Source organism: Cherax quadricarinatus, chromosome 66, assembly GCF_038502225.1.
Source record: "Cherax quadricarinatus isolate ZL_2023a chromosome 66, ASM3850222v1, whole genome shotgun sequence".
In the NCBI taxonomy this organism is placed as follows: domain Eukaryota; kingdom Metazoa; phylum Arthropoda; class Malacostraca; order Decapoda; family Parastacidae; genus Cherax; species Cherax quadricarinatus.
The window spans coordinates 17,017,775-17,148,333 of NC_091357.1; the positions used below are offsets into that span (position 1 = coordinate 17,017,775).

General features: G+C 40.8%; 3 protein-coding genes across 4 annotated transcripts; 1 reads left to right on the forward strand and 2 right to left on the reverse strand.

Moving 5' to 3' along the window:
• Positions 1-26,897: 26,897 nt before the first annotated feature.
• Positions 26,898-89,222, reverse strand: Coq8 (ubiquinone biosynthesis protein COQ8, mitochondrial). Its single transcript, XM_070099132.1, has 11 exons — positions 88,962-89,222; positions 61,084-61,288; positions 58,026-58,122; positions 56,218-57,578; positions 53,712-53,937; positions 53,411-53,535; positions 49,452-49,674; positions 43,290-43,450; positions 36,278-36,460; positions 31,744-31,896; positions 26,898-27,634 (listed from the first exon to the last, which is right to left on the reverse strand). Exons 2-11 carry the CDS (start codon positions 61,282-61,284, stop codon positions 27,329-27,331), a joined length of 3,036 nt encoding a protein of 1,011 aa, XP_069955233.1. The 5' UTR covers positions 61,285-61,288; positions 88,962-89,222; the 3' UTR covers positions 26,898-27,328.
• On the forward strand, positions 64,923-82,713 carry LOC128704211 (N-acetylneuraminate (7)9-O-acetyltransferase-like). The gene is made up of 6 exons (XM_070099131.1): positions 64,923-64,976; positions 75,579-75,876; positions 76,719-77,025; positions 79,592-79,784; positions 80,688-80,851; positions 82,411-82,713. Exons 2-6 carry the CDS (start codon positions 75,584-75,586, stop codon positions 82,705-82,707), a joined length of 1,254 nt encoding a protein of 417 aa, XP_069955232.1. The 5' UTR covers positions 64,923-64,976; positions 75,579-75,583; the 3' UTR covers positions 82,708-82,713.
• A 7,401-nt stretch (positions 89,223-96,623) lies between the features above and the next one.
• On the reverse strand, positions 96,624-118,016 carry LOC128704130 (uncharacterized). Of its 2 annotated transcripts, none has more exons than XM_053799184.2 (7): positions 117,778-118,016; positions 111,912-112,099; positions 110,018-110,230; positions 100,896-101,126; positions 99,427-99,666; positions 98,714-98,838; positions 96,624-97,559 (listed from the first exon to the last, which is right to left on the reverse strand). In XM_053799184.2, exons 2-7 carry the CDS (start codon positions 112,050-112,052, stop codon positions 97,469-97,471), a joined length of 1,041 nt encoding a protein of 346 aa, XP_053655159.1. In that variant the 5' UTR covers positions 112,053-112,099; positions 117,778-118,016; the 3' UTR covers positions 96,624-97,468. The 2 variants fall into 2 exon arrangements, with proteins under 2 accessions (XP_053655159.1, XP_053655158.1); XM_053799183.2 differs by having other exon boundaries at positions 111,912-112,058; positions 117,778-118,014.
• Positions 118,017-130,559: the final 12,543 nt, after the last annotated feature.

Sequence of the window (130,559 nt, forward strand, 5' to 3'; positions counted from 1 at the left end):
GTGTGTAGTGCTGAGTGTTGTGTGTAGTGCTGAGTGTGGTGTGTAGTGCTGAGTGTAGTGTGTAGTGCTGAGTGTAGTGTGTAGTGCTGAGTGTGGTGTGTAGTGCTGAGTGTGGTGTGTAGTGCTGAGTGTGGTGTGTAGTGCTGAGTGTGGTGTGTAGTGCTGAGTGTGGTGTGTAGTGCTGAGTGTTGTGTGTAGTGCTGAGTGTGGTGTGTAGTACTGAGTGTGGTATATGGTGCTGAGTGTTGTGTGTAGTGCTGAGTGTGGTGTGTAGTACTGAGTGTGGTATATGGTGCTGAGTGTTGTGTGTAGTGCTGAGTGTGGTGTGTAGTGCTGAGTGTTGTGTGTAGTGCTGAGTGTGGTGTGTAGTACTGAGTGTGGTATATGGTGCTGAGTGTTGTGTGTAGTGCTCAGTGTGGTGTGTAGTGCTGAGTGTGGTGTGTAGTGCTGAGTGTGGTGTGTAGTGCTGAGTGTTGTGTGTAGTGCTGAGTGTTGTGTGTAGTACTGAGTGTGGTGTGTAGTGCTGAGTGTTGTGTGTAGTGCTGAGTGTGGTGTGTAGTGCTGAGTGTGGTGTGTAGTGCTGAGTGTGGTGTGTAGTGCTGAGTGTTGTGTGTAGTGCTGAGTGGTGTGTGTAGTGCTGAGTGTTGTGTGTAGTGCTGAGTGTGGTGTGTAGTGCTGAGTGTGGTGTGTAGTGGTGAGTGTGGTGTGTAGTGCTGAGTGTTGTGTGTAGTGCTGAGTGTTGTGTGTAGTGCTGAGTGTTGTGTGTAGTGCTGAGTGTTGTGTGTAGTGCTGAGTGTTGTGTATGGTGCTGAGTGTGGTGTGTAGTGCTGAGTGTTGTGTGTAGTGCTGAGTGTTGTGTATGGTGCTGAGTGTGGTGTGTAGTGCTGAGTGTTGTGTGTAGTGCTGAGTGTGGTGTGTAGTGCTGAGTGTTGTGTGTAGTGCTGAGTGTGGTGCGTAGTGCTGAGTGTGGTGTGTAGTGCTGAGTGTGGTGTGTAGTGCTGAGTGTTGTGTGTAGTGCTGAGTGTTGTGTGTAGTGCTGAGTGTTGTGTGTAGTGCTGAGTGTTGTGTGTAGTGCTGAGTGTTGTGTATGGTGCTGAGTGTGGTGTGTAGTGCTGAGTGTTGTGTGTAGTGCTGAGTGTTGTGTATGGTGCTGAGTGTGGTGTGTAGTGCTGAGTGTTGTGTGTAGTGCTGAGTGTGGTGTATGGTGCTGAGTGTTGTGTGTAGTGCTGAGTGTGATGTGTAGTGCTGAGTGTGGTGAATGGTGCTGAGTGTTGTGTGTATTGCTGAGTGTGGTGTGTAGTGCTGAGTGTGGTGTGTAGTGCTGAGTGTGGTGTATGGTGCTGAGTGTGGTGTGTAGTGGTGAGTGTGGTGTGTACTGCTGAGTGTGGTGTGTAGTGCTGAGTGTTGTGTATGGTGCTGAGTGTGGTGTGTAGTGCTGAGTGTGGTGTGTAGTGCTGAGTGTTGTGTATGGTGCTGAGTGTGGTGTGTAGTGCTGAGTGTGATGTATGGTGCTGAGTGTGGTGTGTAGTGCTGAGTGCGGTGTGTAGTGCTGAGTGTGGTGTGTAGTGCTGAGTGTGGTGTGTAGTGCTGAGTGTGGTGTGTAGTGCTGAGTGTGGTGTGTAGTGCTGAGTGTTGTGTGTAGTGCTGAGTGTGGTGTGTAGTGCTGAGTGTGGTGTGTAGTGCTGAGTGTGGTGTGTAGTGCTGAGTATTGTGTGTAGTGCTGAGTGTGGTGTGTAGTGCTGAGTGTTGTGTGTAGTGCTGAGTGTTGTGTGTAGTGCTGAGTGTTGTGTGTAGTGCTGAGTGTTGTGTGTAGTGCTGAGTGTTGTGTGTAGTGCTGAGTGTTGTGTGTAGTGCTGAGTGTTGTGTGTAGTGCTGAGTGTTGTGTGTAGTGCTAAGTGTGGTGTGTAGTGCTGAGTGTTGTGTGTAGTGCTGAGTGTGGTGTGTAGTGCTGAGTGTGGTGTGTAGTGCTGAGTGTGGTGTGTAGTGCTGAGTGTTGTGTGTAGTGCTGAGTGTTGTGTATGGTGCTGAGTGTTGTGTGTAGTGCTGAGTGTGGTGTGTAGTGCTGAGTGTGGTGTGTAGTGCTGAGTGTTGTGTATTGCTGAGTGTTGTGTGTAGTGCTGAGTGTGGTGTGTAGTGCTGAGTGTGGTGTGTAGTGCTGAGTGTGGTGTGTAGTGCTGAGTGTTGTGTGTAGTGCTGAGTGTTGTGTGTAGTGCTGAGTGTGGTGTGTAGTGCTGAGTGTTGTGTGTAGTGCTGAGTGTTGTGTATGGTGCTGAGTGTTGTGTGTAGTGCTGAGTGTGGTGTGTAGTGCTGAGTGTGGTGTGGAGTGCTGAGTGTTGTGTGCTGAGTGTTGTGTGTAGTGTGTGTGTGTGTAGTGCTGAGTGTGGTGTGTAGTGCTGAGTGTGGTGTGTAGTGCTGAGTGTTGTGTGTAGTGCTGAGTGTTGTGTGTAGTGCTGAGTGTGGTGTGTAGTGCTGAGTGTTGTGTGTAGTGCTGAGTGTTGTGTGTAGTGCTGAGTGTTGTGTGTAGTGCTGAGTGTTGTGTGTAGTGCTGAGTGTTGTGTATGGTGCTGAGTGTTGTGTGTAGTGCTGAGTGTGGTGTGTAGTGCTGAGTGTGGTGTGTAGTGCTGAGTGTTGTGTGTAGTGCTGAGTGTGGTGTGTAGTGCTGAGTGTTGTGTGTAGTGCTGAGTGTTGTGTGTAGTGCTGAGTGTTGTGTATGGTGCTGAGTGTTGTGTGTAGTGCTGAGTGTGGTGTGTAGTGCTGAGTGTGGTGTGTAGTGCTGAGTGTTGTGTGTAGTGCTGAGTGTGGTGTGTAGTGCTGAGTGTGGTGTGTAGTGCTGAGTGTGGTGTGTAGTGCTGAGTGTGGTGTATGGTGCTGAGTGTGGTGTATGGTGCTGAGTGTGGTGTATGGTGCTGAGTGTGGTGTATGGTGCTGAGTGTGGTGTGTAGTGCTGAGTGTGGTGTATGGTGCTGAGTGTGGTGTGTAGTGCTGAGTGTGGTGTATGGTGCTGAGTGTGGTGTATGGTGCTGAGTGTGGTGTATGGTGCTGAGTGTGGTGTGTGGTGCTGAGTGGGGTGTATGGTGCTGGGTGTGGTGTGTAGTGCTGAGTGTGGTGTGTAGTGCTGAGTGTGGTGTGTAGTGCTGAGTGTGGTGTGTAGTGCTGAGTGTGGTGTGTAGTGCTGAGTGTGGTGTGTGGTGCTGAGTGTGGTGTATGGTGCTGAGTGTGGTGTGTAGTGCTGAGTGTGGTGTATGGTGCTGAGTGTGGTGTATGGTGCTGAGTGTGGTGTATGGTGCTGAGTGTGGTGTATGGTGCTGAGTGTGGTGTGTAGTGCTGAGTGTGGTGTATGGTGCTGAGTGTGGTGTGTGGTGTATGGTGCTGAGTGTGGTGTGTAGTGCTGAGTGTGGTGTATGGTGCTGAGTGTGGTGTGTAGTGCTGAGTGTGGTGTATGGTGCTGAGTGTGGTGTATGGTGCTGAGTGTGGTGTGTGGTGCTGAGTGTGGTGTATGGTGCTGAGTGTGGTGTATGGTGCTGAGTGTGGTGTATGGCGCTGAGTGTGGTGTGTAGTGCTGAGTGTGGTGTATGGTGCTGAGTGTGGTGTATGGTGCTGAGTGTGGTGTATGGTGCTGAGTGTGGTGTGTGGTGCTGAGTGTGGTGTATGGTGCTGAGTGTGGTGTATGGTGCTGATTGTGGTGTATGGCGCTGAGTGTGGTGTGTAGTGCTGAGTGTGGTGTATGGTGCTGAGTGTTGTGTATGGTGCTGAGTGTGGTGTGTAGTGCTGAGTGTCTTGTATGGTGCTGAGTGTGGTGTATGGTGCTGAGTGTGGTGTGTAGTGCTGAGTGTGGTGTGTAGTGCTGAGTGTGGTGTGTAGTGCTGAGTGTGGTGTGTAGTGCTGAGTGTGGTGTGTAGTGCTGAGTGTGGTGTGTGGTGCTGAGTGTGGTGTATGGTGCTGAGTGTGGTGTGTAGTGCTGAGTGTGGTGTGTAGTGCTGAGTGTGGTGTGTAGTGCTGAGTGTGGTGTATGGTGCTGAGTGTGGTGTATGGTGCTGAGTGTGGTGTATGGTGCTGAGTGTGGTGTGTAGTGCTGAGTGTGGTGTATGGTGCTGAGTGTGGTGTATGGTGCTGAGTGTGGTGTGTGGTGTATGGTGCTGAGTGTGGTGTGTAGTGCTGAGTGTGGTGTATGGTGCTGAGTGTGGTGTGTAGTGCTGAGTGTGGTGTATGGTGCTGAGTGTGGTGTATGGTGCTGAGTGTGGTGTGTGGTGCTGAGTGTGGTGTATGGTGCTGAGTGTGGTGTATGGTGCTGAGTGTGGTGTATGGCGCTGAGTGTGGTGTGTAGTGATGAGTGTGGTGTATGGTGCTGAGTGTGGTGTATGGTGCTGAGTGTGGTGTATGGTGCTGAGTGTGGTGTATGGTGCTGAGTGTGGTGTGTGGTGCTGAGTGTGGTGTATGGTGCTGAGTGTGGTGTATGGTGCTGAGTGTGGTGTATGGCGCTGAGTGTGGTGTGTAGTGCTGAGTGTGGTGTATGGTGCTGAGTGTTGTGTATGGTGCTGAGTGTGGTGTATGGTGCTGAGTGTCTTGTATGGTGCTGAGTGTGGTGTATGGTGCTGAGTGTGGTGTATGGTGCTGAGTGTGATGTATGGTGCTGAGTGTGGTGTATGGTGCTGAGTGTGGTGTATGGTGCTGAGTGTGGTGTATGGTGCTGAGTGTGGTGTATGGTGCTGAGTGTGGTGTATGGTGCTGAGTGTGATGTATGGTGCTGAGTGTGGTGTATGGTGCTGAGTGTGGTGTATGGTGCTGAGTGTGGTGTATGGTGCTGAGTGTGGTGTATGGTGCTGAGTGTGGTGTATGGTGCTGAGTGTGGTGTATGGTGCTGAGTGTCTTGTATGGTGCTGAGTGTGGTGTATGGTGCTGAGTGTGGTGTATGGTGCTGAGTGTGATGTATGGTGCTGAGTGTGGTGTATGGTGCTGAGTGTGGTGTATGGTGCTGAGTGTGGTGTATGGTGCTGAGTGTGGTGTATGGTGCTGAGTGTGGTGTATGGTGCTGAGTGTGGTGTATGGTGCTGAGTGTGGTGTATGGTGCTGAGTGTGATGTATGGTGCTGAGTGTGGTGTATGGTGCTGAGTGTGGTGTATGGTGCTGAGTGTGGTGTGTAGTGCTGAGTGTGGTGTATGGTGCTGAGTGTGGTGTATGGTGCTAGTAAGTAGTGTGTGGAACTGGTGTTTAATAATATAAATATTATCTAGTGCGTCTGCACCTCCCACATTTTCAATATTGTGTTATAAATAGTTGAAGTCCTCATATAAGTGAATTTATTTATCATTAACCTTGTATGAGTATTACTTATGAACGAAATATTATATTTATAAATTGCGTTCATCAAATGGGAATTAATGTGCGGGTAAGCTGGTGTCGCAGGAGTGAAGAGGAAGCTCGCCTCTCTTCCCTCACATAATGCCAGTTGGTGGCAGCGGTGGATGATTATATTCAAGGTCACACCCAGGTGCCTCAGGATACTTCCAACCACCTACAGTAAATACCATAACATAACTAAGGGTGTATTATTGCTGCAGTAGTTAAATGGTTGGAGTTGTAAAGTTGTAATTGCTTATAACTGACGAGGTTATATTAAAAGAGTTAGTATCAGAATTACTTAAAGATGAAATGTTTTATTAATATTTCCTAGAAGGCTGATATTATGTTATATGTAATACTAATGATTTCTTCCTATGGAAATTAGGAAACACATTAACTACTGGAGAGTTTCACTAGTTATTATTATTATTAAAGATTCGCCGGTATTCTCCTGGCCCGGGCCTTTTCCAAGTGGTGGCCCGGCCTTGGCTCCCTGTCTAGGGAGTGTCTGAGACCTAAGTCTGCCATGGGAGGAGGCACAAATACCCCGTCATCTTTGGGACCAACTGTCCCCAGGCCTAGCCACAAGCTAGGCCTCTCTGGTCTGCCATCTCCGCCCCAAGGGGGCTAATGGGAATGGCAGTCTTGTGAGCTGCAAGCTCCGGCTCAGGCATGGTGTCGATATGTTTCACTAGTTACCCGTAGAAGGTACCTAGTAACATCCATCATCCAGCTGAGTAAAGTCACCCAACCAAACCTCCCATAGCACTATACTTCACCTATTAACAACCAACTCAGTTCCCCAGTCAAATGCACTCGTCACTCCGCTGACCAGGTAGTAATTCTCCCTTCCTCCACACAGTTGAAACCAGCTCCTGTTCATCACTCAGTCACAGGAAGTCACCCGCAGGGTAGAACTCGGCTGACAGGTCCCAACCATCTAGGTACCCAGCTGTTGTCCCATGCATATACCTGCTCGTCACTGGGATGACCGTGGGATACCTCTCCCGGGAGTGTCTCTCCCTCTCGCACCCCAGTGACCAATAATTCATCCGTATTTACCTGAAAGTATAGTACTTCACACAGTTTCACTCCACAGCTCTGACAGAGACTACAAAGAAATTATGTCTTACCCCTTAGGTCACTCACTGGAGGTGTGGCTTATATCCTGCCAAGGAAAGTCTGGCTATCCAACAGATGTTTGGCCATTCACTACCTGCCACCAACCCTTATTGACACCACCCACCTCAACACTCGGCATCTACCCTCAGTCTGTTGAAGATATACCCACCCAGGAAGGGTGGGTCCATAGTGTTAATGAGATGTGTCCCAGTCACCTTCGACCTGTCGATTGCTGGTTCTAGGTAAGAGTTCTTGGGGAGCTGTAATAGTTTTCTAGACTATCATGCATCATCAAGCAAGAAGATTTAAAGCAACCCGTCTGAGTTATTTTTGGCCCCACTGATATCCAGTCAAGTGACTTGGCCTACCCAGTGATTTGTGAAGGTGCCCCTTTGTTGGTAGGAGAGAAAGAGTAGATTTTACCGCCGAAGCGTCTAGTTTATTGTGCACCCCATATCCATCCTGTGGACGGTATGTACAAAAGGTATATACAAAAGGCCTAGGAACCAGGCCCCAAAAAGGTTTACAGCAGTACATATCAGGGCCTGATCAACCAGGTTGTTACTGCCTGCCGCACGCAATTCAGTGTACGAACCGCAACCCGGCTGGTCAGGTACTGACTTTAGGTGTCTGTCCAGCTCCCTCTTGAAGACAGCCAGGGTTTATTGGTAATTCCCCTGACTTTTTTGGGTTATCCTAGGTTCTCTACACATATGCTGCTATGTATGATAATTCTATGTAACTGTATTTGTGTATACCTGAATAAACTTACTTACTTACTTATGTATGCCGGGAGGCAGTTGAACATTCTTGGGTCCCTGGGACTTATTGTGTTATCTCTGTGTACTCATGACACCCCTGCTTTTCATTAGGGGGATGTTGCGCCGCCTGCCGAGTCTTTTGCTTTCGTAGGGAGTGATTTCCGTGTGCAGGTTAGGGACTAATCTCTCTAGGATTTTCCAGGTTTAAATTATGATGTATCTTTTTCGCCTTCCTTCCAAGCAGTACGGGTCAAGGGACTTCAGACATTCCCAGTAATTAAGATGCTTGATTGTACTTACACGTGCAGTGAAAGTTCTCTGTATATTCTCCAGATCTGCAATTTCACCTTCCTTGAAAGGGACCGTTAGTGTTCCCCAGTATTCCAGCCTAGTATATGGTGTGTGATGGTGGTGGTGTGTGATGCAGGTGTGGTGATGCTGTGTGGTGATGCTATATGGTGCTAGTGTGTTGGTGCTGGTGTGTGGTGGTGGAATGTGATGCAGGTGTAGTGATGGTGTGGTGCTGGTGTGTGGTGATGCTGTATGGTGCTAGTGTGTTGGTGCTGGTGTGTAGTGGTGGAATGTGATGCAGGTGTGGTGATGGTCTGTGATGATATTTTCTGGAGAATGGTGTTGGTGTGTGGTGCAGGTGTGAGGTAATGGTGATGGTGTGTGGTGCTGGTTTGAGGTGATGGTGTGTAGTGTTGGTGTGTGGTGTTGTTGTGTAGTGATGGTGCGTGGTATTAGTGTGGGGTGTGTGATGGTATGTGGTGTTGGTGCGTGGTGCTGTGTGGTGATGGTGTGTAGTGTTGGTGTGTGGTGATGGTGTGTAGTGGTGTGTAGTGTTGCAGTGTGGTGAAGATGTGTGGTGTTGGTGTGTAGTGGTGTGTGGTGTGCAATGATGGTGTAGTGATGGTGTGCATTGATGGTGATGGTGTGTAGTGATGGTGTGTATTGATGGTGTGTGGTGATGGTGTGGTGATAGTATGTAGTGATGGTGTATGGTGATGGTGTGTAGTGATGGTGTATGGTGATGGTGTGTGGTGATGGTATATGGTAATGGTGTATAGTGATGGTATGTGGTGTTGGTGTGTAGTGATGGTGTATGGTGATGGTGTGTAGTGATGGTGTATAGTGATGGTGTGTAGTGATCTATGGTGATGGTGTGTTGTGCTGGTGTATGGTGATGGTGTTTAGCGGTGTATGGTGATGGTGTGTAGTGATGGTGTATGGTGATGGTGTGTAGTGATGGTGTATGGTGATGGTGTGTGGTGTTGGTGAGTAGTGATGGTGTATGTTGATGGTGTGTGGTGTTGGTGAGTAGTGATGATGTATGGTGGTGTGTGGTGTTGGTGTGTAGTGATGGTGTATAGTGATGATGTGTAGTGATGGTGTATGGTGATGGTGTGGGGTGTTGGTGTGTACTGACACGATTGCCAACAAGCCATACCACGGGTGGGGTTAGAACCCGTGTAATAATGGTGTGTAGTGATGGTGTATGGTGATGGTATGTGGGGTTGGCGAGTAGTGATGGTGCGTGGTGACTGTGCTGGTGAGTTGTGACTCTTGTAGTAGTGGGCTTGGTGCTGAAGGAAGGAATTTATGTTAATTGTGATGTGTCACGTTAGTATTGCTGATGTCACTTGTGGTGGAGCTGGCCTGGAATTACTGAGACTGGTTGCTGTTAGTATAGTTGATGTCACTTGTGGTGGAGCTGGCCTGGAATTACTGAAACTGGTTGCTGTTAGTATTGTTGATGTCACTTGTGGTGGAGCTGGCCTGGAATTACTGAAACTGGTTGTTGTTAGTATTGTTGATGTCACTTGTGGTGGAGCTGGCCTGGAATTACTGAGACTGGTTGCTGTTAGTATAGTTGATGTCACTTGTGGTGGAGCTGGCCTGGAATTACTGAAACTGGTTGCTTTTAGTATTGTTGATGTCACTCGTGGTGGAGCTGGCCTGGAATTACTGAAACTGGTTGCTGGGCTGTACTTGTATTGATGTTGGTTGAGGTAATGAATGGTGTCATGTTTATAGTGAAAGTAAGCCGTTTCCTGCAATACTGTTCTGCTACACTACGCTATACAGTAGTTACATAGTGGGAACAAAAGTTAGCTATATTTCCCTGTCATTCCGTCACACTGGATGCATTTCCTTTGTTAAGTGATGATGTAACTAACTGCAAACTTGCACAACAACCACAAGAGTCAGTAACTACAGAGGCTTAAGAATTTTCCAGTGGGTCTTGCTAGCTGTGTTAGTGTTTAACACCGAACTGAGTCATGATAGTATTGGTGATAGAAGTGGAGGTGTTAAGATGGTTTTGGTAGTGGCTGCAGCATTAGTAATGTGGGTATTAGTGATGATAGTTGTGATGTTCTTGTACATTTAGTAATGATGATGTACTTCATTTATAGCAGCATGTAGAACTCCATTCCTTGTGCGACCACAAAATTATCCTGGACAAACTGTTTCTTTGACAATTACCATGCACAGCAGAAGCTCTACCAGACAGTGTTATAAGTCAAGTAGCCAACACTTTCTCAGTCGACAGAGCTGTCGTATGGTCACATCCTTTGATTTTTATTAGTTTTTAATTTATTGACTTATATTCTTGACACTTTTCAATGATCTCATGACCAATCATGTACGAGCTCTGAAAAAGACACGCCTACTTGTCCTAAATCACCTTCCATTGGTTCTTTTGAATTTTAGGTCAACGGAAATCTTTCACTTAATATAGTCACTTCCGGCAGTTACGACTCTTCAACACTTAGTATTACCGTTACAAACATTATGTTACATCTTTTGTGAAATCACAAATCTGGCTTAATGATAATGTTAAATAAAAAATTGGTCAAATCCCCTCATGAGTGAAAACCAATTACAAGTGAGTATAATTGGCTCCTCCCACTTGTGTTGATGCTATTGGTGGTGTTGTGTTGGGCGGGTGGGTCTTATTGGTCAGTGGGAGAGCGGGGGCGGGCCCTCGCTAACCACCTCACCTCATAATTGTTTAACTCACTCAAAAATGTTACATACGGCTCGTACACTTTATTACATTATATAGTGTTACATAGTATCACAGGTAATATTATCCTCAGGACAGTATAAACTCTTAAGTGTAAAAGTATATATATTTGCAAATTATGCTTTGGAATGATCTTTTTTTTCCATGAACGTTCAATTTAATTAATCATTTGTGGAATATACATTTCAGTGACACTCAAGAACTAGTTATTGGTAATAAAAAAATCTAAATTTGTGAAATAAAAACAAGATTTGTCTGCAAGTTTGTGTTGCATTTAACTTGCATTTTTTTAATATATTTATATAATATTGAAAATATTGGAAGAATATATTTGATAATTAATGTTTAATAATTAATTATTTGGCGTATAAATAGTCATGGTAAGAGGCTAGGGTAGGTTAGTGAGGCCGGGCGCTCATAGATGGCACCACCATGCACAGACAACCTTCTCTCACCAACCTAAAATTACTATATTCGTTTTCTAACTACTGTCTGTATTTTTTTTAAATCAGATCATCATGAAATTTTGGCTTTGCTAAATTTGTTTCAAGAGAGTGTCCAATTACTGATAACAGTTAAATTGTGAATTATTAAATGTGATTGTGTGTGGAAGTGATGTGACGTCACTAGAAGGAGGAGTCGCGGATAAAATGGCGACTTACAGAAGCGCTCAACGCTACTGTGTAGGATTAGTGGCCTCATCTAGTGTAGAAAGTTGATTTACGTGTACCTTTAGTAAGCCTCGAGCCAGCCCCTTATGTATGTAACCACAGTAACAAGAGGGATCGTCACAGAGAAACATGCGTCAGCGTTAGTGGCATGTGTTGTCACCGTTGTTGTTTATGAAAATAGGTCATACTGAACAGATGTTGCCTGTGTTGAGTCAGCGGCGGTGGAAGTTCCTTTGTGGCAAGCTAGAATGCTGGTTTTGTTGAGAGTTACAGTAGCTCTTATGGTGAGTTTGTTGGGTGGTGGAGTAGCATTTATAGAAACAACTATAATTTGGCGTAGCGCTTGAGTCAGGAGTTACTTTGAAGGTGGGTTTGTCGGAAGGGACTTGTGAAGGTGGTGGTCACTGTTGTATCTGGAGTTGTGAAGGTGGTGGTCACTGTTGTATCTGGAGTTGTGAAGGTGGTGGTCACTGTTGTATCTGGAGTTGTGAAGGTGGTGGTCACTGTTGTATCTGGAGTTGTGAAGGTGGTGGTCACTGTTGTATCTGGAGTTGTGAAGGTGGTGGTCACTGTTGTATCTGGAGTTGTGAAGGTGGTGGTCACTGTTGTATCTGGAGTTGTGAAGGTGGTGGCCACTGTTGTATCTGGAGTTGTGAAGGTGGTGGTCACTGTTGTATCTGGAGTTGTGAAGGTGGTGGTCACTGTTGTATCTGGAGTTGTGAAGGTGGTGGTCACTGTTGTATCTGGAGTTGTGAAGGTGGTGGTCACTGTTGTATCTGGAGTTGTGAAGGTGGTGGTCACTGTTGTATCTGGAGTTGTGAAGGTGGTGGTCACTGTTGTATCTGGAGTTGTGAAGGTGGTGGTCACTGTTGTATCTGGAGTTATGAAGGTGGTGGTCACTGTTGTATCTGGAGTTGTGAAGGTGGTGGTCACTGTTGTATCTGGAGTTGTGAAGGTGGTGGTCACTGTTGTATCTGGAGTTGTGAAGGTGGTCACTGTTGTATCTGGAGTTGTGAAGGTGGTGGTCACTGTTGTATATGGAGTTGTGAAGGTGGTGGTCACTGTTGTATCTGGAGTTGTGAAGGTGGTGGTCACTGTTGTATCTGGAGTTGTGAAGGTGGTGGTCACTGTTGTATCTGGAGTTGTGAAGGTGGTGGTCACTGTTGTATCTGGAGTTGTGAAGGTGGTGGTCACTGTTGTATCTGGAGTTGTGAAGGTGGTGGTCACTGTTGTATCTGGAGTTGTGAAGGTGGTGGTCACTGTTGTATCTGGAGTTGTGAAGGTGGTGGTCACTGTTGTATCTGGAGTTGTGAAGGTGGTGGTCACTGTTGTATCTGGAGTTGTGAAGGTGGTGGTCACTTGTATCTGGAGTTGTGAAGGTTGTGGTCACTGTTGTATCTGGAGTTGTGAAGGTTGTGGTCACTGTTGTATCTGGAGTTGTGAAGGTGGTGGTCACTGTTGTATCTGGAGTTATGAAGGTGGTGGTCACTGTTGTATCTGGAGTTGTGAAGGTGGTGGTCACTGTTATATCTGGAGTTGTGAATGTGGTGGTCACTGTTGTATCTGGAGTTGTGAAGGTGGTGGTCACTGTTGTATCTGGAGTTGTGAAGGTGGCGGTCACTGTTGCATCTGGAGTTGTGAAGGTGGTGGTCACTGTTGTATCAGGAGTTGTGAAGGTGGTGGTCACTGTTGTATCTGGAGTTGTGAAGGTGGTGGTCACTGTTGTATCTGGAGTTGTGAAGGTGGTGGTCACTGTTGTATCTGGAGTTATGAAGGTGGTGGTCACTGTTGTATCTGGAGTTGTGAATGTGGTGGTCACTGTTGTATCTGGAGTTGTGAAGGTGGTGGTCACTGTTGTATCTGGAGTTGTGAAGGTGGCGGTCACTGTTGCATCTGGAGTTGTGAAGGTGGTGGTCACTGTTGTATCAGGAGTTGTGAAGGTGGTGGTCACTGTTGTATCTGGAGTTGTGAAGGTGGTGGTCACTGTTGTATCTGGAGTTGTGAAGGTGGTGGTCACTGTTGTATCTGGAGTTGTGAAGGTGGTGGCCACTGTTGTATCTGGAGTTGTGAAGGTGGTGGCCACTGTTGTATCTGGAGTTGTGAAGGTGGTGGCCACTGTTGTATCTGGAGTTGTGAAGGTGGTGGCCACTGTTGTATCTGGAGTTGTGAAGGTGGTGGTCACTGTTGTATCTGGAGTTGTGAAGGTGGTGGTCACTGTTGTATCTGGAGTTGTGAAGGTGGTGGTCACTGTTGTATCAGGAGTTGTGAAGGTGGTGGTCACTGTTGTATCTGGAGCTGTGAAGATTATGGTCACTATTATATCTGAAGTTGTGAAGGTGATGGTCACTATTATATCTGGAGTTGTAGTAGCCAGGGTTCTGATGAGAGTGCAAGATGCAGAGTTCAAGGAGTGATTGTGGTCTTGCTGTTGTAGGAAATTGCAGTGGCAGCGGTTTTGTGAGGAGTTATGATGGTGGTGGTGGAGAGAGGTTGTTCAGAGAGGGCGGGTGTGCACAGGGCAGGCAAATAGGCGTTCCAGATTATGGGCGGACGGTCGGCTGAGCGAACAGACGAGCGGGCGGAAGACGATGGACATGTACCAGGCGGGCAGGAGGGAGGGTGGGCACGGAGCCGGAGGGAGGGCAAGAGGCTGGAGGGAGGGTGGGCATGGGGCAGGAGGGATTTAGGGTGGGCACGGGGTTGGTGGGAGGGCGGGCGGATGGGGACAGGCAAGTGGTAGGGAGGCCACGGGGCTTCAGGGAGGGCGGGCGGTTGGGCACGGGGCAGGGAAGGCACGGGGCAGGAGGGCGGGACTATGCTGCACGCTCATTGGTTGACTCACGAAGGAGAGAAAACTTGAACTGGGAACTCTTACTGAGACTTCATGGAGTTGATGGAGGTAGTGGTGAAGGTTATGTTGGAGTGACAGTGGTGAAGGTTATGTTGGAGTGACAATGGTGGAGGTTATGTTGGAGTGACAGTGGTGAAGGTTATGTTGGAGTAACAGTGGTGGAGGTTTTGTTGGAGTGGCAGTGGTGGTTATGTTGGAGTGACAATGGTGGAAGTTATGTTGAAGTGACAGTGGTGGAGGTTATGTTGGAGTGACAGTGGAGGAGGTTATGTTGGAGTGATAGTGGTGGAGGTTATGTTGAAGTGACAGTGGTGGAGGTTATGTTGGAGTGACAGTGGTGAAGGTTATGTTGGAGTGACAGTGGTGGAGGTTATGTTGGAGTGACAGTGGTGGAGGTTATGTTGGAGTGACAGTGGTGGAGGTTATGTTGGAGTGACAGTGGTGAAGGTTATGTTGGAGTGACAGTGGTGAAGGTTATGTTGGAGTGACAGTGGTGAAGGTTATGTTGGAGTGACAGTGGTGGAGGTTATGTTGGAGTGACAGTGGTGAAGGTTATGTTGGAGTGACAGTGGTGGAGGTTATGTTGGAGTGGCAGTGGTGGTTATGTTGGAGTGACAATGGTGGAAGTTATGTTGAAGTGACAGTGGTGGAGGTTATGTTGGAGTGACAGTGGAGGAGGTTATGTTGGAGTGATAGTGGTGGAGGTTATGTTGAAGTGACAGTGGTGGAGGTTATGTTGGAGTGACAGTGTTGGAGATTATGTTGGAGTGACAGTAGTGGAGGTTATGTTGGAGTGACAGTGGTGGAGGTTATGTTGGAGTGACAGTGTTGGAGGTTATGTTGGAGTGACAGTGGTGGAGGTTATGTTGGAGTGACAAGTGTTGGAGGTTATGTTGGAGTGGCAGTGGTGGAGGTTATGTTCGAGTGACAGTGGTGGAGGTTATCTTAGAGAGACATTGGTGGAGGTTATGTTGGAGTGACAGTGGTGGAGGTTATGTTGGAGTGACGGTGGTGGTGGTTATGTTGGAGTGACAGTGGTGGAGGTTATGTTGGAGTGACAGTGGTGGAGGTTATGTTGGAGTGACAGTGTTGGAGGTTATGTTGGAGTGGCAGTGGTGGAGGTTATGTTGGAGTGGCAGTGGTGGAGGTTATGTTGGAGTGACAGTGGTGGAGGTTATGTTGGAGTGACAGTGGTGGAGGTTATGTTGGAGTGACAGTGGTGGAGGTTATGTTGGAGTTACAGTGGTGGAGGTTATGTTGGAGTGACAGTGGTGGAGGTTATGTTGGAGTGACAGTGGTGGAGGTTATGTTGGAGTGACAGTGGTGGAGGTTATGTTGGAGTGACAGTGGTGGAGGTTATGTTGGAGTGACAGTGGTGGAGGTTATGTTGGAGTGACAGTGGTGGAGGTTATGTTGGAGTGTCTTCCATTGCAGACACTGCAAAGCTCCAGGCGGACATCAACCAAATCTTTCAGTGGGCTGCAGAAAACAATATGAAGTTCAACGATGAGAAATTTCAATTACTCAGATATGATAAACATGAGGAAATTAAATCTTCATCAGAGTACAAAACAAATTCTGGCCACAAAATAGAGCGAAACACCAACGTCAAAGACCTGGGAGTGATCATGTCGGAGGATCTCACCTTCAAGGACCATAACATTGTATCAATCGCATCTGCTAGAAAAATGACAGGATGGATAATGAGAACCTTCAAAACTAGGGAGGCCAAGCCCATGATGACACACTTCAGGTCACTTGTTCTATCTAGGCTGGAATATTGCTGCACACTAACAGCACCTTTCAAGGCAGGTGAAATTGCTGACCTAGAAAATGTACAGAGAACCTTCACGGCGCGCATAACGGAGATAAAACACCTCAATTATTGGGAGCGCTTGAGGTTCCTAAACCTGTATTCCCTGGAACGCAGGAGGGAGAGATACATGATTATATACACCTGGAAAATCCTAGAGGGACTAGTACCGAACTTGCACACGAAAATCACTCACTACGAAAGCAAAAGACTTGGCAGACGATGCACCATCCCCCCAATGAAAAGCAGGGGTGTCACTAGCACGTTAAGAGACCATACAATAAGTGTCAGGGGCCCGAGACTGTTCAACTGCCTCCCAGCACACATAAGGGGGATTACCAACAGACCCCTGGCAGTCTTCAAGCTGGCACTGGACAAGCACCTAAAGTCAGTTCCGGATCAGCCGGGCTGTGGCTCGTATGTTGGTTTGCGTGCAGCCAGCAGCAACAGCCTGGTTGATCAGGCTCTGATCCACCAGGAGGCCTGGTCACAGACCGGGCCGCGGGGGCGTTGACCCCCGGAACTCTCTCCAGGTAAACTCCAGGAGTGACAGTGGTGGAGGTTATGTTGGAGTGACAGTGGTGGAGATTATGTTGGAGTGACAGTGGTGGAGGTTATATTGGAGTTGACAGTGGAGGAGGTTATGTTGGAGTGACAGTGGTGGAGGTTATGTTGGAGTGACAGTGGTGGAGGTTATGTTGGAGTGACAGTGGTGGAGGTTATGTTGGAGTGACAGTGGTGGAGGTTATGTTGGAGTGACAGTGGTGGAGGTTATGTTGGAGTGACAGTGGTGGAGGTTATGTTGGAGTGACAGTGGTGGAGGTTATGTTGGAGTGACAGTGGTGGAGGTTATGTTGGAGTGACAGTGGTGGAGATTATGTTGGAGTGGCAGTGGTGGAGATTATGTTGGAGTGACAGTGGTGGAGGTTATGTTGGAGTGGCAGTGGTGGAGATTATGTTGGAGTGACAGTGGTGGAGGTTATGTTGGAGTGGCAGTGGTGGAGATTATGTTGGAGTGGCAGTGGTGGAGGTTATGTTGGAGTGACAGTGGTGGAGGTTATGTTGGAGTGACAGTGGTGGAGATTATGTTGGAGTGGCAGTGGTGGAGATTATGTTGGAGTGGCAGTGGTGGAGGTTATGTTGGAGTGACAGTGGTGGAGATTATGTTGGAGTGACAGTGGTGGAGGTTATGTTGGAGTGACAGTGGTGGAGATTATGTTGGAGTGACAGTGTTGGAGGTTATGTTGGAGTGACAGTGGTGGAGATTATGTTGGAGTGACAGTGGTGGAGATTATGTTGGAGTGGCAGTGGTGGAGATTATGTTGGAGTGGTGATGATAATGGAAGCAGTTTTATTACTGTTTTATTGCTTTTATTCTTGTTTTGTTCTTTTGTTTTAGTGTGTTTGGCTACATTTATTTTGTAACCTTTTTGTTGTTATGTATATTGTTAGCTTTGTTACCGTTGTTTAATTATAATTGCTTCAGTTATGTCACTTAATTTGTTATTTTCTGTTCTGTTTCTGTATTGTTTTACTGTGTTACGTTACTCTTGTTTCTTACTGGACCAATATTATTACATCATTAAAGTTAGCTGAACCCAGGAGGGTCATACAGCACCTGCGGAATGGTAGGCAATCAGTTCCGATCCAAAGAGAAAGATAGCTCCATGTCCATGGATTAAGAGCTCTTCACCAGCATCAAGGTGGTGAAGAGCGTTTAGATTGGGTACAGTCTTCTAGCCTCACCCTCTCTGTCCAGACTGACTCGGCACCTCACTGGAACATCTTCCAGCCTCACCCTCTCTGTCCAGACTGACTGAACACCTCACTGGGACAGTCTTCAAGACTCACCCTCTGTCCTAAATGACTGAGCGCTTTACTGGAACAGTCTTCAAGACTCTTTTCAGACTGACAGGGCGCTTCACTGGAACAATCTTCCAGCCTCACCCTCTCTGTCCAGACTGACGGCACCTCACTGGAACAGTCTTCCAGCCTCACCCTCTCTGTCCAAACTGAGCACCTCACTGGAACAATCTTCAAGATTCACCCTCTGTCCAAACTGACTGAGTGCCTCACTGGAACAGTCTTCAAGACTCTCTTTTCAGACTGACAGGGCGCTTCACTGGAACAATCTTCCAGCCTCACCCTCTCTGTCTAGACTGACTCGGAACCTCACTGGAACTGCTTAACCTGCTTTCAGTCGCTCTTGGGTGGATGGATGGATGGGGGATCCGGAGCATCATCCTGCCCTCCCTTTATAAACCCCCTCGCCCTCTGTCCGCCTTTGTCCATAGCCCGCGCTGTAGCTTCTCTCCGGCAGCTCACACCAACACTGGAACCTCCCTCTGCCTGCCTCACTTGGGTCACTAATGCTTCTCCGCCATGTCAGAGAATCCCATTTTAAATGTGGCATCGTACTTTTAGATTAGCTAAACAAACTGACTGTCAGGTTGTGTCATTGAAATGAGCAATTTGGGTTGTTTTAAAATTAGGTTAGGCAAATATATCAATTCTCTTATATCCTCATGTTCTTATTTATTTTCTTATAGTTTATTCATTAGGTTATCGTTATATTTCAAGATAACCTCGTTTTTTACTACATTTGTTTAATTACGAGGTTCCCAGCTTCAGATTATTATGTTCCTGTAACTACAAATACTATTTTGGGGAGGGGTAATAAGTTACATAGGTTACGTTACGCTTAGTTATGTTAGCTAAGGCTAGACAGAGTTATGTTACGTTACATAAATTTATAAATACTTATTTAACCATAAATTAAGAGGTGAAAAAGGCCCCAGAATTGCATGAATTTAGAGGTTGCAAATATGGAGACAGCAGAAGCAGTGGATGTAAAGATTGTGATTAGTACATCAACCTTGAAGTAGTTGGTGGTGGTCAGTCCCTCGGCCTGGAGATGGGTTCAACTTCACAGCCACTACAGTACAATCGCAAACAGGCGATCTTAACAATGCAGAATAAGCCACGTGGGAATGGAAAGCTTTAGCTAAAGATCTTTCGCACTCTCGTGTGTCTTCAGGAGCTATGCAGTGTTGCAAGACAAGCAGCAGATGGTAGGGGGTAAAATTCTGAGGCAAGTCAGAAGCGTAAAGCGTCGGGCCATGTAGTAAGTAGGTACCTGAGTGTTAGTCGCCTGTTGTGGATTGCATCCCAGTGTGTGGTTATTATCCTGGCGAGCGCTAAACCCGTAGGAATTATATAGCGCATGTGGGGGAAGGGATGGAAGGCATTCAGGCTTAATTCAGGGAATTGGAGCACTGATCCAATTCCCTAGATCAAGAGCCCCTCATCAGCATCAAAGGATCTCCTTTGAGGGGGCCCCCAGGGTGTGGTATTATATCTTAAGGGTGGGCTTTCAAATGAACTAAGTAGGTTACCAGCTTTTAGCCTGTAAAACTGATTTGTAAACAAAACGTATTGACAAAAAGGGTGTATAAATCCAGGGTGAATGGAAGGCGGATCATTGTGTACTTTATTTCCTTATCCCACTTTGGCTTTATTTTATGAGAGAAATTGTCTGAAATTTATGTGATGTGCAGGTAACATACTTCTATGTTGTGGGAATTGTTATTTATCAACATATCAGGACCAGTAAGCCAGCAGAAGGCCTAGTCAGATGACCAAAAACTCCAATGGCGGGTCATTATCTGACTTAGACCTGCGTCAGGAGATGCTTGTCCTGTTTCCTAACGATTATTATTATATACAAAAAGAAGAACTAAACCACAAGGGCTATTGTTTCCTAACGAACCTTACCTAATATATCAGTGTTGGCGAGGCTGCGACTTAGCCACTCACCGTTGATGCTGTTTAGTGAGTTTTATTATTGTGCAAGAAAGGTATAAAATACCGACAAGATGAAAGTTAAGACACATGTGCAACATCTGGTTATCTTTATTGTAGACGTTTTGCCATCCAGTGGCTTTATCAATACAGATTCAAGGACATAATTAGAAGACAGTAGAACTATAAAAAAGATGAGGTAATCAGTCCCTCAGCCTGGGAGTTGTTGAGGGCACCGTGGTGGTAGAGATTCTGGAACAAAATTATTATTATTATTATTATTATTACCTACCTTGGTGGTAGATGGCCAGTGGTAAAAAAAAATAATCAAGTACATCATATGGCACTGGACTAAGGCATGAGAGTACCAATTTGTATTTAAAATAACTAACATAACCAATTAATTGTTGGGGAAATATTGTGGAAGCAGTTTCTTGAGAAAAATAGTGCACAGAGGCAGCTCCAGTAGTTTAATTATTATAATCAAAACTAAGCGCTAAACCCACCAGGGTCATTCAGCACTGTTCCAATAATTTAATAAAGGAGAGACTAAGGGGAGGGTAGCAATCTGGTAACAAGAGGGTGGCTAGGGGACTTGCCCAGATGTATTATTTAGAATTAGTATTATTATTTTGAGGGGCTTTAGGTGCTAATGGAATTTTAGGAGTTTTAGCCCCCCACTGGCACTGCATGATGTTTTTTATCTATTATGTTTTAATTTGCATACAATCTGCTATATGTTAGAGTATCTATCACAACATAGAACATTAGATTTATTTTAATACGGGAAGTGCTAAACATGTAGGGGAGGATAATTCCAATTCCTTGGATGGAGAGCCCCTACTGGCACAAAGCATCTCCCTTGCAGGGACAGAGTAGCAGAAAACAAACAAGGGAAAAGGCATTACAATATCTCTGCCAGTGATATTTAACATACGAATACTATTATTACAATCATAAATAAGCGCTAAACCCACTAGGGTCATACAGTGCTAAAAGTGTAATATGATTGATCAGAGACCAGGGAGGGTGAAGAATATGACTGAGGCAGAGTTAGGAAGGGTGATGAGTAGTGCTAAAGGAAAGTACTGTATATTCAAAGTTGGTGTACAAAAATACTAGCAATATACATTACTGTATTTTGACTGTCATCATACTGTTTGAACATATGTATATGTGAACAGTATTTATATGTATATGTGAACAGTATTTATATGTATATGTGAACAGTATTTAGATAAAGGTAGGATAGTTTTCATTGCATTTATGGATTTAGAAAAAGGCATATGATAGAGTGGATAGGAGAGCAATGTGGCAGATGTTGCAAGTATATGGAATAGGTGGTAAGTTACTAAATGCTGTAAAGAGTTTTTATGGGGATAGTGAGGCTCAGGTTAGGGTGTGTAGAAGAGAGGGAGACTTCCCAGTAAAAGTAGGTCTTAGACAGGGATGTGTAATGTCACCATGGTTGTTTAATATATTTATAGATGGGGTTGTAAAAGAAGTAAATGCTAGGGTGTTCGGGAGAGAGGGGGGGGATTAAATTATGGGAAATCAAATACAAAATGGGAGTTGACACAGTTACTTTTTCCTGATGGTACTGTGCTTATGGGAGATTCTAAAGTAAAGTTGCAAAGGTTAGTGGACGAATTTGGGAGTGTGTGTAAAGGTAGAAAGTTGAAAGTGAACATAGATAAGAGTAAGGTGATGAGGGTGTCAAATGATTTAGATAAAGAAAAATTGGTTATCAAATTGGAGAGGAGGTGTATGGAAGAAGTGAATGTTTTCAGATATTTGGGAGTTGACGTGTCAGTGGATGGGCTTATGAAGGATGAGGTTAACCATAGAATTGATGAGGAAAAAAGGTGGGTGGTGCATTGAGGTACATGTGAAGACAAAAACGTTATCTATGGAGGCAACGAAGAGAATGTATGAAAGCATATAGTGGTACCAACACTCTTATATGGGTGTGAAGCTTGGGTTGTGAATGCTGTGCAGCAAAGAGGAGGTTGGAGGCAGTGGAGATGTCCTGTCTAAGGGCAATGTGTGGTGTAAATATTATGCAGAAAATTTGGAGTGTGGAAATTAGGTGTGGAGTTTATAAAAGTATTAGTCAGAGGGCTGAAGAGGGGTTATTAGGTGGTTTGGTCATTTAGAGAGAATGGATCAAAGTAGAATTACATGGAGAGTGTATAAATCTGTAGGGGAAGGAAGGCAGGGAGAGGGTAAAGGAGGTTTTGTGGGCGAGGGGCTTGGACTTCCAGCAAGCATGTGTGAGCGTGTTAAATAGGAGTGAATGGAGACAAATGGTTTTTGGGACCTGACAAGCTGTTGGAGTGTGAGCAGGGTAATATTTAGTGAGGGGATTCAGGGAAACCGGTTATTTTTATATAGCATGACTTGAGTACTGGAAATGGAAAGTACAATGCCTGCACTTTAAAGAAGTGGTTTGGGATATTGGCAGTTTGGAGGGATATGTTATATATTTTTGTATATGCTTCTAAACTGTTGTATCTGGGTGTGTCTGCAAAAACAACGATTATGTATGAGTGAGGTGAAAGTGTTGAATGATAATGAAAGTATTTTCTTTTTGGTGATTTTCTTGCTTTTTGGGTCACCCTGCCTCAGTGGGAGATGGCTGACTGGTTAAAAAAAAAATACATATGCCTCTTTGGAAAGTGCTGATGATTCATGAATATTCCTCCTTTTCTCCAAAGTCTTGTATCTTTGCTATGGACATGCACTCCCCCCCCCCCCCTTTTTTTTTTTGACCATTTTTAGTTGCACTAGCATACTGTTGTGTACACCAATGGATCTTAATCCTTTGATGGTGTAGGATATGCACCTTATTTTCCAGAGTGTAATATAGGTATGCTTAACAAGATTTATCGAGTATTTTCATGTGCACTTCTTGCAGCCATCATCCTCATTTCTACTCTTCCTGCTTCTCCATTTGTTGTAGTCTCTGACTCTTGATGTGCATTGCAAGCTACTTAAACCATCAACTCCTCGTATCCCATCATCTTTGCATTCAATGCTAGCTGTATTGTCTCTTCAGTAAACAAAGATGTCACCTTTTGCTGGGTCTCTAGTTATGGTATCCAGGGTAACAGACTTGCAGATTCTACTGCAAGTTCAGCAGCCCAGGACCTGTCTATCTCTCATAAGAATATACATTATTCTGACTACTTTCTAGTTTTGTCTTAGAGCATCTGGGAGCGATGGCAACAACATTGGTCCCAGTTAGCAAACAAGTTGTTCTTGATTAAAATAGCTGGCTTCTTGGTTGATTTTTTCATCACTCTTGTGTTTAAGAAACAGTTCTTGCATGCTTATGCATTAGCCATCAGGACTTGGCACACAACTATCACATGGAGAGGCACCTGGCACCACTTTGTGCAACTTGCATTTCATTGACAAACACCTTTTATATAATTGTTCCATTTACCAAAGAGCATGTAGGATTCATTTTCGATCTGTCTTTCAGCTCCTAGCCACTCTTGCATTGCTTGCTGTCCTTTCAGAAAGCCCTACAAAAGCACTATGATTTTTCATTGAAACAGATTTATTGTGTTAAATCTAGCTTTCCTTGCTGACCCCAAGTTTATCCATTACACTACTTCCCTTAGGCAATAGCTTCCCTCAGCCTTTTGGTGGTTTGTGACCCATATGGGTTGAGAGCATTTTGTAATTATAATAATAATAATAACAGAGTAGGGGAGTTAGTAGAGGGAGAGAGGGAGGTTTTGGTAGATGGCGAGAATATTTTGAGGAGCTTTTAAATGTCGACGAAGAAAGGGAGGCGGTAATTTCATGCACTGGACAGGGAGGTATAACATCTTTTAGGAGTGAAGAAGAACAGGATGTGAGTGTGGGGGAGATGCGTGAGGCATTACGTAAAATGAAAGGGGGTAAAGCAGCTGGAACTGATGGGATCATGACAGAAATGTTAAAAGCAGGGGGGAATATAGTGTTGGAGTGGTTGGTATTTTTGTTTAATAAATGTATGAAAGAGGGGAAGGTACCTAGAGATTGGCAGAGCACATGTGTAGTTCCTTTATGTAAAGGGAAGGGGGACAAAAGAGATTGTAAAAATTATAGAGGAATAAGTTTACTGAGTATACAGTACCAGGAAGAGTGTACGGTAGGGTTATAATTGAAAGAATTAGGGGTAAGACAGAATGTAGGATTGCGGATGAGCAAGGAGGTTTTAGAGTATGTAGGGGATGTGTAGATCAAGTGTTTACATTGAAGCATATATGTGAACAGTATTTAGATAAAGGATAAAGATAGGGAAGTTTTTATTGCATTTATGGATTTAGAAAAGGCATATGATAGAGTGGATAGGGGAGCAATGTGGCAGATGTTGCAAGTACAGTAGTATATGGAATAAGTGGTAAGTTACTAAATGCTGTAAAGAGTTTTTATGAGGATAGTGAGGCTCAGGTTAGGGTGTGTAGAAGAGAGGGAGACTACTTCCCGGTAAAAGTAGGTCTTAGACAGGGATGTGTAACATCACCATGGTTGTTTAATATATTTATAGATGGGTTTGTAAAAGAAGTAAATGCTAGGGTGTTCAGGAGAGGGGGGTGGGGAATCATATACAGAATGGGAATTGACACAGTTGCTTTTTGCTGATGATACTGTGCTTATGGGAGATTCTAAAGAAAAATTGCAAAGGTTAGTGGATGAGTTTGGGAGTGTGTGTAAAGGTAGAAAGTTGAAAGTGAACATAGAAAAGAGTAAGGTGATGAGGGTATCAAATGATAAAATTGGATATCAAATTGGGGAGGAGGAGTATGGAAGAAGTGAATGTTTTCAGATACTTGGGAATTGACGTGTCAGCGGATGGATTTATGAAGGATGAGGTTAATCATAGAATTGATGAGGGGAAAAAAGGTGAGTGGAGACAAAAAACATTATCTATGGAGGCAAAGAAGGGAATGTATGAAAGTATAGTAGTACCAACACTTATATGGGTGTGAAGCTTGGGTTGTGAATGCAGCAGTGAGGAGGCGGTTGGAAGCAGTGGAGATGTCCTGTCTAAGGGCAATGTGTGGTGTAAATATTATGCAGAAAATTCGGAGTGTGGAAATTATGAGAAGATGTGGAGTTAATAAAAGTATTAGTCAGAGGGCTGAAGAGGGGTTGTTGAGGTGGTTTGGTCATTTAAAGAGAATGGGTCAAAGTAGAATGACATGGAGAGCATTTAAATCTGTAGGGGAAGGAAGGCGGGGTAGGGGTTGTCCTCGAAAAGGTTGGAAGGGGGTAAGGGAGGTTTTGTGGGCAAGGGGCTTGGACTTCCAGCAGGCGTGTGTGAATGTGTTCGATAGGAGTGAATGGAGACGAATGGTATTTGGGACCTGACAATATGTTGGAGTGTGAGCAGGGTAATATTTAGTGAAGGGATTCAGGGAAACCGGTTATTTTTATATAGCCGGACTTGAGTCCTGGAAATGGGAAGTACAATGCCTGCACTTTAAAGGAGGGGTTCGGGATATTGGCAGTTTGGAGGGATATGTTGTGCATCTTTATACGTATATGCTTCTAAGCTGTTGTGTTCTGAGCACCTCTGCAAAAACAGTGATTATGTTTGAGTGAGGTGAAAGAGTTGAATGATGAAAGTATTTTGTTTTGGGGAATTTTCTTTCTTTTTGAGTCACCCTGCCTCAGTGGAAGATGGCCAACTTGTTGGGAAAAAAAAATAATAATAAAACTGCTATGAAAGAGGGTAACACTACAATAATAATATGGGTAGCGAGTGCAGTTTTGGTTTTGATACATCCAAGAGGTAGGTATTTAAATGTTGAGTAGAGATGTACAATATACAAGAATTTCAAAAGGTATACAAGTAGCCCCTTTACTTTCTACCAAAATATTGGGTCTAAAAAAAACTTATCTGAGTAATTACGTACATTTGTATTTTAAAATTTTCAAGCAATTTAGCCTTATAAACACAATACATAGTATTGCATCTCTGTACCTGATACACATTATAGACTAAAAAAATTCAGTGACGTGTTCTCATCTCAGATTCAATGAAATATTAATTATCTGCAGCAAACATGTCTCATTAGCACCACAACACAGAGCTGAACATTGTAACTATGTACATTGTTCTGTGCAAGCATTTTATTATATTACTATTGCTCCTAGTAAGAATTCCTCATCATTTTTATGTATATTGAATTTATCATGTAAAAAAAAAAATATATATTACTACTATCTTCTTGTGTTTACAAATTACTATAAGGATTTATTCTATACTTCTATTAGCTTGCTTGGATTTTTTACATTGCTCTATACAGTCAAGTCCAACATGTTCAGCAAGTCTGCTAGAAAACATTTTACAAATTGCCAGGATTTTTGTTGTAATGGGACATCTGGATATATGTATACAGCAAAGCTAATAAAGTTTTCCTTTAAATGGTGATGGTAGCTTCACACAGATTCACCAATCTACTAGTCTTTGACAAATGCCTCAGGTTCATCACTTCTGAAATTATTCCTATGATGGTTCTGCTGATTTCATAAGATCATTAACCCCTTCAGGGTCCAAGGCCCAAATCTGAAGTGGTGCCCCAGTGTCCAAGAATTTTCAAAAAAAGAATTTGTTATTTTTCTTATGAAATGGTAGAGAATCTTTTTGTGAAGGTAATAAAACAAAAAGTACGAAATTTGATGGAAAATTGACGAAATTATGCTCTCGCGAATTTTCATGTGTCAGCGATATTTATGAATCGGCGATTTTGCCGACTTCGACTCCCATTTTAGGCCAATTACATTATTCCAGTCAACCAAATTCTTAGCTATTTCACTAGTATTACTTCTATTCTATCGACTGAGCACAAGAAATCGCCAAGTCAACTGTTTCAACTACAAATTAAAGTGATCGGAAATTGTTAATTTGGCCAATTTAACACAAAGTTCAAAATATTCCAATTTCAAAATAGGGTCCAGAATAAACAATGTAGGTATTCCTGGAACTAAACTAACATTTTCTCTGTTCATTAGTTATGTTTTGAGGCTTTACAAATAAATTCCATTTTGATTTTTTATTCACACAATGAATTTTTATTCACACCAAAAAATAGAAGATTTACTGTTATGCAATACTGTAATAATTGTATAAATATCATCACTATATTTGTGAATGCATATTAGACCCACCAGCTGGCGTGTATTTGACGTGTGAGGTCGTTTGTTTACTCTTGAATATTGGCAAAAATTTAACATTTCTGCTGCTTTGAGCTCAGTTTCAAGCCATTTCTAGTGCTAAAACCAATCAAAATCATCTCTATTTCTGTAATATGTCTTCCATTCTATCAAATGAGACCAAGAAATCGCAAATACAACCATAAAAAACATACGAAAAACACTGCAAAGTCGCTGTTTTAATCGAAAAATCATGATTTCAGTTTTTTTTCTCTCATTATACACAGTGTGCTGCAGGATCTGTTTTATGTAGTGCACACATACCACATAGATGTATTCTCTCATATCTGGGCCCAAATGTACCACTCACAGTTTATCAGAGTGAGCCGAGCTCATGACGTAGATCTACGGTTTGGACCCTGAACGTAAAGCCGTAGATCTACGTGACGGATCCTGAAAGGGTTAATTCTACTGCACGAGTATAATTTATACTGCAGAGCTATAATAGTGAAAATTCTTAAAAATGAGTCCACCAAGATCAGCAGTAGCTGAGAAATTACATGATCTGTATTGCTTATTTCATATGCATCCTAATAACTATTTATATTATCTACTCCATTAACTGAGCAGCATTCTTGAGCAACTTTACTAAACTAAATTTGCAACATTATTATATCTCTACTTCATAATTTCCTGCAGTTTGTTTAAATGCTTCTTATTTTTCCTCTCAAAAAATTTCCTTTTAACAGTAATGCTACTGGTTAATATCTTACATAATTATGATCATAACTTGCCAGCATGAAAGTCTTCCCATGTCCCTCCAAACTTGTAACTGCTGAAAACTTCTTGGAACATTGAATAACATTTAACAATTCCATTTAATTTTGCACAGAGAAGGAAAACCCCTGACATTTTACGATGAAGGGAGTATGATTCTTCAGGTGGAGCGCACATGCGATGGGAAAGCATAACAGGAACCAGATGCTGAATTCTGTATGTGGTGTCTTGGTTTCCAAAATGAAAAGGCTTATCTTCTTGGAATGCTTCACCCAGTATCATGATAGCATCCACATGCGCTTCTTCCATTACCTGTGGAAGGAAAAAGCACTTTCATAAGCAATGTTAAAAAATACATTAAAAATCTAATTCAATATTTTAATGTTTTACATATATCGTTATACTTTTTTTTTTTCTTTTTGGGTCACCCTGCCTCAGTGGGATGCAGCCTGTTTGTTGGAAGAAGATATATCATTATACTCCATGGGGAAGTGGAAAAGAATCCTCCGTAAGCCATGTGTGTCATAAGAGGCGACTAAAATGCCGGGAGCAAAGGGCAAGTAACCCCTTCTCCTTTATAAATTACTAAATGTAAAAAGAATAAACACTTCAGTTTCTACTTTTTCGTGTCACCTTGCCTCAGTGAGAAATGGACAATGAGTTAAAAAAAGAAAAATATGGTTATATGCAATAATGGCTTAGCATGACCACTAACAATATTTGCAATAATTAGGTTAAAAATATGTCCTACTGCCGAGGTAAAAATATAATAATACTTTTTTATTGGGTAATTATGACTCGGATATATTCAAAGCATTTCGCAATGACTGGAATAAATTAAATTTTTAACTTCATCATAAGCTATTATTCTTTATGGGCATAAATAGAGCAGGTGGCACCTCTCCAATACAAGTAATACCATATATTAGAGTACTTTGTATGAGTTTAATACATGTACTTTCAATGATAATTTTTGCTTTCTGACTGCACTATATGATACCATTTGTACTACAGTATACATGTATAGAAAAAATGGGAAGCTTGATTACTGTACATTTTGCAACATCAGTGGCATTCTCCATAACATTAAGTTTGGGTTCCCATTTCTGGTGAATTTCTAATGTTGGCAAGCTCATTAATTGTACATGACTGGTATACAATACTGCACCAACAAGATGAAAATTAGACATACGTATATGCAACACTGATAAAGCCACTGGATGGCGAAATGTCTACAATAAGGATACGCAGATGTTGCATATGTGTCCAATTTTCAAGCTCATCAGTTTTCATACTTGTACAATGTTCAGTTTTCTTCTGAAATTCACATAATTGTAAAGAGCCCATGAAACTTTTTTCTTATGACTATTTCTCTTTTACGGTGCAACTCTATTAATACTTGAATAGGTAACTTATTTTCCTAATAACTCTCTATGTCTAACTAGTTATTAACTTCCTTCAATAAGACACATGTGCACGTATATATGTCCAAGAAAAATGAGATATTAAAGAAATTTTCAATTATTCAGATATCAACAAGAGAAATATGCAGTGCATTCAAAATTATTAGACACAATATTGTTATATTCTTTTGCTTAATATTGCTGTATAGCCCTTGTGGCTTAGCGCTTCTTTTTGATTATAATAATAATAATTGCTTAATATTAATTTAATTATAATAATTTATACACAAATATATGTATGTACTGTGTATATATATATTTTAACAATGGCCATCTCCCACTGAGGTAGGGTGACCCCAAAAAAAAAGAAACACTTTCATCGTCATTTATTCAATCACTTATTGGCTCAATGGCCATCTTTCACCAGCGCAAGGTATCTCAAAGGAAAAAAAACACATTCACCGTCATTCATTTAAGCACCATCTTTCCAGAAGTGCTGGCATAAGAGATTATTTATTCATTTATTTAATTATTTATCCATTAACAATTTAATTTTGATTTAATCCCTATATTGTGTTGATCTGACAATTATTTAAGTGAATAAATGATCATAATGTTTGTTAATATCCATATAAGAAAAAAATCCATAAAATCTCTAAAAGAAGTGTATTATAGTAAATTTTTACCTATACTGTATTTTACTATGAATATTAAGAGTTATTTTCATATAGTCGGACTTGAGTCCTGGAAATGGGAAGTACAATGCCTGCACTTTAAAGGAGGGGTTTGGGATATTGGCAGTTTGGAGGGATATGTTGTGTATCTTTATATGTTTATGCTTCTAGACTGTTGTATTCTGAGCACCTCTGCAAAAACAGTGATAATGTGCGAGTGTGGTGAAAGTGTTGAATGATGATGAAAGTATTTTCTTTTTGGGGATTTTCTTTCTTTTTTGGGTCACCCTGCCTCGGTGGGAGACGGCCGACTTGTTTAAAAAAAAAAAAAAAAAAAAAAAATTAAGAGTACAGTAATTCACTTTTGTCAATTAGTAAAAGAACACATCAGATCATACATTTCTCATAAATGTTGCAAATCTATATTTTCTTGGCATATGAGGTTAGCACATAATGTATAAATACCTGGGAAAGATGATATACAGCTGGTCCTCTGCTTCCAAAGAGTTGCATTCCTAGTGTTTCAACTTAAAAATGAGTTTGTACAGAAAACAATAGTACAAAGGATGGTTACATTTTAAAAAATTATTGATTTTTAAATGTGTGTTGGTAGGTTGCAAAACCTGTATGTGGGTACTACCTCAAAAATATTAAGCTCCAGGAAATAACAAGGTCCTGTACTGCTGCTGTCATTTTTTTTTTTAATATGTAGGCCATTTCCCACTGAGGCAGGGTGACCCAAAAAGAAAGAAAAACCCAAAAAGAACGAGAAGAAAAAACTTTCATCATCATTCAACACTTTCACCATCACTTATACATAATCTTTGTGTTTTGCTGGAGTGCTCAGATATGACAATAATTAAATAAATGTATATTAATTTTCTTTTTAGTAGGCTATACGGGAAAAGGGGTTACTAGCCCATTGCTCCTGGCATTGTAGTTGACTTTTACAACACACTTGGCTTACAGAGGAAAGATTCTTATTCCACTTCCCCGTTGATATGAAAGGAAAAGTAATAAGAACAAGAACTATTAAGATAAAATCAAAGAAAACTCAGATGAGTGTGTATACATAAACATGTACATGTATGTGTAGTGTGACATAAGAGTAAGATAAGATAAGATTTCGTTCGGATTTTTAACCCCGGGGGGTTAGCCACCCAGGATAACCCAAGAAAGTCAGTGCGTCATCGAGGACTGTCTAACTTATTTCCATTGGGGTCCTTAATCTTGTCCCCCAGGATGCGACCCACACCAGTCGACTAACACCCAGGTACCTATTTGCTGCTAGGTGAACAGGACAACAGGTGTAAGGAAATGTCGGAATGTTTCCACCAGCCAGGAATCGAGCCCGGGCCCTCCGTGTGTGAAGCGGGAGCTTTAGCCACCAGGCCACCGGGGCACCGGAAGTAGCTGATGTCTTTTTTTTTTTGATGTCATATAGGAAATAAATACCTTTCCTTTATTACTTACTTTAATGTATCAGCACTGCCAGACTTTCAATAATCTCTTGAATTCTTCAAAAGTTTATATCCAGCTAAATATGCTATCCTGTTTGCCCAATATATCAGCATTTTTTCTATTATTTTTTTTAACACACTGGCCATCTCCCACCGAAGCAGGGTGACCCAAAAACGAAACACTTTCACCATCACTCACACATAATCACTGTCTTTGCAGAGGCACACAGATATGACAGCTCAGATATCTCTCCAAGTAGCAAATATCCCAAACTCTTCCTTCAAAGTGCAGGCATTGTACTTCTCACCTCTAGGACTCGAGTCCAGCTAACTGGTTTGCCTGAATCCCTTCACAAAATATTACCCTGCTCACACTCCAACAGCTTGGCAAGTTCCAAAAACCACTGGTCTCCACTCACTCCTATCTAACATGCTCACACATGCCTGCTGTATGTCCAAACCCCTTGCACACAAGACCTCTTTTACCCCCTCCCTATAATATAATAATATCTTTATTTTTACAAGTACATGTACAAGGTATACAGGCCTAGCTGACATCAATGACATACTGTATAGAAAGCTGCTTGTTATGCAGACCATTTTGAGCAAATTAGATCAGTTTTGTACCAGGATGCAACCCACACCAGTCAACTAACACCCAGGTACCCATTTTACTGATGGGGAGCATAGACAACCGGTGTAAGGAAACTCGCCCAATGTTTCTACCCTTGCCAGGAATCTAACTCAGACCCTCGCTGTGTGAAGTGAGAACTTTAGACACCAGGCCACAGAGCACCCTCCATCCTTTCCTAGGACAACCGCTACCCCTCCTTTCCTCCACTACATGAGGAGACTAACATGGACAGAGAATCAACTCAACTTACCTTTGCCTCACATCCTGTTAGGAAGCCAAGCTCCTGTGAGTAATGAAGAACTTTTTCATGATCCTTTATAGCTGCACCATGAATTAAGTGAATATACTTGTCAACAAAATCTTTACTATAATCCCGACATGCACCAAAGTCCAGAAGTGCTACCTGTGGAGATATGTAGATTTGATGTTAACAGCTTCACAGACATAATTTCATTATGTAAAGTAAAAGGACACAAGTGTAACTAATGTGACATTTTATTGTGGCAACGTTTCGCTCTCCAGGAGCTTTGTCAAGCCGTTACAAACAGTACATGGACACAGAGGGTATATATAGGCACAGAGTGAGGTGCAATACTAGAGGTAGTAGTAGTAGTAGTGACATAAGTTGTAGTAGTAGTAGTAATACAATATGGTAGAGCAATTAACTCGTACATGAGTAAAAGGATATAAAAGCTATTACTTGGGCAACATAAAAATAGGTTAGACAAATATAGACTGGATAGAGAAGGCCTGTTTCAGTGTTCACACTCTGTAATATGCTTTGTGTAGTATTAACAGGAGAGACTATGTGATGGCAGGGTTTACTGTTTTCAGGAGGATTCTTGCTAAGACTTCAGAGATGGTGAAGCTGCCTTTGTTTTATTTAATTGTATTCGAAACAGCGATTAGTGCTGACTCGAGGCACTTGCGCCTGCAGAAGTTAGTTTCTATGATCACTAATTGGGTGTCCCTGAATTTCATGAGATGATTAGTGGAATTTCGGTGTTGTACACAGGCGTTGTTCAAGTTATCGTTCCTACATGCGTAAATGTGTTCATTGCGGCAGGTGTCGAGGTTTCTTGCTGTTTCACCTACATAAATCTTGTCGCAGCCTCCACAGGGTATAGTGTAAACCCCTGCATTGACTGGTTCGTGGTGCTTTGATTTTGTCCTGGTCAGATCCTTTATTGAAGTGCTGGAAACGATGGTAACTCTGGTGTTAGCTTGTAAAAGTATTTTAGAAACGTTTAGTGCAACCTGGCTGTTGGGAAGAATTATAACTTTGTTAGGAGTGGTGTTGGTGCGTGGAGAATTAATGATCTGAAGAGCTCTTTTCTTGCAGTCTTTGATGAAAAAGGAAGGAAAATGTAACTCGGTGAATGTATGTGCATTCCTCGTCAAGAAACTCAGGACTACAAATTCGATACGCTCTTAGGAAAAACCCAACGATGATGCCTCTTTTGGTCTTAGTATCTTGACTGGAATAGAAGTGTGTGAGATCATTTTTATTGGTAGGTTTCCGATAGACTTGAAATCTTAGGTTGTTGTCTACTTTGTGAATGAGGACGCCGAGGAAAGGTAGCTTGTCATTGGACTCTTCTTCTAGTGTAAACTGGATCGCTGGTTCAACTGCATTGAGCCTTGCCTGAAGATTCCATACATCAAAACGTTTGGGAGTTATTTATAGGACGTCGTCCACGTAACGTAACCAAGTGCCACTTGAAGGGATGATGTTGGCGAAGTGTTCGGACTCTAGGTGTTCCATGTATAAGTTGGCTAGGACGGCACTGATGGGGGACCCCATTCCCATGACGTAGGTTTGTTTGTAGAGCCTATTATTGAAAGAAAAACAGTGTTGAAATTAACACAGAGTTCAATCAAATCAACAAAATCTCCGGGAGGTAGAGGAAGATTAAGGTCCAGATTGACTTTGTGTCGTAGAACCTCGATAGCTTTAGTGGTAGGTTCTTTTGTGAAGAGGGAAGTCATGTCCAAACTACTTAGTTTTTTGTTACGGATGGACCTTTTGAGTGATCAGTCTACATACGAACCCATCAGCACTCAACAGTGGGAGACATTCACCAAAGACTTTCTATACAAAACCAGACAAATATTCAAATGCACTAGAGAAGGGAAGAAATTTCTATACCTGTTACCCAGCAACCCTAAACCAGCACACATGTATGGTTTACCCAAGACCCATAAAGACAATATTCCTCTCAGACCAATCACGTCAGGTATAGGCAGTGCTTCACACAAACTAGCCGGAGTTCTTGCCAAACATCTTTCCTGCCTTCTGGGGACCATCAGCCCCACTCATCTTAAACACTCAGGCAACCTTCTCAACCGCATCCGAAACCTCTCCATCCATAACAAAAAACTAAGTACTGTAGTTTGGACGTGACTTCCCTCTTCACAAAAGTACCTACCACTAAAGCCATCGAGGTTCTATGACACAAAGTCAATCAGGACCTTAATCTTCCTCTACCTCCTGGAGATTTTGTTGACTTGATTGAACTCTGTGTTAATTTCAACTGTGTTTCTTTCAATAATAGGCTCTACAAAAAAACCTACGGCATGGGAATGGGGTCCCCCATCAGTGCCGTCCTAGCCAACTTATACATGGAACACCTAGAGTCCGAACACTTCGCCAACATCATCCCTTCAAGCGTCACTTGGTTACGTTACGTGGACGACGTCCTCATAATAACTCCCAAATGTTTTGATGTACGGAATCTTCAGGCAAGGCTCAATGCAGTTGAACCGGCGATCCAGTTTACACTAGAAGAAGAGTCCAATGACAAGCTACCTTTCCTCGGCGTCCTCATTCACAAAGTAGACAACAACCTAAGATTTCAAGTCTATCAGAAACCTACCAATAAAAATGATCTCACACACTTCTATTCCAGTCAAGATACTAAGACCAAAAGAGGCATCATCGTTGGGTTTTTCCTAAGAGCGTACAGAATTTGTAGTCCTGAGTTTCTTGATGAGGAATGCACATACATTCACCAAACCTACACTGAGTTACATTTTCCTTCCTTTTTCATCAAAGACTGCAAGAAAAGAGCTCTTCAGATCATTAATTCTCCACTCACCAACACCACTCCTAACAAAGTTATAATTCTTCCCAACAGCCAGGTTGCACTGAACGTTTCTAAAGTACTTTCACAAGCTAACACCAGAGTCACCATCGCTTCCAGCACTTCAATAAAGGATCTGACCAGGACAAAATCAAAGCACCACGAACCAGTCAATGCAGGGGTTTACACTATACCCTGTGGAGGCTGCGACAAGATTTATGTAGGTGAAACAGCAAAAAACCTCAACACCCGCCGCAATGAACACATTTACGCATGTAGGAACGATAACTTGAACAACGCTTGTGTACAACACCGAAATTCCACCAATCATCTCATGAAATTCAGGGACACCCAATTAGTGATCAAAGAAACTAACTTCCGCAGGCGCAAGTGCCTCGAGTCAGCACTAATCGCTGTTTCGAATACAATTTAAACAAAACAAAGGCAGCTTCATCATCTCTGAAGTCTTAGCAAGAATCCTCCTGAAAACAGTAAACCCTGCCATCACATAGTCTCTCCTGTTAATACTACACAAATCACATTACAGAGAGTGAACACTGAAACAGGCCTTCTCTATCCAGTCTATATTTGTCTAACCTATTTTTATGTTACCCAAGTAATAGCTTTTATATCCTTTTACTCATGTACGAGTTAATTGCTCTACCATATTGTATTACTACTACTACTACTACTACTACTACCTCTAGTATTGCACCTCACTCTGTGCCTATATATACCCTCTGTGTCCACGTACTGTTTGTAACGGCTTGACACAGCTCCTGGAGAGCGAAACGTTGCCACAATAAAATGTCACATTAGTTGCACTTGTGTCCTTTTACTTTACATATTGTTGGTAATTCTACCAACTTTATTATAATTTCATAAACTTATGACTGCCATGCATACTTATACTATTAGAAATAACTGTAAAATGCCTGATCCACACTAATAGTTATAGTCATATGTCCTGTTAATACATTATAAATTATAATACATAATGAGTATAGTAAATCCTTTGTCTGCACAGCATATTGTACATGACTTACCAGGTGAGTATTTTGTCTAACACTAAAGATTCAGTAATAATGGTAGAATTACTGACAAAATGTTAGGTAAATGGACACAGATGCAACTATTGGGACATTTTATTGTGGCAACATTTCACTGTCCGGCTTTGTCAAAGCTCCTGGACAGTGAAACATTGCCTCAATAAAATGTCACATTAGTTGCATCTGTGTCCATTTACCTAACACTAAATATTCAGTAGTTAGATAAATAAGCACCACCACAGTGAAAATTAGATAAGCAAAGGAGAGGATGTGATCCCTAATAGTGTACTGTATTTAAAAATAATTTTCTTGTTAAAGGAAAATAAAATACTAAATTCTTAAATACTGTACTTCACCTCAACATTAGTTGTACAGATTTTCCAGCATTAAACCATGTAAAAATCAAATACAGTGGAACCTCAGTTTTCATATGCCCTAGTCTGTATGTAAAACTATAGTTATTCTCTATAAAATGTACTTTTTCTTAATATTTTTTGAGTTTCTGGAATGGATTAATTGGATTTATGTTTTTCTTTTGGGAAATATAAACAAAAAATACATTTTATGGAGAATAACTAGTAGTTTTACATACAGACTAGGGCACACGAAAACCGAGGTTTCACTGTAATAATAAATTGTATGTTGCATATACCTGCTCTGTTTCTGCATTATAGAAAAAGTTGGACCAGTTTGGATCAGTTTGCATGAAGCCAAAGCGAAATAGCTCTAAAAGACACAAGCCAAGTATGTTCTCACATATAAAATTTCTTGTTTCTTGATCCATATCGATACAGTGGTCCACTGGAATACCATCAATCAACTCTGTAGTGAAGACCTAAAACAGAAATAAAACAATATTATCAATAAAATAAAAATGTTTTACTATCATATTTAAATTGACGCCAATTTAGTTGTTATTAATTACAGCAAGTCATATAAGTGCCGGAACAATTTACAAATAACTCCCAATTTGGAAAGGAAACTTTAGACATTATTTATCAAGTGAACTGTTTTAACTACAAATAACATTATCATTATAATACATCTATTTTAAATTATTGTTATTTTTTAAAGTACAGTAGTCCCCCTGTATCCATTGGGGATACGTTCCAAGACCTACCATGTATACCCAAAACTGTGGATAATAGCGAATCCTATATACAAGTCGTTTTTTGTTTACATACATACTTATGATAAAGATTAATTGATAAATTACTAACAATAGCACTTTTTTTTACTGATGGGAAGCACTTCACGGCTTCTTTTAAGCTCTGAAGAACTGTGCTGTGGTGACATTTTTAAACAAAATTAAGGGTTATTTTTGGGCCACGGTTAACCGTGGATAACTGAAACTGTAGAAACCAAATCCATGAATACGGGGGCTCTACCGTAAATAGTATTACTTCTACTATCATTCGTATATCTTTGCTCTCTTAGCCCTATTACTACAGTAAAGCTTGTTAGAATTAATGCTCATACAATTGGCAGGTAAGTGCCATAAAAGTTTTGGCAGCTTTCCATGGGGAAAAGAACTTGTCACATTAGTACAATAATGCTGTACAGTGAATGTGAGACCACTGAGGTAATCTATGACACTGTGTGTGTATGTATATATAAGGTACTCTATGACTGTGTGTTCATGCATGTGTATGTATATGTATGTGTTTGTTTGTATGTATGCATGGATATATTTTAACCCTTAAATGGTCCAAACGTATATAGTATATGTTTTTTCAACGTCTGAAAGTATGTAAAAAAATGTAGATCTTTTTTTTTGTTTTACATGTGAAAATGTGTAAAAAAAACTTTTATCTACATTTTTTTTTGTTATATTTGAAAATATATAAAAAAAAGTAGATCTACTTTTGTAGCACTACGAATTTGAATGTTGACCTGTTTGGACCGTTTAAGGGTTAAGTCTACATTATAGTAAATAAAATCTACAGTACTCAAACAATGACATAACTGAAATCAACCAAGCCTAAGTTCCTGTGTGATTTTAGTTAATTTATTGTACAACTGTTTCTCTTAATTATTCTTAATACTATTACTACTAGCCCTTTTGCTACTATACTATTATCCTCATTACTAGGATTGGTACTTCTAGTTCAGTAGTACCAAATGCAAGCAAGCAAGATCACAATAGAGAATCTAATTTAAAAATATTTTTCTATACAAGGCTCCCGTAACCCTTTGAGGGTCAAGACCCCCGATCCTTAACTCACTCTCAGGGTTGAAAAATTTAAAAAAAGAAAATAATTTTTTCTTATGAAATGATTGAGAATCTATTCCCGATGGTAATGACACCAAAAGTAAGAAATTTGACAGAAAATTTACGAAATTACGCTCTCACGAAGTTAGCGATATCAGCAATATTTACGCATCAGCGACTTCGCCCACTTTGAGCACTATTTTCAGCCAATTCCATTGTTCCAGTCGACTAAAATCATAGCTAGTTCACTAGAACTCCATTTGTTCTATCAATCGAGTACAAGAAACCGCCCATTTACCAATTTCAACTACCCAATAAAGTAGTCAGAAATTGGCAATTTTGCCAATTTCAGCCAAATTTCAAAATAGGGTCCAGAATAAACAAGACACATTCCTGGCACTAAAATAACATTTTCTCTGTTCATTAGTCATGTCTCCAGGCCCCTCTTATATTACTCATGCTTTCCATTTTGAATTTTTATTCTCACAAAAAATAGAAGATTTATTGTTATGCACACTACTGCATTATTGTAAAAATGGTATAAATAATATCAGCACACTTGTGAAAGAATATTGTTTACTCTTGAACATCGGCAAAAATCGAACATTTCCTCTACTTTGAGCTCAATTTCAAGGTACTTTTCATCATAAAACCAATCAAAATCATCTCTACTTCTGTAATATATCTTCCATTCTATCAAATGAGACCAAGAAAATGAGAATACAACCATAAATACCATACGAAAATACACTGCAAAGTCGCTGTTTTAAACCAAAAACACGGTCGGAGTTTTTTTTCTCATGCACCGCTTGCTGCAGGATTTTTTTTTTATACTGCACACTGACCATGCAGACCCATTCTCTCACATGTAGGCCTACCAGCTTTATCCCGCTCTATTTGAAGGCGCTAGAATTTTTTGCGTATAAGTAGTGGACTGACCCTGGCTGTTAAGCAATACATGTATGGGACCAACCCTGAATGGGTTAAAATACATGTTGACTATGCTCCAAGGGAGCCCAGCAAATTCAGAAGCTGTGAATAACAATAAATGCTGTTCGTATAACTGATATTTATAATTTGAGCTCACTTTTGCCTTTTGGACCATATTTGTTAAATGTTGCTCTGAACTCTTTAATGCTGAAATTCACAAAAAACAGATGCAAAAAAAAAAAAAAAAAAAAAAAATTAGCTTGTGGAAAATCCAATATACACTTTTTTAACACATATTCAATAATAATTCCATCATTATTACTTAATTTGAGGTCATGCACAACATCAAAAGAAAATGAGCACTTAACCCTTTCAGGGTCCAAGGCCAAAATCAGAAGGGGTGTGCCCCAGTGTCCAAGAAATTTTGACAAAAAAAAAAAAAAAAAAAAAAAAATTCTTACAGAATTGAAGATAATATTTTTGTGAAGGTAATAAAACAAAACAAAACAAAATTTCTGATCCTGGAGAGATCAGTACTTCAGTGCTTACTGAGATACAGCGGCGGGAAGTTGACCCAAAACGACCGGGTGGCGACAACATTGTCGTATGGGGTTCGGTAAGGAGATAAGAGGGTTGAAGGTAGACACCTTGTTGGATGGTAACACTATATATTGTCAGACTGTGGTAATGGGAGATGGAGCCCAGCCTGCCGTGTCCTGCCTTCTTCTATGCGTCGACTGAGGCCGAGGTAGCCTGTCCCGCTCACTCATGGAGCATCCCGTGACGTCACACAAACAGTCACTAGGCCTCAAGGGATCTTCTATATAAAGCACATGGATGGTACTATGATACGCTATACAACACATATAAGGGGATCAGCAACTACGCTGACAACATCAGTGACTTCTGCAAAATTGCATTTTTTTATTTTATGTTTTTTATACTTTCTTCTTTTCTTTTCTATTTTTTTTCTTTTTCTAGTAACATTTGTGACCTGTGAGACCAATATAATGTATATTGTATAAGTCTACACTCATTGTATTCAACACAATAACTGCAAAACTTGTTTACAAGTTTATTGTAAACAAAATGATGAAAATATTAGTGCGGTTATTGTGTTGAATACAACGGTACCATATGGTATAATGGTGCCATAGGGTGCAATGGTACAATGGTACCATATAGTACAATGGTACCATATGGTACAATGGCACTTGATACAATGGTACCATATGGTAGAATATGGTACAATGGTACCATATGGTGCAATGGTACCATATGGTACATTGTACCATATGGTACTGTTGTATTCAAAAATAAACACACTAATATTTTCATCATTATTTTGTTTACAATAATTATTTACAACAAAAATATGCAAAAATGTTGTATATTAGTAATGTTCTATTTTATATTTACAAATGTACAGGAACTCGACATGTTTCTTCAGGTGAATGACAAAGCACTTTGTCTGGGAAACTGTGGAGTCAATAGCACTGGTGCTGTATAGCCTTTGTGGCTTAGGGCTTCTTTTTTATTATAATAATAATGTGGAGTCAGTAGCTAGCTTGTGTCACCACTCAGTCTTGGCTGGTCTCTCCTTCCACCAACACCTATTGACCATATGGTACATGGCATCATATGTTACAGGGTACCATATGGTACATTGTACTATATGGTATAGGGTACCATGCAGTACAGGGTACCATAAGGTACAGGGTACCATATGGCACAGGGTACCATATCGCACAGGGTACCATATGGCACAGAGTACCATACAGTACAGATACAGGGATCCCTATGGATATAAGTCACCCTGACTTTTTTGGGTTATCCTAGGATTTTATGCATATGCTGCTATGTATGATAATCTATGTAATTGTATTTCTGTACACCTGAATAAACTTACTCAAGCACATGTGGCATCATAAGTAAGTTTATTTAGGTATACACAAATAGAGTTGTGGATGAGTGGAACAAACTCCCAAGTACAGTTATTCAGGCTAAAATGTTGTGTAGTTTTAAAAATAGGTTAGATAAATACATGAGTGGGTGTGGATGGGTGTGAGTTGGACCTGACTAGCTTGTGCTGCTGGGACTGGTGCAGTGCTCTATCCTTGAGTGGAGATGACCAGTCTGGGTGGGTCATTGGGCTAATCGGGGGGGGGGGGGGATCATTGGTCTAATATGGGAGGGGATATGGACCTGCTCTGAATGGGTCAGTAGGCCTGTTACAGTGTTCCTTCTTTCTTATGTTCTTATATGTTTGGAGAACCTAGGATAACCCAAAAAAGTCAGACAGACTTATTTCCATTAGGGTCCCTGTACCATATGGTATAATGTACCATATGGTACAATGTACCATACAGTAATATGGTTCCATTGTACCATATGGCACAATGGTACCATATGGTTCAAAACCATAGAATTCCTCTTCAGCTCCACTTCCATCAGTCTTAGAATTGTAAGTTGTGAAGAGGAGTCAGAATTCACCCAGAGAGTGAGTGGAGAGTGAGAGCTTCCTTGCCGCCAGGCATGATGAACAAAGCTACTTTGCCGGCGTTCCCACAATGTCACGTGGGTGTCCAGATTTTTTCTATAATGTGCACACGGACCACCCAGACCCATTCTCTCAGATGTAGGCCTACCAGCCTTCTCGCGCTAAATTTGATGCCGCTAGAATTTTGGCGTAGATCTACGGTTTGGACCCTGAACATAGAGCCGTAGATCTACAGGACAGACCCTGAAAGGGTTAAAAAACAAAAAACTGAATTTTGGAAACTATTCACAGACCTATAAGGTACCACAAGTTTGTAGGAATTATGTCACAGGCTTTGAACTCTTTCACTGCATCGTGCATCAACCATTTAGTTCCCTGTCCACAAGGTTCATTTCTCTACAAACAAAGCACATTTTTCAAATATGCTTTAGCATTACTTTTTTTTTTATTAGGAAGAGCTCATGAGATTTCCATGTATGTATAGCACTTATTTCCTTATAATATTAATACAGAAAACCCTTTTACAAAGCATCATCACATAGTATGATTTTGTGTAAACTAAGCTGAAAAAAGTGTACCCAAAATTTCTTACCACACTAAAAACTCTGATAATATACACCCATTACTCTAAAAAAAAATACTTATCATACAAAACTTTTGTAGTACCCTCCACAGATTTTCACAATCTACTTGCCAGGTTATAAGCAATTTCTCCTAATGTTCTTCCAAAACTTAGGTAACATACAAATAGTTAATTTATAAAAAGACCTGTAAAAATATTTGAAGTAAATTTTTTTTTTAATGCACCGGCCCTATCCCACCGAGGCAGGGTTTCTCTTTTTAAATTTAGTAATATATACAGGAGAAGGGGTCACTAGCCCCTTGAAGTAAATATTCAGTACATTAATATCAAGAATCCACAAATATTTAGTGGAAGATGACTTTATTTGGATTATTAACTTCAAAAATTAGTAACTCTCTATATTGTACATTATCATAATTACACATTCCTGTGTCTTTACCAGTGATGTATCTACTCCAATTGCATTTCTACAATTGATAAACATATTACTGATTAGTATAAAGAACAACAAATTGATGAATAAGATACACATATAACAGTTAGGCTGTTATATCTAGGCGCACAACGTAGAACATACAAAGCATTTTTTGCCAGTCAGAATTCGCATCTTTCTCAGTCTAGAAGATGGTCCAGAAATTGCATATCTATAATGAACATGGTGAAGGGGTTAAAGTTTAAGGAAGAACACCTCAGTGCCTTACAGGCGTTGATAATTTTCCCAGCACAAGTGATTTAAACTGGAAAAATCCCAATATTGGCTCTATGATCTAAAAAACCTCCTCCCTAGAGTTTTCTGTATAGTAAAAAATTGACTGTTTACAAAGATTCTCTACTCTACTTACTTGCTGTTTGTTGTGTTACAGCTTATTTTTGCTGTTATTAACTGCATCAAATGCTATTTTTATAATTCTAATTCCTGTGCAAGGAGCTTTTTTACCATTGACAATCCAAGTAACATTTAAAGTTCTTCAGTATAGGTATGCAGAACTCTATGACCCATATGGTTTTAGTGTTTTTTTTTTTTTTAAAGTCGGCCGTCTCCCACCGAGGCAGGGTGACCCAAAAAAGAAAGAAAATCCCCAAAAGAAAATACTTTCATCATCATTCAACATTTTCACCACACTCACACATTATCACTGTTTTTGCAGAGGTGCTCAGAATACAACAGTTCAGAAGCATATATGTAATATAAGCCATATAAGCATATAAGCCATGCAAAGTAGTTAGTTGTTACTTTTGCATTTCAGTTGTTATAATAATAATACCTGCAATAATAATAATAATAATTCAGAGGTCTTAAGCTTATCAAATTTTTTTATTAAAAATTATGATAAGATTAGCAGCACCTCATACGGAAGGATTCATCTGCTGCCCTGTTTTGAAGATGATGGTACTGTACTGTACAAGCAGTTATTACAAGAAGAGATTATTAAAAACACCTGTGATGTGCAAAGCTCCGAAATCACTTCAGGAACATAATACTCAGGATAAGTCTTCACCAATTCACTAAACCTTCGAGTGCACTCTGCTTCCCGTATATAATCGCATTCCCATCTTAACTCTCGCTTGGCCACCTCAACAATAGAGTCCACAAAAAGACCTGCAGAGTACACGAGATGCAAAAGGTGAAAAAATATGTTAATGTTAAGAGGGCAGTGCTATTATTATTTTTTTTTTTTTTAACAAGTCAGCCGTCTCCCACCGAGGCAGGGTGACCCAAAAAGAAAGAAAATCCCCAAAAAGAAAATACTTTCATTATCATTCAACTCTTTCACCTCACCCACACATAATCACTGTTTTTGCAGAGGTGCTCAGAACACAACAGCTTAGAAGCATATACGTATAAAGATACACAACATATCCCTCCAAACCGTCAATATCCCGAACCCCTCCTTTAGAGTGCAGGCATTGTACTTCCCATTTCCAGGACTCAAGTCCGGCTATATAAAAATAACCGGTTTCCCTGAATCCCTTCACTAAATATTACCCTGCTCACAGATCGTCAGGTCCCAAATACCATTCGTCTCCATTTACTCCTATCGAACACGCTCATGCACGCCTGCTGGAAGTCCAAGCCCCTCGCCCACAAAACCTCCCTTACCCCTTCCTTCCAGCCTTTTCGAGGACGACCCCTATCCCGCCTTCCTTCCCCTACAGATTTAAATGCTCTCCATGTCATTCTACTTTGATCCATTCTCTCTAAATGACCAAACCACCTCAACAACCCCTCTTCAGCCCTCTGACTAATACTTTTATTAACTCCACACCTTCTCCTAAGTTCCACACTCTGAATTTTCTGCATAATATTTACACCACACATTGCCCTTCGACAGGACATCTCCACTGCCTCCAACCGCCTCCTTGCTGTTGCATTCACAACCCAAGCTTCACACCCATATAAGAGTGTTGGTGCTACTATACTTTCATACATTCCCTTCTTTGCCTCCATAGATAATGTTTTTTGTCTCCACATATACCTCAATGCAACACTCACTTTTTTTCCCTCATCAATTCTATGATTAACCTCATCCTTCATAAATCCATCCGCCGACACGTCAACTCCCAAGTACTATCTGAAAACATTCACTTCTTCCATACTCCTCCTCTCCAATTTGATATCCAATTTTTCTTTATCTAAATCATTTGATACCCTCATCACCTTACTCTTTTTTATGCTCACTTTCAACTTTCTACCTTTACACACACTCCCAAACTCATCCACTAACCTTTGCAATTTTTCTTTAGAATCTCCCATAAGCACAGTATCATCAGCAAAAAGCAACTGTGTCAATTCCCATTTTGTATTTGATTCCCCATAATTTAATCCTACCCCTCTCCCGAACACCCTAGCATTTACTTCTTTTACAACCCCATCTATAAATATATTAAACAACCATGGTGACATTACATACATACATGGTGACATTATTATTATTATTATTTTATTTGGGGGTTGACAGAATTTTGGAAGGCTTCAGTCCCAGTACTCCTTGGTGCTGTCACCAAGTAGCTAGGTCATAAATATTACTGGAACAAAGATAGAAGTTTTCAAGAGGAAATTGGACCACCATTGATCACAGGTGTGTAAACAGCTATTCAATTTAAAAAGCACAATAAAATATAAAGCTCATAGTTATTATCATTTTTTTTTTTTAAGAAAAAAAAAAGAGAAGAGCCAATTATATAGTAGTTTTTTAAGTTGAAGGACTAATACAAAACAGACCCCAACCAAATGAAATACATATTAGATTGGCACTAAAATAATACATACTGCATTTCAAGCTTTTTTTGGAAAAATTATTACAAAACCATTGCAACTGCTACTACAGTACTAGTACTGCACCACAATTTTTCTGCCTTATACTACTACTCTTCTTAAGACTGTACTAAAAAGTCAAGACAGCTCTTTAGCCTACATCTCAAGCAATGAGAAATGAATCCTTTAAACTTGGTAAGCTCTGAAGCTTCTGCACAACAACCACAGAGAGGTGCACTGTGATTACTTCACCACTAACACTGAGAACCTTGAATCTTCACTCTACTGAGAGATATAGAATAATATAAGTATATAAGTGGAAGATGGGCATAAACAGAGGCAGTATAAAGTACTGAGGATATTGAATCAAATAAGAACTAGAAACAATTGATTTAAATTAGATAAATTTAGATTCAGAAAAGATGTAGGAAAGTACTGGTTTTCAAGCAAAGTTATCGATGAGTAAAACAATCTGCCAAGTAGGGTAATAGAAGCTAAAACCTTGGGTAGTTTTAAAAAGAGATTAGATGAATATATGAGTGAGAAGGGCTGGATTTGATTAGTGCCTAAAGTATTGAAGCAAATTCTTAGGTAGCTTTAAGGAAAAGTTAGACAAATAGGTGGATGGGAATGGTTACTTTTGAGAAAGTCCTGCCCTGTATGGGCCAGTATTGGAAGAATAAACGCAAGCAGTATAATGTGATCCTTTATTGACAATGTTTCACCCACACAAAACATTGTCAATAAGGGATCACATTATTTATTTTTTTTTTTTTTTTTATTATCACACCGGCCGATTCCCACCAAGGCAGGGTGGCCCGAAAAAGAAAAACTTTCACCATCATTCACTCCATCACTGTCTTGCCAGAAGGGTGCTTTACACTACAGTTTTTAAACTGCAACATTAACACCCCTCCTTCAGAGTGCAGGCACTGTACTTCCCATCTCCAGGACTCAAGTCCGGCCTGCCGGTTTCCCTGAATCCCTTCATAAATGTTACTTTGCTCACACTCCAACAGCACGTCAAGTATTAAAAACCATTTGTCTCCATTCACTCCTATCAAACACGCTCACGCATGCCTGCTGGAAGTCCAAGCCCCTCGCACACAAAACCTCCTTTACCCCCTCCCTCCAACCCTTCCTAGGCCGACCCCTACCCCGCCTTCCTTCCACTACAGACTGATACACTCTTGAAGTCATTCTGTTTCGCTCCATTCTCTCTACATGTCCGAACCACCTCAACAACCCTTCCTCAGCCCTCTGGACAACAGTTTTGGTAATCCCGCACCTCCTCCTAACTTCCAAACTACGAATTCTCTGCATTATATTCACACCACACATTGCCCTCAGACATGACATCTCCACTGCCTCCAGCCTTCTCCTCGCTGCAACATTCATCACCCACGCTTCACACCCATATAAGAGCGTTGGTAAAACTATACTCTCATACATTCCCCTCTTTGCCTCCAAGGACAAAGTTCTTTGTCTCCACAGACTCCTAAGTGCACCACTCACTCTTTTTCCCTCATCAATTCTATGATTCACCTCATCCTTCATAGACCCATCCGCTGACACGTCCACTCCCAAATATCTGAATACGTTCACCTCCTCCATACTCTCTCCCTCCAATCTGATATTCAATCTTTCATCACCTAATCTTTTTGTTATCCTCATAACCTTACTCTTTCCTGTATTCACCTTTAATTTTCTTCTTTTGCACACCCTACCAAATTCATCCACCAATCTCTGCAACTTCTCTTCAGAATCTCCCAAGAGCACAGTGTTATCGGCAAAGAGCAGCTGTGACAACTCCCACTTTGTGTGTGATTCTTTATCTTTTAACTCCACGCCTCTTGCCAAGACCCTCGCATTTACTTCTCTTACAACCCCATCTATAAATATATTAAACAACCACGGTGACATCACACATCCTTGTCTAAGGCCTACTTTTACTGGGAAAAAATTTCCCTCTTTCCTACATACTCTAACTTGAGCCTCACTATCCTCGTAAAAACTCTTCACTGCTTTCAGTAACCTACCTCCTACACCATACACTTGCAACATCTGCCACATTGCCCCCCTATCCACCCTGTCATACGCCTTTTCCAAATCCATAAATGCCACAAAGACCTCTTTAGCCTTATCTAAATACTGTTCACTTATATGTTTCACTGTAAACACCTGGTCCACACACCCCCTACCTTTCCTAAAGCCTCCTTGTTCATCTGCTATCCTATTCTCCGTCTTACTCTTAATTCTTTCAATTATAACTCTACCATACACTTTACCAGGTACACTCAACAGACTTATCCCCCTATAATTTTTGCACTCTCTTTTATCCCCTTTGCCTTTATACAAAGGAACTATGCATGCTCTCTGCCAATCCCTAGGTACCTTACCCTCTTCCATACATTTATTAAATAATTGCACCAACCACTCCAAAACTATATCCCCACCTGCTTTTAACATTTCTATCTTTATCCCATCAATCCCGGCTGCCTTACCCCCTTTCATTTTACCTACTGCCTCACGAACTTCCCCCACACTCACAACTGGCTCTTCCTCACTCCTACAAGATGTTATTCCTCCTTGCCCTATACACGAAATCACAGCTTCCCTATCTTCATCAACATTTAACAATTCCTCAAAATATTCCTTCCATCTTCCCAATACCTCTACCTCTCCATTTAATAACTCTCCTCTCCTATTTTTAACTGACAAATCCATTTGTTCTCTAGGCTTTCTTAACTTGTTAATCTCACTCCAAAACTTTTTCTTATTTTCAACAAAATTTGTTGATAACATCTCACCCACTCTCTCATTTGCTCTCTTTTTACATTGCTTCACCACTCTCTTAACTTCTCTCTTTTTCTCCATATACTCTTCCCTCCTTGCATCACTTCTACTTTGTAAAAACTTCTCATATGCTAACTTTTTCTCCCTTACTACTCTCTTTACATCATCATTCCACCAATCGCTCCTCTTCCCTCCTGCACCCACTTTCCTGTAACCACAAACTTCTGCTGAACACTCTAACACTACATTTTTAAACCTACCCCATACCTCTTCGACCCCATTGCCTATGCTCTCATTAGCCCATCTATCCTCCAATAGCTGTTTATATCTTACCCTAACTGCCTCCTCTTTTAGTTTATAAACCTTCACCTCTCTCTTCCCTGATGCTTCTATTCTCCTTGTATCCCATCTACCTTTTACTCTCAGTGTAGCTACAACTAGAAAGTGATCTGATATATCTGTGGCCCCTCTATAAACATGTACATCCTGAAGTCTACTCAACAGTCTTTTATCTACCAATACATAATCCAACAAACTACTGTCATTTCGCCCTACATCATATCGTGTATACTTATTTATCCTCTTTTTCTTAAAATATGTATTACCTATAACTAAACCCCTTTCTATACAAAGTTCAATCAAAGAGCTCCCATTATCATTTACACCTGGCACCCCAAACTTACCTACCACACCCTCTCTAAAAGTTTCTCCTACTTTAGCATTCAAGTCCCCTACCACAATTACTCTCTCACTTGGTTCAAAGGCTCCTATACATTCACTTAACATCTCCCAAAATCTCTCTCTCTCCTCTGCATTCCTCTCTTCTCCAGGTGCATACACGCTTATTATGACCCACTTCTCGCATATACTACTTATGTGTTTATATTTCCATTGTGTTGGTATTTTATACCATTTATTTCCATGGGCCAGTATTCCTACTATAGTGTTCCTTGATTCTTATGTTTGGGTTTGAGAAGAACCTGTCTAGTATGGGCCAGTGGACCTGCTGCACTGTTCCTCCTCCTTTATGTTCTTACCACAGTTCTATGAGGGGGTTTAAATTAAGCACAATTTGAATCCAACATTATGGTACATCTCGCATAAATATAAAATTCGGTCAGTTGTTTAAGTTCCCCCACTATCCTAAGTAATTATTTCAGTGTGCAGATTTAGTGTGCATTCATCTAGCATTTTCAGTATACTATATGGTAAATCTCAAAGTCAATTACCTTTCCCTCCTCCACCCCCCCCCTTTTTTTTTATTTGAAAATTGATGTTGGCCTATCAGGTCACCAGGTAGATGGCTATGGTTCTAGTATCAATGCAGAGTCATCTATAGAAGAGGTTCATCTGGAGTTGCAGCTTTTATCATGTAGTTTATTGCCTTATTTTTTTAAATCTAAGATCACAGAGAACTTAATTTACATTTTTGTGAAGGTGCTCCTTCACAACAATTCATGCTTTATTACAGTGTACAAATTAATTATGCTAGTACCAGTAAACAACATACTGCTGCCTAATATATTAAACCTTGAAAGTCATTACTCACCTTCAGGAAGAATATTTGCAACACTAAGAGTGGATATAAGATTGTTTATATCACTCTCAATTCCTTGTGCTACCCCTGGATACTGAATCTTCATGGCTACTGAACGACCATCATGAAGAGTTGCCAAATGTACTTGACCAATGGATGCAGCAGCAAAAGGCTTCTCTTCAAAAGAAGCTATTTTAGACTTCCAGTCTTGCCCCAACTGCTGTGCTATAGCTCCCTGTTACCAGAAATGTTAAATAATAAACAAAATACTCTTAGACATTTTGCAGACCTGGTACTTTTGAGCAAAAAAAAAAAAAAAAAAAATATATATATATATATATATATATAGGGGAAGGAAGGCGGGGTAGGGGTCGTCCTCGAAAGGGTTGGAGAGAGGGGGTAAAGGAGGTTTTGTGGGTAAGGGGCTTGGACTTCCAGCAAGCGTGCGTGAGCGTGTTAGATAGGAGTGAATGGAGACGAATGGTACTTGGGACCTGACGATCTGTTGGAGTGTGAGCAGGGTAATATTTAGTGAAGGGATTCAGGGAAACCGGTTATTTTCATATAGTCGGACTTGAGTCCTGGAAATGGGAAGTACAATGCCTGCACTTTAAAGGAGGGGTTTGGGATATTGGCAGTTTGGAGGGATATGTTGTGTATCTTTATATGTGTATGCTTCTAGACTGTTGTATTCTGAGCACCTCTGCAAAAACAGTGATAATGTGCGAGTGTGGTGAAAGTGTTGAATGATGATGAAAGTATTTTCTTTTTGGGGATTTTCTTTCTTTTTTGGGTCACCCTGCCTCGGTGGGAGACGGCCGACTTGTTGAAAAAAAAAAAAAAAAAAAAAAAATTATATATATATATATATATATATATATATATATATATATATATATATATATATATATATATATATATATATATATATATATATACATACATACATACAGTGGACCCCCGGTTTACGATATTATTTCATTCCAGAAGTATGTTCAGGTGCCAATACTGAACGAATTTGTTCCCATAAGGAATATTGTGAATTAGATTAGTCCATTTCAGACCCCCAAACATACACGTACAAATGCACTTACATAAATACACTTACATAATTGGTCGCATTGGGAGGTGATCGTAAAGCGGGGGTCCACTGTATATATGTGTACACACACACACACACACACACACACACAGTAGAGCTACAAGTGGAGGGAGAAGCAGGAAGGCCAGGACAAATGAAGCCAAACTACAAGAAAGGGGACTGCATAGGAATGAGGAACTACCTGAACGGGGTTCAGTGGGACAGAGAACTGGCAGGGAAGCCAGTTAATGAGATGATGGAATATGTAGCAACAAAATGCAAGGAGGCTGAGGAGAGGTTTGTACCCAAGGGTAACAGGAATAATGAAAAAGCCAGGATGAGCCCATGGTTTACCCAAAGGTGCAGGGAGGCAAAAACCAAGTGTGCTAGGGAATGGAAGAAATATAGAAGGCAAAGGACCCAGGAGAATAAGGAGAACAGTCGTAGAGCCAGAAACGAATATGCACAGATAAGAAGGGAGGCCCAAAGACAATATGAAAATGACATAGCAGCGAAAGCCAAATCTGACCCGAAACTGTTGTACAGCCACATCAGGAGGAAAACAACAGTCAAGGACCAGGTAATCAGGCTAAGGAAGGAAGGAGGAGAGACAACAAGAAATGACCCTGAAGTATGTGAAGAACTCAACAAGAGATTCAAAGAAGTGTTCACAGAGGAGACAGAAGGGACTCCACCAAGTGCTGGACACAGTGCACACAACCGAGGAAGAAGTGAAGAGGCTTCTGAGTGAGCTAGATACCTCAAAGGCAATGGGGCCAGATAACATCTCCCCATGGGTATTGAGAGAGGGAGCAGAGGCGCTATGTGTACCCCTAACAACAATATTCAATACATCTATCGAAACAGGGAGATTGCCTGAGGCATGGAAGACAGCAAATGTGGTCCCAATCTTTAAAAAAGGAGATAGACATGAAGCATTAAACTACAGACCAGTGTCGCTGACATGTATAGTATGCAAAATCATGGAGAAGATTATCAGAAGAGGAGTGGTGGAACACCTAGAAAGGAACGATCTCATCAACAGCAGCCAACATGGTTTCAGGGACGGGAAATCCTGTGTCACAAACCTACTGGAGTTCTATGACATGGTGACAGCAGTAAGACAAGAGAGAGAGGGGTGGGTGGATTGCATTTTCTTGGACTGCAAGAAGGCGTTTGACACAGTTCCACACAAGAGATTGGTGCAAAAACTGGAGGACCAAGCAGGGATAACAGGGAAGGCACTACAATGGATCAGGGAATATTTGTCAGGAAGACAGCAGCGAGTCATGGTACGTGGCGAGGTGTCAGAGTGGGCACCTGTGACCAGCGGGGTCCCGCAGGGGTCAGTCCTAGGACCAGTGCTGTTTCTGGTATTTGTGAACGACATGACGGAAGGAATAGACTCTGAGGTGTCCCTGTTTGCAGATGACGTGAAGTTGATGAGAAGAATTCACTCGATCGAAGACCAGGCAGAACTACAAAGGGATCTGGACAGGCTGCAGACCTGGTCCAGCAATTGGCTCCTGGAGTTCAATCCCACCAAGTGCAAAGTCACGAAGATTGGGGAAGGGCAAAGAAGACCGCAGACGGAGTACAGTCTAGGGGGCCAGATACTACAAACCTCACTCAAGGAAAAAGATCTTGGGGTGAGTATAACACCAGGCACATCTCCTGAAGCGCACATCAATCAAATAACTGCTGCAGCATATGGGCGCCTAGCAAACCTCAGAACAGCATTCCGACATCTTAATAAGGAATCATTCAGGACCCTGTACACCGTGTACGTTAGGCCCGTATTGGAGTATGCGGCACCAGTTTGGAACCCACACCTAGCCAAGCACGTGAAGAAACTAGAGAAAGTGCAAAGGTTTGCAACAAGACTAGTCCCAGAGCTAAGAGGTATGTCCTACGAGGAGAGGTTAAGGGAAATCAACCTGACGACACTGGAGGACAGGAGAGATAGGGGGGACATGATAACGACATACAAAATACTGAGAGGAATTGACAAGGTGGACAAAGACAGGATGTTCCAGAGATTGGACACAGTTGGAAGCTGAAGACACAGATGAATCACAGGGATGTTAGGAAGTATTTCTTCAGCCACAGAGTAGTCAGTAAGTGGAATAGTTTGGGAAGTGATGTAGTGGAGGCAGGATCCATACATAGCTTTAAGCAGAGGTATGATAAAGCTCACGGCTCAGGGAGAGTGACCTAGTAGCGATCAGTGAAGAGGCGGGGCCAGGAGCTCGGACTTGACCCCCGCAACCTCAACTAGGTGAGTACAACTAGGTGAGTACACACACACACACACACACACACACACACGCCTACCATCCGACTTACGACCGAGTTCGGTTCCGAGAAACCGGTTGTAAGTCGAAATGGTCGTAAGTCAAACTTTACTATTGAATATCAACAAAACATTTTTGTAATGACTTTATTTTATTGTTTTATTTTGGTATTTCATGTTTTACTTTACTTTTTATGTTGTTAGTATTGTATTTTATACTGTAAGGTTTAGGATAAACACTGTGTACAACACAAATAGTTGTTTATTTCCCAGAAATTTGGCATAAAAAACACGGTCGTAAGTCGAGTGGTCGTAAGTCGAGCAGGTCGTAAGTTGGATGGTAGGTGTACATACTTGTATTGAAGTAACAGCCAATCAGGATACAGCATATTGATAATGCTTAGTGGATTACACTCAAGATTTGAAACACCTACATTCCTTCCAAATTTCATGCAAACAATGTGGTTTTTTATGGGCAAAATAACCTGTGATATTCAACTTTACATTTCTGCACCAGATAAGGAGAGAAAAGGCTGTACACACATTAAAATTAAGTACAGCAATGAAAAGTTTATATTCAAATGAATGAAATTTTACCTCCAGCTGCCATGTTGGCATGAAATCTGCCGACTGTCGCACACGATCAAAGATCTTCTGTATCTGAGGGTTTATTAGTGCACTGTCTTGAATGCTCAACATCTGACCCAGCTTCAAAGCAGCTCCTAAGTAGATGATTATCATAATTATTATTATTATTATTAGTTGAAAAACCTGGAATGCATTTTGTTTATAAGTTGTGAGCTTCATGCAAGTACATATATAGGTATTTCCCTTACTGGTACCCAATAAATATTCAGTTATTAAGTTAAATTGTTTAAGTGTACTATGTCATTCTTACCTCTTACTTTACACAATGTGTTAACAATTCTTTTTGCATTTGCCTCTGTCAAGAAAGGAGATCCATCTAACAAGGATCCACTACCATTGCCTTCTTTCACACCCAAGGATCGACGAGTCATTTCAGCAATAGTGCCCACTCCTAATCCTGCAGCTAAACCACCAAATGACATCAAGCGGCCCATCCGAGAGTGAGGCACCTTTCGTGCCTGTGCAGTGTCTGCCAACTGAAAGACAAGTTAAGACCAATAGATAATTTCCCCTTGTGTGAAATAATGGATAACCTTACAGTTTTCCAACAGTAGAATGAAAAGCATTCTTAAAAGCAGTGAATTCAGACTGAATATAAGATTAGTGAGACATCCAGTTAACTGAAAGGTGCTGTAAAAAAGTTGAATATGAAGGAGTCTGGTGTAACAGATGAATGATAGTGGGAGATGTTTCACAATCCCAGCAACAACAATAATTGTACACTAGGGCCACACTGTATGGCATTTCACCTTACGGCATTCCCCTAATATGATGATTTCAAATTATGACTAAAACTCTCTATACGGCCAGTGGTCTCTCTAATACGGTGTTCCCCACCCAGTTTCTTTACACTCTCCGTGACCACATCTCTATTATGTCTGGAAACTTTCCAAAATTTCAAGTGTTTTAAAGTTATATGTACTCTGATAATTATACTTATGTGTACCTGTGCCTAAATATACTTACACACTGTGCTGGAGTGCAGGTACACATTAAAATCACTAAGAATGTCCCACTAGTCTTAACACCATAGTAATAATACTAATAGAGTACGTAATAATAATCACTCTTGGGCACATTAAATGTCTTATTTTACGTTAATATAGACATTTTCATCAATCCATCTATGATATTTTCTTCAAAATTATATAAGAAACACATTAAATAGCATATAAACATGCTATGTTTATATGCTATGGAGGGATGGTAGTCGGGCAGAGGGAAAACATTACGTTTTTTATGGTCTAGCACCAGAGAAAACGCGTATGAATCTGCATTGGCCCAGTCATTCCCCTTTACACATAACGCTTTTGTTTACAATTCTCGGCATGAATTATTCATTATTTCTCCTTTTGTTTACGATGGCATCTAAACGTAGCTGTTAGAAATGATTAAACTCAATGAACATGGTATGTTGATGATAATAATATGGCTCTGGGCCACATTAAATATCGTGTAGCTATGTAGGTAGGTGTAGGTATGTAGCCCAGGCAGACTACATACCTACATCTACTGGCTACCTACACTTGACTTCCTACAAATAAATACTACTCACCTCTCATCCTACATTAAGACTACACATATTTTAAGGTAAATAATGAGTGTACTATATGTGTATTTTCTCTCTCTGAGCTGCTTTAAATATCATATACAGTATTAAGTTTGGGATGGGGACCCAGGGCTACCTACACCTGACTTCCTACAAATAAGTACTACTCACCTCTCACCCTACATTAAGACTACAAATATTTTAAGGTAAGTAATGAATGTACTGTGTGTGTATTTTACTTTTTATTGTGTTTTTTAATGCCTACTTCAATTAATAACTTAATATAAGTTAGTGTAAACTTGTTGTCTGGCATTTACATGTAGTAGTATATGCATTTATAAGTGGAAAAAATGGCTTTCTGCTTTCTGGCGATGTCTACTTACCGGCAGTAGCCTGGAACCTAACCTGCCATATAAGTGGGGCCCTACTGTATAGGCAATTGCACAGATCTGTACTCCTGGTAAAAATACAATGGTTACCCCTCCTTTTGTACTACTTTTCACATTCCTTTTACTCGTGTGTCAAATTATTTCCTATTAAAACCTTGCAAATTATTTTATGGCTGCTTTCCATTCTCTCTCATCTCTGAACACTTTGAAAAGCACTTTTATTTACTTTGCATGCTCCATACTTCCTGTATTTTATAGTTAAGTGTCTAATATACACCTGTAAATTAGCCCATATTTACTTTTCTTATTACAATTGCCTCTTTCCTTTATCACATATGTACATGCAACTTTCTTGTTTTCCATTATATCAATCATATTTCTTGCTGTATCAGAACTTTTCAGTTTCAGTTAATGAACCACAAACTTTCCCCTTTTATTTTGTAAATTTTCCTGATTTCCATATATTATTTTAGAACCTACACACCATTATCCTATTTTTGTACATTATTTTTACTTTAGGAAAATACAAAAGCCTTCTCCCTTTCCTTCTCACTCTTCTTTTACTAATGGCTTCTTGTCTCAAAATCAAGATTAAATCCTTCTGAAAACCATTTGCATCATGACACCCCCCTTTCCCCCACCTTTTATGCTGTCGCCCACATTGTTTTTCCACTGTTCATATAATTTTGAAATCATTATCCTTATGCATGAAGCCTAGCAGATACTATATTAAAAATTTGTATGATGTGCCCTGTTCATGCAAAGAATTTTACTCATATTCATCACATGCAAATTAACTGCAAATAATAAATACTTACTGTTGATTTTGGCTTTTCCTTTGCCAATGGTTTCTTTCCTAAAAGCCTGGGTTTGGGCTTTGTATGAGCTGCATTAGTTTGGTCTTTTAGATTATGAGAGTTATTAGAACTTGCATTGTGCTCATCAGTATCTCTAGTCACTGGCCCAGGAGGGGATGAATCAATTGTAGAAATAACAGTAGCAGTTGAAAAAGTGGCTTCTTGTGATGGTTGACACATTGCAGACCCATAATGACTTTTTGGTTTTTCTTTACTGCTTGCTTGAGCCTTATTGCCTAATGCATGTACTGTGGTAGCAGCACCAATAGTTGTTGAAGTGGGAGCTGTAGTTGCAGCTACAGCACTAGAATTCTCAACAGCAGCAAGTGGTGAGCTTGCAGGAGTAACAACTTTTTCCACCAACTCTTGTGCACAGTTATCAATTTTGGTCTTTTCTGATGAAACTAGCTCATTAACAATATCATGTTTAACTTCCACAGGTTGGGAATATTCATCTTTCCTGAATATCTTGAAATCATTTTCACAAGTAATACCTTGAAGTCCCTGTAATTCATCTTCTAGAACCTGAAGTTGTTCAACTGTAATCTCTCTTTCCTGAATATTTCTTACATCAAGAAGAGGTTCAAATTGTTCTAATATTCCAATGCTTCCTTCTTTAATTTCACTGATGTTGTGTACAACCTCCTGAATATTACTGAGTGCACCTGTCAATAGCTCATCACTACTTTGTGACAGTTCACTAAGAAACTTGTCACTATGACCGCTTAAAGCCTCTTGCATTACGACTTCTTCTACACCTATTTCATGCAAACTGGAATCAGGTAATGAGCCATTTTCCTTAGTATTTTTGGAGGGATTTGTGCTTTGCACTTCTTGTTTATCTCTACATTGTGCAGAATATGCAGATCCTGTCTTGCCTTTTCTGTCACTTATTTGTTCTTTATCTACATCTTGTAAAACTTCTTCTAAAGGTTTAGAATGCTCTACTTCCTTTAAAATTTTAAAATCTTGGCCATAAGCAATACCCTGAATTTCAGATAACTTATCATCTAGAACCTTAAGATGCTCTTCTGTGATCTCTCTTTCAAACTTTTTTGCATCAAGAAGAGGTTCAAACTGTTCTATTCTTTTATTAATTTCATCTCGTGTACCTCTGACAGTTTCTACTATATTGCTTGATACTTCCTGAGCACTACTAAGCCTACTTGCAATTTTTTTGTCCACGTCATGGGTTGCTTCATTCATTATTGGATCAGCATGTCCATCCATGGTATTTTTCATCATTATTTCTTCAATGTTTAATTCTTGAACACTTGGATCATACATTGGATCATATCTCTCCTCAGCTTTATCAGAAAACTCTGGAAAAGAATAGAATAATAAAAGGTCCCATGAAGAATTCTGTCCTGTTATCTATACATTCAGTTTTTAAACCTGGTGTAGTTTTACAGGAAGTTTTAGATATGAAAAAGTATCTATGCCAGGAGTAATCACATTACACTGAAATTTACTGATATCAATAGTCTACCCTATGATTAATTATAACAGGTCATCCCTAGTTACAGCATGTTCAGAAAAAAATAAAGATCAAATATAATATAAAGGAATTACAAAATATAAAATGACCTTTGTTTACCAAATACCCAAACAAGTTTCAAATGCAGTTATTAAACATCTAGATAAAGTCAGAGGTAGGTAGGATAACAGCTCAAATTTCTTATAAATGCTCAGGATTCAGTAATTTCTTTTTTGTAGTACAGAGCACCTAAGTATTAATAACATACTTTTGTTACATTAGTCTCTCTTACCTGCAGCAGAAGCAGAAGTTACTCTGAAAGCCTTGATACCACTTGTAACCATTGATATACGTGCCAAGATTTCTACTGCACTCTTTGATACATCTTTCTGTAAACCAAAGAACAATGAGTCAGCTCAGAAATAATAAAACTGGCATTAATATTAAATGAAAAATTGCGGAGATCATTGCTTGGTTATTTAAAGGATACATAATAATACAGGACAATACAGTGCAGTGGACCCCCGCCTTACGATGGCACTGTGTTACATTAAATCCGCCATACGTTACATTTGAGGTGAGGCAAAAATTTTGCCTCACCTCACGCTAAAAAACTAGCCTCACAATTCGTCCAGGATGCGTCCCACGCGTGGCCTCAGCTGCCCCGTGGGTGCCAGTGTTTACAAGCCAGCCAGTGCGGTCGCATTCACGCATACATTCGGTACATTTCATGTTATCACAGTGTTTTTAGTGATCATAGCTGCAAAATAAGTCACCATGGGCCCCAAGAAAGCTTCTAGTGTCAACCCTGTGGTAAAAAGGGTGAAAATTACTATGGAAATGAAGAAAGAGATAACTGCTCAGTACGAAAGTGGAGTGCATGTCTCGGAGCTGGCCAGGTTGTATACCAAACCCCAATCAACCATCGCTACTATCGTGACCAACAAAACGGCAATCAAGGAAGCTGTTCTTGCAAAAGGTGCAAGTTTGTTTTCGAAACAGAGATCGCAAGTAATCGAAGATGTTGAGAGACTGTTATTGGTGTGGATAAATGAAAAACAGATAGCAGGAGATAGCATCTCTCAAGCGATCATATGTGAAAAGGCTAGGATTTAATTAGAAAAATGCCTGCAACTAGTGGTGATGTGAGTGAATTTAAGGCCAGCAAAGGTTGGTTTGAGAGATTTAAGAATCGTAGTGGCATACATAGTGTGATAAGGCATGGTGAGGCTGCCAGTTCGGACCAAAAAGCGACTGAAAAATATGTGAAGGAATTCAAGGACTACACAGACAGTGAAGGACTGAAACCTGAACAAGTGTTTAATTGTGACGAAACAGGCCTGTTTTGGAAGAAAATGCCAAACAGGACCTACATTACTCAGGAGGAAAAGGCACTCCCAGGACATAAGCCTATGAAAGACAGGCTTACTCTCTTGATGTGTGCTAATGCTAGTGGTGATTGCAAAGTGAAGCCTTTATTGGTGTATCACTCTGAAACTCCCAGAGCGTTCAGGCAAAACAATGTCCTCAGGGCTAATTTGTGTGTGCTGTGGAGGGCAAAGAGTAAGGCATGGGTCACTAGAGACTTTTTCTATGACTGGTTACACCATGCATTTGCCCCCACTGTGAAAAATTACCTCCTGGAAAATAAATTGGACCTTAAGTGCCTCCTGGTATTAGACAATGCTCCTGGTCATCCTTCAGACTTGGCAGAGCGACTCTCTGGGGACATGAGCTTCATTAAGGTCAAGTTTTTGCCTCCTAATACCACTCCTCTCCTGCAGCCCATGGACCAGCAGGTCATTTCAAACTTCAAAAAACTCTACACAAAAGCTGTTTCAAAAGTGCTTTAAAGTGACCTCAGACACTCGATTGACTCTAAGAGAGTTTTGGAAAGATCACTTTAGTATCCTCAGTTGTGTAAACCTTATAGGTAAGGCTTGGGAGGGAGTGACTAAGAGGACCTTGAACTCTGCTTGGAAGAAACTGTGGCCAGAATGTGTAGACAAAAGGGATTTTGAAGGGTTTGAGGCTAACCCTGAGAAGCATATGCCAGTTGTGGAATCAATTGTGGTATTGGGGAAGCCCTTGGGGTTGGAGGTTACTGAGGAGGATGTGGAAGAGTTGGTGGAGGAGAACAATGAAGAACTAACCACTGATGAGCTGCAAGATCATCTTCAACAGCAAGAGGCCAGACCTGAGGAAACTGCTTCGGAGGCGGGGAGAAAGAAATTGAAGAAGTTGTCTACTTCAAAGATTAAGGAAATGTGTGCAAAGTGGCTTGAAGTGCAAACCTTTATGGATGAAAATCACCCTCACACAGCTATTGCAAGCCATGCTGGTGACTATTACAATGACAATGTTGTGAACCGCTTTAGACAAATCATAAAGGAATGAGAGGTACAAAGCTCTATGGACAGATATGTTGTGCGACAGAGGTCCAGTGACTCTCAAGCTGGTCCTAGTGGCATTAAAAGTAGAAGGGAAGTAACCCCTGGAATAGGACTTGCTACCTAAAGTCCTAATGGAAGGGGATTCCCCTTCTAAACAATAACAACTTCCACACACTCCCCTCCTCCCATCCTATCAATCATCACCAGATCTTCAATAAAGGCAAGTGTCACGTATTCTATTCTTAGCAGAGTATTAACTGTGCATGTCTTCTTCAGTTTGCGTATTAAAATTAATATTTCATGTGGTAAAATTTTTTTTTTCAGACTTTTGGGTGTCTTGCATGGATTAATTTGATTTCCATTATTTCTTATGGGGAAAATTAATTCGCCTTACGATAATTTCGGCTCACGATGAGCTCTCAGGAACTGATTAACCCTTAAACTGTCCAAGCAGATCTATGTTCACATGCGTAGTGCTCCAAAAGTAGATCTACGTTTTTTTTTACATATTTTCAAATATAACAAAAAAAAGTAGATCAAAGTTTTTTTACATGTTTTCAAATGTAAAAAAAAAAAATCTACTTTTTTACATACTTTCAAATGTTGAAAAAACGTAAATCTATGTTTGGACAATTTAAAGGTTAATATCGTAAGGCGGGGGTCCACTGTACACAGTTACATGCAGTAACAAAAGACAAAATTGCAATGAATATCTTCATTTATACAAGGTTTCACCTAACATTGGGCTTTTACAACCACAAGCAAATGTAAGAAACAATGGCTTAAATACTCCACAGGGAGTGATATCACTTTTTCATGTGTCACTTCCTCAGGTTACCTAAAATTTGATTACCACAATGATCAGCTGTGATTTTGCAAATACTTAAATACCTTATTAACACATTAATGAAGGATGGGATAACTAGGTGGGTTTGCAGTCTTAGAAACAGTACCAACCTGTACTGTTTGTGGCTCTTGAAGCACTCGGTTGATGGTGTCTTGTAGGTTAGTACTTCCCTGTACTATGAGTGGGCGAAGAGATGATGTGGCCCATGCTTTGTTGGCCTCTTGTGACTTTGTATCCACCAAAGCTGATCCGACACGGGACAAACCACGCAACATCGTCACCAGGTCACTTCCTCGTGGTGGCTTGGCCATCTTACTGAAGGAGACACAACATATGTATCATGTGATACTTTCCCTCTCTGGTCATACTAGCAAGTGTACTGGTATAAACCTCGGTAATTAATACTGACAAGCTTTTTAAAAAGACACATGAGCAAACACTAGATCATACTTATTTTTAAAAAAAAAATTTCTGGGACCTTGACGATGATGATCAAGGTACCAGGACCAAGTGCAAAAAAATTATTATGCATTAATGGAGAGAAATCAAAGTGAAGCCCCGTTAAGAATGGTGTGCCACAGGGGCCAGTGTTGGGACCATTGTTATTTACAGTCTGCATAAACGACATAGATGGTGGAATAAATAGCTACATGAGTAAGTTTGCAGGCGATACTAAGATAGGCCATCAAATAATTTCTGAGGTGGGCTACAGGATGACCTGGATAGGTTGATGTGATGGTCGATGAAATGACAGATGCAATTCAATGCAAACGTGTAAGGTTCTAATCCTAGGAAAAGAAAATAGCTATGGTCCTTATAAGCTAACGAATTCTTTAAATCATTAAAATAGATTTTAAAGAGTGCATATAGTATGGGAAAATAGTGAGTGTTGTCAAGATAACTGACAACAATGGGATGCTTTCTACATACACTTCAACTGGTTATACACAAATAACCCGCACATAAAAGAGAGAAGCTTACGACGACGTTTCGGTCCGACTTGGACCATTGACTTTGTCAATGGTCCAAGTCGGACCGAAACGTCGTCGTAAGCTTCTCTCTTTTATGTGCGGGTTATTTGTGTATTGTTCCAGTCACGGTATTGTGCCTTTTTGTTATTTATTCAACTGGTTACCTTGATTTTATCCTGGAGCAGAGTAATACAAAACATCATTACTAACTGTAGGCAGATAGTGAGCTAGTTTTTCGAGCCTACTACTGATAATAATAATCTTGAAATATATGATATATAATGTTGTGCAGAATGTTATAGTGTATGCATAAGGCATTCATGACTTGTAGGGTAGCTTTTATTCTCTATATTATTATTATTATAATCAAAAAGAAGCGTTTTATTCTCTATAGTTTTAGTTTTCGGTAGTTGGTTGGTAGACAGCAACTGCCCAGGGAGTTACTACCGTCCTGCCAAGTGAGTGTAAAACGAAAACCTGTAATTGTTTTACATGATGGTAGGATTGCTGGTGTCCATTTTTCTGTCTCACAAACACGCAAGGTTTCAGGTACGTCTTGCTACTTCTACTTACACTTAGGTCACACTACACATACATGTACAAGCATATATATACACACCCCGCTGGGTTTTCTTCTATTTTCTTACTAGTTCTTGTTGTTTATTTCCTCTTACCTCCATGGAGAAGTGGAACAGAATTCTTCCTCCGTAAGCCATGCGTGTTGTAAGAGGCGACTAAAATGCCAGGAGCAAGGGGCTAGTAACCCCTTCTCCTGTATATATTTGTGGAAAATACTGTATATTTTCTGGAAATACGGTAATTTATAGGTAAAAAGATGCCCTATATTGTATTTTTAAAAGAAGTATGTTATCGAAAATGGGAAACTGGACCTGCGCCTGCGCAGACAGGACGGGCCATCTTGGTTTTGAATTTTGTACAAACGTTGGTGTAATGGGAAGAATTTTTCGTGCTCTAGAGGTTAAAATTGTGTTGACACCTCTCAAATAGGAGGCGAAATTGTTGGATGTGCATTCCTGCATAACTTGAGATATCAGACGACTGGACAAGACAGCTCCAGGAACCTCAGATAAGCTCTCTAGATTTGTGTATAATTCTGGCCAGTGTTTTCATAAATTTAGTTAGTGAGGTTTTTCTGAGCATGATACAACTTAATATCCAGTCAAATTGGTGAGTGATATTAAGATATATTTTCCTTCTGTTATGTATATGTGAATTTATATATAATAATTTTTTTAATATACAATCCATAAATTTATATATTTACCAGAATTCCTGATGTATAATTCATTTAATTAATAGGTCCAGAGCAACTTGTGGATATGACAGTGGTAGGTATCGAAGGGGGACATTTTTGCGACCTAGGTGTCCCAAATTCCTACGTGTCTAACTGATAAACAATAATTATCTATGTTCATTTACTGTTATGTACATAATTATACATACAGATAAATGCAATTTTCCACAATATTACTAAATTTAAAAGGAGAAACTTTCGTTTTTCCTTTTGGGCCACCCCGCCTCGGTGGGATACGGCCGGTGTGTTGAAAGAAGAAAGAAGTTTTAGTTTTCAATACACGAGGCTTCGTTATAATAAACCTCAGTCGTTGAGGAAAGTGAACCATCAGTACTACTTTCTCTTGCCTGAGCGTGGTGTACGCCAGACCACAGTGCACAGTCAAGATAAATAACAAGTGATGAGACAGTAGCCAGAATGTCAGCACGTGACATTGCAACTCTAAATTATAACGATTATATCACACTACTGCTCAAATTACAGTATCATAATATTGTGGATTTATTGATTTTACCTTTCAGCCTATTATTATTATTACCCTAACCACCTCTTGTAGTGATGAAGCTGATTCGTCCTTTGCCCTAGCGTACACCTTGCCTTGATATGATGCAGCCTAGTTGTTCTTTTGCCTAGCATACGCCTTCCCATGTAGCGATGTTTCCATATTTGTCCTCTCAGATTCACTCTTGTAGCTATGCAGCCTAGTCGTCCTTCCTCAGGCATCATTCTCTTATAGTGATACATCCTAGCTGTACTTGCTGTGGCTTGATATTGTGATGCAGCCTAGTTGTACTTCGTCTAGCCTACTCTTAGTTATATAAACCACGGAACGGGTGGGGTTTGAACCCATGGTAGCAATGTAGTCTAACTATTCTAGACTTCCCCATGCAATGATGCAATCTAGCCAATCTTCTGCCCTACTTCCCTTATTGTGATGCAGCCTGACGTTGTGAATCCTTTATGAGATAGTCATACTTTTAAATGCTCGTTACAGACATACTTTTAAATTCTCGTTAGACATACTTTTAAATGCTCGTTAGATAGACATGTTTTTAAATTCTGGGTTGAGCACATAATAAATAATTTCCATAAAATTTTCTTTCAGCAAAGCTTCAATAATCAGCTCGCTGTAAGTTTTTTGAACGTCCTGGATATTAACCTTTTAAAGGGGGATTCCGTGATGCTGTAGGGCTCGTGGTCCCAGGAATTAGAGCTACATTTCTTTCTAGAATCGAACCTGATTACCTCCCATTCCTCAGTCTGTACGACCCCTAGCAGTCTTCAAGGAGGCACTAGACAGGCACCTAAAGTCAGTACCTGACCAACCGGGCTGTGGTTCGCACGTCAGCTTGCGTGCGGCCAGCAGTAACAGCCTGGATGATCAGACCCTGATCCACAATGAGGCCTGGTCTCAGACCGGGCTGCGGGGGCGTTGACCCCCGAAACCCTCTCCAGGTATAGTGAAAGGCACACATGTCTCAGCGTATAATATGACGAGTTCATAACAGCCTAAATTTGTTCACACCCTTTGCATATGTAATATTTTTAAATAAATATTGGATTTCTAAGTATGTGTCCAGCTAGCCTGGGGTACGCCACCTCTACTATCTTACGTCATCTTAACGAAACAACACTTTCCTTGTTACTCCACTGCAGTTCCCGGGCGGGTCCAGACAAGGCTACTTACACCTGCTTCTCTGCTCACCTAACAGTAATTGTAAGTGTTTGTGTGATAGTTACTGTGGGATGTCTTCTGGGCAAAAGTAACAATGCATAAGAAACTGGTAGTAACCTAGGTGTTAGATAACAGATATCTACATACTGTTGTGTATTGAAGAGACGATGATTAAAATATTATAGGTAGATTATTATTATTATTATAATCAAGGGGGAAGCGCTAAACCCGGAGGATTATACAGCGCCGGGGGGGGATGTGGAAGGCATTCAGGCTTAATTCGGGGAACTGGAGCACAGATCCAATTCCCTAAATCAAGAGCCCCTCACCAACATCAAGAAACCTTCCTTGAGGGGTATTATAGGGAGAGCAAATCTGCAAACAGGTCTTATAATTAACAACACAAAAGGTGTATTATAATGGGCGATGAAACTTCAGCTGATTATGACGCTTGGAATAAGCAAGGATATATATGAATAGTGAACATATGGATAGAACAAGTGAATGATAAACAAATAGTTAATAAGGAACAATTGGATGAAGAACAAGTAAATGAAGATTTTATTCGGATTATTAACCCGAAGGGTTAATAACCCAGGAAAGGCACTTAGGCTTATTTCCAATGAGGTCCTTTGATAAACTTTCCCAGGAAGCAACCAATAACAGTCAACTAAGAACTATGTACCTACTTACTGCTAGGTGAACAGGGGCAACAGGTGTCTGTTGCACAAGTGTCTCAATTATTTTGGGGCAACAGGTGGAAGGATACATGTTCAACATTTCCACCCGTGCCGGGATCAAAACCGGGTTCTTCAGATGTGAGCCGAAGGTACTGCCACTTGATAAACAAGTGGATAAGCAACAAAAAAAATAAATGAGAAAAGTGGATAATGATTAAATACAGTGGGTATAAACTAGTAGTAGATGAGGAACAAGTAGCTGGGAAGATAGCTGATACGTGGCTGGGAGATGATGATGAGCTAAAATTGGAAAAAAAAAAGAGAAAAATACAGAAAGTGGGTGAAACATATATTTAAATATTTGAAAAGAATCGGGCAAAATAGAGAAGAAAAGAAGTACCAAGAAGAGATGGAACGGCGGATGGCAATGACGCTGCTGTGTGGATTCCACAATTGTTAGGTGATGCTTTACAACATTACAGGGCACTGACGATATATCCTTAATGAAAGGGAGAAGCGATAAACCCGTAGTGATCACAGCGTCTGGGGTATGGGAGATAATCAGGTTTGATCCAAGGAAAAAGGTTGTAGCCAAAATTCCTTGAATTAAGAGCCTTTCACAGGCATCAAGTATTGTATTGTTGCACAGGTCACCTAGCAACAAGCTACCGGTAGTAGTAGTAGTAAGCGTGCGTGATAGACAGTGGTAGTTTGTCATGCATGTGTGTGGCTTGGTTAAGCACAACGACCCGGTGGGGCCCCTTTACAAAAGTGTCGTGTCACTGTGTAGACTAACAGAAGTGTAGCTTCTGGAGTGTAGTTGCTTTCTAAGGCTCAGCCAAGACACACAGGTAGAGGAGGCAAGACGTACATGGAGACAGCCGTGAGAATATAATAGTACACAGTACCGTTAAGACAAGACAGATTCGTGCAACAATGGGGTAATTTTATTCCTAAATGTTTCTCCTACACAGTAGGCTTCTCCAGTAGAGTACAGAGGAGGCAGTAGAAGCAATGGAGATGTTAAAACTATGTAATCAGTTCATCACCCTCGTAATAGTAGTATTGAAGTGGTCAGTCCTTCAGACTGGAGAATTGTTCCACAGTCTGGAACAGTGTTCCAGGCTGAAGGACTGGCCACCTCAAAACTACTACTACGAGGATGATGAACTGATAACATCATTACTTCTCCACTGCTTCTACTTCTACACCTCTCTATCCGACTGAAGGAGCCTACTGTGTAGGGGAAACGTTTCGAAATAGATACCCAACTGTTGCACCTGTCTTACTTAATCTGTGTCCAGGCAGAAGTTGAAGAATCAAACGTTACAAACGTACAGAAAGACCAAGCACAAAGATTATTAGAACACTGACAACAGATGTAAGGCGACCTTACCCTCACCTGAAAAAGAAACCCGGGTTCTTTCGATTTCTAGACAAGCGCTCTATTTCTACACTAAGAACACCTACGGTCAATAGTGAATAGCAGTGATCAAAGAGAAAACGAGAACTATCTCAGTCTGGGAGATACAGTGACACATTTAATATCATAGTAAAGAACGTTGTGATTATTCCGTGCTTATATTATGCTGTGTATTAGCATCTGCGTAGTGTATCAGTGTGATTAATGTTCAATCTGCATTTTTATGCAGAGGGCCAGTGAAATCGTTACATCAGGCGAGAGATATTTATACAAGTGAGGCATTAGTTTAACGGACATTCGGAATCAGTGAACGGCATTTGTTACCAGACAAGGTTCTGGAGTACGTTAAATATCTGGAAGGTTACTCTCAACCAGCGGAGGACCTAGTTCATACAATGAAAAGCTGTAGTTACGGGTCATACATATAACTAAATATGCGTCAGGAAACACTTGTTCTGTTTTCTGACGAATTAAATGTTACCATTTACCTGCACAACTAAGTGATGGTTGTAATGTTTCTATAACTGCATGTGAAAAATCTTCGTAAATATCACTTGTACCTGTAGCACTGCCATCAGTGGTTAGGAGAGAGATAAGTTGATACCAACATAAAGGGAATAAAGACACTTATGCACAATCCAGTAAGATGCTGAACTATGCATCAGTGGCTGTATCCACAGTATCACCGTTCCTTCAAAAAGGGAAGTTCACTGTGTTATCTGCATTACCATTATTTTAATTCTCATGATTAAAACGGCGTTACAAGCACTCCCTTTTGCTGTATAATGTACAGTGACAAAATAAACAATAGTAACAAAACTGAGTGAATGAACGATGTCAGAATTATCTTGGGAGTATCAGCAGTAGTGTGTAAGGTGGCTACTTCTTGTCACTGTTTTACTCCTAGTTTCCCGCCACACAACTACTACGTCAACGTTACTTCACCTGTGGAATATACTTTGGTAACTGATACCGACAAATTGATTTAGAAAGACACGTGAACAAACACTAGGACGTATTAGAAAACGTTTAGGTCCTGGGACCTTGATCACTTTTTAACACGGTGAGGAATGCTGCTACTAGTGGGCCCCACCTCTCCTGTAGTCAAGATTTTCTGCCCCTCACCTTTGGCGGTGTGTCTTCATTTTTACACTTCAACTTCACATTGTTCCAGATCTATGGAGCAGAACTCTTCATTATTATTATAATAAAAAAGAAGCGCTAATCCACAAGGGCTATACAGCGCTGCAGGGTAGGGAAGGAAGCGAGGGCATTGGATGGCAGAAGGGAGGAGGGATGATCAGTAGGTTACAGAAAACAGCGGGGCAGGGGATAGTACGGGGGTAGGGGGTAGCAAGAGATTGAAGTAGAAAGGGCTGAAGGTATCAGAATTTGTGAAGTCAGTCAGTTGTTGTCAAAAAGTCAATGAGAGAGTCTGGATGAAAGGTTGGTCCATCAGCGAGAAGGGAAGGTAAAGAGAGAGCAGCAGAGCGAAGACGACGACTGAGGTAAATTTTGCGTGCTCGTTGATAAAGTGGGCAGTCCAACAGAATGTGGCTGACTGATAATGGAACTTGGCAATTCTCACAGAGAGGAGCAGGGCGCCTCTCCATGAGATATCCATGAGTAAGATGAGTATGGCCAATGCGAAGACGGGAGAGAGTAGTCTCCCAACCTCGACACTGGTGATAAGAAGACGGCCAGTAACCTATACTCGGTTTAATAGATTGAAGTTTGTTGCCGAGCATAGTAGACCAACGTTGTTGCCAACGGGTGTGAAGTTGGGAAGATATTGCAGCAAAATAGCCCGTAAATGGAATACCTCTACATGAAACTGGTAGGTCATGTACTGCTGACCGCACAGCAGTGTCTGCCTGTTCATTGCCCTGTACGTCAACATGACCAAGGACCCAACAAAAAACAATATCTTTATGCTTGGTAAAGATGCGGCGTAGCCAAAGTTGGATACGGAGGACTAAGGGGTGAGGTGTATCAAATTTCTGTATAGCCTGTAAAGCACTAAGGGAGTCTTGAGACAACCACAAATGATGACACAGGCATAGATGCAATACGGATAAGTGCTGTAAGGATGGCATACAATTCAGCAGTAAAAATACTAGCTGAAGATAGTAAATGCCCTTGTACGACGCTGTCCGGAAACACTGCTGCGAATCCTACGCCGTCAGAAGACTTAGAGCCATCTGTGTACACAGCAATGGCATGAGAATGAGTGAAAGAGGTCAAGAAAATGAGAGCAGGAAGCGACCGTAGACAGTTGGGCTTTCGAGCAAGGGAGAGAGAAAGAACAGACTCGAACAGCTGGAACTTCCCAGGGGGGTAGGGAAAAGTGAGATGCTACATGTACATAGAAAGGTGGTAATTGAAGAGAAGACAAGAGCGAATGAAGGCGAAGAGAGAAGGGACAGAGTAAACAGGGGCGGCGAACAAATAAAGAATGTCTACTAATATCAGTGACCATTCTATAAATGGAAGGATTGCGGAGATCACGAGAGCATACATAGTAGTGAAGGCAATGGGCATCACAGCGATCGGATAAGGATGGAACGTTCGCTTCTGCATAGAGGCTCTCGACAGGGGAAGAGCGAAAAGCACCAAGGCATAAATGTAATCCTTGGTGATAATGGGGTTAAGGCTAGAGAGAGTAGCAGGAGATGCCGCTGAATAGATCTGGTCACCATAATCAAGTTTCGATAAGATAAGGGTGGAATGTAGGCAAAGGAGGGTTCGACGATCAGCTCCCCATGAAAGATGAGCAAGGGTTTTAAGGAGGTTCAGCCGGCTGTGGCAAGTTGCCTTCAGAGAGGTAATGTGAGGTTTCCAGGATAACCTACGATCAAAGAGGAGGCCCAGAAACTTGACTGTATCATGTTCAGGGATACGGGAGCCATAGAGGTACAAAGGATGATCGGAGATGACAGAGCGTCTAGTGAAAGTAATTTGGTGGGTTTTAGTGCTGGAAAATTTAAACCCACGTGTGGTGGCCCAATTGGAAACACGGTCGACTGCATGCTGGAGAGAAACTGTAATAAGGTGACAGTCAGCGCCTGCACAGGCAATAGCGAAGTCATCAACATAGAGTGATGACCAAATATTTGATGGAAGACTAGAGGCCAAATCATTAATAACAAGGAGAAAAAGTGTTGTGCTCAGAACACATCCCTGGGGGACACCTTCAGCTTGGATAAAGTCCGGGGAGAGCACATTATTAACCCGAACACGGAAATGCCTGTCAGTTAAAAAGTTCTTAAGGAAGGATGGTAGATTGCCTCGAAGGCCTAAAGAGTGGGCTTGGGCTAAAATATTATACCTCCAAGTTGTGTAATATGCCTTCTCAAGGTCAAAAAATATGGCAATAACTGAGTGGTTATTCGCAAAGGCATTACGAACATACATATCCAAGCGTAGTAAGGGGTCTATGGTAGAACGTCCCTTACGAAAGCCATATTGACGAGTGGAGAGACTGTTGTGTGTCTCTAAATACCACACTAAACGTCTATTTACTAGGCATTCCATCACTTTGCAAACTGCACTGGTAAGAGCAATGGGACGACAGTGGGAGGTTTCATGTCCCGTAGTGCCTGGTTTGCGGAAAGGGAGAACAATGGCGGATTTCCACAGCTGTGGAAGAACTCCTTGTGACCAAATAAGATTGTAAAGGCATAATAGGACTGCAAGGGCTGACTGATGTAAATGTTGTAGCATACGAATATGAATGTCGTCGGGCCCAGCTGCCGATGATCGGCAAGCTGAGAGTGTTGCCTCCAGTTCTTGAAGTGTAAAAGGCACATTATACTGTTCTTCTCTGAGAGAAGAAAAGTCCAAGGGTGCTAACTCTCTGGCAGACTTTGAGGAAAGAAATGAGAGGCATAGATGGAGTCCCTGAGAAATACGGACCAGATGATTGCCAATTTCATTGGCAACATCTAGTGGGTTTGCTATATCAACACCGGCAACCCGCAGAACAGGAGCCGGGTCAGGAGAATATTTACCACTCAGCTTCGTTCTTTTTTCCAGACTGCACTCATAGAGGAAGCAGAGGTGATGGTGGAGACATAATCTTGCCAGCAAGTGCGTTTAGCATCACGAATGACACGGCGAGCGATCGCACGCTTCTGCTTAAATTCAAGAAGTCTCTCTGTGGTTCTATTGTACCGGTACCTGCCCCATGCAGCGCGTTTCAAACGTACTGCACGAGCACAAGCAGGAGACCACCAAGGCACGCATTTCTGAGAATGCCTGCCTGAAGTTTGGGGTATAGAATGAGAAGCTGCAGTTAAAACGGAGGACGAGAAGAGGTGTAAAAGCTCATCGATGGAGGACGAAGAAGGAACCTCTCTAAAAACAGTTAGGTGTGAGTAAAGGTTCCAATTTCCCTGATCAAATTGCCAGCGTGGGATGCGAAGAGGTGGTGAATATGAAGGGGAAGTAAGAATGATTGGGAAATGATCGCTGTCATGTAAGTCCGGAAGAACAGACCAAGTGAAGTCTAATGCGGCGGAGGAAGAGCAGACTGAGAGATCGATGCAAGAGAGAGTGTGAGTCCGAGGATCAAAATGGGTGTGAGTACTTGTATTTAAAACATGGAGGGGGTGGGTGGCAACAAAAGCCTCTAACTGAATGCCATGGGAATCACAGTGAGACACCCCCCAGAGGAAATGGTGGGCATTAAAATCACCAAGTAACAGAATCGGTGGTGGTAATGACGAAACAAGAAAGGCAATATCCAGAATAGATAATGCCCGAGAAGGAGAGAGATATAAAGAACAGAGCGTATACCACCTATGCAAGTGGATACGGGCTGCTGTGTAATGCAGCGAAGTACGAACAAATAGCTGATGGTACGGAATATCAGTGCGTAGAAGAAGGGCACTTTCATTAAAGGTCCCATCAGGAAAAGGATCTGAAGAATACAATAAATTATAGCCTGAAATGGGAGAGATAACAGCAGAGTGTAATTTTGGTTCCTGTAAGCAAACACCAACAGGGGAAAACTGGGAGAGTAACATCTGAAGCTCACCCCGATTACCCCTGAGGCCGCGTATATTCCACTGTAAATAGGCCATGATTGGCAATGATAAAGATACCTGAAATCCGCAGGTAAGGGTTCCTACGGACTAGAGGGGTTAGAAAAGTCCACATGCGGAGGCAGTGGAAAATGTTCAAGCAGCGAAGGAACGGTGCGCTGTGAAGAAAGGAGTTGCGCAGATGGAGTAGAGGAGAGAGAAGGAGCGGAGGGTGGATCAGTGTCCATTGATGGTTTGGTCTCTGCAATATATTCAGAGATTGCTTCAAGTGTTTCAGAATTCAGAGACGTCATATGGGAGACAATATTGGAAATGGTAGGGGGAGGATGAGTAAAGATTGGAACTGTAATGGACTACCAAGGTACGGGGGGACGGAAGGGTGGAGGGAACTGGAGAAGCGTGGAAGGGGACAGAAGAGGCAGAAACCTGGGAGGTGGCAGAAGAGGAAGAAACTTGGGAGGGAACAGGGGAGGAAGGTACAGTACGAGGAGGAGGGTGAACCTCTACACTTGTAACAGAGCCAGTGAGAGGGGGAGAACCAGGTACAGAGACAGGGAAGGGAAAATGAGGAGGTGGAAGATGGGTAGGTGTTAACGGACCTTTTTTTGACTTTTGAGAAGTAGAGGGACGATTGGGAGGAGGTGTCATACGAGATCTCGTCGCTACTGAGGCTTGTGAGAGAGAACACGAAGAAGCAAGATCAGACTGAGACGTTGAAGTAGGGACGTCTGAGCCGAGGACAGCAAAAGAATTAGCTACAGGAGTGACTATGGGAGAGGTAACCACAGAGGTGGATGCAGAAGATGGAATACCAGAAGTGGGGGGAAGTTTTGAAACACGGGAATAAGAAACACGGGGTAGTCTCCCTTGGAGGCGGAGATGAGAAACTGCCATGGCATAAGGGAGACCTTCTGCCTCTTTTAGGTAACGGATTTCCCGCTCGTTTAAGTAGACTTGACAACGGCGAGAGTACGAAGGGTGAGCCTCATGACAATTAAGCCAAGAGGGAGGTCGATTGCAAGACGTATTAGAATGGTCATCGGCACCACAGACTGGGCATTCGGCGATAGATCTGCAATATTTCGCTGGATGGCCAAATCGCCAGCAATTTCTACACTGTTGTGGTGTAGGGATCACCTCTCGAACTTGTAACCGATGTCCTGCTACATAAACTGAGGATGGGAGTTCACGGCTGTCAAAAGTTAAACGAGCCACATTGCTTGGGTATCGTCTCCGCCCGTGGGCAGGAAGAACGTAAGTGTCTACCTTGAGGATTGGGAGATCTTGGAGTTCCAGCTGTTCAAGAATGTCAGTGGCACATGTCTGGAAATTTTGTTGAACTATGGTATGGGGCAGAATGATGGTACCACTACAAGAATTGAGGGAATGATGCTTTTCAATAGTTACAGGAACAGTATCGATATGGGAAAGACGAGAAAGCTCATGAGCCTGGGTAGCATTCTGTACGGTGACGATGCGCGTACCGCTCTTAAGAGCATGAAAAGAAATATCTTTACCAACATGGCGTAGGAGTGCCTTGCCAATACTGTGGTCAGAAAGATAGGCAGTAGAGGAAGTCGGTCGTAAAGTGAAGAATTTAGTCCATTGTGCGATCTGAAACTGAGCGTGGAAAGGTAGTGAAGGACGTGTCGATCTTTTCTGAGAAGAACGAGAAGGTGGAGAAGTATCATCAGCAGGTAATTGTCGTTGTCGTTTAGGCGTGGGACCAGAGTTGGTCCGACGTGGAACAGGCCGGCGATTCGAAAGTTGCCGCACCGTAGAGGGAGAGGCCGGAAGCATAGTCAGAGGAGAGCGAAGGTCAGATAAATCGAAGGAGTCAGTCGAGGCCTCAGTACCTGAAGCGGGTGAGGCAACAGCACCGGCAAGAGGTACAGAGGCATGAGGAGTGTCCGAAGAGTGGTCCAAAGACGAGGCGGGGTCAGAACGGGGTGCGGTATCAAGAAGGGGCCCGGGGGTAGCAGGTTCATGGACTAGGGCTACCATGGTTAGGTTACTTCTTTCTTTTTGTTTTTAAGAAAAAAAAAGAAAGAAGAAAAGAAAATAAAAATAAAAAAAAGAATAAAATAAGGGGGGAACGGGGAGGGATAGTTCCTAGGAGGAATGAAAGGGCCAGAAATCTCCCTCCGTGCCCAAGAGGACCTCAGCACTGCAAGTAGCGCAGATGCAGCATGGAACCCGTGCCATACCCTACCCATCATGCCAGTAAACCGGCAATCCGGGATAGGAACCTCACATCTGCCGAGCTACCTCGGTGGACAAAAGAGAGGGCGGCCGGAAATCTGCCACAAAGCATACCTCCTTCGGCCACCACCCCTGGAATCCGAAAGGTGGCTTCCAGAGATATACCCGTCGCCCGAGAGACACCCGAAGCCACCCTCTGGGATACCAGAGAGGGATCAGGACATCCCCAGGCAATCTAGATTCCACGGCAAACTACGCCACTGCCAAGAACCTCAACGGGATGGACTCCAGTACCCTTTCCCCTACCTAGGAACTAGCGTGCCTGTGAAAAAAAAAAAAAAAGGCCAAAAAGGAAGGGCAAAAGGGAGGGGTGGGGAGGAGGAGGAGGAAAGGAAAAAGGGGAGGATGGGATAGGGAACGGGGGATTTGGGGGTAATTAGGTTCGGTCTGAGGAAGTAGACCGACAGGTCTAATTCCTCAGACCAAGAGCCTCTTCACCACGCCAAGGAGCCCCCCTTGAAGAGGAACTCTTCTCCAGGCTGAGGGATTGACAACCTCAGAACTACTTCGGCGAGGGTATTGAATATCAGTGTTATATTCACATGTAACCGTCATAAAGAATAGGGTAGCAAAACTCTGCTGGTGTATCCAGTTTTGTTAAATAATAAAAAAAAAAGTACTGCATCTTGTCGGTATTATACACTATTTATGTGCAACTTGTCAGACCACAACATCATGGAATCTTGGTACAGAGGACATCCACACAACCTTGTTTTTTACTTCTGTACACCATTCTGATATTCGGTCTGTCACACACTGCAACACAATAGCATCTTGGACAACTTTTTCAAGTGAGAATGGTTGGATTTGAGAGGGACATGACCTCTCAATAAATACATTCTTTATTCTACCATTGGACAACACCTCTCCTGACAGTATGTATTTCAGGCTCCATACTGTCGCTTAAACTTCACATTGTTTCAGACTATGGAACAAAACTCTTCTCCCGGCTGAGGGACTGACCACCTCAAAACTTCGTCTTCAAGGGTGATGGACTAATTACATTGTCTTCACATCTTGACTGCTCCTGCCAATTTTTTTTGTTTGTACTCAATTGAAGATTATTTTTTTTTTATAATCAAAAAGAAGCGCTGAACCACAAGGGCTACTCGACTGAAGAAACCTAATGTGTAGGCGAAACGTTTCGGAATATAGATGCCTAACTGTTGCATATGTTTGGGACAAAATGTCTCCTAATTATGTCAAGTGTTGCATTTGTATTTTTATTCCACAGAATACATGTACACACTCAGAAGAGCCTGGTTGTGGTGGCATGGGCAAGGGGGTGGCTGGAGTGGGCAACAAATGTGGTACTGCCTGCTCGTGTCCTGGGTTGTCATCACTACTCATGTTATCCTCTTCACACCAAGCCACACTCAACGTTCATCATTAAATCAAGCCTGTTATGACTATAGTAACGAAAGCAAGACCTATCATCTTCCCAACACATGCTGTCGACTCCACATCTACACCAAAGAAGATGTTCTTGCCTGTGTTCATACAGCAACAGATAATTGGACTCTCCCGAAATGGTACGGTAATATGCATAGGCTTACTGTAGTTTGAGGGCCATGCATTTTTGCTTATAATCCTAATGTTATGAAATATAAATGAACCTGAATATTATTATTATTATTATTATTATAAAAAAGAAGCACTAAACCTATGAACCTGAATAGCCTGATAATTATTCACAACTTTTAACATTGTCTTTGTGTTATGTAGAGATGGCCCTTAATGGGAGGAGCTTTAATTCTGAAGGGTTCTTGAGCCAAAGAATTAGAGCTATTCTCCTATTAGTTCAAACCTGAATACATTCCATTTTGCAGGCACTGTATGATCACTACAGGTTTCATGTTTCCCCCTGATTATAATATCTGGAGATAAGTTTTATATATGTTATGTGGTATAGATTAAGGTTAGACTGTCTAGTGGCAGGAAATTCCAATAATACTCATTGTGTATCTTCAATCCCAAAAGTTAATACTCTTAAAAATATGTAACAAGCCAACTTTTATTTGTCAAAGATGGCAATTTATCCTACATGTCTTAAATTCAAATATCCAGACCCAAGAGTGTGTTAGACTCATAAATACTGTAATGTTCTTGGGTAGGTAATAATTATGTATAAAATACTGATAGATTGAGAAAGACAAATGCAATTACATAAAACTTTATTGTGACTGTAAGGTCCCTGTATGGGTGAAACATGTCAATAAAGTTTACATGTAACTGCACTTATGTCCGTTTTTCATTGTAAAGTCCCTATACTGACTAGGCAACTTGCCCTTGCTAGGACCTTGTACAAAAATTTGACATTCCAGAAATCAGACAGAAGCACGGGAAAAGTTTAATAAAAAAAAAATGTTTCCAGGTTTTTAGGTAAAGAGGTAAACAAAAAGAATCCTAGTGGCAAAAGTCAGGGCATGGAAGAAAAGGACCACTTCCATAGCCCAAATGAATACCTGTTACACTTCCATCAACCCAAAATCAAAAGATCCCCCCGAGCACCTCATCCTGAAGCAATATACAAATTCTCCCAGGATTCATCAAATACTTCCAGCTTGTCCAAAGGATGGTTGTGGGCAATTGTGGGAGACTCAAGAATGAGACAGTTCTTCAGTGCTTTGGTGACTCTGCTTAATTCTCCAAGACTAAAGTACAGAAAAACATCAACAGGGGTATAGAATTTTCTTAGTTATAGGTTCCCAACCTGTGGTCTACAGACCCATACTGGTTACATGGGAAAGCTGCATAGCATTACAATAATAACTCCAGTTGACCACCACTTATCTGTAGTCTAACTATAGGTAGACTTCTTAAGGATTAACCTCGAGTGACTAAAATGCTTCTCAGAAAAGTTATCAAATGCTGATCTAATTTTTATATACCACCGAAGTCTCGGGTAATACTCCAGTCACCCACACCACATTACCTTAAAAACTGCCATTACTACTGCTCAGGAGAAAACGTGCAGCTGTGAATTCCATATTTACTGGACACCAAGTTCCATTATTATTATGTTGATAAATCAACTCAGTTTTATGATTCTACACCTATTGTGTAGTGACTGATAAGAATTGTTTGTAAGAGGTGTTAGAAGTGCATTATTTGCAGACAGTATTCCTGGCAGCTTAATCCTTTATATGCAGTAGTGAAGAGAGATTCACTAATATTGAACAATAAAGTAGAATTACTACATACCTTGGAGCATGGTGTGTGTGAAGCCCATGATACTCTTATGTAAAAAACGAATGTTTATGATTGAAGATACGGAAAGAAAAACTTCTGAAATACCATGTTATTATGAAAGTGATTGTGTTAATGTGTTAAGATTGAATTAGTGTAAATTTGTAATTGCTCTGCTAGCAAAGATGATAAACTGGTTTCACGGGAATTACAGCAAAAATGTGCATCTTTCTGGGAAGATTTTGAAAAAGGCCAGATATTTTTACAAAGAGCTAAATATTGAAAAGACAGTCGACTATAGAAACAGTAGCTGCATAAGTTCATTAAGTGCTACAGTACCATACTGTACTTGTTTTGTTAAAAAAAAAAAAGTAAAAATAGCATCCATATACGATAATGTTGTTGAATAATGAAGTACCACAATATTGGGATGATATTCTTTATTTGGTAAAAGAACACAATTTTAACTCCCAAGCAAATCAATAATGCAAACAGGCAGGACTATTTTGAAAATATATTGTATGGCAATCTCTCATATGCAGCTATGATAAATTGATGACTGGGGTGAAAAAAAGAAGAGACTAATTAACTATGATGCATTTACATGCAGCTGGCATTAAAATGCAAATTACTGTTCAGATAATTGGAAAAAGCTTTTGCCCATGCATACTCAAGGGTATAAAATTTTGTCAGTTATTTAACTCACCAATCAGTCCTGGATTATACAAGAATCTACCGGTCAATGTTTTCTTAAACATTTTGTGTACTAGGCTAGGAAGCATTGCAGAAACATTTGGTTTCATGTGTTATCTAACTGCACATTCTTAATCCAGTCCACAGATCAAGGAGTAATTAAGAGCTTGAAAACAATATGCTATACTGTACTGAAATAAAAATTAGGGGCTATGACAGATTTGGGAAACAATGCACCATTAAACCCTTAACACATTTGGACTGTATGACCCTTGTGGGTTTAGGGCTTAGTTTTGATTGAAATAATCAGGGAAAAATCCACTATTAAACATTCACATTAAAACAATATACAATCCTTAGAATGCGTGGTACAAATCTGACGACAGTGATTAGGATACTACTGTATATTATACATATAAGACTTCATTTCCAACTGCAATTCTGAATGTTATAGAAAGTCTCTGGGCTCTTGAGTTCACTATAGTGGTGGTTGACTGTAGTTGCCAGTGGTAATCTGCTCAAATTTGGAGCCTGAGAAAGGTCTGCACAACAAAAAGAAGGTTGGGAACCACTGTTTTTAAATATTAATAATTAAGCCTCTTTTATCTACAGTAATTTTTAATTAATTTCAGAATTGTGCTGATTGTTCTTATAATTACAATACAGTTGGGAAATTAAATAAAAATGAGAAGAGGAATAATAAAATATGTTTTCAGGTGGATAGATTTTATATTTTGCCCTGAGGGATGAGTTAATTGGGCAGCAACACTCATCCAGTGACAGAACACTGCCAGAAAGGCAGTACATACCAACCCAAAATAATTGACATGCCATTGGTAATATTAATGCCATCCTTGTCTCAGTATAGTAATCCTGACACGCTGAAAGGAATGTCCCTCGGAAAAGTATACTATACAGTATGTGAATATGTGAAAAAATGAGAGCCTTTTGGAAACAAGGGCTTTGAACAAACTGCTCAGATGTAAGTGAATGGTTCAAGGCTACAGTACTGAAAGAATCAAAAGGAAAGGAGGGGTAAAAAAAAAAAGTAGAAGGTAAGAGGGAAATAAGAGTAAATTGGAAAGATAAATGATTATTGGGATACGAAAAGTTTAGCAGTGAATGAAGTTGCTACTTTTCCAAAGTTAAGAATGCTTGCATGCGATATGACATATGAAATCCTGCTTCACAGGGCTCGTATTATTGTACCCTAAAGTGATTACACAGACATTACATAAAAAAAGCAAGCATTCATTATTTGTAAATCATAAATATGTTACATTTAATGACAACATTAATATCCTAAATCCTATGAGATTTCAAATGCTTACATCAAGGCTAACCTTATTCATCTTGCATTTTTAGGGAAAATGGCGCAGCGTGCATGAATTAACTGAAAACTTACGCATAGGCAAATTACATGAAGACATTGAGGTGTACCACATGGATGTACCTTTACGAATCGTATTTCACTGGGATCCACTACTGTTACACCTGCCAAAACTCATGCACCAATGGACAGACAATGAACAGCAGAAGCCAACTTTGCTGATTTTAGGTGAGCACAGTACTCTACTCATGAAAAACAGCACTGGAAGTAAAATATTAACTAATAATAGTAATAATCTTTATTTCTACAAGTACATATACAAGGTATACAGGCCTGGCTGACATCAGTGACATACAGTAGTCTCCCCATATCCAAGGGGGATATGTACATTCCAAGACCTACTGTGGATACCCAAAACCGTAGATAGTAGCGAACTCCATATAAAAGTAGTTTTTCGTCGACGTACATACCTATGATAGTTTAATTGATAAATTACACACAATAAGTGGAGAATTAGCACTTTTTCACTGATGGGAAGCACTTCGTGGCTTCTCTTAGGCTTTGAAGAACTGCCACCATCACTACTTTTGTCCTTTGGGCCATTATTAAGCAAAATTAGGGCTTATCTTTGGGCCATGATAGACCGTGGATAACAAACTGAATCCGTGGATATGGGGTTTCTACTGTACTACTTTTAAAAAAACCCTTGTTATGCAGAGATTTTGGGTAAATTAGGTCAGTTTTGTCCCCAGGATGTGACTTACACCAATCGACTAAAACCCAGGTACCTATTTTACTGATAAGCAAACATGGACAGCAGATGCTTTAAGGAAACATGTCCTAATGTTTACACCTATACTGTACCAGGGATCAACCCTCGGACCTCAGTGTGTGAGCTGAGTGCACTAGCAATTGAGGTGTGGGACAGCTTATCAATATATCTCTGCTGAAAATACCTGGCATGTGGAGCTATACAAAATGGATTACTGCACATTACATATAGTACAATAAAGAATTGGAAGTAAAAAAAAAAAATGGTTTGATTTAGTAAGGAAATGCCACATGTAGCAGATATTATCTACTCCTGAAAATGAAAATTATGCCCACAATGTGACTTTACCTACTTGCAAGGTTCAGGGCTTCACTGGATGAGGACGACCCTTCACACATACCGTTCTGCTGGACCTCAGGCTGCATTAGACAAGTTTAAACTACATATGGACACACTCCTTCCCCAGTTGGTCAGCTTTGCCAAGTCAACCTACACTATTATACAACTACAAGACCACATACAGGTAACAGCCATGTTGTACCTCTTAATATGGCCTTTACATAATCAACACTGTCTTAAGTTACAGTGAATGGTGTAAATTAAAACTCCCCATTGATTCTTACCTTAATTATTTTATATTTATTTATTATGTTTAGGCTTAATTTCCAACTAAATGATGTATAATTAGTATGCAGTACAGTACCATAGAAAGAATAAATTTCCTTGTCTTTATATTAATTAAATTTACTTAAGACTTTACATTTGATTGATTCAAAATTAAATTTTTAAAGTTGATTATGGCAATTAGTAAAGCATGTACTCGTCAAATACAGTACATAATTACATTCACCCTTTAATTTTGTTGTGTTTCCACTGTACACATCAGTCATTACAATACCAGTAATTCTTCATATTCCATTGACACCATAATACAGTTGAGCATGAAAAGTTCAGATTGATCTGGGCCAGAGGTATTCTGAACTTGTGATCCATCCTGTCTTAACAGATTGAGAATATATATCTCAGTTTGCTCAAATTATTAAACATTCTGCTAGTTTGCCTTCCATTTTATCAACTGAGAATAAGAAACTATCAGAACTACCCTATAAAGTCCACAGAAGTCAGTAGTTTGGCCAATTTTACACAAAATTCAAGAAATTCCAAGTTTAAAACAGAATCCCAAAATCACTGTCGGCATATTACACTAGCCCTCTTTTTTAATCCATCATTGCACAAAATATTGATGCTCTCACCCTATTTGTAGGATAAAATATAACCAGGATTGATTGGTCATGGTTTGGAGTATCCCAATAATTGCAGCAGATCTAGTAAAACAGACCAGGGATTGTACGGGGAGCCTTACCCCTCCTCAGGAAAATCGTCCAAAATCTAATATTTATGCCACCTTGAGCCCTATTTCAAGCTACTTCCAGTCCTGAAATCGACCAAAATCGTCTCTATTTCAGTAGTATATCTTTCTTTCTATTAAATGATAGCAAGAAACAGCCAATAAGTCCATAAAAACCATCCTAGAAAACACCTCAAAGTTGATATTTTAAACCATACATAAGGTCAAAGGTTTACTTTTCCCATCATGTACTGCATGGGGCAGGATTTTTTTAATACTGAATACACTCACAGCACATACCCATTCTCTCATGTCTAGGCCAAATTTTACCACTCAACATATTTGAGGTAACAGTACATGAGTGACACTGGCTTTGCTAACATAGATCTGTTTAAGAGATGGTGAAAGGGTTAAATCGAAATCAATTTAAACAGTGGACTGTAACAATAACAGACAGATCTGGATTAAACAGCTTTGTCCATCCACAGATTTTATCCAGTAAATCAGGCTCTGTTAAATCAAAGTTTCACTGTATAGGTTAATATACATTAATCTAACTAAACTTAACCTTATCATGAATAATGAATATGTATAGTATTAAAATTTCATCAAGAGAGTACTGAAATGCATAATTTGCAGTTCATTTGAAACTGGCTGCCTGAACTGAAGAATAGATAGTATCAGACAAATTCTGATGTATGTACTGTATTATTCTTTTTCCTTTTCCTCTAAAGGAATCACACATCTTCAAAAAATACCAAGGGGCCTACTCCAACAACAACATCGACCTGTATAACAACTTTATCTCATCGAGTCTTATAGGCTCCAGTGTTGCCGTTTGGGATAGTAACATACCTTTCTCACAAGCCTATCATGCCCACTGTTTAACAAAATACAGAAAATCATTTGATATGTTATGGGATTGTGATAATCCTCTGCACACAGGATTTGTCATGGTAGAGAAATATGCCAATATGTTTCTTAATGATATCTGCAATTTCTATATTGACTTAGATTCCACCTATTGTTGATGTGAGTGTGGGTCATGTCTTGTTTTCATTATTTTATGTTAAAATTAAATAAATTAAAATATATGAAAATAATAGTTTGTTTTATGTACTGTACTAGTCTATCCAAATTATAAAATAAATTTAACATGTGTCTATATCAACATGCATCCTGTTACAGTAATATCACTTGTCAGATGCATGGTAGGAACTGTAGCTCAACTTCTTTAACCAGACCTGAAGAAGGACCGGGCACTGTAGTTCCAATTCTTTAGTTAGGGATGTAGCAGGTCCAGAAACTGTACCTAAGTTTTCTACAATAGGCATGTAAGTCCAGGAAATACAGCTGGTTTGTGGGTACACATTAATGCCAAACCTGTAGCCACTTGACAACCACTTTGAGAAAACAGCAAAAAATTTTTAATTCCAAGATTTTTATTTTTATACACTGATTGCACTTTAAATTAATCTTTAAGTGTTATTTCTTAGTATGGAGTCTATGGTTCTTTGTGGTATTTTATCCTGATTCTCTGTGGTAATTAGCAAGACCTTTTAAATTTTACCCTGCATACTAATAAATCTGCCTCGGTGGGAGACGGCCGACTTGTCGAAAAAAAAAAAAAAAAAAACTAATAAATCTGTACCATATAGAAGAACACAGTCTTGGTACCATGAACATGAAGTGTCAGTTGAAAGTTACACTAGCTACACCTCTGTATTTGCTGAATTAGAAAATACTGTGTATGAAATAATGAAGACAAATTGTGCAACTGCCAGTTTTCAACACGAGTGACAACGCTACAACTTATGCAGTCATTAAGAGGAGAAAATACCTTTAAGAAATTACCTGGAGTTTATCTGGAGAGAGTTCCGGGGGTCAACGCCCCCACGGCCCAGTCTGTGACCAGGCCTCATGGTGGATCAGAGCCTGATCAACCAGGCTGTTACTGGTGGCTGCACACAATCCAACGTACAAGCCACACCCCGGCTGGTCAGGTACCGACTTTAGGTGCTTGTCCAGTGCCTGCTTGAAGACAGCCAGGGGTCTATTGGTAATCCCCCTTATGTATGCTGGGAGGCAGTTGAACAGTCTTGGGTCCCTGATACTTATTGTTATCTCTTAACGTGCTAATGACACCCCTGCTATTCATTGGGGGGATGTTGCATCGTCTGCCGAGTCTTTTGCTTTCATAGTGAGTGATTTTCATGTGCAAGTTCAGTACTAGTCCCTCTAGGATTTTCCAGGTGTATATAATCATGTATCTGTCCCGCCTGCATTCCAGGGAGTACAGGTTCAGGAACTTCAAGCGCTCCCAGTAATTGAGGTGTTTTATCTCCGTTAGGCATGCTGTGAAGGTTCTCTGTACATTTTCTAGGTCAGCAATTTCATCAGCCTTGAAAGGTGCTGTTGGTGTGCAGCAATATTCCAGCCTAGATAGAACAAGCAACCTGAAGAGTCATCATGGGCTTGGCATCCCTAGTTTTGAAGGTTCTCATTATCCATCCTGTCATTCTAGCAGATGCAATTGATACAATGTTATGGTCCTTGAAGGTGAGGTTCTCCGACATGATCACCCCCAGGTCTCTGACATTAGTTTTTCGCTATATTTTGTGGCTGGAATTTGTTTTATACTCTGATGAAGAGGACGACAAAATTCTGTGATAATCACATTTTTCCAGCTTGGTATTTATTTATTTATTAATTTGAACATGATACAGTGAAGTACAAAAGAATACAGTAAAATGCAGCATGCCAAAGCCACTTGAATGCATAGCATTACAGGCAGGCTTAAAATTAACTTAAGATTAACTAAGCAATGATATATTCAGTGGTACAAAAATTATTGTAAAACAGAAGATTGAATACACAATCAAGACTGACTTCTCATACATTTCCATTACTTGAAAAATAACAGAATGGAAGAGACAGTTGAGAGAACTAGTAAAACTGGTAAAGGGCAGCATAAACCTTTGTCATAGAAAGGCTTCTAACTCACACCTAGAAATCTTTTGGCAGCATTATAATCTGTCTTGCTTCATTATCAAGTCATAACTGTTTCCACTTGATAATGGTTTGTCTTGGACCATTATCAGGTTACAACAGTTGTGTGTTGATAATGGTATAAGATAGTTCATAATGCTGTTTAAAGTTAACTCTCTTAAGTCTGGGATATTTGTGCTATGATATTATCATCATTACCAATATACTGAAAGAACAAGTGTTAAACCTATATGGGTCATACAGACAATCTTAAGTGAAACAACTGGCTCATGATGTCTTGCCCATGAATGGAGTGAAGCTGGAATGGGGACCAACCATAAGTGGCATTCTTGTTGTTCATAATCTACATTAATGACCTTGATGAGGGGAAGTAATAGCAACATAGCAAGTATATTCTCTGACAACAGAAAAATAAGCAGGGTAATAAATTCAGAGGATATAGTAAAACTTGAGAAGGATCTGTATACATTAATGACATGGATCAAAATGATGGCAAATGCAGTTAGATATGGAAAAATGCAAAGTCCCAGTCCTTGGGAATGAAAGTAACTCTGGCACCTACAAAGTGAATAATGTAGAACTTGATCATACTGGATGTGAAAAAGACTAGTCCTTGTTAGCAAAAATCTGAAGGCGAGACAACAATGCCTAAATGTTCAACAGGTACAAATGAAAGACATCCAAAAAAGTACTCAAAACAATGGATTCAAGTTGCATAAATATAGATTTGGCAAGAGTATAGGAGAATGCTGATTTTGCAGTTACAAATGAGTTAAACAAGCTGTCAAGTAATCAATGAACTTTATATAATCAGGGAAAGAGGATACACCCATAAGGTTATATGGCACCCAAGGCACTGGACAGAATCAGGCTTAATCTGAGGAAGGGAAGGATAGGTTAAATTCCTTGTATCAAGAGCACCTCACCAGCCTCAAATATATACTGTACAGTAAGTAGAGATGGATTTGAGAAGTATGTCTCATATGGGCCAGCATGCCTACTGCTGTTTCTCTCTTATTATGTTCTTATATTAAATAAAAAAATGGCAAATAGGTTTTGCATACAAATAGCAAATCTTTACGATTACAATCTAGGCTAATACAGTGGAACCTTGAAAATCGAACGTACCAAATATCGAACGTTTCGAAAATAAGACCATTTTTTCGGACAAACTGTGTACTAAAAATCGAACGCGTTTCAAATTTCGGACCGCCAGGTACGGGACCTGTCCGCTGGCCCGCTCTGTCCGTCCCCATGCAGGCGCCGTGAGCAGTCTAGCTTTGTTTATGCTTGAGTGAACACTAACCTGCGCTCTCATTCACACATTTTACGATTATTTTGTTGTGTTTAGTGCTCGTGGGACTGCGAAATAAGCTGCCATGGACCCAAAGAAACTTGCTAGCAGTACCCCTGTGGTAAAGAAAGTGAGAAATGCCATAGATGTGAAGAAGGAAATTAAGACACATGTGCAGCGTCTGGTTGTCTTTGTTGTGGACGTTTCGCCATCCAGTGGCTGGCTGGATGGCGAAACGTCTACGGTGGGGATGCCCGGGTGTTGTGCATGTGTCATTTCATCCTGTCGGTATTATACACAATTCTTGTACTACTACTACTACTACCTCCACCTCTTCCTGCCTATATATAGCCGTCCTGCTCCACCTCTGTTAGTGTGACTTTGTCAATGGTCCAAGTCGGACCGAAACGTCGTCGTAAGCTTCTGTCTTTTATGTGCGGGTTATTTGTGTATCGTTCCAGTCACGGTATTGTGCCTTTTTGTTATTTATTTATTTAGTTATTTATTTGTTGAGCTTGCCAGGATGTACAGAGGACTGTGAACAGTTATTTTGTGAGACAGAAACAGACAACTGTGGACAGTTATTTTGTGAGACAGAAACAGACAACTGTGGACAGTTATTTTGTGAGACAGAAACAGACAACTGTGGACAGTTATTTTGTGAGACAGAAACAGACAACTGTGGAGTTATTTTGTGAGACAGAAACAGACAACTGTGGAGTTATTTTGTGAGACAAATAGACGATTGTGGACAGTTATTTTGTGAGGCAGAAACAGACGACTGTGGAGTTATTTTGTGAGACAGAAACAGACAGCTGTGGAGTTATTTTGTGAGACAAACAGACGATTGTGGACAGTTATTTTGTGAGACAAACAGGCGACTGTGGACAGTTATTTTGTAAGACAAACAGGCGACTGTGGACAGTTATTTTGTAAGACAAACAGACGACTGTGGAGTTATTTTGTGAGACAGACGATTGTGGACAGTTATTTTGTGAGGCAGAAACAGACGACTGTGGAGTTATTTTGTGAGACAGAAACAGACAGCTGTGGAGTTATTTTGTGAGACAAACAGACGATTGTGGACAGTTATTTTGTGAGACAAACAGGCGACTGTGGACAGTTATTTTGTAAGACAAACAGACGACTGTGGAGTTATTTTGTGAGACAGACGATTGTGGACAGATATTTTGTGAGACAGAAACAGACGACTGTGGATAGTTATTTTGTGAGACAGAAACAGAGGACTGTAGACAGTTATTTTGTGAGACAGGGGTCCAATGACTATCAAGCTGGTCCTAGTGGCATTAAAATACAGAGAAGGGAAGTAACCCCAGAGAGGGCTTTGATACCGGAAGTCCTCATGGAGGGGGATTCTCCTTCCAAACACTAACCCCAACTCCCTCTCTCCTCCTCCCTATCTTCCAGATGCCATCACCAATCTTCAATAAGGGTAAGTAAAAATGTTATTTTATATTACTATACGTAATTAAAGACTATAGCATTTGTTGTATGTAAAACTGTAATTAATCTCTATAAAATGTATTTTTTTTGTGAATATTTTTGGGTTTCTGGAACGGATTAATTGTATTTCCATTATTTCTTATGGGAAATATTGCTTCGAATTTCAGACTTTTCGAAATTAGAACTAGCTCCTGGAACGGATTAAGTTCGATTTTTGAGGTTCCACTGTATTGAATTTAGGGGCTCCACTGAACTAAGTCCTTAATTTTTTTTTCTATAATACAAGTAATCTGTCCATAGCCTGGCAAAAGCAGTTACATCTTGTGAAATATTTGGGGGAAGGTTGAAGGAGATATTTGGCCCAAAATTATTTTTATGGGAGTCAGAACATATTTGTTAAATTATACATATGAAGGGAGAGTTACCTGACATTCCTATCCAGTGAACCATTAGTTTAGTCATATGACACCAATCCAAGTCACTCTTGATTTTTGGGGGGGGGGGTCATCCTAGGTAATTTACACTTTGTATGATAATTGTACTTCTGTGTACCTGTATTTAAATAAACTTGCATATACTTGTACCTGAATAAACTTACCTACTTACTATGTAGTCAGATTCAGGACAGTGAAATACATAGTTCAGACACTACCAATCCCTAAGCTGTCTCTCCCAAGTGTAATACATGTGAATTTACCTTACCTTCCTGCCTACATCAAATGTTGGTACCAACGTTGATTACTTATTAGGCCCACTGGCCTGGTGGCTAAAGCTCCCGCTTCACACACAGAGGGCCCGGGTTCGATTCCCGGCGGGTGGAAATATTTCGATGTTTCCTTACACCTATTGTCCTGTTCATCTAGCAGCAAATAGGTACCTGGGTGTTAGTCGACTGGTGTGAGTCGCATCCTGGGGGACAAGATTGAGGACCCCAATGGAAATAAGTTAGACAGTCCTCGATGATGCACCGACTTTCTTGGGTTATCCTGGGTGGCTAACCCTCTGGGGTTAAAAATCCAAATGAAATCTTATCTTATCTAAGTTGCCTTACAATTGATTAGGTTGACAGTAACATTAATTATTATAATCAGAAAGAAGTGCTAAACCAAACAGTAATATTAAAAAAAATTATTCTCAGGTTAAAATGCGCATATTTTTTTTTAATTTGCTGAGATTAAAACCTCCACTGCACAAACAAATCAATATCAGATACTTTAAATTAGAAATTTTTGCGAAACTTGGAGTTACTAAACTCAATATCTACTGCAGTGTTTTCCCAAATCTTTACACACAAAGATTTCTTCAAGTTACACACGGAATGGAAAGTCAACGTAACTTAATTTGATTGTATTCCTCATTACTTTGATCATATTTAAGCATGATGAGTATGTCATCCTTTTATTGAATAAGGTAAATACAAAATGCAAAAACAAAGCCAAATAATGATATTTATTTCTATTTGGGTGCAACAAATCATTTACGTAGTAGTAATATCATTGGAAAGTGACTTTACCTTACCTTATTAAGACTTTAATTTAATAAATCACTGAAGATGAAGGACAAATAGACATGCAGTTTCCGGCCTCTCGTACACCTTCCTCTTCGATATACCTCTTGTTTGCCTATGTAACTTATTTTACTCTGGGCTTCGAAATTACCCAGTTTTAAAATGAATAAAACACTGTTTACAGGAACATTTTCATGTTGTGACAGGCACACAGACTACACAAAGCAAGGTAAACTTAACAAGAGGAAGTAAAAGTGATGCGTAACAGGTTATCATGGAATGCCCGAGTTAAGTCAGTCTCCGCTACGGAGTATAAATTTCGCAGTCCCTTAACTGCAAGCAAAATTGTTAGCAGTTATTGTTAATCCGGCTGTAATATAACCTTGCTTAAATTAATTCTGAGTATGACTTACTTAAAATTATTATATTGTGTTGCTGAAGAGTTTTAACTATTTTCGAGTCTGACATGGACTCATGCAAGTAGTACACATGCAGACGACGTGACAGTCATAATATTTTTGGGACTTTAGTCGAATGTGAATACAGGATATATATACTGAGAAGTGCATATATAAATTGTATATATACACTGACAAGTTTCTTAAATAACTATTTCAGAGAATGAAACATGTATATTAGTACAGGTGAATAATAACCTTTAATGTATCACGCGCTTAAATAACAAAAAAAGGCACAATACCGTGACTGGAATGATACGCAAATAACCCGCACATGACTTAAGAAATCGTAATGACACGATTGCAAATAAACCATACCCCCGGCCGGGATTGAACCCGCGGTCATAGAGTCTCAAAACTCCAGCCCGTGGCTAACGCGACGGGCTGGAGTTTTGAGACTATGATGTGCAGTTAGTTGATAGATAAAATAGGTTTTAGCCTAACAAAATAATGAATGCGAATATCTTGATCTGGCCTGGACAACAGTGACAATTCAATTTTCGTATTTTAAGGATGCTTGTTCCTCTTTCCTTCCTCGGCTTCAAGCACTAGGTCGTTTTCGGTGCTGCTAATGTACGGCTTTTAAGAAAACCGGTCATACGTTTTGTTGAGATATATGTGCCACGCTTTGTCTGATTTTATTCAATCATGGAGCTCTAAATCCGTAGAGATCATGTAGCACCTAGGTAATGGGAAATAAAAAGGTTCTGTTTTAGAAACGGGATGATAGGCCCAATTAGTTGGGTATCAGCTACCTGTGTCCCGTGGCTCGGTAGGCAGTACTCTCGCCTCACACACAATCCCCGGCTATCCCTGTTTACCTAGCAGTAAGTAGGTACCTGGGTGTTAGTCGACTGCTGTGGGTCGCATCCTGGGGAGCAAGATTAAAGGACGCCAATAGAAATAAGACAATTCTCGAAGACGCCCTGACTTTCTTGGGTTATTCTGGGTGGCTAACCCTTACCTGGGTTAAAAATTCCAACAAATATTATCTAGACTAAACCTCATAATTAGTATATCGATTCATTTCTTGATCAGTCAGTTGTGGTGCATACGTCGGACTGCAGGAGGCGGGTACCAACAGCTTGATCGATCAAGCCAGTAACCAGAAGGCCTAGTCTGGGAATGGGCAGTGTGTAACCTCCAGAACCTACAATTAATAACCCTTTACCGGTGTCTGGGCACCTCAATGAGGAACAGGAGTCAATCAGGTTTGATCCCAAAAATGCGTGAGTAGCTCCAATTCCTGGGATCAAGAGCCATTTACACTTTTTGAAAGGTGTAGCATGTTTTCAGACTTTTTTTTTTTAGGTGTGGACACCACACATCTGCATATTCTAAACCTATTTTATTTATTTATTTATTTATTTATTTATTTATTTACAATTTGAGCATACATATAGAGGTACAAAAAAATATACTATATGCACGTTGTCTATTTTATAATAATCATGAGGAAACGCTAAACTTTGTTGAATGGGAAGTAATCAAGTTTGTCTTAAGAAACGGGAGAGTAAGTCCAACTTTTCCACATCCAGGTACCTATTAAGAGCAAGTGGTAAGGGTATACCAACAAGTTGTAGTAGATAAAACATACAAGTAACAATTGAAGAAAGTCTGCTGCACAGGTGATGCATTATTACTTAAAGGTAAAATTTTCTATAAACTACCTTGTTTGGTCTCAATTGTTGCTTTATAAATTTGTTTCTTGTGTCTTTTTGTTAAAAACTCATTCTCATTTTACTGTGTCATCTTTGTGTCGTAGTACTCAACGTCAATTTCTTAAAACTTCTACTCATTCCTCAAATGTTATTTTCTTTGTTTTAAACTAAGCTCAGTTAATTTGGATCGGTTAGGTTAGATTGAGCTGGGTTGTGTTAAGCTAGTTTGGCTTAAGTTAGGCATATACATGTACCTACAAAAACGTATATTTAAGCACAAATACGTTGGATTGCGTGCAGCCAGCAGTAACAGCCTGGTTGATCAGGCCCTGATCCACCATGAGGCCTGGTCACAGACCGGGCCGCGGAGGCGTTGACCCCGGAACTCTCTCCAGGTGAACTCCAGGTATACGTCTGGCAACAAGGTGGCATAGGAAAAAGTCAACATTGATTTCTGAACACTTATCATTGTTGGTGGGAGAATGAGCTGCAGCTGTGAATATATACGAGAGTCATATCACACGATGATGCAAACAAATTCAATTCAAAGTTTATTCTCTATAAGGATTACAATGCTGAGTTTACAGAATTTGGTTATTGTGTGGTTTACATGTAGTTAAATAATGATTACAGAGTGTACCACTAGAACACCTAGCATGGCTAGGCATTTCGGGCAGACTTAGTTTAATTCTTAATTTTAAAATATTACAAATTATGAGGTAAGTTGGTATTATGGCTAAGTGACTAAATACTAGTTTATGAGTTTAGCAATGTGAATGCTTTTGTTTTGACACAGTACATAGTTTCAGTATTGGAGTATCACAGGATTCATTATTTTAAGATTGAGATTAATTTTTTTTTTTATTCACCGGTATTCTCCCGGCCCGGGTCTTTTCCAAGTAGTGGTGACCCGGCCTTGGCTCCCTATCTGGGGAGTGTCTCGAGACTTAAGTCTCCCATGGGAGGAAGGACAAGTACCTCCTCATCTTTGGGACCAAGTGTCCCCAGGCCTAGCCACATTCCCCGCCCTCACGGGGCTCGTAGGGAGAAGCTAGGCCTCTGGTCTGCCATCTACCCCGCCTCAAAGGGGCTCGTGGGGATGGCAGTCTTATGAGCTGCAGATGGTAGCAAGCTCAGACTCCATATTTTTGAGATTAATATTTCTGTTTATGGTCAAATGGGTGAGTGAGTGTAAGTGTGAACCACCAGGTGGTATTCGTGTAGTTAGTTGACGGGGTGTATCAGGGAGATAAGATGTTTTCTAATGGTAGTTTTGAAGGTGATGAATGTGTCTGCAGTTCTAGAGTTCTCAGGTAGGGTGTTCCAGATTTTAGGGCCTTTGACATACATTGAATTTTTGTAAAGGTTTAGTCGGACACGAGGAATGTCGTAGAGATGTTTGTGTCTGGTGTTATGCCTGTGGGTTCTGTCACAACTATCAAGAAAGCGTTTTAGGTCAAGGTTGATATTGGAGTTTAAGGTCCTGTAGATGTAGATTGCACAGTAGTAAGTGTGGATGTACTGAACAGGGAGTAAGTCTAGCTCTATGAAGAGTGCGGGGGGGATGTTGCCAGGGATGGGATTTAGTGATTAATCTTACTGCAGCTTTTTGTTGGGTTATTATTGGCTTTAGGTGTGTTGCTGCAGTTGATCCCCAAGCACAAATAGCATAGGTGAGGTATGGAAAAATAAGCGAGTGGTATAGTGTGAGAAGGGCATTTTGCGGCACGTAGTATCGTATCTTGGAGAGGATCCCAACCGTTTTGGATACTTTTTTGGTTATGTGTTGGATATGGGTGCTGAAATTCAGGAATTTGCCCTCATTATGTCTGGTAATTAGAGTGTTGTCCATCTTAATGTTAATTTGTGCATCTCCTGCTCTGCTACCAAACATAATATAGTAGGTTTTGTCAGTGTTAAGCGTAAGTTTATTGGCTGTCATCCAAGTCGATATTTTGATCAGCTCCTCGTTAACAATGGTGTTGAGGGTGGCAAGATTAGGATGAGAGATGACATAAGTCGTGTCGTCAGCAAAGAGAATGGGTTTCAGGTGTTGGGATACGTTTGGAAGATAATTGATGTATATGAGGAAGAGCAGGGGACCAAGGACACTTCCCTGCGGAGCTCCAGTATCAAGTGGCCGTGTTGTTGATGCTGTGTCTTTAATGGTGACATACTGATACCTATTAGTAAGGTAAGATTTGAAATAAGCAAGCGCATGGCCTCTTATACCGTAATGGTCAAGTTTGTGGAGTAGGATGTCGTGGTCTACTGTGTCAAAAGCTTTTCTTAGGTCAATAAAAATTCCTAGTGGATATTCCTTATTTTCCAATGCTGTGTAAAGCAGATCTAGCATTTTTATGATTGTATCATTAGTGCTTTTATTTTTCCTGAATCCAAATTGGCAGGGGTTGAGTATGTTTTGTGCCGTTATAAATGAATATAGTCTCCTGTGCACGAGTTTCTCAAAGATTTTTGATAGCAATGGTAAGTTTGATATTGGCCTATAGTTGTTTAAGTCTGTAGGGTCACCACCTTTATGTATTGGTGTAACCCTTGCCATCTTGAGTAGTTTCGGGAAGGTGCTAGTTTCTAGTGACTTGTTAAAAAGTAATGAAATAGCATGCGAAAGGATATGGGCCGCTCGCTTGTATAGTAATGGTGGGACATGAGACAGATTCCCTGAGTTATTTTTAAGTGACTTTATAATCTCGGTGACTTCCGTGGGCTCAGTTGGTGTAAGATAGAAGGAATTTGGGAAATTCCCATCTAGGTAGTCCCCGGCATGGGCATTGGTATGTGGGATTTTATTGGCGAGATTAGATCCTATGGTTAAGAAGAAGTCGTTTATCTTGTTAGCTGTGTCAGTGGGATGTAGTGGTGTTTCATTAGGTTTAGTTAGGACAATATTCTTGTTTTTTTTCAGTTTGTGGGTCCCTAGAATCTGAGAGAGTGTTTTCCAGGTCTTTTTTATATCTCCTCTAGTGTCTGCGAATTTACTGGAGAAGTATAGTTGTTTGGCTTTCTTTATTACTTTGGTGAGAACTGATGAATAGTGTTTAAGAATATCTTTGTGTATCAAGCCCTGTCTATATTGCTTTTCATATTGGTGTTTCTTGTCAATGGATTTCAGAATGGTGCTGGTTAGCCATTACCTGGAGTTTACCTGGAGAGAGTTCCGGTGGTCAACACCCCCGCGGCCGGTCTGTGACCAGGCCTCCTGGTGGATCAGAGCCTGATCACCCAGGCTGTTGCTGCTGGCTGCACGCAAACCAACGTACGAGCCACACCCCGGCTGGTCAGGAACCGACTTTAGGTGCTTGTCCAGTGCCAGCTTGAAGACTGCCAGGGTAATCCCCCTTATGTATGCTGGGAGGCAGTTGAACAGTCTCGGGCCCCTGACACTTATTGTATGGTCTCTTAACGTGCTAGTGACACCCCTGCTTTTCATTGGGGGGATGTTGCATCGTCTGCCAAGTCTTTTGCTTTCGTAGTGAGTGATTTTCGTGTGCAAGTTCGGTACTAGTCCCTCTAGGATTTTCCAGGTGTATATAATCATGTATGTCTCCCGCCTGCATTCCAGGGAATACAGTTTTAGGAACCTCAAGCGCTCCCAGTAATTGAGGTGTTTTATCTCCGTTATGCGCGCCGCCGTGAAGGTTCTCTGTACATTTTCTAGGTAAGCAATTTCACCTGCCTTGAAAGGTGCTGTTAGTGTGCAGCAATATTCCAGCCTAGATATAACAAGTGACCTGAAGAGTGTCATCATGGGCTTGGCCTCCCTAGTTTTAAAGGTTCTCATTATCCATCCTGTCATTTTTCTAGCAGATGCGATTGATACAATGTTATGGTCCTTGAAGGTGAGATCCTCCGACATGCTCACTCCCAGGTCTTTGACGTTGGTGTTTCGCTCTATTTTGTGGCCAGAATTTGTTTTGTACTCTGATGAAGATTTAATTTCCTCGTGTTTACCATATCTGAGTAATTGAAATTTCTCATCGTTGAACTTCATATTGTTTTCTGCAGCCCACTGAAAGATTCGGTTGATGTACGCCTGGAACCTTGCAGTGTCTGCAATGGAAGACACTGTCATGCAGATTCTGGTGTCATCTGCAAAGGAAGACACAGTGCTGTGGCTGACATCCTTGTCTATGTCGGATATGAGGATGAGGAACAAGATGGGAGCGAGTACTGTGCCTTGTGGAACAGAGCTTTTCACCGTAGCTGCCTCGGACTTTACTCTGTTGACGACTACTCTCTGTGTTCTGTTAGTGAGGAAATTATAGATCCATTGACCGACTTTTCCTGTTATTCCTTTAGCACGCATTTTGTGCGCTATTACGCCATGGTCACACTGGGCAACCAAGCCGTTTGTTTGTGATCTGTTTTGTTTTTATAGGACAATGTTTGTTGTATAGTCTAAGTAATTTGTTAAGAAAAATGTTTGTCCAGTCGTCAATACCATTGGCCTTGGAGAATTCTGTAGGCCAGTCAACAGTCTCTAGGTCAGCTGTGAACTTCCATATTGAGGCCTCGTCATGGAGTCTAAATAAGACTTTGTTGTATTCAAGTGGTGGTTTACTTATGGTTGTCAGGAGGAACGTAGGGTAGTGGTCTGTAGTGCTATCTGTGATTATCCCTGATTTAAGGGGGGCTAGTATATTGGTCCATATGTGGTCTATTATGGTTGCACTTGTCTCAGTGAGCCTGGTTGGTTTAGTTATTGTTGGTATGAGAAGTGTGTTGTTCATATTGTTGATGAAATCAGTTACAGGCTGATCATCTAGTATGCCAAGGTTGATGTTGAAGTCTTCCAGCTAAGAGAAGGTGGTGTTTATTCATTTGTCTGTTTGTTATTAGTGACTTTAATTTCTCACTGAAATTTGGGATGTTTGTGTGAGGTATCCGGTAAATGGCACCGATTGTTATAGGTGTCTTAAGGTTTTTACAGTAAAATTAGCAAAAATGTATTCCCCATATTCATCACTAAAGCAAGTGGTGCTAATACAAGATAATTGGTTAGAGTAATAGATTGCAATACCACCCTCAACTTGGTTTGGTCTGCAGTTGTGAATTGCTGTGTATCCTGGTAGAGGGTAGATATCTAATGTGTCCTGCTTAAGCCAGGTCTCAGTAAGAATATTATTATTATTATAATCAAAAAGAAGCGCTAAGCCACTCAGTAAGAATAATGCAGGAGAAGGGTGTCTTTAGTGATTCAAGGAGTGCCAGGAGGTCATCATAGTGCTTGCTTAAGGACCTGATGTAGTTAAGTACTGATAGACTTTTAGCATTGTTTAGGATAGTGCTGGCTTGTGATGCTGTGTAATAAAGGTAGTTACTTTCCAATAGGTTTTGATTGTGTGTCAGATTATGGAGGTTTAGATCAGGGTCAACGTGATCAATCATCTTCTAGGTTTAAATTATGGTTATTTATATCCTGAGTTGTGTGGAACCATTGTTAAAGTATAGTGCTCACATCACATGAAAATACTTTATTTTATATAAAATTTTACCCAAAAGAGTTTTATTAAATGGAAAGGAAATAAACAAGCTGGTTATTTACATTTGTATTTTTGGTAATAGCTGACGACTGATACTGCAGCTTCCTGACCTTGGTATCGATAAGGATTTTAGGTTTGTTACTGATGAGATCCTTGATTATGGTGCTGATGATGCTCATCACTCTCCGGCCACAATTAGAAAAGTCGTGAGAGATATTGCTCGCCATTTTGCTGTTTGGCAGAACTAAAAACTGACCTAGGACACGTCAGTCTTAGGGGGTTCAGGATCCACCGTGTACGTCACCAACAGTCGCTGACAAAGTATGATGGAAATTTCAATTTAGAATGACGTGGTGGGTGACATGACACTCTTCCTCAAGGTATTTTAGGACTGTAGGTCCTGCAAGTCTTAAGGAAAAACCAAGTGGCCTCTCCTTGTTTCGATTTGTAATCAAAGAAAGTGTATCACATCATCCTTGTTGGTAGGTTTCCGATGCACTGTGAATGACAGTTTATCATCGTATTTATATAAACGGACATCAGGGGAAGAAAGGTTGCCGTTATGTTCCTCTAGTACAAATTTGATTGAAAGCTCAACTGTAGTGAGCTGTTGTTGGAGATCCTCAACGTTAAATCCGGGAGCTATCATATACAGGTTCACCATTACGGAGTTGTTGGAGGACCACATCACCATTTGAAAACATTGCCTATACATAGAGCCACCATGAGAAAAAAAAAGTTAAAGTTGATAAAAAAAAAGTTTATTTGGTGATTATAAATTTGAGGTCTGGATATGGGTTTACTGCGCTGTATGACCCTTGTAGGTTTAGCACTTCTTTTTTATAATAATAATAATGGATATGGATATAGACAGCGTGTGTAGACTGCTAGACACTCAACAGTAAATCCAATCCCTGTGTTGTTTGGGACGACATCTCACTGGACATGGTTTGGGCACCGTCTGATTTTTATATTCCTTCCGAAAACTGAAAGCAATTGAAAAATATTTATATTAGCGTTTTTACTTGTTGTGTAGATCGGCTGGGAGAATATCGTGTTTGTATCGCGATTATCAGCGATAATGATGGTGATTTTATCACCAGTGGAAAAGTAGCAACATTGGTAGTTATAGCAATAGTTACAGTAATGGTATTGCAAATGTTTTTATCAGTAATATTGGAAATAATTATAGTAGTATCTGAAATTACTGACACTGATAATATTAGTAGTAGTAGTAATAATTGCAATAAAGGCAATTGCTCTGTTGGTTGTGGTATATGTAATTGTAGTTTTTATACATATTCTATGATTACATATAATGTTTCTATTGTATCTTTGTATTTTATATTGTTTTCTTGTAAGTCGGAGCAATAGCAAAATTATCCTGTGTACCTCAGTGCACACGACTGTAATAGTGGAGTTAAATATTAGCAATAAATATTTGAAGCGAATCAGAAGAGGTATTCACAAGTCGTCGTCAAAAAAAAAAAAAAAAAAAAAAAAAAAAAAAAAAAATAAAAAAAAAGCAATTGCAACCTGTATAATTACTACCAATTCAGAGTCATGTACTTATATATCTGTTATATCTATGTGACTCTGATGGGTTAGTCTTATACCCCTTAAATAAATATATTATCATTTCACGTACACTTTTTAAATTGCACCAAAGTGGTTGGGCCACTTACCTTTATATCCTACCTCTCACCCCCTCCCACCCTTTTCCAATATTTCCATCCTTACCCATCCTTCTTCCTTCCCCATCTCACCAAAGCTCTGGTCTGAACAAGATACAAGATACAAGTCGTCATATTGAAGTTGTTATCTCAATCCCTTCAGTAAAAAATGTAAAATTAAAACGTTCACAGCCCGAATCTAATTTAAACCTTCCGGTAAAAAACAACAGCTTTCATGCTAAGTAAGTAAGTAAGTTTATTCAGGTATACACAAATACAGTTACATAGAATTATCATACATAGCAGCATATGTGTAGAGAACCTGGGATAACCCAAAAAAGTCAGACAGAGTGACTTATTTCCAAGAGGCATTCTTTTGTTATCTCAGTGCTGTATGACGCTGGTGGATTTAGCGCTTAGTTTTGATTATAATAATAATCTTGTTACCTCAGAAAGATACCACCTACCTGGGGGATCCCACGAAGTAGCCATCTATCCTCTGTGTTGGCCAGGGTGTCGTCCCTCGGAAAAGCAGGCAGCAGTAACTATCATGGGCCAACACCCGACCCACCATCAGCGGCCACAACCTCTTCTGAACAACCCTCTTTGTTACACACTCATACAAAAATTAACAACGAAAAGGATATGATATATACACAAAGACCTCTATCAGTATACCTGGAGAGGGTTTCGGGGGTCAACGCCCCCGCGGCTTTAATCGAATAAGATAGTGTTATTCAGGTAAACTACAAATAGTGTTACAGATTATATAACATTTTTTTGTGCAGTGGTTATAATAAGCATATTGATTATAGACATAGACTTGATAAATTATATACATTTAACCTATTTTTTTTCCAGTGGGGTCCTCATCGTTTGGATTTTAATTGGGAACATATATGATGGTTTTCTATTAATAAATAATTATACAAAATGTAAAGCTTAAAATCACTAAACAGCAACTATACGTATGTACGTTATGCAGTATCCCATACACACAAACGAACTCACATAAAGACAATGAAAGGTAAATGTAGGGTCGAAATATACAATACTTAGCGGTGGTGATCCAAGAGTAACACCGACAGGTGGTTATCTAGGATCAGTCCTCCCTCTTACATGATTTTATTTATATTAATCTGTTTTATAGTCTCTGACTTCATTTGCATTGATTACTTACAGTTAAGATTTGCTGATCTTCCCCGTACTTGGTCATTCCTTGAGCATCCTCGAGCATCTCATTCCTGATAGAGGAGAGCAAGAGGGCGTTCTCACGTTGGTATTGAAGACGTTGGTCCCAGCGAGCACCCCACATGCCTCCCAGAATGTGCACATCGTGACTTGGATGGTCCCTCATTACATGGAAATGTTTACCTGACTCCAGCCACGCCTTCACGGCCGCCCGCTCTCGTTCACTCACCTAAGATAAATCACATTAACCATATCGCCAGATTTTTTCTGTCATGTTAAGTGATAAAAACAGTCCGTCTTACATTAACCACATTTGCACTCCTACACCTAATGGTATTTGCTAATCATTTTCCCCTGTGTACTCACCTATTTGTGGTTGCAGGGATCGATTCATAGCTCCTGGCCTCTGGCCGTGTGTCTATGTTGAATTAAACCACAGGAGGCGGAAATATACCTTGTATGATCTTTATAAGTTGACCACTTTTCCCATGATAATAATGTATGCTGAAGAATGTGTTGTCATGTTGTGGTACAGAGGGTCATGTGAATCATGATGTCAGGGCACTTCTCGCAAAACAGCTATTGAATGAGCAGTGTTGAATGTACTTCCTTCGTTGAATCACCCTTCCTTGGTGGGAAAAATTATTTTTATATACAACACAATATGTAAAAAATATATAATAGGTGAGGTGAGAGGGAGGCCTAGTCACAGTGGCGCCAAGAACAACGTGGCCTCAGTTCCTGGCTGACCGTAACAGTAGTGGAGTCGCAGTTTTTTTTTTTCATTTGTAACTGAATTGCCATGCATTCTTTTCTCCTCGACAGAACTCATTAAGGGAATTTAATATTTTTTATTAGGTTAGATTAACCAATATTCAAGTAGAATTACCCGTCAATAATTCAATGTAATGTAAACGGGTGACTTATATCTGGTAGTTTGCATGGATATAGTGTTCCAGTGTACGGCACTGTCTCTGTTCACACACTTTGCATTTGTTGTTATTGGCGTCTATACATAAACCATACTACCAGAGATACTTATAACCTAGCCTTAGTTAAGATAAGATAAGAATTGTTCAGATTTTTAACCCGAAGTGTCAGCCACCCAGGATAATCCAAGAAAGTCAGTGCGTCATCGAGGGCTGTTGGCCTTATTTCCATTGTGGTCCTTCAATCTGACTCTCAGGATGCCACCGACACCAGTCGACTAACACCCAAGTGCCTACCGTGGTTACTGCTAGGTGAGCAGGGACAACAGGTGTACGGAAACATGCCTAACATTTTTACCCATGCTGGGGATTGAACCACGGACACTCGGTGTGAGGCAAGAGCGTAACATATTTAACTCTAATGACCTTGTTACTTTCTCCATAAATATGCTTAACATGGCACATATTATGATGGATAGTGTTAGGTTATTCTTCCTGACGAATACAAAAACAAGAAATGAGACAACACCTGTGAGTCTGAGTCCCTGACCATGAGCGCCGTCACTTGTGGGTCTCCCAGGGGTGCGATGCGCCACATCATGGGATGAACATGTGATATGTTGCCCAGTGGTGGCGGAAGGTTCGTGATGTCGCAAACATAGAAGTTGGTGTAGAGATTCAGGAGTGGGCAGAGGTGGGTGGCGTGGGCGTGAGGCACGGTGTAGAGGCGCACCATCCACCCGGGGTACATGACGCCCACCTGTACATAATAGAACACTTTATTACAAACACACAAAAGTTTATTTCTTTGCAAAGGTTGCCATGTGTTTTTACATTTCATAACTTGATTGGTACAAAGAAAACCCCTGTCATGCCGGAGCATTTCGGATTCGGATTAATAATCCCGAAGGGCGAATAAGAAAGGCAAACATTGTAGCTTATGTGTACGAATGGTATATAATACCGACAAGATGAGAGTAAGACACATGTGCAACATCTGGGTATCTTTATTGTAGACGTTTCGCCATCCAGTGGCTTTATCAATACAAATTCTAGGACATAACTTGAAGACAGTAGAACTATGTACAGAAGATGAGGTAATCAGTCCCTCAACCTAGGAGTAGGTGCGAACAGCACCTACTCCTCTTCTGTACATAGTTCTACTGTCTTCAAGTTATGTCCTAGAATTTGTATTGATAAAGCCACTGGATGGCGAAACGTCTACAATAAAGATACCCAGATGTTGCACATGTGTCTTACTCTCACATTGTAGCTTATTTCCGTTGGAATCCATTTTAGATCCTTTCCCAGGATACGAGCCAAACGACCAGCCTCGCCCAGGGTTCAACCCGGGTGCATTTTATTGTGAGATAGAATACGGGGCATATAAAGCAACACTATAGTTTTCCCAGACATGTCGAGTGTAAATTAATTATTTCCATAACCTATCCGAGATGTGCCTAAACATCTTGAAAATATATTTCATTGATGTTAAGTAGTATTAACTAAATTTAGGTTGACTCCTTGAAAGAAATATGATTACCTTTCAGTCCCCAGTCACTGTATGGGCTTAGGAGCTCCCATGAATAAAAATAATAGTAATAAAAATATTAATAAAACTACAGTAGATTCTTACCAAAAATATATATTTTATTTGTGACTGTCTGGTTGTATGGGGTACTTGGAACAGTATTAATACTTATCAACTTATTGTCCACCCTAAATTTGTCAGTACTTATTAGCAGCCTAATTGTATGCAAATTCATATTGTATAATGTATGTATATATGTTTACCTGGAAGATATTCCGAGGGTCAATGACCCCGTGGCCCCGTTCATGAGCAGGCCTTGCGGTGGATTAGGGCCTGGTCAACCAGGCGTTACTGACGGCCGCACGCAAACCAACGTACAAACCTCAGCCCGGCTGGTCAGGTACTGACTCTAGGTGTCTGTCCGGCTCCCTCTTGAAGACAGTCAGGGGCCTATTGGTAATCTTTATGTATCCTGGGAGGCATTGGGCCCTTGACATTTACTGTGTTGTCTCTTACCGTATTCATGGCACCTCTTGTTTTTCATTGGGGGGATGTTGCACCGCCTGCCGAGTCTTTTGCTTTCGTAGGGAGTGATTTCCGTGTCTAGATTTGGGACTACTCCCTCTAGGATTTTCTAGGTGTATATTATCATGTATCTCGCCTGCGTTCCAAGGAGTACAGGTCAAGGGCCTTCAACCGTTCCCAGTAATTTAGGTGCTTTATGGTGCTTATATATGTATTGAAAGTTATCTGTACATTCTGCAGGTCTGCAATTTCACCTGCCTTGAAAGGGGCCGTCAGTGTTCAGCAATATTCCAGCCTAGAAAGAGCAAGCGATTTGAAGATAATCATCACTGGCTCGGCATCCCTAGGTCTGAATGTTCTCATTATCCATCCTATCATTCTCCTAGCAGATGTTGTAGATACATTGTTGTGATCTTTGAAAGTGAGAGCTTCTGACATTACCACTCCTGGGTCCTTCACATTAATTTTTCGCTCTATTGTGTGATTGGAATTTGTTTTATACTACGATACAGTTTTTATATCCTCGAGTTTTCCATAGCTGATTACTGAAATTTGTCTTCATTGAACTTAATATTGTTTTCTGACACCCATTTAATGACTTGGTTAATGTCCACTTGGAGATTTATAGTGTCCTCGATGGAGGACACTGTCATGCAAATTCTGGTAGCGTCAGCAAAGGAGGACACGGTGTTGTGGCTTACATCTCCATGTCAGATATGATGAGGATGTGGAAAAGGATGGGGGAGAGTACTGTACCTTGTGGAACAGAGCTTTTCGCTGTAGCCTTCTCATATATATATATATATATATATATATATATATATATATATATATATATATATATATATATATATATATATATATATATATATATATATATATATATATATATAATATAGGGAGTTACCACCTTTATAACTGTCCTAGGGACCCTCATCCTCAGAGAAAAGAATAAACTTGCTTCAGGGAAAACTCAAGGTTCTCCCTGAACCATATATATATATATATATATATATATATATATATATATATATATATAATATATATATATATTATATATATATATATATGTAATATATAATATATATATATTATATATATACCTGGAGTTTACCTGGAGAGAGTTCCGGGGGTCAACGCCCCCGCGGCCCGGTCTGAGACCAGGCCTCCTGGTGGATCAGAGCCTGATCAACCAGGCTGTTGCTGCTGGCTGCACGCAAACCAACGTACGAGCCACAGCCCGGCTGATCCGGAACTGACTTTAGGTGCTTGTCCAGTGCCAGCTTGAAGACTGCCAGGGGTCTGTTGGTAATCCCCCTTATGTGTGCTGGGAGGCAGTTGAACAGTCTCGGGCCCCTGACACTTATTGTATGGTCTCTTAACGTGCTAGTGACACCCCTGCTTTTCATTGGGGGGATGGTGCATCGTCTGCCAAGTCTTTTGCTTTCGTAGTGAGTGATTTTCGTGTGCAAGTTCGGTACTAGTCCCTCTAGGATTTTCCAGGTGTATATAATCATGTATCTTTCCCTCCTGCGTTCCAGGGAATACAGGTTTAGGAACCTCAAGCGCTCCCAATAATTGAGGTGCTTTATCTCCGTTATGCGCGCCGTGAAAGTTCTCTGTACATTTTCTAGGTCGGCAATTTCACCTGCCTTGAAAGGTGCTGTTAGTGTGCAGCAATATTCCAGCCTAGATAGAACAAGTGACCTGAAGAGTGTCATCATGGGCTTGGCCTCCCTAGTTTTGAAGGTTCTCATTATCCATCCTGTCATTTTTCTAGCAGATGCGATTGATACAATGTTATGGTCCTTGAAGGTGAGATCCTCCGACATGATCACTCCCAGGTCTTTGACGTTGGTGTTTCGCTCTATTTTGTGGCCAGAATTTGTTTTGTACTCTGATGAAGATTTAATTTCCTCATGTTTACCATATCTGAGTAATTGAAATTTCTCATCGTTGAACTTCATATTGTTTTCTGCAGCCCACTGAAAGATTTGGTTGATGTCTGCCTGGAGCTTTGCAGTGTCTGCAATGGAAGACACTGTCATGCAGATTCGGGTGTCATCTGCAAAGGAAGACACGGTGCTGTGGCTGACATCCTTGTCTATGTCGGATATAAGGATGAGGAACAAGATGGGAGCGAGTACTGTGCCTTGTGGAACAGAGCTTTTCACCGTAGCTGCCTCGGACTTTACTCTGTTGACGACTACTCTCTGTGTTCTATTAGTGAGGAAATTATAGATCCATCGACCGACTTTTCCTGTTATTCCTTTAGCACGCATTTTGTGCGCTATTACGCCATGGTCACACTTGTCGAAGGCTTTTGCAAAGTCTGTATATATTACATCTGCATTCTTTTTGTCTTCTAGTGCATTTAGGACCTTGTCGTAGTGGTCCAATAGTTGAGACAGACAGGAGCGACCTGTTCTAAACCCATGTTGCCCTGGGTTGTGTAACTGATGGGTTTCTAGATGCGTGGTGATCTTGCTTCTTAGGACCCTTTCAAAGATTTTTATGATATGGGATGTTAGTGCTATTGGTCTGTAGTTCTTTGCTGTTGCTTTACTGCTCCCTTTGTGGAGTGGGGCTATGTCTGTTGTTTTTAGTAACTGTGGGACGACCCCCGTGTCCATGCTCCCTCTCCATAGGATGGAAAAGGCTCGTGATAGGGGCTTCTTGCAGTTCTTGATGAACACAGAGTTCCATGAGTCTGGCCCTGGGGCAGAGTGCATGGGCATGTCATTTATCGCCTGTTCGAAGTCATTTGGCGTCAGGATAACATCGGATAGGCTTGTGTTAATCAAATTTTGTGGCTCTCTCATAAAAAATTCATTTTGATCTTCGACTCTCAGTCTGCTTAGCGGCTTGCTAAAAACTGAGTCATATTGGGACTTGAGTAGCTCACTCATTTCCTTGCTGTCATCTGTGTAGGACCCATCTTGTTTAAGTAGGGGCCCAATACTGGACGTTGTTCTCGATTTTGATTTGGCATAGGAGAAGAAATACTTTGGGTTTTTTTCGATTTCATTTATGGCTTTTAGTTCTTCCCGCGATTCCTGACTCCTAAAGGATTCTTTTAGCTTAAGTTCGATGCTTGCTATTTCTCTGACCAGTGTCTCCCTACGCATTTCAGATATATTGACCTCTTTTAGCCGCTCTGTTATTCTTTTCCGTCGCCTGTAAAGGGAGCGCCTGTCTCTTTCTGTTTTACATCTACTCCTCCTTTTTCTTAGAGGAATAAGCCTTGTGCATACATCGAGTGCCACCGAGTTAATCTGTTCTAGGCATAAGTTGGGGTCTGTGTTGCTTAGTATATCTTCCCAGCTTATATCGGTTAGGACTTGGTTTACTTGGTCCCACTTTATGTTTTTGTTATTGAAGTTGAATTTGGTGAATGCTCCCTCGTGACTAATCTCATTATGGCGGTCTGGGGCTCCGCGCATACATGACTGAACCTCAATTATGTTGTGATCTGAGTATATTGTTTTTGATATGGTGATATTTCTTATCAGATCATCATTGTTAGTGAAGATGAGGTCTAGTGTATTCTCCAGTCTAGTAGGCTCTATTATTTGCTGGTTTAAATTGAATTTTGTGCAGAGATTTAAAAGCTCGCGTGAGTGTTAGTTTTCATCAGAGCTGCCTCCTGGTGTTATTACTGCAACAATATTATTTGCTATATTCCTCCATTTTAGGTGCCTTAAGTTGAAATCCCCCAGGAGCAAGATGTTGGGTGCAGGAGCTGGAAGGTTTTCCAGACAGTGGTCAATTTTTAACAGCTGTTCCTGGAATTGCTGGGATGTTGCATCCGGAGGCTTGTAGACTATCACAATGACTAGGTTTTGGTTCTCGACCTTTACTGCTAAAACTTCCACTACATCATTTGAGGCATTTAGCAGTTCTGTGCAAACAAGTGACTCTGCAATGTACAGGCCAACCCCCTTCCTTTTGCCTGTTCACTCTGTCACATCTGTATAGGTTGTAACCAGGGATCCATATTTCGTTGTCCAAGTGATCCTTTATGTGGGTCTCAGTGAAAGCCGCGAACATTGCCTTTGCCTCTGCAAGCAGTCCACGGATGAAAGGTATTTTGTTGTTTGTTGCTGGCTTTAGACCCTGTATATTTGCAAAGAAGAATGTTATCGGACTGGTGGTATTGTTGGTACTGGGGGGGGATTTTTTTCCGGCATTAGTATCTGTATCTGTTGGTTTGGAGTGGAGGCCATCGACTGTGGTTCCACTCCAGGAATGACTGGATTTGGTGTACGATTTCTGCCATTTCCTGCCAGTTTTTTTTCCTTCCTGGCACTAAAAAACCTCTCCCTCTTGAGTGGCTGTGGCTACCCAGGTTTTCCCATGGCCTGGATGTTTTGTATCTTTTTGTCCCCTTTAGATGGTATGCCTGGCAATTTAAGTTATAGCACAGTCTTTCCTGTACTGAAGAGGTACACAGTTCAGGGTGAAAAAGCTTACAGGAAGGGAGTTTGCATTTTCCTGTTGTCATATGGGCATGGCATTTCCTAGGGTGGTCATAGTTGCACGTCCCATCTGTTTTTCCAGATTTCCCATGCCAGCAGATACCGAGTGCATAGTATGTGCACAGGCTTGGTTTCCGTTTGCCTTGGGTTTCTGTGACTGTATTCCCTGTTGGTGTATTCCCTGTTGGTGCATATATATATATATATATATATATATATATATATATATATATATATATATATATATATATATATATATATATATATATATATATATATATATATATATGGTTCAGGGAGAACCTTGAGTTTTCCCTGAAGCAAGTTTATTCTTTTCTCTGAGGATGAGGGTCCCTAGGACAGTTATAAAGGTGGTACCTCCCTATATTATATATATATATATATATATATATATATATATATATATATATATATATATATATATATATATATATATATATATATATATATATATATATATATATATATTTTCAACAAGTCGGCCGTCTCCCACCGAGGCAGGGTGACCCAAAAAAAAGAAAGAAAATCCCCAAAAAGAAAATACTTTCATCATCATTCAACACTCTCACCACACTCACACATTATCACTGCTTTTGCAGAGGTGCTCAGAATACAACAGTTTAGAAGCATATATGTATAGAGATACACAACATATCCCTCCAAACTGCCAATATCCCAAACCCCTCCTTTAAAGTGCAGGCATTGTACTTCCCATTTCCAGGACTCAAGTCCGACTATATGAAAATAACCGGTTTCCCTGAATCCCTTCACTAAATATTACCCTGCTCACACTCCAACAGATCGTCAGGTCCCAAGTATCATTCGTCTCCATTCACTCCTATCTAACACGCTGACGCACGCTTGCTGGAAGTCCAAGCCCCTCACCCACAAAACCTCCTTTACCCCCTCTTTCCAACCCTTTCGAGGACGACCCCTACCCCTCTTTCCTTCCCCTATAGATTTATATGCTTTCCATGTCATTCTACTTTGATCCATTCTCTCTAAATGACCAAACCACCTCAACAACCCCTCTTCTGCCCTCTGACTAATGCTTTTATTAACTCCACACCTTCTCCTAATTTCCACACTCCGAATTTTCTGCATAATATTTACACCACACATTGCCCTTAGACAGGACATCTCCACTGCCTCCAACCGTCTCCTCGCTGCTGCATTTACCACCCAAGCTTCACATCCATATAAGAGTGTTGGTACTACTATACTTTCATACATTCCCTTCTTTGCCTCCATAGATAACGTTTTTTGACTCCACATATACCTCAACGCACCACTCACCTTTTTTCCCTCATCAATTCTATGATTAACCTCATCCTTCATAAATCCATCCGCCGACACGTCAACTCCCAAGTATCTGAAAACATTCACTTCTTCCATACTCCTCCTCCCCAATTTGATATCCAATTTTTCTTTATCTAAATCATTTGATACCCTCATCACCTTACTCTTTTCTATGTTCACTTTCAACTTTCTACCTTTACACACATTCTCAAACTCATCCACTAACCTTTGTAATTTTTCTTTAGAATCTCCCATAAGCACAGTATCATCAGCAAAAAGTAACTGTGTCAATTCCCATTTTGAATTTGATTCCCCATAATTTAATCCCACCCCTCTCCCGAACACCCTAGCATTTACTTCTTTTACAACCCCATCTATAAATATATTAAACAACCATGGTGACATTACATATCCCTGTCTAAGACCTACTTTTACCGGGAAGTATTCTCCCTCTCTTCTACACACCCTAACCTGAGCCTCACTATCCTCATAAAAGCTCTTTACAGCATTTAATAACTTACCACCTATTCCATATACTTGCAACATCTGCCACATTGCTCCCCTATCCACTCTATCATATGCCTTTTCTAAATCCATAAATGCAATAAAAACTTCCCTACCTTTATCTAAATACTGTTCACATATATGTTTCAATGTAAACACTTGATCTACATATATATATATATATATATATATATATATATATATATATATATATATATATATATATATATATATATATATATATATATATATATTCAACAAGTCGGCCGTCTCCCACCGAGGCAGGGTGACCCAAAAAGAAAGAAAATCCCCAAAAAGAAAATATTTTCATCATCATTCAACACTTTCACCACACTCACACATAATCACTGTTTTTGCAGAGGTGCTCAGAATACAACAGTTTAGAAGTATATACGTATAAAAATACACAATATATCCCTCCAAACTGCCAATATCCCAAACCCCTCCTTTAGAGTGCAGGCATTGTACTTCCCATTTCCAGGACTCAAGTCTGGTTATATAAAATAACCGGTTTCCCTGAATCCCTTCACTAAATATTACCCTCCTCACACTCCAACAGCTCGTCAGGTCCCAAATACCATTTGTCTCCATTCATTCCTATCTAACACGCTCACGCACGCTTGCTGGAAGTCCAGACCCCTCGCCCACAACACCTCCTTTACCCCCTCCCTCCAACCTTTTTGAGGACGACCCCTACCCCGCCTTCCTTACCCTACAGATTTATACACTCTCCATGTCATTCTACTTTGATCCATTCTCTCTAAATGACCAAACCACCTCAACAAACCCCCTTCAGCCCTCTGACTAATACTTTTATTAACTCCACACCTTCTCCTAATTTCCACACTCCGAATTTTCTGCATAATATTTACACCACACATTGCCCTTAGACAGGACATCTCCACTGCCTCCAACCGTCTCCTCGCTGCAGCATTTACAACCCAAGCTTCACACCCATGTAAGAGTGTTGGTACTACTATACTTTCATACATTCCCTTCTTTGCCTCCATAGATAACATTTTTTGCCTCCACATATACCTCAATGTGTGTGTGTGTGTGTGTGTGTGTGTGTGTGTGTGTGTGTGTGTGTGTGTGTGTGTGTGTGTGTGTGTGTGTGTCTGTGTGTCTGTGTGTATGGGAGAGAGAGAGAAAGAGAAATAAACGAAAACCTGAGGGAAGCAGCACACTGCTGACGTATCCGGTTTTGTCCAAAAGTAACAAAACTAAGGATATTTCAAAACAGAATTTTACGAGCTTAGGATTGTGTTTCACCTGATGCAGAATCTCCTTGAGTCCCAGCCAGTAGTCTGGGTTGTCACCGTATAGGGAGAGGGACACCACCCGCTGCTTGTCACCCGCCGCCCACGACCGTCGCCCACACGTGCCACCCGCACCCTTAATGGACACTTCTGTGGTGGCCTCAGCGACACACACCTGCCCATCACATCTGCAGTGTCCACCGTCCCACCACGGCAGATGTGACTCCTGTAATATACGATACACATATCTACAATTCATAAGACATGATTGTACATCTGGCGATGGTATGGTCAATAATTACACAACCGACAAATGCATAAACAGGACTCTAAACACCGTAAACTTTTATTATACCAATATTTAGGAAGGGAAGGTTTATCAAGTTAACCTCACGTCCTGTGAGGTTAAGAGTGAGGTTAGAGCCTGTGTTATGAGACTTGTGCTTCTGCATCAGGTTACACGCTGGTAGGTGTCGGAAATTTTGGACAAGAGGTTTTACGAGTATGACTGTGTCTTAGCTTTGCTCTATAGTATTCTAACTGTTCAGTAGGCATCTTCCGTATATTTCCTCCTGACCCTTTTATTCTCACATATTATAAATTGGACTGTCCCAGATTACAAGTTGTGGTCATTGTATGACACGATTTGTTGAGGTGTGTTCCATACGCATATATATAGTATTATGGTCTAGGAATGATGTGATAAATGGTTTGGAAAACCGACAAGTTGAAGATTAAAGGGTTTCAAATCCATTTATCACAACTGTCAGACACTGCAACATCATGGGATCTTGATACAAGAAATTTTTCAATGCTTGTCCAACCTTTGGACGAAGACCTACTTAGACTAGTGGATGGTTCCACTATGATCCCACCTCATCCTGCTACAGTATATAAGCAACTTCTCCGGCCATATGCTGCATTTTCTACAAAATGAAGAACTGAACACATCGATTCCAAGCTGAGGGACTGATTACCTCACACTCCTACTCTCTTAACCCATTTCAACTCTGTATTGGACTAATGAAGCTACTGTGTGGCGAAATGTTTCCTTAATAAAGATTCCTATATGTTGCATGAGTGTCTCAATCTTCAACCAGGAATGGTGTCTTGAGGTGTAGGGCTGCTTCACACCTTTACTACACCTTGTTCAGTGATGGTGTAGACTCCAGCTGAGATGTTAGATGTATTGTGGATACTGACTTTATATTAGTGGCTTTACACTGAAACTATATATATATATATATATATATATATATATATATATATATATATATATATATATATATATATATATATATATATATATATATATATATATATATATATATATATAGTAAGAAAGATCACAGTAAACAGGTGATATCAGAATATGCAAAACAACCAATGTGAAAGAATAGTGAAATTCCAAGTGCTTTCGTGACTTCTCACGAAAGTCACGAAAGTGCTTGAAATGTCACTATTATTTCAGTGGTTGTTTTGCATGTATATATATATATATATATATATATATATATATATATATATATATATATATATATATATATATATATATATATATCCACCTCAGTTTTAGCTTCACTGCCTAAAGCAATACGTTGTTATAATAAAGGTTTTGGTAGCCTAACATAACAATCTAATCTAACATTTCTAAAATTTACATAATATAAAATAGCTTTATTAATCTAACCTAAGAATATTATATTCATGAGGAAGCGCTAAACCAGTAGGGGTCATACAGCACTTGGGGAATAGGAGATAATTAAATTTAATCAAAGGAACGAGAGGATAACTTCTTTTCCTTGGATCAAGTGCCCGTCACCGGCATCAAGCCCTCCCTTTCCTTAAAGAGTAATCTAAGACTACATAACTGTAATTAGTGAACCTTCAGGTGACGACAGACTTACAAGGAAACTGAGGTTGTGTGTCTCCCGAGGTGGTGTGTGTAAGAGAGGCTTGAATGTGTTAGTATAGGTGAGCAGCAGCAGGGAGGCAGCAACACAGGTCCACGCACCGCGCCGCCACACACTCACCTCTGCTCGCACCATCCTCTACTGCAGATTGTATCGAATCATTTATCCGTAGTTTTATTAACCTAGAAAGTTAAAAAAAATAGTAACTCAAGCAAACCACTATGCATGGCTTATTTCCATTGAGGTCCTTTGATTCTGGTTCCCAGGAGACAAGTGTAAGGTAACATACCTGGAGTTTACCACAAGGAATTATCATTCTTAAGACTAACTTAATTAAAAAGGTACTATGTCAAGAGTCTCTTTACCGCAGTCTTAGTGGATCCCACCTCGCATCATCTCCCGACATTTTCACGTCAGTGTTACGACAGAGGAGGATAATCACAGTATCATCAGCGCTGACAAGGGTACTGACAGCTACATCAAAATAATGGATCTCATTCATAATGCAAATGCATACGCTTTCTCTGTACATGCATACAACCAGCTCACTTCTTTTTCCGAAATCTAGAAGTATCCTTAAAGGTTCTGAGTAGGGAAGGAAGCTAATTTACCTTGTACCTTCAAACCCGGGATGGCCAAGTATATATAAATTCCCTAAAATCCACAAACCTTGGGGGTACCCCTCAAGTCAGTTACCTAGGGTTTAGGCATTGCTCCTCGCAAATTGACGAGGGTACTGACGAAGCCCCATTCTAACTTACTAGGCACCATTAGTAGTACACCTCTCCGGCGATAACCTATCTAGGATTAGGAGCGTCGACTCACTGGACAAGTTTGGATGTTGTTCGTTGTTTACAAACGTCCCAGTGTGAAATCTTCCTGTGAGAACTAAGTAGACTAGATTTATTTAGGTCGCTGTGCGATCCGAGAAAGTATATCTGTATTGCATAACTCTGTACATCATTACACTTGCAAGGTTTAGTGCACTGACTGGCGAAACGTTTCGAGAATAAAGATACCCGAATGCTGTAGTCCCATTTTTCAGCTTGCCGTGTTTCTACACAATTTATACAGAAACCATCACCCAGAATTAAAGTAATTCATAGTTAGCGAGATCATTGACTCACATGCTCCTCAGAACACACTGCACTCTTGACCTAACCTAACATCACAGTTCATACGTCTTCACATTCTCTTGCTTATGCTTACTATCTACAGTCTTTAGAAAGCAAAACGTTGTCTTTACAAAGCTTCCATTGTGCTGTAATGTCTTTTTATTACCTAAGTGTGTAAGACATGCTCAGAAATGAAAGAAATGTTTTGTTCACTGGGAGTTTTGTTATTCCATTGTATTGAGAAGGCTCCCAGTGAACAAAATATTTCATTAATAAGATTATGTAAGTGATGTGTGTGTCGTAAGTACAGTCGTTTTTCGGAGGAATTAAAATAACTGACATTTACATGTGTCAGTGTAACGAAGAACCTGATCATACTGGATGTGAAATGAGCCTGAAAATCCCAATTAAGATTTTTTTTTTACCCAAGACAGCAGTGTCTGAATGTTCATAATAAGTAACAGAAGTCCCAGAATCATACTACAACTCTATACATCATTAGTAAGGTTTTAAATTATGCAACGCAGTTCTGATCTCCATACTATGTTGTGGCTATAAGTGCTTTTGAAAACATACAGAGAAAGCTGACAAAATTAATCGGTATAAGGAATCTTTTCTACCAAGATAGACTGTGAGCTCTGAACCTACTCTTGAAAAGCCTACAATGACGGGAAACATGATCAAGATTGACAGGTGGAACACTGGTAGAAATAAATGAGATATAAATAGGGTGCTTAGGATATCTAACCAAGAAAGAACTCGAAACAATGGATTAAACTTGGATAAATTTAGATTTGGAAAGGATAAAGAAAAGGCCTGATTTGGCAAGTGAGCTGTTGAGTGGAACGATCTGCCAAATAGCATCATTACAGCAAGATCTTGGGAAGATTAAAAATGGGTTACATTACCCCCTTTACGGTAATATAATATATTTTTGGTTGTGCGATCTCCGTATGTGAATACAGTAGTTATGGATGCTCCATGCACGAGTCAGAGGTGTCTCTTTTTGCAGACGACGTGAGACTTGTGAGAATACAAGCGGACGAGGATCAGGAACGACTACAAAGGGATCTGGACAGGCTGCAAGCCTGGTCCAACAAATGGTTCCTGGAGCTTAGCCCCACCAAGTGCAAAGTTATGAAACTTGGGGAAGGACAAAGAAGGCAAATGTAAGTTTATATAGACACAGGTACACATAAGTACGATTATCATACATTGTGTAAATTACCTTGGATAACCCCCAAAAAAGTCAGGGTGATTTATTTTCATTGGGGTCGTTGATTCTCAGTGTTACACATGTGTCTTACTCTAACTTTTGGGTATGAGGACATAACTGGTGTTTGTCTCTAGTGCGATGTCATGCAAGTCTCTTGACACAACGTTGACGATGATAACTTTTAACGTTAACCATTATGTGCTTGGGAACTTCACCAACGGCAACGTTGATCTTCACTTGCGGTTCACTCGGTGGAGATCAAGTAGCTGGTGGAAACCATTCATTAAGGTCACTCGACCGGAAATTGTCTTTGATCATGATCTCAGCGTGGTGGTTTTTAGCATCTTTTGCAGAAACCCACATAATGTTGACATATATGACCTAGGCATATAGACTAATAGACAACATGTGTCGTTCTCCGACACGTGTCGTCTGAAGAAGTCTTTCTGCCGGTCACCACTACCGTAAAATGTCTTCAGCTCTATCGAAGCTGCAAGTTCCGGGTGACACTCCCATCACGGTTGGTCGATCAACGTGAGAGATGTCATCCTGCTACGCACGGTATCCCAACATTGAAGAATATACAGATGATATTTGCTGTCAGATTGAACTCCAAAAATTTTCTATCTTTAAAGACGAGAAACTTACGTTCGTCTGGTGAATGGTCGACAGTGATCTCCTAGCAAAGTCACCAAGTTAATTGTTTACAGTTGTATTCTTAGCTAGTCACAGGTGTAAGGTTTTGCATCTCTTCGACAGTTTTGTAACTGCTGGATATTTCAAAATCTGAGTATGGTTATATTTTTGTTAGTTTTACTTCGAGTGTTTTCATGTATGTTCGTGCTTCCTTATTATTGCCAAGAGCGCTGAGTTATCTCATAGGTTAAATGACTCTTTAAATCTCACAGCTTACTTCCTTCATCTTCAGTGAACATAATATTCAAGATAATAATCTTGCAAAGACAGCTGTTCATTGAGCAGATTCGAACTGAACAATTTTCCACGAGAGGTTACTCCTTTTTCATTGTTTATCAGTCTGGACTTGGCACATGCGAGGTCACTGATCTTTACATGTGACCAGTAAGTTTAATAAAATCTTTTAGAACCTTCACCCCTTCTTCGTTTCCAGATGTGGAAGATTTTTCTCTCGTGACTTTACATTGGTCACACCAGACTCACCTGTGGTCACTTCATGGAACGGTTCCATGCTCCTCTCTCTTGAGAATTACAGACTCACGTTGGCCAGCGTTTTATTGGATGATACGTAACTATATTCTGACATTTTTTTTAATGTCCAGCTATACCGAGTCTACCATCTTCTCTGAAGCTTGCTCCTTGAATGCAGATTCTATCAATGGCTGCGAGGGACAAAAGGCACAATACCGTGCCTTTGTGTATCTATCAATGACTGATATGCTGCACAAATTTTAAATATCTATAGTTTATTGTTTTGCATTGTTTTCTAACTGCCATTTGTAATCTACTTCTGTTTTTTATAATAGGGTGTCCACATAAACACTCCCTGATTTCAAACAGGTATAACATGTAACTTTATTGTAATAATCTTTCACAGTTAGTAGCTTCAGATGCAGGATTTCATTCAGTTTCATGTGGTATATGGTAGCACTCAATGTGCACCCCTCCGATTGCTCGGCAAACATCGATACGATAGCCCAGTTCGGTCCAGACGCTCTGCAGCATATCTGGTGTTATCATGCGAACTGGGTCAGTGATCGAAATTTTCAACTCCTCCAGAGTTGCAGGTAGTGGTGGCACGTAAACTGTGCTCTTCACGTACCCCCCAAAGAAAGAAGCCACAAACAGTTAGGTCTGGTGACCTCGTAGGCCACTTGCAGAGATGCCTAAAGAATTAGTAGAGATGCCTAAGAATCAGTAGAAAAAAAAAAAAGACAGGCACCCCTGAAGAGATGCCTGGGCACACTGAGGAAGTGTTAGTGAGCTATTAGAGACCTTGACAACTGAAGGATAAGACCAGGCTTATAATCTGGGGTTCGGAAGATCTCAGTAGCAGCCTGAAGGAGTGTATTAAGGCATTGAATCAAGGGAGGTAACCCCAGACAGTACGTTAAGGCAAGGGAGTTCCTTGGGAACTGTGTGTGGTGGTAGTTAAGCGTGCTCTAATATTTTGTTTCGAGATTGCAAATTTCTCTCTTGTTGGTGCCAAAATTTCAGATTCTCTTGTATGTATGTTTATTAAATTGTAAGTTGCTTTATCTGGGTATGTTTTGCTTTTCCATTTGAGTTATGTATATAAGGTCCATTTGTCGGTATTTAAAATGCACACTGTGTTTATTTATATTTTTTTCTTCTGGAGAGTCAAGCCCTTGATAAGGTGCCTACTGCTCAGTTCTCAGGCCAAGCTACCCTAAGAGCCAGTACTTATCCGGACCATTACTTTATTCTACCTATCCTGTGTTATTTCTCATTGGGTTTTTCCGGGTCTAACCCAAATTCCGTGGCTCTCCCTTCTCAAATGACTACCTACTTTCATCTCTTCCACGGTTAAAAGAGCAGGTGATGGCAGCATACTTCGGAACTGAGTGAATAGAATACTACCTCATTTTCTCTCAAATTCTAGTTATTTCTCCATTTTTATCCGTTTCCCTTATCCTTATCTTTTTGTCCGCTCCGAGTCTCTGCCTGTGGGAATAGACAATATGGCATCGTCTGGTGCTGTGTCGGCCCCAGGGTTGGACTAGGGTGGGTGGGAGCTGTGTTTCACACTAGCCACTTGCTTTACCACTGAGTCAACTAAGTGTTAAAATCAAGGGAAATTTGTGGATCTTAATAAGGTCGCCTCCTCTCAAAGGAGGTCCCTTGATGTCTATGAGGATTTTTTGATCCAAGGAATTGGACCTAAAATCCAATTCCTTGGATCTAATCTGATTGCCTCCCATTCCCCCAGGGGCTATGCGACCTCTACAAGTTTAACGTTTACCCCATGAAGGTAATAATAATTAATAAGGTGCCAACAAGGTTGTGGAAGGGTCATCACAATAGCCAGTCCAGGTTTTTTCAAAATTCCGACAACATTTGTTGCTAATGTAGCGCCAGTTCATTACAACCTTCACTCATGTGCAAGCACACGAAACCTCAGTCATGAAATTTAGGTTAACAGGTTCTCAGTCATATGAACATCAGTTACCTCAGTGGGAACTTAGGCGTCTTGTGGCAAATTTCACATTGCCTCTCCTTAACAGTTTGTAATTTCACGATAGAGACTTCAGCTGGTTAAAGTATTATGCTTAACTTTAAGACGAAGGTTTGATTGTGATATAACTTGAGGGAAAGGGGAGGGGAAGACGAGGAATAATGACGGAAAAAATAAGGTGCGGGGAAGTGTCGCTCTTGTATTAATACGAGTAGATATTTTTCATTTGGTTACCCTGATCTATACATTTCTCAAGGTTTACAACAACTACCTGTGTTTACCTGTCACGTCCATCGCACAAAACAGGTTTCCTCTGATTCAGTTGCAAATTCATCATTGATTTAAAGAAGTGCATACCTTTTGTGAAGAAAGTTTGGAGGGCTTCAGTAATTATGGTAGGTTTATCCAAACATTTTGTTGTTACTGAAAGACACCACGCTCATACACCTTCAGAGTAGACATACTCATACACCTCCAGCGTAGACACATTCACACACCAACGCTGGACTAAATCTGGCCCGACAGCTTGCAGTCGCGCCACCAGAGGAAACAGCTTGCGTGACGGCGTTCTTCCTCCCTCTGCACTCGGCGTTCTGTTAACAGAACAAACAACCTCTACGACTGCTCTTATTAAACTCCCAGTAATTTAGCGGTTTCTGTGATATAATTTTCGATACATGGTATTATTATACCAACATTCTTGCCCTTACCGTAACACTGAAAACTGCTCAGACTTTGCCTTGTAAACTCATCTGTGTAAACAAGAGAACTTTTCACCTATGTTTTGCCTTAACGGTATCACGACACCGCTGCCTGGCTATATTTTTCTGTATAGGCAGACTAATTCATATAACATTACTAAAGCGTTGTGGGATGATGTTCCTTCTGTAGTATTTACCAATCGTATGCACAGCCCATATATATATATATATATATATATATATATATATATATATATATATATATATATATATATATATATATATATATATATATACATTACATTTAAAGAGAATGCAAATCTGAGAACATTCCCACATTGACCCACATACCTATCAATTTGAATATTTTTTCCTCTAAATATCGCTTTAAAACAAGTTTATACAAGTGCATTCCACAGAAAATTTATATACAAGACTGTAAAATATACGGAATTGATGGATATGGAAGTTAAAACAGAGCGTTCCAGCGCCTGTCTACTGGTCTTATTAACATGTTGGTCAAGTAGTTTTTTTCTAGCACAAGTTTACTATAACGTCATTTTTTTAACACTATTAGGCACACCACACTGCACAGATACTTTTGTTTTTTTTACCTAGCACTTGAATACTTCCAGCAGGACTCGTGTGGTCATTTATCCCAAGGACTAGTGAAGGTTCGATGCTCCGGTAGCTAATCTCAAGATATAACTTTTATTCTGGAGGAATGTAATGGTAGAGAGGACCTTCCACGAGCTCTTTCTTGTTGTCTTAAGTGACGTCGGTTGTTGTAGTGGTATCAAAGTTGTTGGTTTTAATAGTAACGGTAGTTGAAGCCTCAACAGTAGTGGTATGGGCAATGGTAGTAGTGGTAGTATGAAGGTATGGACAGTGGTACTAGTGGTGGTATGAAGGTATGGATGGAAATTGGTGGTGGTGGTATGAAGGTGTGGACATTGTTGGTGTTGGTGGTAGAGACAGTCGTGGTGGTGATATTGACACAGATGGCAATGTTATGTACACGGGTGGTAGTGGTAGTATGGATAGTGGACGAAGGGGTAATGGTGGTAATAATAATAATTATTATTATATTATTATTATTATTATTTAATTATTATTATTATTTCTACGAGTAGATGACACACTTATTACAGACCTAGCTGACATCATTGGCACACTATATATAGAAAGTCCCTGGTTATGCAGAGCATTTCAGGAGATTTAGGTTAACCTTGTCCTCCAGGAAGCGACCCACAATAGTCGTCTAACACCGCAGGTACTTATTTTCTTATTTTCTGCTAGGTGATCTTGGGCGGAAAACATTATATACTGAGTCAAAAAAGGAGAATTAGTGTGCACTACCTAGCAGAGTTTACTGCCAGAGGGGAATCTTAGGCCTGCGTTCCATGTGCAAAATAATAATAATAGAACTTTTCTTTGTCAGAGGAAAGAAAGTCTCCCTGATAACATTGTGTATACATAGTGTATAGTGTATACTACAGTGGCTCCCTAGTATATAGATGATAAAGGTTAAAGTGTCATTTGAAAACAGGTGAATTTGTAAATGAAGTGATAAGCCTATAGAGGCAGGTGCCAGAAGTCGCCAGAAACTTACCACAGTGGTCAGCTGTTTTAATAATCTTCCTGGCCTGCTAGTGTACTCGCATATAATCTAGTGATACCAGTGAATAGCAGAATACAGTGTTGTAGTAGCAACTAACCAGTATTATAATGGTACTTAGTGGAGTGGAGTGACTTTCATTAGTTTCTTTTTTCTTGAAATACCAGACGTATACTGTGATTTTCATATAACCTGTAGTTACCAGCGGTCGCAATATACACAACGAGAAGCAATTATTACTACAGAAAAAGCGTCCTTCCTCCAAAATTTCCACCAGTCAACTATAGTGATAATGTAGCATTTATTGTGGTGGAGACGAAAAAAAAACTAGAAAAGCTAGATACAGCGATTGATAAACAAGGGTTGAGGCTCGACCCTTCGTCATTGTAGGAGCTGCCAGAAATCACCGGTTCTTCAACACGCAAGTTATACTTTTGTATCAATCAAATCACATATTACTCGGGTAGATAATTTCAAGTAGATCCTTCATGTGTTAGCCCAAATCACCGACCAGTATGTTTTAAATAAGTGACCCACTGATCAGATCAGATCGACTGGTCCGAACCCTCGACTGGTCCGAACCCTTGATGGTCTGAACCCTTGACTGGTCCGAACCCTTGACTGGTCCGAACCCTTGACTGGTTTCAAACGGTTTCGTTGGACAATAAAGCAGACTGTAAACGGATGGGGTTGTAGGCGCCCTTATCAAACACAAACAATAAATATAAATCAGGAACGTACACGGTAAGCTGTCCAATATACAAGTAGAAATAGAAATACAAATAGCTAGAGCTTCATTTAAGGAGGTTATTAATAAAATATTCAAGAGGTTGCTAGTAGAATTACAGTAAATCAACCATTCAAATCATTATGAAGCCCTGTGTAGTCTGCAGTCAATCAAACAAACGGGCTTCCACATGGATAAATTGTCATTTTTGTGGAAATTGGTGTCACGCCCCTTGTGCAGATATCCAAGAACTAGCTACAAGCAGTATTAAAACAGGGAAGTGTTTTTGGGTATGCCCAAATGAGATAAATCTGTGGACTAAAATCACAAGGGTATTAAAAGAGGACCCCTCAAGGGAGGTTCCTTGATGCTGATGAGGGGCTCTTGATTTAGGGAATTGGATATGTGCTCCAGTTCCCTGAATTAAGCCTGAATACCTTCCATCCCCCCACATGTGCTGTATAATCCTACGGGTGTAGCGCTCCTGTGAGTATAATAATAATAATAATTAAAAGAGGACAACATCAAAGCTGCTTTCATAGATAACCTGGAAGCTTTCTACAACAGATGGGAACATAAAAAGTCTGGGCTGAATGGTACTGCCCTTGATACTGGCCATGTAGTCAGAAACTGTAAGGCTGGAGGTGATGTCCTGGTAGTCAGTAAATGTGGGGCTGACAGTGCTGCCCTGGGAGACGACAGTAATGGTGAAGCTGGAGGTGCTGTCCTGGGAGACAGTAATGGTGAAGCTGGAGGTGCTGTCCTGGGAGACAGTAATGGTGAAGCTGGAGGTGCTGTCCTGGGAGACAGTAATGGTGAAGCTGGACGTGCTGTCCTGGGAGACAGTAATGGTGAAGCTGGAGGTGCTGTCCTGGGAGACTAATGGTGAAGCTGGAGATACTGTCCTGGGAGACAGTAATGGTGAAGCTGGAGATTTTGTCCAGGTAGTCGGGAATTATACGCAGGAAGGAATACATATAAATGACCTCATAGGGGACAGGAGCCGTAGTGGGGAAACAAGTGTAGTCAAAGATAAGATAAAACCAATATTGCAAACTAGAAATACCACAGGAAATAGCAAACAAGAGGACTCCACTAGCAATAGTGAGGATATATTACCAAAAACAACTGGGGGGAGCTCCATTGTTGGTCCTAGGGAGGATAGGAATAAGACAGGGAAACATGCACCAACAGGGAATACAGTCACAGAAACCCAAGGCAAACGGAAACCAAGGCTGTGCACATACTATGCACTTGGTATCTGCAGACATGGGAAATCTGGAAAAACAGACGGGACGTGCAACTATGACCACCCTAGAAAATGCCATGCCCATATGACAACAGGAAAATGCAAACTCCCTTCCTGTAAGCTTTTTCACCCTGAAATGTGTACCTCTTCAGTACAGGAAAGACTATGCTATAACTTAAATTGCCAGGCACACCATCTAAAGGGGACAAAAAGATACAAAACATCCAGGCCATGAGAAAACCTGGGTAGCCACAGCCACTCAAGAGGGAGAGGTTTTTTAGTGCCAGGAAGGAAAAAAAACTGGCAGGAAATGGCAGAAATCGTACACCAAATCCAGTCATTCCTAGAGTGGAACCACAGTCGATGGCCTCCACTCCAAACCAACAGATACAGATACTAATGCCAGAAAAAAAATCCCCCCCCCAGTACCAACAATACCACCAGTCCGATGACATTCTTCTTTGCAAATATACAGGGTCTAAAGCCAGCAACAAACAACAAAATACCTTTCATCCGTGGACTGCTTGCAGAGGCAAAGGCAATGTTCACGGCTTTCACTGAGACCCATGTAAAGGATCACTTGGACAACGAAATATGGATCCCAGGTTACAACCTATACGGATGTGACAGAGTGAACAGGCAAAACGGGGGGGGGGGGGGTTGGCCTGTACATTGCAGAGTCACTTGTTTGCACAGAACTGCTTAATGCCTCAAATGATGTAGTGGAAGTTTTAGCAGTAAAGGTCGAGAACCAAAACCTAGTCATTGTGGTAGTCTACAAGCCTCCGGATGCAACATCTTACCTGGAGTTTACCTGGAGAGAGTTTCGGGGGTCAACGCCCCCGCGGCCCGGTCTGTGACCAGGCCTCCTGGTGGATCAGCGCCTGATCAACCAGGCTGTTGCTGCTGGCTGCACGCAAACCAACGTACGAGCCACAGCCCGGCTGATCAGGAACTGTCTTTAGGTGCTTGTCCAGTGCCAGCTTGAAGACTGCCAGGGGTCTGTTGGTAATCCCCCTTATGTGTGCTGGGAGGCAGTTGAACAGTCTCGGGCCCCTGACACTTATTGTATGGTCTCTTAACGTGCTAGTGACACCCCTGCTTTTCATTGGGGGGATGGTGCATCGTCTGCCAAGTCTTTTGCTTTCGTAGTGAGTGATTTTCGTGTGCAAGTTTGGTACTAGTCCCTCTAGGATTTTCCAGGTGTATATAATCATGTATCTCTCCCTCCTGCGTTCCAGGGAATACAGGTTTAGAAACCTCAAGCGCTCCCAGTAATTGAGGTGTTTTATCTCCGTTATGCGCGCCGTGAAAGTTCTCTGTACATTTTCTAGGTCGGCAATTTCACCTGCCTTGAAAGGTGCTGTTAGAGTGCAGCAATATTCCAGCCTAGATAGAACAAGTGACCTGAAGAGTGTCATCATGGGCTTGGCCTCCCTAGTTTTGAAGGTTCTCATTATCCATCCTGTCATTTTTCTAGCAGATGCGATTGATACAATGTTATGGTCCTTGAAGGTGAGATCCTCCGACATAATCACTCCTAGGTCTTTGACGTTGGTGTTTCGCTCTATTTTGTGGCCAGAATTTGTTTTGTACTCTGATGAAGATTTAATTTCCTCATGTTTACCATATCTGAGTAATTGAAATTTCTCATCGTTGAACTTCATATTGTTTTCTGCAGCCCACTGAAAGATTTGGTTGATGTCCGCCTGGAGCCTTGCAGTGTCTGCAATGGAAGACACTGTCATGCAGATTCGGGTGTCATCTGCAAAGGAAGACACGGTGCTGTGGCTGACATCCTTGTCTATGTCGGATATGAGGATGAGGAACAAGATGGGAGCTAGTACTGTGCCTTGTGGGACAGAGCTTGTCACCGTAGCTGCCTCGGACTTTACTCTGTTGACGACTACTCTCTGTGTTCTGTTAGTGAGGAAATTATAGATCCATCGACCGACTTTTCCTGTTATTCCTTTAGCGCGCATTTTGTGCGCTATTACGCCATTCCAGCAATTCCAGGAACAGCTGTTAAAAATTGACCACTGTCTGGAAAATCTTCCAGCTCCTGCACCCAACATCTTGCTCCTGGGGGATTTCAACTTAAGGCACCTAAAATGGAGGAATATAGCAAATAATATTGTTGCAGTAATAACACCAGTAGGCAGCTCTGATGAAAACTCACACTCACACGAGCTTTTAAATCTCTGCACAAAATTCAATTTAAACCAGCAAATAATAGAGCCTACTAGACTGGAGAATTCACTAGACCTCATCTTCACTAACAATGATGATCTGATAAGAAATGTCAATTGAGGTTCAGACATGTATGCGCAGAGCCCCAGACCGACATAATGAGACTAGTCATGAGGGAGCATTCACCAAATTCAACTTCAATAGCAAAAACATAAAGTGGGACCAAGTGAACCAAGTCCTAACCGATATAAGCTGGGAAGATATACTAAGCAACACAGACCCCAACTTATGCCTAGAACAGATTAACTTGGTGGCACTCGATGTATGCACAAGGCTTATTCCTCTAAGAAAAAGGAGGAGTAAATGTAAAATAGAAAGAGACAGGCGCTCCCTTTACAGGCGAAGGAAAAGAATAACAGAGCGGCTAAAAGAGGTCAATATATCTGAAATGCGTAGGGAGACACTGGTCAGAGAAATAGCAAGCATCGAACTTAAGCTAAAGGAATCTTATAGGAGTCAGGAATCGTGGGAAGAACTAAAAGCCATGAATGAAATCGAAAGAAACCCAAAGTATTTCTTCTCCTATGCCAAATCAAAGTCGAGAACAACGTCCAGTATTGGGCCCCTACTTAAACAAGATGTGTCCTACACAGATGACAGCAAGGAAATGAGTGAGCTACTCAAGTCCCAATATGACTCAGTTTTTAGCAAGCCGCTAACCAGACTGAGAGTCGAAGATCAAAATGAATTTTTTATGAGAGAGCCACAAAATTTGGTTAACACAAGCCTATCCGATGTTATCCTGACGCCAAATGACTTTGAACAGGCGATAAATGACATGCCCATGCACTCTGCCCCAGGGCCAGACTCATGGAACTCCGTGTTCATCAAGAACTGCTAGAAGCCCCCATCACGAGCCTTTTCCATCCTATGGAGAGGGAGCATGGACACGGGGGTCGTCCCACAGTTACTAAAAACAACAGACATAGCCCCACTCCACAAAGGGGACAGTAAAGCAACAGCAAAGAACTACAGACCGATAGCACTAACATCCCATATCATAAAAATCTTTGAAAGGGTCCTAAGAAGCAAGATCACCACCCATCTAGAAACCCATCAGTTACACAACCCAGGGCAACATGGGTTTAGAACAGGTTGCTCCTGTCTGTCTCAACTATTGGATCACTACGACAAGGTCCTAAATGCACTAGAAGACAAAAAGAATGCAGATGTAATATATACAGACTTTGCAAAAGCCTTCGACAAGTGTGACCATGGCATAATAGCGCACAAAATGCGTGCTAAAGGAATAACAGGAAAAGTCGGTCGATGGATCTATAATTTCCTCACTAACAGAACACAGAGAGTAGTCGTCAACAGAGGAAAGTCCGAGGCAGCTACGGTGAAAAGCTCTGTTCCACAAGGCACAGTACTCGCTCCCATCTTGTTCCTCATCCTCATATCCGACATAGACAAGGATGTCAGCCACAGCACCGTGTCTTCCTTTGCAGATGACACCAGAATCTACATGACAGTGTCTTCCATTGCAGACACTGCAAGGCTCCAGGCGGACATCAACCAAATCTTTCAGTGGGCTGCAGAAAACAATATGAAGTTCAACGATGAGAAATTTCAATTACTCAGATATGGTAAACACGAGGAAATTAAATCTTCATCAGAGTACAAAACAAATTCTGGCCACAAAATAGAGCGAAACACCAACGTCAAAGACCTGGGAGTGATCATGTCGGAGCATCTCACCTTCAAGGACCATAACATTGTATCAATCGCATCTGCTAGAAAAATGACAGGATGGATAATGAGAACCTTCAAAACTAGGGAGGCCAAGCCCATGATGACACTCTTCAGGTCACTTGTTCTATCTGGGCTGGAATATTGCTGCACACTAACAGCACCTTTCAAGGCAGGTGAAATTGCTGACCTAGAAAATGTACAGAGAACCTTCACGGCACGCATAACGGAGATAAAACATCTCAATTACTGGGAGCACTTGAGGTTCCTAAACCTGTATTCCCTGGAATGCAGGCGGGAGAGATACATGATTATATACACCTGGAAAATCCTAGAGGGACTAGTACCGAACTTGCACACGAAAATCACTCACTACGAAAGCAAAAGACTTGGCAGACGATGCAACATCCCCCCAATGAAAAGCAGGGGTGTCACTAGCACGTTAAGAGACCATACAATAAGTGTCAGGGGCCCGAGACTGTTCAACTGCCTCCCAGCATACATAAGGGGGATTACCAACAGACCCCTGGCAGTCTTCAAGCTGGCACTGGACAAGCACCTAAAGTCGGTTCCTGACCAGCCGGGCTGTGGCTCGTACGTTGGTTTGCGTGCAGCCAGCAGCAACAGCCTGGTTGATCAGGCTCTGATCCACCAGGAGGCCTGGTCACAGACCGGGCCGCGGGGGCGTTGACCCCCGGAACTCTCTCCAGGTAAACAGTAGGTGTCACCAAACATGCCCAAGTTTCACCTGTACCGAGGATCGATCCCGGATCCTCAGGACGATACCAACCAATCCAGGATACTGGTGGTGGTGATATCGACAGTAGTATTAGCGGTGGACTCCAGGAAGTCAGAACAGGGAGGTACACCTACGAGGGATATACCAACGAGTGCTGGATGAAACTCACATAACCGGGAAGGAGGTGATGAAGCTGCTAAGTGAACGTGATACCTCAAAGGTGGTGGGACCGGACATCTCTCCGTGGGTCCTTAGAGAGGGAGCAGAGATGTTGTGTGCCTGGGGAATGGTCGTAGTAAATATATCTACAATACCCCATATTATAACCAGTAGTGATAGCGGTGGTAAGGAAAGCGGTGGTAAGGAAAGCGGTGGTAACTATATCCACAATACCCTTCCTATATCACCCCCACACACATACGCACACAACACGACGTAAAGATAGCACTGAGGGCGGAATACAGAGGTGCACTAAAAAATTATTGGTGGGTGAAAGAAATGTCTCAACACGCGGCGGTTCAGGGAGACACCACGCAAATCATGACTAGTAAAATATTAAAAAGAAAGTAATTAGAATGTCCTTGACTGGACGTATACAGGTTACGTATACAGGTTAATATCCCTAGTGAAGTCGTTAGGCATAAAACTGGATGAACCAACCGGCAACGAAAATGTATAGATGTCGCAAGTGTAACATGAGTGTTCTCAGTAACTTATTCGTTAACGGCAGTCTTATCATTGTTAGGTATTCCCCAGTACGTAATATTTGTAATGGTTGTAGGATTTTTTCTTCAAGGTTTCGATGAGATAACTTGAAAACGCTTATTCTAATTACTTTCAAACCTTCACGCTGCTGTATCTTATCCAGAGAAATGATGGGATTACTGATGGGCCGTGTAGGTACCAAGGTACCAAATATATAAAAGAAAATAGCGTTGTAGTTTCCGTGTGATAATTTGAGAATGCCTCTTCCAATTGGCTCCATCTTCCCTGATATGCACTAACGGAGATAAAGCACCTCAATTATTGGGAGCGCTTGAGGTTCCTAAACCTGTATTCCCTGGAACACAGGCGGGAGAGATACATGATTATATACACCTGGAAAATCCTAGAGGGACTAGTACCGAACTTGCACACGAAAATCACTCACTACGAAAGCAAAAGACTTGGCAGACGATGCAACATCCCCCCAATGAAAAGCAGGGGTATCACTAGCACGTTAAGAGACCATACAATAAGTGTCAGGGGCCCGAGACTGTTCAACTGCCTCCCAGCACACATAATGGGGATTACCAACAGACCCCTGGCAGTCTTCAAGCTGGCACTGGACAAGCACCTAAAGTCAGTTCCTGATCAGCCGGGCTGTGGCTCGTACGTTGGTTTGCGTGCAGCCAGCAGCAACAGCCTGGTTGATCAGGCTCTGATCCACCAGGAGGCCTGGTCACAGACCGGGCCGCGGGGGCGTTGACCCCCGGAACTCTCTCCAGGTAAACTCTCCAGTGAAAGAATTGAGATTCTTGAAAATGTGGTTTTAGTGAATGGTACGCCATTGGTTAATTTGTTAGGTTGAATGTTTTATCAATTGAACGAGGATCAAGTCTACATCCCACCTGGTCGCCATTCATCAAGAATCTCTAATTCCAAAAATAAAGGTTGAAGTTACTCTCGGTGTATATAATATATATATATATACCAAGATACAAACTATCGGTTTAAATAAACACCTTCCTTGCAATCTAGGAATGTGCAGTCCGTCTAACCTTCTCATGTCTAACTGAGAGTTAAATATATCATAACTTTTTATTAGATATAACTTTTTTTTCAGTCTATGCTGAATGAGGAAATTAACGATTTTAAAACGACACGTGATGTGTGTATATATTTACATTACCTGTACACTTGTGGTGTACAAGTGATAATAATAAAAATATTTATTTTTACAGGTGCATGTACAAAGTATACAGGCCTAGCTGACATCAGTGACACTATAGTACCTGACATCAGTGACACTATAGTACCTGACATCAGTGACACTATAGTACCTGACATCAGTGACACTATAGTACCTGACATCAGTGACACTATAGTACCTGACATCAGTGACACTATAGTACCTAACATCAGTGACACTATAGTACCTGACATCAGTGACACTATAGTACCTGACATCAGTGACACTATAGTACCTAACATCAGTGACACTATAGTACCTGACATCAGTGACACTATAGTACCTGACATCAGTGACACTATAGTACCTGACATCAGTGACACTATAGTACCTGACATCAGTGACACTATAGTACCTAACATCAGTGACACTATAGTACCTAACATCAGTGACACTATAGTACCTAACATCAGTGACACCACCCAGGTACCTACTTTACACACCTGTACCTAGTGTGAGCTGAGTGAGACAGCAGTCGAGCTACAGAACATCCAGCTCAATTACCTTGTGTAGCCAACTTCCTATTAACCTAATAAACCAACCAACCATATATTTGATGGCTCGCTCTATATATAAATATGTAAAGTTTTATATTAGTTTAAATAACCAAATAAGGTTTTATTTAGGCAATCGATACATAGCATACATTTTTACATTGGTCACGAGGACACGTGATATTGGCATCTATATATGTACTACCTTATGCAGGTATAACCTAGATAACTTATTTCCATTTTATACATACCTTTAAATTTTTACACTGGTTATATGCAGTAAGTTATGTAGAATTTAACAAAAAATAAGTACTCATAGAGATAAATTAATTTATTATGTATGTATGTATGTATGTATATATATATATATATATATATATATATATATATATATATATATATATATATATATATATATATATATATATATATATATATATATATATATATATATATATATACGTATATATATATGTCGTGCCGAATAGGCAGAACTAGCTATCTTGGCTTAAATAGCAACGCTCATCTTGCCATATAGGACAATTGAAAATTTGTGTACGCAATAATTTCACCAAAATCATTCTGAACCTAACAAAAAAAATATATTTCACTGTGTTTGTTTACTATTTAATTATTGTAAACAAATCTAAAATATATTTAGTTGGGTTAGGCTAAAATAAATTGCGCTTGTTATAATAAGGTTAGGTAAGTTTTCTAAGTTCCTTTTGGTGCAAAATTATAAATTTTTACATCAACATTAATGAAAAGAATATATCTTTTCATTAATGTTGATGTAAAAATTTTAGAAAGGACTTAATTTTAAATGAGTTCATACTAATTGACCAGTTTTACATATTCGGCACGACATATATATATATATATATATTTTTCAACAAGTCGGTCGTCTCCCACTGAGGCAGGGTGACCCACCGAGGCAGGGTGACCCACCGAGGCAGGGTGACCCACCGAGGCAGGGTGACCCAAAAAAAGAAAGAAAATCCCCAAAAAGAAAATACTTTCATCATCATTCAACATTTTCACCACACTCACACATTATCACTGCTTTTGCAGAGGTGCTCAGAACACAACAGCTTAGAAGCATATACGTATAAAGATACACAACATATCCCTCCAAACTGCCAATATCCCAAACCCCTCCTTTAAAGTGCAAGCATTGTACTTCCCATTTCCAGGACTCAAGTCCGACTATATGAAAATATCCGGTTTCCCTGAATCCCTTCACTAAATATTACCCTGCTCACACTCCAACAGATCGTCAGGTCCCAAGTATCATTCGTCTCTATTCACTCCTATCTAACATGCTCATGCACGCTTGCTGGAAGTCCAAGCCCCTCGCCCACAAAACCTCCTTTACCCCCTCTTTCCAACCCTTTCGAGGACGACCCCTACCCCTCTTTCCTTCCCCTATAGATTTATATGCTTTCCATGTCATTCTACTTTGATCCATTCTCTCTAAATGACCAAACCACCTCAACAACCCCTCTTCTGCCCTCTGACTAATACTTTTATTAACTCCACACCTTCTCCTAATTTCCACACTCCGAATTTTCTGCATAATATTTACACCACACATTGCCCTTAGACAGGACATCTCCACTGCCTCCAACCGTCTCCTCGCTGCTGCATTTACCACCCAAGCTTCACATCCATATAAGAGTGTTGGTACTACTATACTTTCATACATTCCCTTCTTTGCC

Bases quoted from the DNA above. Each gene is read 5' to 3' on its own strand.
- LOC128704130 (XM_053799184.2), bottom strand. From the start codon at position 112,052: ATGGTGCGAGCAGAGGTGAGTGTGTGGCGGCGCGGTGCGTGGACCTGT. The intron at 110,231-111,911 runs GTAAGTCTGTCG...CGTATATTACAG, and splicing joins CACACAACCTCAGTTTCCTT to GAGTCACATCTGCCGTGGTG. The intron at 97,560-98,713 runs GTAGGTGGTATC...AATTGCTTTCAG, and splicing joins TACTTCGTGGGATCCCCCAG to TTTTCGGAAGGAATATAAAA.
- LOC128704211 (XM_070099131.1), top strand. From the start codon at position 75,584: ATGTACACACTCAGAAGAGCCTGGTTGTGGTGGCATGGGCAAGGGGGT. The intron at 75,877-76,718 runs GTACGGTAATAT...AAATGTTTCCAG, and splicing joins AATTGGACTCTCCCGAAATG to GTTTTTAGGTAAAGAGGTAA. The intron at 77,026-79,591 runs GTATAGAATTTT...TTGCATTTTTAG, and splicing joins ACAGAAAAACATCAACAGGG to GGAAAATGGCGCAGCGTGCA.
- Coq8 (XM_070099132.1), bottom strand. From the start codon at position 61,284: ATGGCCAAGCCACCACGAGGAAGTGACCTGGTGACGATGTTGCGTGGT. The intron at 49,675-53,410 runs GTAAAATTTCAT...TTCTGGTAACAG, and splicing joins TGCCAACATGGCAGCTGGAG to GGAGCTATAGCACAGCAGTT. The intron at 43,451-49,451 runs GTGAGTAATGAC...TGTACTCTGCAG, and splicing joins TGCAAATATTCTTCCTGAAG to GTCTTTTTGTGGACTCTATT.